The sequence below is a fragment of the Kogia breviceps genome, chromosome 16, assembly GCF_026419965.1.
Source record: "Kogia breviceps isolate mKogBre1 chromosome 16, mKogBre1 haplotype 1, whole genome shotgun sequence".
Lineage (NCBI taxonomy): Eukaryota > Metazoa > Chordata > Mammalia > Artiodactyla > Physeteridae > Kogia > Kogia breviceps.
This window is the reverse complement of record NC_081325.1, coordinates 17,541,225-17,652,859: the sequence shown is the minus strand read 5'-3', so window position 1 is coordinate 17,652,859 and position 111,635 is coordinate 17,541,225. Positions and strand designations below refer to the sequence as shown.

General features: G+C 39.5%; 1 protein-coding gene across 8 annotated transcripts; it reads left to right on the top strand.

The window, feature by feature from the left end:
* The first annotated feature begins 31,541 nt into the window (after window positions 1–31,541).
* RNASEH2B (ribonuclease H2 subunit B) lies at window positions 31,542–110,839 on the top strand. Of its 8 annotated transcripts, XM_067016814.1 has the most exons (14): window positions 31,972–32,128; window positions 45,349–45,396; window positions 56,714–56,785; window positions 59,051–59,158; window positions 61,636–61,712; window positions 65,433–65,547; window positions 76,069–76,133; window positions 77,759–77,864; window positions 80,253–80,334; window positions 81,679–81,721; window positions 100,915–100,995; window positions 104,594–104,717; window positions 110,484–110,550; window positions 110,679–110,839. In XM_067016814.1, exons 1-14 carry the CDS (start codon window positions 32,065–32,067, stop codon window positions 110,755–110,757), a joined length of 1,131 nt encoding a protein of 376 aa, XP_066872915.1. In that variant the 5' UTR covers window positions 31,972–32,064; the 3' UTR covers window positions 110,758–110,839. The 8 variants fall into 8 exon arrangements, with proteins under 8 accessions (XP_058897507.1, XP_066872917.1, XP_066872914.1 ...); XM_067016816.1 differs by lacking the exon at window positions 45,349–45,396 and having other exon boundaries at window positions 31,685–32,128; XM_067016815.1 differs by lacking the exons at window positions 45,349–45,396; window positions 110,484–110,550; window positions 110,679–110,839 and adding exons at window positions 35,079–35,207; window positions 108,203–108,634 and having other exon boundaries at window positions 31,771–32,128.
* Window positions 110,840–111,635: the final 796 nt, after the last annotated feature.

The window sequence follows — 111,635 nt, the reverse complement described above, 5'->3', positions numbered from 1 at the left end:
TTTTAGAAAAAAACATAAGTATTCTTAGACAAGACTCCAAAAACACTAACAAACAATAATAGGATAAATATTGACAGATTAGACTCCATCAAAATTAAATGTTCTGGTACTCAAGAGCCATTATTGAGAAAATGATTGCCAAGTCACAGACTGGAGAAAATATTTACAATAAACATCTGACAAAGGACTGTATCTTAATATATACAAAGTGATAATTGAAAAAATCCTGTTTTTAAAATGGGCACAAAATTTGAACAGACATTTCACAAAAGAAGATGTGACTAGCCAACAAACACAAGAAAAGTAACTGAACATCATTAGTTATCTGGAAAAAGCAAATTAAAACCACAATGTGCTGCAATTTCACATTCAGTACAATGGATTTTAAAAAAAAGATGACAACAACAAATGCAGATGTAGGAAGGACGTGGAGCAATTGAAACTCTCATACATCATTGGTGGGAGTGTAAAACATGGTACAAGCAACTTGGAGAACTATTTGGCATCTTCTCATAAAATTAAACATACATGTCCCCTATGACTCAGCAATTACATTTCTAGGTACTTAGCAAGAGACATTCAAACATACATTAACTAAAGGACTTGTAAAATAATATTTGTAAGATTTTTACTCACAATAGCCAAAAACTGGAAAAACACACATGTCAGTCAACGGGGAGACTAGATAAACAAACTATGTATATTCACAGAATGGAATATTGGCAAGAAAACAAAAGTTTAAAATGATTGATAATAGCAAAATATGCCTGAAACTTACAGATACTAATCTGATTTCAGCAAGTGAGCAAAAAAAAAAAAAAAATCATTACTGTAGGTGGCAAAATTTTGGCCCCGAAGTCATGTTAGACCTGTGAATATGTTACATGACATGGCAAAATGGACTTTGCAGATGTAATTAAGGTTACTTATCAGCTGACCTTAAAATAGGGAGATTGGGCTTCCCTGTTGGCACAGTGGTTGAGAGTCCGCCTGCCGATGCAGGGGACACGGGTTCGTGCCCCGGTCTGGGAAGAGCCCACATGCCGTGGAACGGCTGGGCCCGTGAGCCATGGCCGCTGAGCCTGTGCGTCCGGAGCCTGTGCTCCGCAACTGGAGAGGCCACAGCAGTGAGAGGCCCGCGTACCGCAAAAAGAAAAAAAAAAAAAAGATTATTCAGGATTATCCTGGGAGATCCAATTAATCATATGAATGCTTGAAAGCAGAGGCTGAAGTGGGAAGTGAGAGATATTTGAAGCTTGAGAAGAACTCAGACTAGCTTGAAGATGGAGGAGTCCATGTGGAAAGTGTGAGAAGAAAATGGATTCTGCCAACAACCAGTGCTTGGAAGATGATTGAGCTCCAGACAAGAACCTCCCCTCAGCCAACACCTTCATTTTGGCCTTGTGAGATCATGAGCAGAGAATTAAACCATGCTGTGCCAGATTTCTGATCTGTAGAAACTGTGAGATGATAAATGTTTGTTGTTTAAGCTGCTAAGTTTGTGGCCATTTTTTATGCAGAAACAGATAACTAACGTACCATATGATTCCATTTATTTTAATTACTAGAACAGCCAAAGCTAATCTATGATAATAGAAGTCAGAAAATAGTTGTCTGTGTAAAAGGAGAGAACTAATTGAAAGAGGCACAAGGGAAATTTCTAGGGTAATAGAAATATTTTATATGTTGTTTTACGTGGTGATTACATGATTTATAAAATCATCAAAATTCATTAAACTTTATATCTCCATCAAACACAAACAAACAAACACAGTGAGAGACCCTACATACCCACTAGAATGACAAAAATAAAAAAGAGCGACAGTAAGTGTTGGCTAGGATGTGAAGCAACTAGAACTCTCATGCATTTCTGGTGAGAGTATAAAATGGCATAACCAATTTGGAGAAGTGTTTGGAAACTTCTTATAAAGTTAAACAGACATTTTCCCCCATAACCCAGCAATTCCACTTGTAGGAGTTTAAGAAAAATGAAAACTATGTTTACGAAAAGACTTGTGCAATAATGTTCATAGCAGCCTTATTGAACATAATGGCCCCAAGTTGAAAAAATAACCTAATGACCATCAAGAAAAGAATGGAAAAACAAGTTGCAGTATATCCATACAATAAAACAGTGTATACTGAGTGATTAAAAGGAATGAATGATACTCAGAGCAACATGGATGAATCTTAAAAATACTATATTGAGCAAAATAATTCCTGTACAAAAGAATACATAGTGTTGATTCCATTTATATGAAGTTTGTGAACAATAAAAAATAACTATGGTGATAAAAACCAGGAATTGGTTGCCTCTGGGTTTGGGAGATGGGTAATTAATTGGAAAGGGCCAGGAGAAAACTCTCCAGGGTGCTGGAAGTATTCTATAATTTGTTTTGGGGGGTGATGACAGGAGTGAATAACTGTCAGAACTCATTCAACTGAATATTGGAGTCCTGCACATTATATTATATGTAGATTGTATCTCATTGAAAATGAAATCCTAAGAAAGTAGGAATAGTATTTATTTGTCAGCATTTACTCTCTTAATGCAGTTAATTGAGTGTCGACTACATGCCCAGCCCCAAGCTCAGCCCTCACGCTGGAAGACAGTTTTGTTCTGACGTTGTCTGTTGTCTTGACAGACGTGCTTCAAACCAGTCGTATTCCCTTCCTTAATGACAAATTTCATCATTTCAAACAGGTCTTTATTACATTAATAGTGCAAAGTTACCTGTAGTCCACAGATGCTCAGTGTAAGATGATGTGGTATTTGCATATAACCAACACATATCCTCTCATATACCTTAATATTACTTATTATACCTACTACCATGTAAATGCTGTATACATCGTTGTAAATACAATGTAAATGCTATGTAAATAGTTGCCAGAGTGTGGCAAATTCAAGTTTTGTTTTTTGAAACTTTCTGGAATTATTTTTCTGAATATGTTTAATCTGCGGCTGGTTGAATCTGTGGATGTAGAACCCATGGATAAGGAGGCTGACTGTATTATAATTACACTATTAGCCTAAAACATATGTATTTCCAGCAACTACAGTATGAAACACAATGTAGCTTATTTTCATAGCAAATGGAAAATTGTGTCTAAGGAATGATTTGATTTAGAATTCTGAGTCAACCTGAACCATATGAGTTTGAAAGCTAGCTTTGAGATTAAACTGAAGGAAGATATTGAGATTTACATTCCTTTTTCACTTACTTCTATTCTGGCAGCATTTTGTTTGCAATGGATTTTTTATTCACTGCTTTCATTCTTGCTGATACCATCCAAGATACGTTTTTAATATTATACTGTGGTGATTCTGAAGATTTGAAGTTTTTATAGAGAGTAGAGGGATTATTATAGAGATATAAAGTTTATTTTAAAATTTCATTTCACCTTTGCTGAGCATTTTGCTTCAAAATTTAAAGCAGTTCACAAAAGGAGAAATACAAATGATTAATAAACATATGACAGAAGTTAAGCCATTCTAATAACAGAAGAAAAATACATTACAAATTAGATACTATGCTTTTGCCTCTCAAATTATCAAAGATTTATAAAAGTGACATTATCCAGGTTTGGCTGGGACGTAATATAGGTTGCTGGTGGAAATGTAAACTGGTACAATTTTTGGAAAAGCAGTGTGGCTTTGTGCATCAGTACCCTTACAAATACAGAAGCCCTCTCTTTGCATGGTGCCATGTTTAACTTAAACTCAGTCATGTCAGAACTGTGCAAAGTGATCTGTATTGCTTTAGATACAATAATTCCACCTCGAGGAATCTATTTTGAGAAAATAAATAGGGATGCCTGAAAAGATTAACATATAAGTATATTTATGGGGCATTATTTATAATAAAAATGGGAAATAATCCACATATCCAACCATAAGGAGTTGGTAAAATAAATTATGGTGCTTCCATATAGTGGAACACTATGCTTCCATAAAAATCATGTTTTCAAACAATAGCTAAAGATGTTTGGAAGTGCTTATGATATAATACTCAATAAAAAAGCAGGATGTAAAAATTATATACAGAATGAGCTCAGTTTTATGTGACTGTGCAGCCGTGCTCCCAAGGATATACACACATGATTCTAGTTTAAATTGAATCAAAATGTTAAGAAGGCTCTTTCTGAGTGATAAGATTATGGATAATTTGTAATTTTCCCTAAAGTTTTCTATACTTCCCCAATCTCTGCTGTGAAGCTATACATTTAAATTTTATATTTTAATATTTATATTAAATATATTTTAAATATTTAAATATATTTTATAGTACATTTTTAAAATCTGGAATTGTATAGAGTAAAAAGGTAAAGTTCCCAGTCTATTTCCCTGTACAAAGGTCCAAACTGTTTTCTATGCACTCGCATAATGGTAAAGGTATATATGCATATTTAAAAATGACTTCATTGTAACTTGTTACTACATACAATAAGCTGCATCCATTTAGCGTATACAATTTAATGAATTTGACAGATGTACCTCCCTGTTAAACTGGCACCATAAACAGAACATAGGACATTCCCATTACCACCCAAAGTTTCTTCATGTCACTTTGCAGTTCAGCACTCCCTCCATTAATCAATTTTTTGTTACCTTATTCTAGAACTTTATATAAATGGAATTATACAGTATGTAGTCTTTTCTATTTAGCTTCTTTTTCTCATCATTGTGGTTTTGAGATTCATCCATGTGGTGTGTATATAAGGAGTTTCTTTTTTATTGCTGAGTAGTATTTAATTGTATAGATCTACTACATTCTGTTCATGTATTCACCTGCAAATATTTGGCTTATTTCTAGTTTCTTACTATTATAGATAAATATTTTTTAACATCTTTATTGGAGTATAATTGCTTTACAATGGTGTGTTAGTTTCTGCTGTATAGCAAAGTGAATCAGCTATATGTACACATATATCCCCATATCCCCTCCCTCTTGTGTCTTCCTCCCACCCTATTATCATTTGTGTATCGTATTTGTGTAGACATAATGTTTTCTTTTTTCTTGGGTAAACACTTGGGGGTGTGTGTTAGTCTGGGTTCTCCAGAGAAAAAGAACAAATAGGATATATATAATAAATATCTATATAGATACATTTGTAGATAGATAGATAGATAGATAGATGATTGATTGATAGAGAGAGAGAGAGAGAGAGAGACAGAAAGTATTTACTATAAGGAATTGTCTCACTTGATTATGGAGGCTGCAAAGTCCTAAAATCTGCAGTTGGCAAGCTGGCAACCCAAGAGAAATATTGGTACAGTTCCAGTGTGAGTCCAAAAGTCTGAGAACCTGGAGAGCCAATGGTGTAAGTTCCAGTCTGAGTCCAAGTCCCAGGGCAGGGGAAGACCGATGTTCTAGCTCAAAGATGATCAGGCAGAGAGAGTGAAATTCATCCTTCTTCAGCCATTTTGTTCTATTCAGGCCCTCAACAGATTGGGTGAGGCCCACACTCAGTGGGGAGGGCAATCTGCTTTACTCTAACTGATTCAAACATTCATCTCATCCAGAAACACCCTCACAGACACACACAGAATAATGGTTAACCAAATATCTGGGCACCCAGTGACCCAATCGAGTTGACACACAAAATTAACCATCGCAGAATGGAATGAATGAGTCATAGAGTAAATGTATGTTTACCTTTTTAAGAAACAGTTGAAAATTTTCCAATGTGATTGGACCATTTTACATTCCTACCAGTAATACATGAGCTGTTGCACTCACTCCACACCCTCCCAGCACTGGTACAATCAGTCTTTTTAATTTTAGCTATTCTAATAGGTGTTATCTCATTGTGGTTTCAATTTACATTTCCAGATGATGTAAAGCATCATTTCATGTGCTTGTTTGCCATATGTGTATGTTCCTTGATAAAGTGTTCAAATTTTTTGCCCAATTTTTAATTGGGTTGTTTCTTTCCTTATTACTAAGTTTTGAAAGTTCTTTATGTATTCTGGATACAAGTCCTTTATCAGATACATGCTTTAGAAATATTTTTTCCCAGTCTGTGGCTTCTTGTTTCATTCTCTTAACAGTGCCTTTCCAGGAGAAGTCTTTTATTTTGATATTGTGCACTTTATCATTTTTTTCTTTTGTGGATTATGCTTTTGGTGTTGCAGCTAAGATCTCTGTTAATGCAGGGTAACAAAGATTTTCTCCTATGTTTTTTCCAGAAGATTTATAATTTTACATTTTACATTTATGTATATGATTCATTTTGAGTTGATTTTTGTATATGATGTGAGATGTGAATCAAAGTTCTTTTTTTAAAATATGGATGCCCAATTGTTCCAGCACCACTGTTACAAAGACTATCCTTTCTCCATTGAATTGCCTTTACACCTCTGATAAATATCAGTTATTCATCTGTGTGAGAGTCTATTACTGGACTATCTAATCTGTGTCATTATCTTTTTGTCTATCTTTATGCCAAAACTCTATTGTCTTGATTAATGCAGCTTTTTTTTTGCAGTACGCAGGCCTCTCACTGCTGTGGCCTCTCCCGTTGCGGAGCACAGGCTCCGGACGCGCAGGCTCAGCGGCCATGGCTCACGGGCCCAGCCGCTCCGCGGCATCTGGGATCTTCCCGGACCGGGGCACGAACCCACGTCCCCTGCATCGGCAGGCGGACTCTCAACCACTGCGCCACCAGGAAAGCCCTAATGCAGCTTTAGACTCAGCTATGAAGTCAGGTAGTGTTAATCTTCCCACTTTGTTCTTATTTTTCAAATTTAATTTGGCTATTTTAGATTCCTTGCATTCTCATACAAACTTTAAAATTAACGTTTCATTTCCTACAAAAGATCCTTTTGAGATTTCAGCTGGGATTGTGATGAATCTATAGATCAATCTGGAGACAGCCAACATCTTAATATTGAATCTTTCACCTATGAACATGGCCTCAGTATCTATCTATCTATCTATCTACCTATCTCTATCTATCTATCTCTATCTATCTATCTATCTATCTATCTATGTAACTATCCATCTATCCTAAACATTGTTAAAACTATCAAACATAATTAATATGGATATCAGCAGTGTGTATACACACACACACACAATATTGTTAAAACTACTAAACACTCCTGAGATATATATCAAATTCTATGTTGATTTTTTTTCTTTTATTTCCTCACCATAAAGTTGTTGTTCTATTTTCTTCTGGCTTCCATTTTTACTAAGGAAAAGCAGTCATCATTCTTGTTGATGTTCTGAATGTAATGTGTGTTTTTTCTTGGGATGTTTTTAGGATTTTCTTTTTACCTTTGGTTTTCACCAGTTTGACTATAATGTACCTCAATATGTTTTTGTTGTTGTTTGTTTTAAGCCTGCTTGGTATTCACTGAGCTTATTAAGTTTGTGGCTTGGTGTTTTTCAACAATTTTGATAATTCTTGGCCATTAGTTTTTCAAATATTTTTTCTGCTCCATTTTCTCTCACCTTTCCTTCTGGGCCACTAATTACATGTATATTAGATGGTTTGGTATTGTCCCACAGGTGTTTCAGGTAAAAAAAGTTTTTTAAAGAACAGTATTAGATTACAGAACAGTTGCAAAGATAATATAGTTGCCACATGCCCCATAACTAGTTTCCTCTATTGTTAAAATTTGGGCCATTTGCGGATCTACTTTGAATGACATTTTCTCTTGACTATGAGTCACACTGTCCTACTCTTCTTAGTATCTCAAATTTGGTTGTTGTATACTGGCCATGAAGTTTAAAAGAACAGTAAAGATAGATGAAAATAATATTTACTCCTATCGAATAGCATGGCCCTTGCTCTGTTAGTCCTCTGCAGTTGGAGGCCTGGTCAATCTGATCTGTAGTTGGGCTGGTTCTGAGCTTTGTCGCAGGTATTTAGATTTAGTTCATGGCTGGTTTCATGAGTTTTAAGAGTGGAATCAGGACTTTTCTTTGTATATCTTGGAATCTTAGAGCTTGCAGGACTCTGGAAATTTCTCCCAGCTTCGCAGCCCAACCCCCAGCTTTCTACACTGTGGGCCACCTCTTTGTGCTTTATAACCCAGCCAGGAACTTTTTGGGTTTCTGTGGCATTGCTTTTGTTCCACAACTCTGCCTCCACATTATAGAAGCTTGAGATATCTCTTTCCACTCTGATGTCCTTCCTCTAACTTTCGGTAGGCAGCTACAGTGTACTCAGTAAAGGGCTGGTGTGCCTTGGGGTAGGGGGCTTTTCTCTCAGTTCTCCTTCTTTTCCCCGAGCTTCTGCATGCCTTGCACTAGATGAAAGCCCATGCTCTTAGGGGAGGACTCCTGTCAGCTATGCTGCCCTGTACACAAACTTTACTGCGTTGCTGCCTTACAGTCAATGAAATTCATAAACCTTGGAGATTCTCTCTCATCACTCCTGCCTTGCTTCCACTTTAGCAGTCCACTTTCTTCTACTTGGGGAAGACTTGATGTACCTCTGGAGGAAATTTCTCAGCTTTCCTGCTCTGGCACCAACTTTTAGTGTACTACTCCCATGCACTCCAGTGCAGGCTGAGTGGGTACAGACTAGCTTTATTACTGGGCACCTTGTGATTCCAGTCTACTTTGCCAGCCCAAATGCAATCATTGAAAATTTGTTTGAAGATAGGCCTGTTTCTCCCTTCCTTTTTATGATCCTTCCAACATGCCCCTAGGGATGAAAGCAGCTGTAGGACTCCTGTACTAGGAGTACAGGAGGGCTTGATTCTTTCTAAACTGTAGTTAATGTAGGTGTTTTTGTTTTTGTTTTTTGTCTCATGGGTTCTCTGATGGGTATAAAGCAAATAAACAGAAACAACAACAAATCAAACTATGAATCTGTAGTGTTTCTGGCCTGTTCTCCTTGTTAGGGTAAAAGAGACAGACACTTGTAACTTTCTTCATCTTATATGGAAATTAAGGTTTTTTCCCCTCATTAGGTGTTGTGCATTGTCCTCAGGGTATAGGTTGTTTATCTGTCAAAAAGTTACCTTGAATACATACACACACACACATACACACACATTCCTTTTAAATATGGCTAAACAATGCTGTAAAGCCTCAAAGTTCAACATTCATACTCAGTGTGAATGAGCTTAAACTTTCCTTGGTCTTCAAAACTGCCCTATAGGATCTCCCATATTTGCGATGGAATTTTCATAATAAATTTATTCAACAAACATTTATTTTGTACCTACTGTGTGCTAAGGACTATTTCCGGGCCTGGAGATACAGGATAAAAGTCCCATGGCGTTTAGATTCTAGTGAACTTAGGAACAATGGAAGGATCATGATTTAGATGTGAGCGCCCCCATGATATGCAAGTTCACATAGTCTAACATTTGAAACAGCTATTTCAGGAGCCAAATTATTGAGGATAATTTATTCCAGATCTCTGCTGGAATAAACAATGCTTCTGAGTTCTGTACAGATGTGCAGCCAGCAGCGAACTGCCTGACTACCTCAGTTTCTAGACATCTTTCAGCAAAGTCAGAGCTCCGCAAAGAAAGCTGAGTATTCGGGGCCTCTGTACATTTTCAGGCACACCCTGTGGCCTCAGTCTAATGAGAGGATTACACTCTTTTGTGTGTAATTTTTCACTGGTGGCAGATTTAATGTGGATAATAATGCTCACTTAATAAGCAATACAGTATAATTTAACAGAGGTTAGTAATTCAAGTTAAAGTGAATTTTCATCTACAATTTTAAGAGTGTCGTGTATGATAGAGAAGAACAGTGGATGAAGAGTGAACCTAAAAATAGTAACATCTTGAATTATGTGTTAGTGCATTCATTTCTTTCACTTAAACAGCTGAGATTATGAAAAGTGGAAAATGCATTTCATGGCAGAGACAATTGGGGTATAATATTAAGAGCTTAAACCAAAAGATTGTACCATTCACCTAACGTATTGTAAGACATGAAATCATGTTTCCTTATACAGTTTTAGCCTATCAACTAAACCAGCATTGGCAAATGTTTTCTGTAAAGGTCCAGACTGTGAATGATTTAGACGAAGCAAACTATACAATTTCTGTTACAACTACCCAACAACTCTGCCTTTGTAGCATGAAAGCAGCCACAGACAATAGGTAAAGAAATGAGCACGGCTGGGTTTTTATAAAACTTTATTTACAAAAACAGGCGGCAGGCTGAATTTGGCTTGTGTGCCAACTCCTGAACAAAAAGTTGGGAGCAATGGAGCTGAACTTAGACTCTCCACAAGAATTTACAGGTTATGCACGAAATGTGTTGATCTATGCCTGGCTGCAGGCTGTGTGTTATGCATTAATTATGACTATCGTGGAAATATTTCTAGACCTACATGATGGGATTTCTGAGTGGGTATCATATATCTGCCCATACATCATGACCCTCTTCTTCAGGGTGGTTAGGGAGATAGATTTCAATAGACTCTGATGTAGTAGCTTTCCACTGAGTGGGGAAGAATTAATTAGATTAAGATCTTAAGTTATAGGTGTTTTCAACACCATTCATTCATTCAACCAGCACTATGTTGTTCATATCATGCTAAGATCTGGGGATACAAAGATAAATAGAAAATAATATCTGTTCCCAAGGGTTCACAGTTTAGTGACAGGAAATGATATAAAAAATAATTAGAGACATTTAATAAATCCCATCGTAAAAGCAAGAACAAAGGACTCTGATATGGGAACAGGGAAGCTCTCAACTTTTCCTGAAGATATTAAGGAAGACTTTGTGAAAAAGATGTCATTTATTTGGTCTTTAAAGACTAAGTGTTTGCCTGGCAGACAAATCAGAGAGGGAATTCTAGGCAGACAGGCAATTTCATTTTACTTTCTTCACTCTTTTCTTAACCCTTGTCACTGGCTTCTGTCTCCACAACTTAAACTACTCTTGAAAGACATCATCCCATCACCTCTTTCTCAGGCTGCATTTTAATCCTTGACTCTTCTGCCTCATTTCACATTGTTAATCACTGTCTTCTCCTTGTCCATTATTTTTTCTTCTTCTTTTTTTAAAAACATATTCATGCTTTTGGAAGATCACTCAGCTTGAAGTATGGAAAATAGATGATATCAGAGAGACTGGTTACAATTTTATTGTGTTAATTAAAGTAAGAAATGATAGGGCCTAAGTCCTACAGAGAGGGGAAGAGATTCTAGAGTTGACTTCAGTGAGCAGGGACCAATTGGATATCGCATTGTGGGAGGTGGATAAGGTATGACCCCCGAGACTGGGCTTGGTGTCTTAGAACCTTGACAGAGCAATTGACTTCTCTCTCAGAAGTGCTTTTGCTCCGGGACACACTATAAAACAGAGCTAAAGATAATTTTACTCATTTCTTTAAATTATTTTTTAAATTGTCTTAAAATACACATAACATAAATTTTACCCTCTTCACCATTTTAAGATGTACATTTCAGTGGCATTAAGTATTGATACACTCACATTGTGGTGCAACCATGATTATTATCCATTTCCAGAACTATTTTCATCTTTTGTGAAACTGGAAGTCTGTAGTTATTTTTTAAAAAAACCCTCCCCATTCTCCTCCACCCGCACTGCTGGCAACCACCACTTACATTCTGTCTCTATGGATTTGATTACTCTAGGTACCTCATACAAGTAGAATTACACAGTGTTTGTCTTTTGATGACTGGCTTATTTTACTTGGCATAGTGTCCTCTAAGTTTATCCACATAACATATGTCAGAATTTCCTTTTTAAAGCTGAATAATATTCTATTATGTGTATATTACCACATTTTGTTTATCCATTCATCCACAGATGGATACTTGTGTTGCTCCCACCTTTTGGATATTTACTTACTTTCTAAAGCTTAAAATAACTTTTGTGAGATGCCTATACTATTTCAAACTAAAAAATATGCAAATTCTCAATATTTTTAAAAATGCATAAAGTTATTTTTCACTAATTAGCTTAATGGAAAAAAAAAAAAAAAAGAGAGAGAGAGAGAGAGAAAGCACAAAACTGATCTCAACCAGCACAGATTTCTCAAAATCTTCCACCTTCTATTTACTCTTTTTGTGATTTTCTCTGCCTTTCCCTTTCTTACCTTTTATGATATAGTTAAGAAGAAATTGGCTGTTAAATAACCCTTAGAATAACCAACATGTATAATGATTACTGTTTGGTAGTCAGAACTTGTTTTCTTTTATTTGCATCTTTGCAAAATAAAGCACAGATGCATTGCTTCTTACATCCCAATTCTGTCATTTGGTTTCAGCATTCTTCTTCCTGAAGAACATTCAGCAGCTCTAGATCTAGCTCAAAGATCTAGTCAATTTCTCAGGTTTTGTTGCTCTGAAAGACTATTTTACCTCACTCTTGAATGACAATAGTAGGACTATAGTTAGACACATCACAGTGAAACTTCAGAACACCAGGGACAAAGATGTCTACATACTTAAGAACTTAGACATAGACATTTGGCATATGACAGAAGCAGCATTACAATTAGTGGTCTTGGGGAAATTATCTATTTAGGTAGATGAAAAACCTAAATGTAAAATATGTAATATTGTAAATGTTTGGAAGAAAATAGAAAATAATATCTTTATGATATTGGAATAGAGAAGTAGTTACTATTACTATATAAAATTCATGAACATAAACCGTAAAAAAGATAATAAGCTTAAATATCTTAAATTTTAAGAAAATCCACACAATACGATATACAAAGTAAAAAAGCAAGGCACACACTAGGATATTTGCATAGCACACAGCAGACAATTACTACTGTGTAAAGAATTCCAACAAATTAATGAGAAACAGTGATAACCCAATAGAAAAATTGGGCAAAGAATGTGAATAGGCAATTTATAGAGGAATAAACTTGAATAACCAAAAAACATGTGAAAACATGATTAATCTCACCAGTACCCAGAGAAATTAAAAATAAAGAAACATAGAGATCGCCCTTTTTACTCATTGGTTATGGCAAAGAATATATTTGAATCTGACCACGCAGAATGTTGTTAAGGACGTGAGAGAAAAAGAACTTTTAAAAAATCAATGGTTAGAGAGTAAATTGCTACAATCACTTTGAAAAATTTAATATTGCTTAATAAATTTAAAAGCCAACAAAACCTACAACAAGGCAGTAACACATCTAGGTATAGATCCTAAAGAACCTCTCCAACATGTGCAAAACGACCAAAGACACAGGCATTCATTGCAACACTTTTGTAACTGCATCTAAGGACTAGCTCAACTCAACTTGTGAACAGAGTGGTTTACATAGAATAGAAAACCATGTAGCAGTTAGGATGAAGGCACTGGATACAAATCAACCTACATAAATCTCTAGAATATGATGTACGTCAAAGTCAGTTGTATTTCTTCTTTGATTTCTTCAGGGATCTCTTGGTTATTTAGAAGTGCACTGTTTAGGCTCCACGTATTTGTGTTTTTTACAGGTTTTTTTTTTTTGCCTATAATTGATTTCCAATCACATAACATTGTGGTCAGAAAAGATACTTGACCCAATTTCAATTTTCCTAAATTTTCCGCGGCTTGATATGTGACCCAAGATGTGATCTATCCTGGAGAATGTTCCCTGTGCACTTGAGAAGAAAGTGTATTCTGCCACTTTAAATAAAAAAATACATAGAAACAAATGACAATGAAAACATGATGACCCAAAACCTATGGGATGCAGCAAAAGCAGTTCTAAGAAGGAAGTTTATAGCAATTCAATCTCACCTCAAGAAACAAGAAAAATCTCAAATAAACAATCTAACCCTACACTTAAAACAACTAGAGAAAGAAGAACAAAGAAAACCCAAATTCAGTAGAAGGAAAGAAATCATAAAGATCAGAGCAGAAATAAATGAAGTAGAAACAAAGAAAACAATAGCAAAGATCAATAAAACTAAAAGCTTGTTCTTTGAGAAGATAAACTAAATTGATGAAAACTTACCCAGACTCATCAAGAAGAAAAGGGAGAGGACACAAATAAGTAAAATTAGAAATGAAAAAGGAGGAGTCACAACTGACACTGCAGAAATACAAAGGATTATAAGAGACTACTACAAACAACTATATACCAATAAAATGGACAACCATGAAGAAATGGACAAATTCTTGGAAAGGTACAATTTCCAAGACTGAACTAGAAAGAATTAGAAAATATAAACAGACCTATCACAAGTAATGAAATTGAAACCGTAATTGAAAATCTTCCAACAAACAATGGACTACCTGGAAGAAATGGACAAATTCGTAGAAAAGCACAACCTTCTGAGACTGAACCAGGAAGAAATAGAGAATATAAACAGATCAATCACAAACACTGAAATTGAAACTCTGATTAAAAATCTTCTAACAAACTAAAAACCCAGGACCAGATGGCTTCACGGGTGAATTCTATCAAACATTTAGAGAAGAGCTAACACCTATCCTTCTGAAACTCTTCCAAAATATAGCAGAGGGAGGAACACTCGCAAACTCATTCTACAAGGCCACCATCACCCTGATACCAAAACCAGACAAAGATGTCACAAAAAAAGAAAAGTACAGGCCAATATCACTGATGAACATAGATGCAAAAATCCTGAACAGGATACTAGCAAACAGAATCGAATCCAACAACACATTAAAAGGATCATACACCACGATCAAGTGGGGTTTATCCCAGGAATGCAAGGATTCTACAATATATGCAAATCAGTCAATGTGATACATGATATTAACAAACTGAAGGATAAAAACCATATGATAATCTCAATAGATGCAGAAAAAGCTTGTGACAAAATTCAACACCCGTTTATGTTAAAAACCTTCCAGAAAGTAGGCATAGAGGGAACCTACCTCAACATAATAAAGGTCACATATGACAAACCCACAGCCAACATCGTTCTCAATGGTGAAAAACTAACACCATTTCCTTTAATATCAGGAACAATGCAAGGTTTCCCATTCTCACCACTATTATTCAACATAGTTTTGCAAGTTTTAGCCATGGCAATCAGAGAAGAAAGAGAAATGAAAGGAATCCAATCGGAAAAGAAGAAGTAAAACTGTCACTGTTTGCAGATGACATGACACTATACATAGAGAATGCTAAAGATGCCACCAGAAAACTACTAGAGCTAATCGATGACTTTGGTAAAGTAGAAAGATACAAAATTAATGCACAGAAATCTCTTGCATTCCTATACACTACCAATGAAAAATCTGAAAGAGAAATTAAGGAAACACTCTCATTTACCATTGCAACAAAAAGAATAAAATAGCTAGGAATAAACCTATCTAATGAGACAAAAGACCTGTATGCAGAAAACTATGAGACACTGATGAAAGAAATTAAAGATGATACAAACAGATGGAGAGATATACCATGTTCTCAGATTGGAAGAATCAACATTGTGAAAATGACTATACTACCCAAAGCAATCTACAGATTCAATGCAATCCCTATCAAACTACCAATGGCATTTTTCACAGAATTAGAACAAAAAAATTCACAATTTGTATGGAAACACAAAAGACCCTGAATAACCAAAGCAATCTTGAGAAAGAAAAATGGAGCTGGAGGAATCAGGCTCCCAGACTTCAGACTATACTACAAAGCTACAGTAATCAAGACAATATGGTACTGGCACAAAAACAGAACTATAGCTCAATGGAACAAGATCGAAAGCCCAGAGATAAACCCACACACATATGGTCACCTTATCTTTGATAAAGGAGTCAAGAATATACAATGGAGAAAAGACAGTCTCTTCAATAAGTGGTGCTGGGAAAACTGGACAGCAACATGTAAAAGAATGAAATTAGAACACTCCCTAACACCATACACAAAAATAAACTCAAAATGGATTAAAGACCTAAATGTAACGCCAGACACTATAAAACTCTTAGTGGAAAACATAGGCAGGACACTCTATGACATAAATCACAGCAAGATCCTTTTTGACCCACCTCCTAGAGGAATGGGAATAAAGACAAAAATAAACAAGTGGGACCTAATGAAACTTAAAAGCTTTTGCACAGCAAAGGAAAACATAATCAAGACGAAAAGACAACTGTCAGAATGGGAGAAAATATTTGCAAATGAAGCAACTGACAAAGGATTAATCTCCAAAATTTACAAGCAGCTCATGCAGCTCAATATCAAAAAAACAAACAATGCAGTGCAAAAATGGGCAGAAGACCTAAATAGACATTTCTCCAAAGAAGACATACAGATTGCCAACAAACACATGGAAGGATGCTCAACATCACTAATCATTAGAGAAATGCAAATCAAAACTACAATGAGGTATCACCTCACACTGGTCAGAATGGCCATCATCCAAAAATCTTCAAACAGTAAATGCTGGGGAGGGTGTGGAGAAAAGGGAACCCTTTTGCACTGTTGGTGGGAATGTAAATTAATACAGCCACTATGGTGAGCAGTATGGAGGTTCCTTAAAAATCTAAACATAGAACTACCATATGACCCAGCAATCCCATTACTGGGCATATACCCTAAGAAAACCATAATTGAAAAAGAGACATGTACCACAATGTTCACTGCAGCACTATTTACAATAGCCAGGACATGGAAGCAGCCTAAATGTCCACATACAGATGAATGGTTAAAGAAGATATGGCACATATATAGAATATATGGAATATATTACTCAGCCATAAAAAGAAATGAAATTGAGTTATTTGTAGTGAGGTGGTTGGACCTAGAGTCTGTCATACTGGGTGAAGTAAGTCAGAAGAGAAAAACAAATATCATATGCTAACACATATATATGGAATCTAAAAAAAATATGGTTCTGATGAACATAGGGGCAGGACAGGAGTAAAGACACAGATGTATGGAATGAACTTGAGGACACAGGGCAGGGGAAGGGTAAGTTGGGACGAAGTGAGAGAGTAGCAGTGACATATATACACTACCAAATGTAAAATAGATAGCTAGTGGGAAACAGCTGCATAGCACAGGGAGATCAGCTCCGTGCTCTGTGACCACCTAGATGGGTGGAATAGGGAGGGTGGGAGGGAGACACAAGTGGGAAGGGGATATGGGGATGTATGTATACATATAGCTTATTTACTTTGTTATAGAGCAGAAACTAATACAACATTGTAAAGCAATTATACTCCAATAAAGATGTTTAAAAAAATAAAGTTATGTAAGTAGTTGTGGGGGGAATGTGATTGCATTTGTATTTGAGTGTCAGCATTCATGAGATTGAACATATTCTTAGCTTTACGATAAAAGACATTTCATTTTGAATGAGAAGGAAGTGAGAGTTGATATAATCTCATAGACGGTGCAAATGACAATCTAAGGAAGGAGACTCTGGTGAGCAGCCTGAGGTGATCAGGAAGAGAGTAGATGCCGCCGGGCTTGTGGGAGGGGTGGATGATCCACAACATTTTCTATTCATTTTTTAAATCCCTTTTCTTAATGTCAATTACCCATTTAATAAAACACTATAAAATAGAGATTCCTTTTCTAAAATAAGGCATGGGTTTAATCTAAATCTTATGTTCCACTTTATGAATAAATACACTTTAAAAAATCGTTTTAGCATAAGAATACTGGTAGGATGAACCTGCAGCCAAATGCCCATCAAGATAATGCTTTCCACATAAGTGCTTAATTGTTAGAGCAGAGGCAGATACACCTGACCGATTATAATGTATAAATTGCAATATCATAACCTATCATCATTAAGGTTAAATCAAGAATAAATAAAGATTAGCATTTTGGTACAACCCCTTCTCACTCAATGAGTGACCTGATTATTTTCAAAATATTTGCCGGCAGCTTCAGCATCTGTGCTGCCCTGTATAGCCCCGGTCCTCACCAACCACTGGAGAAGCAAGGAGTGTTCCTGGGCAGTGGAATGTGGCGCTGGGGATGCTCTCCCAGTCTCTTGCTCTTCCTGATGGTGAGCGGATGCTCAGCTGCCGTTCGCAGGACACTTACCATCCTCTCGAAGCGTCTCTCATTCTATAAAAGGAAAAAGAGTAAAGGAGGGAAAAGGAAATCAAAGAGATGCAAGAGGAAAGCAAGAACAGAAAGATGAATTAGAAGGGCTGTGGTTTTGAAACAGAAAGCCCGAATAACAGGAAATGGAAACAGAATAAAGGAATAAACAAATTAAAGCTGTGGAACAAAAGAATATGAGCAATGAAATCTGAAATCTGAAAAAAAAAAATGTTTGATGATAACAAATAACAGGAGAGAGCTCAAGAACATCCTGAAATTTCCTTGATTATACTACAGGAATAACTGGGCCAAAGTATCACTCACGGTCATTTTATGTCTGTAAGAATGTTAAGTGTAATATTTAATTGACGAAAAACAACCTCGTAGGGGAAATCAAAGTGCTAGTTTGGTTTAATATGGGCCTGAACAAGCTAAATACACCCACTTTCTTCCAGTGCTTTGCAACAGTCAGTGGACTTTGTGGGTTCTCTGAGACCATCTGGGATCCCAGCCGTACTTGGGATCCACTCACTTTATAGTATTGGTACAAAAGCCTTACAAACGCTGTCTGGGTAGAGAAATCAGTGATATTATAGAAAGCCAGCATTCATACAAAAAATTCCAAAGGGAGCAGTAACATAAAATGATGAAAATGCCAAAGATATGAAAAATAAAGACAATTGTTACAAGACACAATAGCTCTGAATGTTTGCTTTTATGTGACAGATGTTTTTAACCAACGCTCAAAGTTGGCAGTTTAAGTACACTTATGATTTTAATTTGTGTCCTATCCCCTTTTCATATTGATGTCTACTTACAACATCTGTGAAGTCTCTGTAACCTGAATTTGACAGGGGTAAGTGAACAGACTGCCTTTGGAGTGTTTCCATTAAGTCCACGTAATAGACTGTTAACAAAAATCTTAAATAGCTATTCTAATCATCAACAGCAATCTTACACAAATTAAATTAGACCCAAAGGGCCCGATTAACTTTAAAGTGCCTTACAGGCATGTAACATAAGTTTAACTCTTTTTTTCCTTTGGAATAGAATAGGAATGTTCAGTGTCAGTCTGAGGTACAGTTAAAAAAAAAAAAAGTTAGCATGCATGTTGGACTCATAAGGACTTGGAGACAGGGTTTCATTTTCTTTATCAGGAAACCACACTTCTGTGCATAGAAATTCAGTTACGCCACAGCCAGGCTCTCTGTTTACATGCAAAGTAGATGCTTTGAAAGAAGTAGGGAACACAGCTCCTCTCATAAGCTCAAGAAGGTCTTATTGGTAAAGAAAGGAGGCATATAACAATGGCACTAACATTAAAATGATGCCATCGGCAGAGGTAAAAGCTGAGCTAGAATTTCTGCAGTTCAAACACACCTATCAAGAAATAAGCTGGATTCATGATTCAAAGTATAATTATACCATGCATCAAGGAAAAACCATTGCTATAAATATCTTCCATTCTTTGCTTTAGCCAAATCCCCAGAGGCCTGTCCAAATGCATTTCTTGAATTTTCACTCATCCCAAATCCCAGCCATATCATTTGTACATTTTGGTATATAGTCTCCAATCCTCACATATAGTTGACAACTTCTTGTAGACAACTCCCTTCCAGCTACATAGAACATGTCGTTTCCACCCAAGTCAATAGCAGTGAATGAGAAACCCATTTCATATTAAAGAATATGAAATTACCAAAATTCCCAAAACTACATTGTGGACATTTGAGGAACAGATGGGCTTTCAAGTCTCAGAAAGCTGTCAGAGACACCCATACTTGTCCACACCCCAGTGTTCTGGTGCCCTAACGGTAAGTTTTTTCAACCACTAGGAGTTGTTCTCTGTTCCCCGCCTCCCCAGATACTGGATCAGAGTCACGGAAGATGTTCACTGCCTGCAGGATATTCATTAGTACCTTACAGAACCAAAATGCTTTCCAGAAGCTTATCCCTCTTCTACACATCTCAAGGGATTTGATGACCACCTAGATCTCCAAGGATAGAACCGGATTCATTTAAGTCAATGGCAGTCACCCAGCCACTGTCATTAGGCCAGGGACGGGCATGTAATCTGAGATGGTACAGGCAGGAAAAAAAGCAGGACTTTTATTTCATGCTTCAGTGTAAACCAGGAAGCATGTAGCTTCCATTGCCACGGGCAGCCAAGTTGTGAGCACGAAGAGAACCAGTCTCAGGATGAAACTAAGGCTGCTCTACCTTTGGAATCCGATTATGTAGTTAAATGTTCTTATGGTTCGTGCCAGCCTGAGTCAGGGATTTTAATTCCCTGCAGTTGAAAATACTCAACTGATTTAAAGCGGTCTTGTGAGTAATATGTACTTCATTGTCTCTGAATTTTTCCTAGAATTCAACCACCAGTTCATGGGGCCTGGGCCAAGTGGCTCTAAATAGTAGAGCATGTACTCCATACTGTCTCGATTCTCTAGTGCTAGAGACCTGGTTTTGAACCAAGCATGGGCTTAGCTCTCTAAGAATGGGTTCGTCTCCCAAGAGAATTCTATCCTCATGCAACTAGACTCTTCCTACCCACCTGCCAACTATGCTCAGTTATGCCCTAAAAATATGTCAGGCTAGGCTCAAACTAGAACCCCTGTTACATAAATAAATGTATTTTTATACATTTGAGCTAAAACCTACTTTTTTAGTTTATCCATCTTCACCCCCCTCAATTTTAGATGAAACCTGGACTGAGGAAGGGGCCGGACTCAGGAGAACAAGTGACGAGACCCTGAGCTGGGACTGAACGCATGTCCCTGCTCTCAGTTCAGGGCTCCGCCTGAGGCTCTGACACACTGTGCCTTCCAGTGTAACCCTAATGCCCTTTCCCAATGGCCCAGGAGCATTATACATGCATTACGTTGGGAATTTGGAATAAAATTGTTGAAATTCTATATTTAGGAAGTCTGAATTGTTCATATCTGCCAAATTCGATGTTAGTACAATTACTGCTATTTTCTGAGAAATAGTGCTTAGATGCAGTGAAAATCTAAAGAAGGACAAACCATTGGGAAAGGGTTCTAAACTCCAGGTTAAGGCTCAGAAGATATTGTCTGACTGATGATAAGGTCAGTCCAATTATACCTGGGCTTCTTTCCATAAGTGTGTTCTAAAGTAACTGAGTGGTCATTTAAAAACAACAACAAAAAAAATTTATATATTTTAACAGAAAGAAGAAGCAGAAAATGCATGTAGACTTTTATTGTATACCTAATCCATGTGAAATATTTAATTGTGAAAACTGCTGCCAAACAAATCTTGGAAACGTGGTTTTCAATACATCCTTGACCTACTCAAGAACACACACTGACTTCTTCCCCCACTCCCTCCTCAAGTCTAGAATTCTCTGGCTGATTTTCAGAGCATTCTGTGACCACACACCACTAATCAACTATTTCACTTCACCACCTCCCATGCTCTCCAAAACATCTGCACTATAGCCAGACCCTCCGTTTAACAACATTCTCTGATATTCAGGAATATTCCTCCCTCAGGCTTTAGCCCACATTTAGCAGACATCTGAAATGCCCCCAACCCTTCTCTGACTTTTCAAGTTCCATCCATCCCCCAAGACTCCTCATAAACCCCTCTTCATTACCAGTGAGCCCAGTCCACAATCTTTACTACTGAAGTGCTCGGCCCTGATTATCAATTGCTGTGTTATGTTTTTCTAATTATTTCACATGCATGGGCCTTTTCAAATTTGATTGTACACTTTTTAAGAATAAGCAATGATGTCCTTTCCCATATTCATTCTGCAGAGCACCTTGCACATTCCGTGTGGAATGTGAAAGATCCTCTACAAATGCTTGTTGATGATGGAGAGAAGTAGCCTGGAATACAGGTGGAGCAGTGCCTTACCCTGCTTCACTGGCCCCCCAGAGCCTTGGTCACCTCCATCCTGCTCCACTAGCTTCTCATGTTAGGAAAAGCTCTTATGAGGATGATGGCCAAGATTCCTTGTTCTCTTCCTCTTTGCCCTTTCTTCCTTGCTGTAGATTCTGAGTAGATCAGTTAAGATCTTCAGATCTATAGAGTTGGCAGACAGAATCTCAAATTTCAGAGGACATCTATGACATCGATAATCCCTTCTAGTTCCAAGTAGGCTAGGATCTAAGCTGTTTCAGCAAAGCTCTTGTTCTCAAAATCCCCAGGCAATCTTGAACATCTTGCAGAAATTTGAAGTTATTTCTAATGTCTAATCTAAATCTCGTTGGCTGCAGCTCAAGTCTGTTCCCTTTATCACAGCCCTAAGTAGATATAGGGACTAGGGCTTTCTTTGCTGAAAACCATGTCCACACCATATAACTGATTTTTAAAAATCTATTTACCAGCCTATCTTCTTTACAAATTAAGGACATGGTGTTGTGTTTTATATCTGGTCTCAGTTTTAAAGTAAATGGTTATCTGTAGTACTGACTATATAATAAGGCAAGTCCTTTAAATTTTCAAATATTGGGGAAGTACAGAGAAATTTTGTCACATTTGCTTTAAATATTTTAAATATTAAGATATTATGGGTATAGTTGATGCTGCCTTTGTACCATTGTCTCTTCTCTCTCTAGAAGGGTAAGGGCTATCTTGAAACAAACTGCATATTCTTCCTGCCCAGTTTAAAAATCATATATGTGTATATATCATGTACATACATCATATGCACATATCATACATATGTGTGTATATATAAGGATATATAGCAGTCATTTCCTCATTACTATCTTCCAATTTATCACTTCTCTATTGACTGTGTCCAGTACAGAATTTATTCTACTTAATACATTTATTTTAATGACTGTATTTTTCATTTTTAGGAATCTAAATGGATTTTTAAAAATATACCATTGTTCTTCCTTTATTTCTACCAATTTTAAAATTTTATAACATCTTGTCACTTTTTATGAGGGCATTCCTTTATCTCTTTGGGACTCTAAGACATTTATTTTAACACCAGTTCAGATTGCTGTTATTTTTGTATCATGTTGAGAGAATCCAGGTTCCTATTGTAGATTCTGTGGGCCGTGTTTTACTCAGTAATTATCCTTGTCCCCATGTGTTTTGGAATTCCAGCTTCCAGGTTCATCTTAAAAGGTAGGTTTTCTTTCTGTTTATCCCCCTCATCCTTACCTCCAGTTCCACTTCTGCCCCCTTATCTAGTAATCTTGTGATTTCCTCCACTCAGCTCCCAACTCAGAGAAAAGTCTTATATCTGTAGCTAAGGCCTCCTACCCTTGGTCATACTGGGAATACCCAAGGTCCAGTCACCTAGTCACAGATGGCTTTGCCAGGTCCTGGCTTCAAGGCTATGTCTACATCTTCCCTCATCTCATTATCCTGCCTTTCATCCATCCTTACCTCATTTCCTGGTGTGAAATAATGAGGCCACCCTGATCCCTGTCTCACATGGGGTACGTTTATTCCTGGTACCCACCGGAATGCAACTCCCAGCTGCCTATGCCTGCCTCTGAGCCCAGACTGTAGGCCTGCAGGGCCAGTTCCAACCTACTGTTCTGTATTACCCTCATTCCCATAGGGATGCTTGTCTGGCTTTACAACATGATCTATGCCTTTTCAGTTTTTACATCATGTCTATAAATGCTATCTGTTTGGACTAGTGTAGGTGGATACTTGAAGTATGAACTCACTGTGCAATGTGAGCTGATATGCTCCTCATTGTAACAGCCAAGAGAGAACCTGGGGCATGAATGGAAAGAATGGCCTCAGTGAGGCTTAATTTAGTAAATAATTTAATAACCAGTAGGAACTTGGACATGGAAGATGAGAATCAACGAGTAGTTGCTTCACTAAGACATTCTGAGAATTCATAGAATATCAACAAATTCTTGATTCTTGAGGAGATTATTTGTACTTTACAGGTTGTACTTAGAAGGTTTAAAACCTTTAGATAAAATTATCTTTATAAGCCAAAGTAAATCATAATTAATACTTACTAGTTATTTTTCCTTTCATAATTATTCTACAGCAATTGTTCAATTTTTAGACTTCAAAAAATTTACTTATTCATCCACTGACAAGAATTTACTGAGCATTGATTATGTGCCAGTTTCTGTGCTATGAGAAAATAAGACAAGATAGACAGGGTCCCTGCCCTCATGGACTTTATAGACATTAACTAAATATGTAATCACAGGGACAGGTTTAATTAGTGCTGTGATAAGTGCTCTCCAGTGCCCTTTTTCATCTTCTTCACATATGTGGCTCCTTCCTTCCTTCAGGGTCTCAATGAAAATGTCATATCCTCTGAGAATCCTCTCCCCACCTGCAATTATTCTCTGGTACCGCTCAGAGCCCTGATTTAAGATGCTATCACAATTTACTCTTATTTTGGTTATTTTAGACAGTCTGTCATCCTAACTAGACTAAAAACTCCACAAGGACAAAGAGCCTGTCTATTGTCCTACCATCTTTGCTGTCACTTGCCAGCCCTTAGCACAATGCCTTGCTCATAGATGGAACTGAACAAACATTTGCTGAATGGGTGAATGAATACGCGAGCCACGAAGAGAAGGAGACCTAAGAAATGAGTAGTCTTTGGCCAGGAAAGGAGGACGTGAGAGGACTTTTGGGTGGGAGTGGAAAGAACTTCCTGGCAGAGGGAAAACCTTGTGCCCAGTTGTTGAGGGTGGAAGGAGCGTGGCATGTTGCAGAGGCAGAAAGAAGACCTGAGAGGCCGGTGTCACAGTGACCTAGTGGTGGGCAGGGGTCAGCTCATCTTGGTGTTGAATGCCAAGTTGAGGATTTTAAATTTTATTTGTTGGAAATTGTTGGAATTTCCAACATGGAAATAAAGGGGTTTAAGCAAGGCAGTGACTTATTCAGGTTTTCACATCATCCACATTTCAAGTGCTTAAAAGCCACAAGTGGCTAGCAGCTACCTTAACAGAGAGCACAGATATAGAGCATTTCCATAATTGCAGAAAGATCCTTTGGATAATACTGTGGGAAAAATTGGACACTTGCTGTGTGTTAAGTGGGTTGGATTGGAAGGGATATTTCCAGTGTACAGTAAAACTTGAACCTATACAATGGCCAATCTAACTTTTTGCAGTGGCAAAAACATATATTTAAAAGTAAGTATAACCTAGTGGAAAACAAATTTTGCGTTTTGAAAGGACAATTTAATGGTTCAGAAAAGTACCAGTGCTTATATATATACTCATAAAACCAAGCTGTTCTCAAACATTTTGAGAAACTCTCAAAACATTTTGAGATCGAGTTCTAAAATTTGCACTGTTTTCTGAAACAAATATATCTAAAGATTGGTCTGGAGATAATGAACAGAAATCTATTAGCAAATTTACTAATTAGGGTCATGTCTACACTTTTACGGAAACATTAAACATTTGTTTATTTGAAGTAAAGTCTCTTTAGTCAACTACCATAAATATTGGCTGCCTGTCAGAAATGATGTATCCGAATTTCACATGTTTTACATTTCCTAACAGTGACTTAGCCCACACAATATTTTTATATGACGACAGCTGTCATGAAAGCAGAGTATCTTGTATATACATTGGCTTTTGATTAATGAGCTAATGGTGGTTCCCTGTTTAAAGTCATTAGGCTTTATGTGTGTTTAGCCAAAGCTCACTCAGAGTTGACAATGATGTTGATTATGTCATCCACATGTTAGGGTGTAGCCAAAATGATCATATTACTGATTAGCAGTGCTCTTTTAACTGTACATCACAACCCATTACTAGGTTGTGAAATCAACTTAGTCAGTGTTATCAGCATTGAATAAAGAAAAGAAATCTAATAGCCTAGAACTAGAGTACTTTGAACATAATGTAAGTATTGGTTTGTGAAACTTTTGTTTTATTTGTACGTGTGTCTTTTGTGTGATGGCTGGGTGATGCTGTAAAATATATTTCTTACTGTGGATTACAGTGGAAAGCTTTTGAGCAACACTGGGCTTCTTTCACGTTTTTAGTTGCAACTACTCTTGGTTGTTCTACCTTTTTCCCTTCTCTTATGCTTTATTACACTCTTTTAGCACTCCTTGGTCAGCCCTCTGGGGAATCCCATTTTACCCTCTCCCGTGGCATGTAAGGCTCTCACTTCTCCAAACTCATCTCCTGCCACCTCTTCCCCTTGCTCACGCCATTCAAGCCACACAGCCTCCTTTGCTGTCCTCGAATGTGCCATAAAAGCTGCAGTCTGGAGCCTTTGCACTGGCTGTTCCCTGTGCCTGAACACCCTTCCCTCAGATATATACATGCCTAACTCCCTTTCTTCCTTCAAGTCTTTGCTCAAATGTTACCCTCTTAATGAGGCCCACCCTGATTGCTTTATTTAAAATTGCAACCCTCCTAGTCCTCACAAGCCCACTTGTCCTGTTGTATTTCTTCCCTACACACTACTGGCCTCTTCTATTGCACTATAGAATGGGTTTATTATGTATATACCTTCTCTGTCTTCCTCTACTAGATGTAAACCCCAGGAGGGTAGGCATTTTTATATGTTTTATTTACTGATATAGCCCAAGCAACCAAAATAGTGTCTGGCACAGAGTAGGTGTCAGTAATATTGTAGAATTAATTTAGAGTGGCCCAAGTGGAGAGAGAGGGAAAGAATGAGAAGTACCAAGCACCAAATACAAAGTAACAACCAGGAGTTTGTTATTTCATTATTAGGTTATTTCCTGCCTTTTATCAAAAACTTCTAAAAATTGAAGTTTGTATGTACTTTTAAAGGACAATCATTTTATTAAGTTCTTAAAAATTAGGAATATTTAATAAACTAATGAAGGAAGACTGAGTTTTCAGGAATGTCACATGGTCACTGTAATTACAAAAGTCAACATGAAATTGACTATTATTCTGTAGAAGATGCAGCAGTTCCTCTTTAGTCAGTCATTACTTATTTTTGCTGTTGAACAAAACATGGGGTGGAATTCACCTTACCAGAAAGACTGTTAATCTTTTGCAACAGATCAGCCATATTTAGCAGTTGCAGTTCCTATTTTCAGCTAGTTCAACAGAATTAGTTAATAAAATATCTTATTACTACTTGAAGAGTATTTTACTTGTAGGCAGAGAACAGCAGCAATGTACTGTTTTGATGTTATAAATGAATGTGTATCTTTTAAGCCTCTTAATTATGAAATTATTAGTAAAAGCAATCAGGACTTACCAAAAAGAGAACCAGAATATTATTGTTTTAGCACATAGGAGGAAGCACAGAGTAAAAAACAAAAACAACCTAGAAATTAATAATATTGCTATTATCAAATTAAAAATATTAACTGATCAATTTTGGAAAATATATCAAAGTAGAAAGAAATGATTAAAGGACAACTATGGTTAGATGTTAGTCACCAATCTTTTATTTTTATTATTCTTCTTAGTCGTAATCATACTCTCTATACAAGTTTGTACCCTGCTTTTGAAAATTAATATTTAAATGAAAAAAAATTTTTAATTAAAAATTTAAAAACTATGATGGATTTTGTAAACAGGATAAAAAAGGAGTCAGTATGTTTTTAAAAAATAAATAAAATAAATGAAAAATAGCCAGCATTTTGGCATTTCTCCATTTATTAACTTGTTAGGTAACTCATAGCTTAAAAAACATGTCTCAAAAACTCTGCACTGCAGAAAATATTAAAAGCACATATAAAAGCAAAGTGAGAATAACTAGGACATCAAGTTATTGAAGTTTTCTGAAGTGTATGGTGACTGCTTAGGCCATCATGCAGCAAAATATGTAATTATCTGACTATCTGATTCACTTGACCATGGTGGCCTAGCCCTATACGTAGTTCAGTTGCAAAAGTACATTTTGGAGCTTGAATTGCCTGAATTTTCTTACTGCCTTAATTTTATGTGAATGTATATAAGGTTTATAACTGTACACACACACACACACACACACACACACACACATACACACAGGGAAATGAGTAAACACAGTGTCAACCCCAAGTTTAGCCCAAGACCACCAGGAACACCCCTGCAGTTGAACAGGAGAACAGAGGCCATGGGAAGTCAGGGGCCTCTTACTAGATGGAGGATATTGGGAGGAAGCTTTGGAGGGCTGGGCTCTGGTTGGGTGACTTGGGGAGGGTCTAAGGATGCAGGGATCCAGTCTAGTTTGGGTGCTGTTAGAAAGTGGTGTCCCAATAAATCTGCTCTACAGGGAGCAGGGAGCTGGGGTGAGGATGAAGCTGGCATTAGTAAAGGAGTAGCAGTCACTCGTTTCAGCTAACAGAGGAGGTGTTCGGGATTTTGTGGGTGGCAGAGTGACCTGTTTTTGTCTGTGCTTTGCCCAAATCATGAAGTGGCCTTGCTCTGTCCTCATTTTATTGTGGTCTCAGGACAGCCTTGTCTGAGGCGGGTGTTCTGGGAGATTTGTTTAAGATACTGGGAGAGTCACCATGATCCAGCTGGGAGCCATGGGCCAGCTTCTGAATGTGTGGGGCTGCTCTTCTTTCTTTCTCAATAGCTTCAGTCATTCTTTTTGTTCTATAACTGGCAGATCTCACAATTTTATATGTGGGTGTTTGCATATACAATATGCAACCTTTTGCAACAAGTAGGATCCTGTTCGGGGTTGGGTTGGATAAGAGAGTGAATATAAAGGAAATATTCTCCCCAGAAAGAATGGTTCAGTACTACTGCTTGGTCTCTTTTCTAAATAGTTGGCCCTCTTGAGAGCTGATGCCTTTCTCCTCCCCATATTATTCTCCAGTACCGCGTTGCCTTCCCTGTTGTCCCTAGGTGAGCATTTGGCAACGAGACAAAACACAAGGCAACAATTCTTTCTTAGGATGAAAGTGATGATAAACATGGATTTTCATTCTTATTTTGTTTTGAAAGAAGAATTCTCATAAGTGTTTAATAATCTATGAGAGAAAAAAAAATCACTACCCTTAGTTCAAGCTCTCTCTGTTCTGGTCACCACTAAGCACTGGTAGAGGTCTCTGGACTCTGAACTGTTTTTAAAAATTTTCCCCGGTTCCTTTTTTTTTCCACTAGAAAATGAACATTTCTTATTTCTGGCATTTAGAAGAGTTTCTATGTTTCTCTACTCAGAGGTATTAATGTTGCTGTTCCCTTCTTACTCCTTGAAGAACAACCTGCTTGTCTCTTTGCGTGTTAGTATAACTAGTATAAAAATTAATTTATGGAATATTTTATGATATACTAGATGTAATCACTGTTGTTGTTTATAAAACTTAGGAATGCCACAAGCCACACTGACTGTTACCATAACTGCCTATCTATCCACATACATGTTTATTCAAAAATATTTGTGGAGCATATGCTATGTACCCATACAGCTTTGTCCTAGGCATTGGGACACCAGGGAAGGAGGGAGGGAAGGTTAAGAGCCCAATTTCTGGGTTGGAATTCCTGCTCTGCCACTTGCTGGTTGTGTGTGTTGGGTAATTAGTTGATCTCTCTAAACTTTACATTCTTCCTCTGTAAAACGTGGGGGTCATACTGATACTTCCCGTTAAGACTGTTGGACTGAAAGAGTCAGAGTTACATGTTCAGCGCAGTACTTGTCACAGTTGGGATGCAGTGAAAGGCATCATTTTTTTTTTTGAGGATAAACTGGTGAATTATTAGATGCTGTCCTTCCTCAAGGAACTGACTGAAAATCAGGCTCACTCCTTAGTGAGGTAACTGAGAAGACTGAAGGCATCTCATTCATGGGGAGGATGTTTGGAGACAGGAAGAGGAGTGCAATGAGAAGGTTTTGTCTCAGTGAGCCTGATATACAATGAAAAGTTGTCTAGGCAAAGTGGAGAATGAGAGAAAAGGCAGAGGAGTGAGGCTAGTTGAGAGCAGTGTGGTTCCGACATTAGGAACACAGTGTCAAGTGCTGGATGTGACAAGAGGGCAGTTCCTCACAGCCAGACTGTGGTCAAGGTGGGGAGGGAGGGAGGCGGTAGAAACTGTGGCTGGAGGGGCAGGTGAGGACCAGATCTCACGGGCCGTGTGTTCCAAGCTTAGTGCCTTGGACTTTACCCTGAGGACAACAGGAATCTGGAGCCAGTCTCCAACATCACCACTGGTCCCCCTTCCAAGAAGGTACTTAAATAATTTTTTAAGTGGATAAATGAAATTGCTTAGAGATGTTTGTTGCAGCACATTAAAAAAAAAAAGTTTTCATCCTTGGACCTAAATGTCCGAGAGTGAATTATACTCTCATTCATAGGACATAGTGACAGTCATCCACGTGCACCCTGGCCCCTCTTTTGATTTTTCTTGGCTTCTCATTCCTTATCCATCCCCAATCCCATTCCCCTCCCTTTTAAAGACACCCATTTCTTCTGTGATACACGGCCTTAAATGTGCATATATCCTTCTAAAAGATATAATGTTGTTTTATGTGTGTTTTTAATTTACCTCCATGGTTTTCTGCCATAAATCTCTTCCTACTTCTTTTTTTCCCTCTTGATATGAAGGATCCATGCTGCTACGTGTACATCTAGTTCATTGTGTGTACCTCTAGTTCATTGCTTCAAACTGCTGCATAGTCCATATATAGTATACATTATAGCATTTTTTAGAATAACATTTTGAAATAATCTAAATATTGTACACTAAGAAGTGGTCAAGTAACCTTGGTACATCAGCAGTGTGAAATAGCATGTCTCCAATGACAGTTCTGGATGCCATGGGAAACATGTTCATGGCAATGTGAAGGTACAAAAGCAGACAAAATTGTCTTTGCATTGTGAAAACAACCACATAAAAACACATGTTCAAACAGCCAACGGCTGGAAAGGATCAGAAAACGATGAAAACAGCTCTAGAGCAATACCAATCTGCTGCCTTCCCCAGAGTTAGCATCTGGGTCCCCCTCCTCAACCAGAAAGGCTTCCTCTCTGCCAGGTGTGTCCTGCAGTCAACTTGAGCTGCATTTGTCTCCCCTCTTGGGAAACAGGACTGAAATAAAAAATCTTTTCAGAAGGCTGAGACAGATCTAGTGCTGCAGAATTTAACTCTCTTCAGGATTAAGCAAAAAACGTTAAGAGTTATGTATATTACTCTTCCATTTGTGCAAAAAAAAAAAAAAGACACATAAACTTGTTTTTGAATGGAAAAATTCTTAAAAACAGACAAGAAACTGTTAACAGTGATTGCCCCTGGGGAGGCGGATTGGGGATCTTGGGTAGCAGGGAGTCATACTATTCTTAAGTATGAGACAAATATTTATTGCCTTCTTTTCTAAAACCATGTACTATTTAAATTTTACTTTTAAAAGTTTAAATCTCGAAATTTCATGACTCTTAACTTTTTGAACATCGCTTTTAAAAGTCTTAATTTTTAACTCATTACAAATCAATGTCTTCCAAAACAACAAATGCACGTTTTGAGCCTCAAACTGTGCCCCTCTTTTTAGTAATGAGGACTAACCCCAATTTGAGGACCACTTTACATGCATTTCGTAATGAATCGCAAAGCACACCAGATTCTGACATTAATTACAACGCAGAATGCAAATGATATCAAGAAACGTTGACAAGGAATGGTGGCATTAGGATTCCGATATGACAGCTGTTGTCCTTAACGTGGATTTGCTCTAGGCTTTTCCTCCCGCTAGGTGCGCGCGAGTCCGCCAGCCCTCGGAGGTGGCAGGCGTCATCCCTCCGGGAGCCCCACTCCGCAGAGACCCGGCCTCGGCCCGCTCTCCGCAGGGTGGGAAGTCCCTGGGCGGAGGGCCGCTAGACGCACTGACCGGGCGCCCCGAGACCGAGGCCACGCCGCACGCCGCCGCCGCCAACCTGGGTCGCCGCCCCCGCGCTGCGTCACTGGGTGCCGCGGGTGAGCACCTACCATTGGCCGAGCCGCGGAGGGGAGAGGCCGCGACCCTTCCCCGCCGGCGGGCGACGTGCCAGTGAGCCGGCGGCCTGGGCCTGGCGCTCAATTTAGAAACAACCCTGGCCGCTAGAGAGCTCCGGAAACGAAACGAAATTCGCCCCGCGGGCCGCCCTCCGGGCCCGGCCGGTCCCTCCGCGCGCCGCGCTCCCCGGAATCGACCCTTCTCCCGCCATTTGCCACCGGGCTCTCGCCGAGCCCGCCCTCCCAGAACTCAGAGGCCTGCGGTCGCCGGGACCGAACGGGCGGCATGGCGGCAGGCATGGACTGCGGAGAAGGGGCTAGCGCCCGGCAGCACGTGTTCCTAGTCCCAGGTAAACACGCCCGCCCCGAGACGGCGGCGCGCCCGGTCACAGCCGGGCCTCCTGCCCCGGGCGGCCCGGCCCGAGAGCGCGCCAAGCGGCGGCTGGGGCGGCGCCCGGGCGGGTTCTCGGCGTCGGCGGGGCGCGCCCCCTGTGGCCCGCGGTTCCCGCGCGCGCACTCAGCGTGTGCCGGGGTCAGCGCAGAGCCGAGGCGCAGCCTGAACAGGCCCTGCGCGCCCCTCGGCCGCGCGGGCGGGACCCGAGTGTCTCGCGGAACACGTGGTTCCTCATTTTGGTTACGAGTGCCTGCAGCTCCGCTTTTCAAAACCTCAGCCTGAAGCGCAGAAACCGACCGAGCGGATTTTCCCCGTTCGGGTTCTTTGTGGATCCATCGGGTGGGCTGGAGGGAGCGGCCCAGGCCTGGGAGAGCAGTGCGTTTTCAGGGCCTCGAGGCCTGGAGGTGTCTGCTCTTGGGGTGTAATTAGGAATCCCCCACTCGACAGCTGACTTGGCGTTTGAGTCCTACTGGATCGGAACCTAGGCTCCAGTAGGTCCACATTGGCCAGGAGGCTGCTCTGTCTTAACAGGATCCCAGCCCTGGGACAGGCCTTGGTTTGGGAGGCAGGAGGGGAGCTGGATGGTGGCAGGGGTTAGGACAGGGGTGGTTCAAAGAGATTCAGGCAAGTAGCTAATGACAGGAATACTGGAGCCAGTATTTTCAGCCTCCCCAGGATGATGACCACATCCAGGGTCTGCTGGGGCTTGGGGTGATGGACATCAGTTGCCACCTATGATGACATGAAGTGGCAGAGTAAATGGAGTTTGAGATCAGGGAGTGCAAGCCAGAAAGGTTTGGCCTTTTCATAGGATGATACATTGATTTGACAGCATGACATTGGCTATAAGGAAAACCCATTGTTTTCTTTATGTGATTTTGAGATTTAGCTTAGCAAATACAGTATTTTTGCAGTAAATGATACTCTGATAACTATATAGTTGCCCAGTAATCTAGATTTTTATGGTGGATATTGAAAATAGTTACGTGACCATCTGTCAAGAATATTTTGTGTATGTTTAACTTTTTCTCCCTTTATAAAGAAGTATAACACACATAACGTGTACCAGTTTAAGTGTGCAACTCAATGAACTTTTCATGTGTATACACCCCTGTAACCATTCCCCAGGTCAAGACCTAGAACTTTTCCAGTGAGCCCCTCTTGCCTGTTGGTAGATAGCCTCAGTAACCTCTATGCTGACCTCTGTCACCAGAAATTTGTTCTGCCTGTTTGGATAAGTGTGTGTTACTCATTTACTCAGCTGAGCTCCACCCAGATTTTGTGTAGCAGTAGTCTGGTTTGTTGGTTGATTTGTGTTTTCTTTGCTGGGTATATTTTATTGTATGCATATTCATAATATTTATCTCCACTACTGTGGGTGGATATTTGGATTATTTCCCATTTGTAACTATTATGAGTTAACACTTTTTAGAACACTCTTTTATGAGGCTTTTGGTAGATGGAAGTGCTCATTTCTCTGCAGTGTAGACCCAGGAGTGGAATTACCAGTCCTGGATATTGTATGTTCAGCTTTGGTAGACTCTGCTCAACAGTTTTCCTAAGTGCTTGTACTGATACAAACTCCCAGCTGTGTGTGAGAGTTCCCGTTGCTCCACATCCTCACTAGAGATGTTTGTAGTTTGTATAGGAAAAGTTAAGGCAAAATTCAGGGTTTTCACAGAATCTAGTAAAGGGCTACCTGATACATGCTTTACAGTAGAAAAATTCTCTTCTCACTGTTGTCACATTAATTCAATGAGATTTTAATGGTGGGAACTCTAATCATTCAGAATCAAGTGCATTATTTTTATTCAGATACACACAATGGCTGAGAATAATTTGAATTTCTTATCTTGTTCTGTTTAATCAGTATTGAAATTTTCATTCTTAAAGTATGGTTGTATCCACTGTATTAAACACAAAAACCTTTAAGATCATTTAATATTGATCGCATCCCTGAAAACTAATGGTTTAATATGTCTACTGTCAGGCGGCGAGAAGAATTTCAGTCTAGTTCCTGTTCAAAGCTGAGTTATATTGTGACCTTCCAACTCATTGGAGGAGGCTGAGCCAGCTGTTAAGGAGCTGTTAAAAAAGAACAGTGTGGTCAGGCAAGCTGGTTCTGTAGGACTTAGAACGTGAGCTTCTAGTGCCTGTAATTCTTCTAGCTGGACTTTACTGCCATCTGCAGGCCCTGGGTGTAGAAACGCTGGTGGTCTGATAGTTAACTGCTGTGCAACTGCGCTTCTCCATCTTGAGGGTATCAGTCATCTGGGGAGCTGGGCCCCATCCCCAGAGTCTCTGATTCAGTAGGTCTGGGCGGGGAGGCTGAGAATGTGCATTTCTAACAAGTCCCCCCCGCCCAGTGATGCTGGTGCTGCTGGTCTGAGGACACGACTAGGAACCACTGAAGTAGGACCAGCCCTAGGGGGCTGGATTGGGAGATAGGAACAGCCAGCCTCAGATTTAGCTGTCTTTATGGCGGGTCAGAATTTCCATGGTCAGGGGGAGTGCATGTAAGTACAGGGTATGAGGCCCATCTTCACAGATGTATTTGTTTTTTTGGTTTTTTGGTTTTTTTGCGGTACGCAGGCCTCTCACTGCTGCGGCCTCTCCCGTTGCGGAGCACAGGCTCCGGACGCGCAGGCTCAGCGGCCGTGGCTCACGGGCCCAGCCGCCCCGCGGCATGTGGGATCTTCCCGGACCGGGGCACGAACCCGTGTCCCCTGCATCGGCAGGCGGACTCTCAACCACCGCGCCACCAGGGAAGCCCGTATTGTTGTTTTCTCCAGCATATGGGAAGTCATCCCCAGTAAGTTATGCATTGAAGAGATGGAGACTATCCCCTACCATAGGGCTGTATTATATAGTAACAGAGGTCTCTCTGCTCTGCCACTCGTTTTCAGTTTGTCTGGAAAAGTCGAATATCTCAGAAAAACAAAAGCTGAAACTTGGAAGGGATACTTGGAGGTGGTCGGACGTAGCCTTGATTTTCATAGGCCAGTGGAGATAGAACTGCCTTCCATTTCAGCAGGGTAAGCATTCCTTGCACTTTGGGATGGTCTCAAACGTTTCTCCCACACGCCCTGGAATACTAGCCTGTTTGCAGCTTTGGTTACTGTAAGAGACCGTGAACATCTCAACTTTTTGGAATAAGGTAGAAGTTTCCATCTCTCTTTGCTGCCCTAAAAGTAAATGTTTAAGTTATATTTTTAATATTTTTCTCTAGTCCAAGTTTTGTACGCTTGTCAGTCCTAATAAGTTGGAGTGGATGCCGACGTGAGAGGCCAGCGGGAACAGATTCACTAAACGTAGGAGAGAAGACTGTGTTATATGCCGCTGTGGCTGAACTCTGTTACTTAGCCATCTCCAAGGAAATGTTAAAGCATTGGAAAACCCTAATGTTACGTGAGGAAAAAGGGAAGGACAGAAATGATCTCAGGATCCACTTAGGCTGAAATCATCCCCTAGTCAGCCCCCTGATTAAAGGGCCTCCAGGTCAAACTGGAATTCAGATCACATCTTCAACTGTAGACAAGCTTTGCAATAAAGTTATTCCCCTTTATTTTATGAAAATACACATTTAAAAGTATTTTAGGAAGAGTATTTCTCTTTGTTATTTTTTTCCCCCAAGGTAGCATAAGCAATGCCAGGTTTTGGGGGGTAGAGGAAGGGGTACCCTCTGGGAGGTAATCCCAGGCCTGCCTGCCTACCTTAGACATTCCAAATACAGTAATGACCCTTTTATGTGAGGTGCCATGATAATCACACATAAAATGTCATATTTGTCTCTCCAAAAGGAACACAAAAATAGATTTGTATAACTGCAAGCTTAAGAACTATATTCTAATTAAAGGATTAAAAAAGAAATCAAATTTAAAAGGAAAAACTAATTTCCTATTTAATAATGGAGAAAATTTATGTTATTTCTGATTAGAGACTTGTAGCTTTTTAATAAGCCCACAAGAAACACCTTTTGTTTGAAAAGTAGAAGTTTAAAGTATGTGGCAAAGGAAGAATTACTATAGACCCAAATGACTTTTCAATGACCCTAAAAAAAATAAATCAAACTTTTTTCCTCTTTTACCTGGGGGCATGTGGTTAGTCTCAGAAGAAGAAACAAGTGTTTTGTTCTTTGTCAACACTGTTTGCTTGTATGTATGTTTGTGTTTAGAAATATACCTTGTGGGCTGAAAGCTTCCCTACTTTCAGAAGAGCTTTTTCACCAGGGAGGAACCTGCATTAACTTGGCCAGAGATAGGGAACCTGGAGGATTCAAGTGCTGACTTTAGACACCTTCTGAATCATTCAGCTCAGCTTCTTGGAAGATTTGTCATTTACTGAATAGTCTCCTGCAGGCTGTCAGCCGTTAGGGAGTCTCTGAGTTTTCCAGCACAGAGTGTATTTCACATTTTCCACACAAATCCTGAGTCTGGCTTTGTCTTTATGAAACGTTTTTGGAGGGAACCCGACTGACCTTTCTCAGATGGCCACTCACTGGATCTGCTCCCTTTGCTATCTGAGCACATTCTGAAGTGGATGGACTTAATCAGTTGCCAATTGGTATAACTGGGCTGTTTGCAGAGCCTGATCTTGTCATGCTAGTAATTGTTCCAAAAGGCCCCTGGACGTTTATAAGTCAGAACTCATGACTCCCACATATTTATCCTCCAGCGCAGAAAAAAATTCATAAAAGGAAAGTAAGAAATGTTCATGATTTTTTTTCCACTTCAGTTGAGGAATAGGGACTGCATGGGTTTCCCCCATATCCTCTGAGCTTTAACCATGATGTTAAGAAACAAACAAACAAACAACAATGTTCTTGAAAGCCTAGCTATAATAAAACATACCTAAAACTAGATTTATGCTATTTATGAGCTCTGTGTCCTTGGACAAATTGTATGCTCATTGTAAAGCCTCAATTTCCTCATCTCTGCAGTGGGGAGAACAGTACCGGTCTCACGGGGTTGTTGTCTGTTGGTTTGAATTACACATATGCTGTCTCTTGCACCCCAAGCTCTTAGCCCCCTGGCCTGGGACAGAGCAGGCATTCAGTAAACATTTGCTAAAAGAATAAATGGCTCACATTCTGTTTCTCCCTGCAGCCTTTGTCTTTGCTCACACTGTCCTTTTTCTTCCCTTTCCATTTCCATCAACTTTAGTTTCCACGAAGCTAAGCCATTTGTATGTATCATAAAGTGAATTCCAGTGTTCTTTTTTCTATTTCTGCCTTTATTTTACTATTTGCTCTTACTACGTATTTATTGGAACACCCACTAAAATACTTAGCGATATTGAGGTTGCACAACTTCTCTTTCTTTGAGTGTGCATGACTTTGTGTCTGCCTGGACCCCTACCTACGTTCTCTGCTTGGCAAATGCCTACTTATCTTTTAAACCCAGTGCAAGTGTCACCTCCTCCAGGAAGCCTTCCTTCTGGGCCTCTCCGCGTTAGTGTGCAAGTTAGTGGTACCTCTTTGACCACCTACACATTTCATCGTGGTTATTCAGTTCGTCATTTTTATATGAGTATGTATTGGATGCCCATTACATGCCAGTAGCTGGGGAGGATCCAGACACGTTCTCCCTGGGTGGCCCCCATTAGCTCCTCATTGGTGGGCTCGTTGGCCTTAAGCTTCAGAAGCCAACCTTGCCTGGTGCCTCTGAAAGCAAGCATGCCACCTAGGCCTTCCAGCCTTTTCGTTCAGAGGTCCTTCATATTTGTTTTTAAAATATCTTTGAAAGTGCCTTTCTGTTCTAGGTATGACTGTTGGCTAAAGTGGAGTGAGCTCGCTGGTGAAAGGGTCCGATCTGCTCTGAGCCTGTTTCCTTACATGCCTCTGGAACTGCTAGAATCCAGGCTGGCTGAGGGCTCCCCAGCCAGAGCTGATTTCCCTGCGAGGGCCTGAAGTCCTCGTAACATTTGGCAAGACCCTCTTCCATCATCAGTTGCTCTTTTAACTTCAGTTCTGACCATCTAACTCTTCACTTACACATTTTTCTCCCAGTATTTTTTTTTTCAGTAACTTTTTTTATTAGAGCGGTAGTACGTGCCCAGTGTAGAAATTTTAGTAATGCAGAAAAGTATACAGAAGAAAAGAATTTGTCCATCATCCTGCCACTGAAAAATAACAATTTTGGAAATATTTTTTCCAGGCTTTTTGTGTTGTATGTATCATAGAATGAATTCGTGTTCTTAAAGTTTTTCTCATTTTTCTATTTCTGCCTTTATTTCACTATTTACTCTTACTTCCTATTTGCGGGAACACTGACGAAAACACTCAGGGACACTGAGGTTACACAAGAGTACTATCTGGTTCTGTTTACTATAGTTCTACATAGAATTAGAAAAAGATGGTTAGACTGATTTAATGGGGAGCTAGGGGGCTGAAATTTTTTTCTTTTAATTTTGATAAAGACAGAAACTCAGACAGTGACGTGAATAAAGCTGACAAAGAATCTGTAGGTCATATTTTGAGCACTGAAGAGGCTTGTTACGAGTTTACTTAAACAAATATACCAAATAAGAAGTATTGCTTCACAGAGTAGGTAGTACATACTTAGAATGGATTATCTTTTTTTTTTAACATCTTTATTAGAGTATAATTGCTTTACAATGTTGTGTTGGTTTCTGCTGTATAACAAAGTGAATCAGCTATACATATACATATATCCCCATATCTCCTCCCTCTTGCGTCTCCCTCCCACCCTCCCTATCCCACCCCTCTAGGTGGTCACAGAGCACTGAACCGATCTCCTTGTGCTATGCGGCTGCTTCCCACTAGCCATCTGTTTTACATTTGGTAGTGTATATATGTCAGTGCTACTCTCTCACTTCGTCCCAGCTTACCCTTCCCCCACCCGTGTCCTCAAGTCCATTCCACACGTCTGCGTCTTTATTCCTGGCCTGCCCCTATGTTCATCAGAACCATATTCTTTTTAGATTCCATATATATGTGTTAGCATACGGTATTTGTTTTTCTCTTTCTGACTTACTTCACTCTGTATGACAGACTCTGGGTCCATCCACCTCACTACAAATTACTCAATTTCATTTCTTTTTATGGCTGAGTAATATTCCGTTGTATATATGTGCCACATCCTTAACTGTTCATCTGTCGATGGACACTTAGGTTGCTTCCTTGTCCTGGCTATTGTAAATAGTGCTGCAATGAACATTGTGGTACATGTCTCTTTTTCAATTATGGTTTTCTCAGGGTATATGCCCAGTAGTGGGATTGCTGGGTCATATGGTAGTTCTATTTTTAGCTTTCTAAGGAACCTCCATACTGTTCTTATTAGTGGCTGTACCAATTTACATTCCCATCAACAGTGCGAGAGCATTCCCTTTTCTCCACACCCTCTCCAGCATTTATTGTTTGTAGATTTTTTGATGATGGCCATTCTGACTGGTGTGAGGTGATACCTCATTGTAGTTTTGATTTGAATTTCTGTAATGATTAGTGATGTTGAGCATCCTTCCATGTGTTTGTTGGCAATCTGTATATCTTCTTTGGAGAAATGTCTATTTAGGTCTTCTGCCCATTTTTGCACTGCATTGTTTGTTTTTTTGATATTGAGCTGCATGAGCTGCTTGTAAATTTTGGAGATTAATCCTTTGTCAGTTGCTTCATTTGCAAATATTTTCTCCCATTCTGACGGTTGTCTTTTCGTCTTGATTATGTTTTCCTTTGCTGTGCAAAAGCTTTTAAGTTTCATTAGGTCCCACTTGTTTATTTTTGTCTTTATTCCCATTCCTCTAGGAGGTGGGTCAAAAAGGATCTTGCTGTGATTTATGTCATAGAGTGTCCTGCCTATGTTTTCCACTAAGAGTTTTATAGTGTCTGGCGTTACATTTAGGTCTTTAATCCATTTTGAGTTTATTTTTGTGTATGGTGTTAGGGAGTGTTCTAATTTCATTCTTTTACATGTTGCTGTCCAGTTTTCCCAGCACCACTTATTGAAGAGACTGTCTTTTCTCCATTGTATATTCTTGACTCCTTTATCAAAGATAAGGTGACCATATGTGTGTGGGTTTATCTCTGGGCTTTCTATTCTGTTCCACTGATCTATATTTCTATTTTTGTGCCAGTACCATACTGTCTTGATAACTGTAGCTTTGTAGTGTAGTCCGAAGTCAGGGAGCCTGATTCCTCCAGCTCCGTTTTTCTTTCTTAGGATTGTTTTGGCTATTTGGGGTCTTTTGTATTTCCATACAAATTGTGAAATTTTTTGTTCTAGTTCTGTGAAAAATGCCATTGGTAGTTTGATAGGGATTGCATTGAATCTGTAGATTGCTTTGGGTAGTATAGTCATTTTCTTCCAATCCAAGAACATGGTATCCATCTGTTTGTATCATATTTAATTTCTTTCATCAGTGTCTTATAGTGTTCTGCATACAGGTCTTTTGTCTCATTAGGTAGGTTTATTCCTAGGTATTTTATTCTTTTTGTTGCAATGGTAAATGGGAGTGTTTCCTTAATTTCTCTTTCAGGTTTTTCATTGTTAGTGTATAGGAATGCAAGAGACTTCTGTGCATTAATTTTGTATTCTGCTATGTTACCAAATTCATTGATTAGTTCTAGTAGTTTTCTGGTGGCATCTTTAGGATTCTCTATGTATAGTATCATGTCATCTGCAAACATTGACCGTTTTGCTTCTTTTCTGATTTGGATTCCTTTTATTTCTTTTTCTTCTCTGATTGTCTTGACGAAAACTTCCAAAACTATGTGGAATAATAGTGGTGAGAGTGGGCAACCTTGTCTTGTTCCTGATATTAGAGGAAATGGTTTCAGTTTTTCACCATTGAGAATGATGTTGGCTGCGGGCTTGTCATAGATGGGCTTTATTATGTTGAGGTAGGTTCCCTCTCTGCCCACTTTCTAGAGAGTTTTTATCATAAATGGGTCTTACATTTTGTTGAAAGCTTTTTCTGCATCTGTTGAGATTATCATATGGTTTTTGTCCTTCAGTTTCTTAATATGGTGTATCACATTGATCGATTTGTGTATATTGAAGAATCCTTGCATTCCTGGGGTAAAGCCCACTTAATCATAGTGTATGATCCTTTTAATGTACGGTTGGATATGTTTCCTAGTATTTTATTGAGGATTTTTGCATATGTTTATCAGTGATATTGACCTTGGATTATCTTGAAGAGTGGATAAAGACTGAAAATACAACCAGATGCAGGAAGGGTAAAGATAAATTCACAGAACCATAGTGAACATACAGCCTGGCTAGGATGTTTTGAAAGCCATTTGAGCTTGAATTTTTGAAGACAAGCATGGTTTTCTGGAAACAACCTTGGTGTGTTTGCCATAAATAGGATGCCAGTTTGAACGGACCATGAGTCTACCTTAGTATGGTAATTACTCTTTCTTTAGTGTGGGGCCAGTGCATCCTGATTGTGTATTAGAAAATGTGACTGATGCTTCTTCAGGACTTCCTTAGCAGGGCCACGTGTTCCTAAGAAGGGCTGGCTGTGTTGGGGGCAGGGTGGGGGGGTGGTGGAGAGCTCAGGGACCTCTGGAATAGGGCATTGCAGCACCAGGAGGTCCAGCATTTCTGCCTCTCTCAGTGTTAACTTCCTTGTCTCAAATCGGCTTCTTCCGATTCCTATAAAACAGCCTTCATACACCCTGCACCCAAGCCCCAACCAAGCCTCCTGGTGTCTGCTGGGAGAAGCTACCCCTCTTCTCTTAGTTCTTTGTTTACGGTTTTCAAGACAGGCTTCTGACTGGCCTCTGAGATCACTTGTAACCCTAGCCTCTATCCAGTATGAGCTGTAGCCAGGGAGGGGCGAGCTCCACTACCATTACAGGTGGGAGAGAGCGATGGCAGAGGGCGCTGAGGGTAGGGAGTGCTTTGTCCAGAGGAAGGAAAAGGTGAAGGATGGACAGCACAGGAGCCGACCACTGCCCTCCCTCTCCAGTGAGACCCGCTCCAGCCAGCAGCCTCAGCCGCATGTCACCCAGCCTGTCTCAGTCAAGCATTCTGAGTTTCCTGTTAATTGGTGGTCTTTGAATGGCATAGAGATATGGCAGAGGTTTATTGTATGGAGAATTGGGTTTGGCTATAATTTATACTCTCCTTCCTTTGCCAAGGTTTATATAATTTTTAGGAAACCTGTCTCCTAGGCCCGTATCTTCCATCTCTTATACCATTGTAATACACTCTGATGATATTGTGTGTTATTGTATTTGACCCTCACAGTGACCACGGGAAGTAGTCAACACAAGCTTTATTATCACCATTTTACAAGACTCGGAGAAGTCAAATAATCTGCCCAACACTCAACAGGAATTAAGTGGCAAAGACTGTCAGCTCTCGAGTCCTCCAGGGCCCCTGCTTTGTGCGCAAGGCCGCTCTGCTGGCTGACGATGGTCCTCGCCACTGTGGGAGAGGTGGGAGGACAGGAAGGCTGGGTGTCCTCTGTTGTCAGTTTGATGACCAGGAACCAGGCACACCTCCTCTCCATGAGCCAGTGCTGTTGTTATTGGACATCCCAGTCAGGTCTGTCCTTTCTATCTCACCAGAATTTTCCTGCTTCCCGGATATTTCAAGTCCTTGGCTCCATCTCTATATGTTGCTGTTCTTTGTGGCTTTGAGTTGGCTACAAACTTGAAGTTCTGCATCAGTTTCTTCTTCAGTGTACAAGCCATTCCTAGAAATGTGGCCATTGATAGGTCAGCCCTAAAAGAATGGAGATTTTATCTTCTATGGTCTTGGCAAAGGCCATTTTCTTCAAAACTTCAAAATGGAAAGATATTCTTAGAGGAACCCGGTACTTGGAAATTCTTTTTCTATTGCATGCCACTCTCTAGCTTTTCTTGGTTTGCCTCCTGTAGTGTTTGAGGAAGCTGAGAGCTTCAAAGCCAGGAAAATGACCCAGATCTCTTTGATGGCAGTACTAACATCTTGGGAAAGGAAGGCATATAGTTATTACTGAAATTAGCATTCCTGGAAGCGGCAAGTAACTTGGAAATTATGCTGATTTGTCTTGCATGCATCGCATTTGTGTCCTAGCAAAGCGTTTCCAAGGAGGTATCTCTGGCAATCAGGCAGAGGGGAACCAGTGGGTCTGAATATATTCTAATGGCTGAAGTCTAAAGAAAATGAACTGGGACCTGTTAGGGCATATTGCACAAGCATGAGAGTGATAATCTCTCTTTTTTTTTTTCTATTGGATCTTCATAAGAAACCTGAACAGCCTTGATATGGTATCTAAAAATAAAATGAGTGGTGCTTTGATGTCTGTTCTTTCTTCTCCGTGTAACAGGGGGTGTGTGTTTCTCAGAGCTTATCTGCTATGTGCCAAAAATCAGACAGGGTCATGAACAAATACCCATTGCTTCCAAGTCATAAGAACACTTGGCAAAAAGGTGGCTGTCTCTCTCTCCTGTCTCGTGTCTTTGAACTTTAAACGATATGAAGAAACTTGTCTTAACCAAGAGAGGGATAAGAACGAGCTGCCAAGTTTAAAAACTAGTTGATAAATAACTTCATATCAAGTGTACAACACCCCATACTGTATACTCTGCAGATGAAAAATAATGTTCCATTTTGGCTTGTACAATACTTCACAAGTAACTTTTCAAACATACTGAGTGTTTAAGTCTATGCGTTGATAATGTGCTGTGCACTCTAATTTTTAAGCATTAAGATGTCATAGATAATTGGGGGCAGAGGATATATGCAGCTGTGCATAGGGTATTGTAATCGCTAATAAGATCAGTTTCCTTTTTTTTCCATTGGTCAAACTTGACTTTATCTGTTTTTAATCCCCAGATGTTTCTTGTATCCCACAACAAATTTCTCTCATCCTTCTTTTATCTATTTTTTGATCCTTTCTTTTTCTCTTTCTCACTTTCCTTAGCCCCCCTCCTTCTCTTCCTTCTGCTACACCCCTGACAGTGGGGGTGCTGGCTGGACTGGAGTGGGGTGACTGATTAGAAAGAAGTCTCTGAGGAAGACAGCACAGGATGGGGACAGATGAGTTTGAGATGTGTGTGTCACAGGAGAACAGTTATACCAAGATAATTATTGTGCTTCACAGCCACAGTTTTGTTTCCTGAGTTAAGAAAGAAGGATGGGACTTCAGATTAAGAGATTCTCTAAAGTGTCATAGTTTAAAATGTTTGTTGCCTGATTTAAATCTTGGCTCTGTATATAGCTGAATAGCTCTGTGACCTTGGACAGGTTTCCTAACTTTAGGCAAATTTATCATCTACAAAACTGGGAGTTAAAATGGTACCTACCTCATAAAGATATTACAAGGATTATAGGAGGATTATATATACATATAATCTGATGAATATATATATATGTAGATTCCTCATATATATATATAATGTCTGATATACAGTAAATGCTGCATACATATTAGCTTTTTATTTGTTATTTTACATTCACTGGACACAGTTGTCTCTTTGTCATTGGTATATTTTCTTTAAAGTTCAAATGTCAGGAAAGTAGCAATCAGACTTTCCTTTTTGTTGAGGTATTTAGATCGGGATGGTAAACAGATGGAAGATTTGCTGCTAGAGTTCATGGTGACCAGTGGGACATAAAATTGGATCTTTATAGAGAAGGCAGAGACCATAAGAAAACTATGTGGAATTGGTTAGACATAAACTCAAGAGGCAGGGCTTGAGATAATTGGAAGTTTAAGATATTATTGAATCTGAAATGCCCATAGAGACTGAGTACCTGCTTCTGATTTGTCTGAATTTTTTCTTTTTTTGTAAAATACTCTTTTAGCCAGCATGGCTTATGTCATTTCTTATGTAAGAGAAAACAGTCAAAAAAAGAAAGTGTAAAGCTTACTCTTTAAAAAATAAAATGTGAAGTCTTATTTTATTCAGCATGGTTTTAAAAGAAGGTGTTTCACATGAGTAAATTTTCCATATAAATGAGGTTTGGCTCATTAAATATGAAAACTTACTTTTATCAATTCTTACTGAGAATTGATAATTGTTCTAAATTGATAATTGTTCTAAAAATCAAACAACACATTCATGTAACATTTATCGAGCATACTCCATGTGCCAGAAACTGCTGGATACTTTACTATATGTTATCTTAATTTTTGCACGTAAAATGCATTATGTTCTGGCTTCTTAAAAAGAATATACAAGCATAATTTTATTGCGCTTTGCTTTATTGCACTTCACAGATACTGCATGTTTTTACAAATTGACAGATTGTGGCAACTCTGCATTGGGTAAGTCTACTGGCGACATTTTTCCAACAGCATTTGTTCACTTCATGTCTCTGTGTCACATGTGGTAATTCTTAGAATATTTCAAACTTTTTCATTATGACTGTATTTGTTATGTTGATCAGTGATCTTTGATGTTGTTACTATTGCAAGATTACGACTCACTGAAAGATCAAATGATAGCATTTTTTAGCAAAATTTTTAAATTAAGATGTACTCTTTTTTAGGCATAATGCTATTATATACTTAACAGACTACAGTATAGTATAAACATAACTTTTATGTGCACTGGGAAACCAAAAAATTTTTGTGACTCGCTTTATTGTGATATTAGCTTTATTGTGATATTCATTTTATTGCAGTGGTCTAGAACTGAACCCACAATATCTCCGAGGTGTTCCCATACTGGTCCTAATTTAGTCTGCTCTTGGAAAGCTAATTGTTAGGCCCTTTGGTAGTTCTGTGCTTGGAATTCTTGACTTTTATATTTTGATCTTAATATTCCCAACACATTCTTAATGTTTCCACATAGTTAAAAGCAAGGACACTGGTTTTTAATTGAATGCTTATTGAATGTTATAGCCACTTTCACATTTATTTAAGCCTAACAAAAACCTGTAAAATAATTATTATGCCCGTTTTGTAAATGAAATAAGTGAGGCATGAGAAGTTGAATATCTTGCCCAAGGTCACACTACTGAGTAAGAAGAGGAGCTAGGAATGGATTATGGATCTGTCTGACTTCAGATCTTGTGTTCTTCCTATGCTGACATGATCAAAGAAATAGGTATCAGTTAAAAATAGGTTTATAGAAGAAAACCATTCTTTACAGTCCCAATCCTACTTTTCTGATTCTTTCCCATTATTCTAAAAGCATTTTTTTTTGCTTCCCTAATTAATTTAGCTATCCTTCAGCGGTGCTGATGATGCAGGTAAGAGTTAGAAAAACGATGGAGCTTCCAAGCTTGGTGGGTGAGGAGCTAGCCCATGGGATAACCCAGGATTTTCCAAATTTAAATGAAAAATTTTAAACTCTCTATCTTTGAGAGAACCTTTAGCTTATAGTCAAAAGTAATTTTGTGTGCTTAAGGGACACACACTCAAAATGATCAACTAAGGGATATATCAGAAGTATTATAACAATATGAGTTATTTTTTCATACTAAGTCTTCAAAATCTGGTGGCGGTAGATCCACTCCTCCATAAAAGCAGTGAAAACATTGGCAAAGATGTCCAAAATCAACTTTTTCAGAACTCTTGAAATTAGCCAAAGGCTTCCAACAATCTGAGGAGTGTTTATTCAAGAAAAACTGCTGAATCTCATTGAGCAAGGTTTGTGGCATTGCAACTTGAACTGCTCCCATCTCCCTTTGCTCAGGTCTACAGTAACCTTGAAAACTAGCAGGCTTGCAACCACTGGATGGGCAGGCCTTGTTTGGAGCTCCTCAAAAAAATGTCCCATTCCCAGAGCATTGTCCCTATTTGACCTGTCTTCCAGCTCCCTGGAAAAGCCCTGTTCACAGGACATTGTTGTCATTTGACCTGATTGGAGCTCAGAACTCACTCTGCAGGAAAACCCTATCCCCAGGACCTTTGTCAAAAACGGTCAGTGGCAATTGATACTCAGCTGCTGAGGGGGCAATACCAGTTGCGGAAATAAGAAGCTGGCCAAAAACTTAAAAGGAAGTTATGGGAATAAAATCTCCATAAAAGACTTTGAAAGGCTCTGACATATTCCTAGGGAATTAGAGCGCTGTGCACACATGCAAGACTGTGTGCATACCTAGGAAAGACCTGAGAAGTCCAATTTTCTCACCTCTGACTGACCTTGAGGCCCAAGGGAAGCAGTAAATAAAAGCTAAGGCAGAAGTTTAAATTGCCTGAGTGTTGAAGGCATGCCCCAACACACATGAAGATCCCCTCAGCAAATGTTGGGAGACTTTTTGGTTCAAAACTTTTAAGGATATCTCAGACCAGTCATTAGCTAACGCTAAGCTAACTGAGACCTCAGTGGTTGCACACTACAGGGAATAGAGACTACAGGATTTGTCCAGAAGAGTCACTAAACAAACAAATTGTAACAATTGCAACGATGACCAAAAGCAGCAACAACAGTAAGTCTTAGAGAGTTAGGAAAAGGGACTCAGATTTCCAGAATTGTCACATTTATTGTTATATTATCTAAAATTTCCAGTTTTCAATAAAAAGATGAGACACATGAAGATATAAAAAGGTATGCCTCATACACAGGGGGAAAAAAATAATCAATAGAAACTGCTCCTGAGGGGGCCAAGATGTTGGACTTATTCTACAAAGATTTTAATCAGCTATTATAAATATACTCAAAGAACTAAAGTAAACTATGTCTAAAGAATTAAAAGAAAGTATGACAATGAAATCTCACAAAATAGAGTATATCAATGAAGAGAGATAGAAATTACAAAAGAATATATAAATTCTGGAGTTGAAAAGTACAATGACTGAAAAGAAAATTTCATTAGCAGGCTCAACAGCAGATTTAAGCTAGAAAAGGAAAGAAGCAGCAAACTTGAAAATTGATCAATTGATATTATCCAGCCTGAGGAACAGAAAGAAAAAAGAATTGAGAAAACTGAACAGTCTCAGAGACCTGTAGTACACCATCAAGCATATCAGAATATTTATAATGGGTCCCAGAGGAGGAGAGAAAAAGAAAGGGGGAAAAAGAATATTTAAACAACTAATAGTGAAACATTTCTCAAATTTGATGACAAATAATATACAGATTTAAGAAGCTCAGTAAACTGCAAGGGGATAAACTAAAGGGGATCCACACCTACTCACATCATAGTCAAACCATCAAAAGACAGACACGAAGAGAGAATCTTGAAAGTATCAAGAGAAAAATGACTTATCAAATACAGGGAGCCTCAATAAGATTAACAGCTGACTTCTCAGTAGAAACCATAGAGGCCGGAAGTTAGTGGGATGACATATTCAAGATGCTAAAAGAAAAACTCAACCAAGGGTTCTCTGTCTGATAAAACTATCCTTCAAAACTGAGGGAGAAGCTAAAGCATTCCTAGATAAAGAAAAACTAAGACCTGAAAATCACAATGGGGTCCTTCAGATTAAAAGGAAAAGACACTGGATGGTAACTTGAATCTGCATGAAGACTATAGATCACCTGGTAGGGATAAAGACATAGATAAAAATATAAAAGACAGTGCAGATGTATTTTTGTTTGTAACTCTTTTCTCTCTCTGATATAAAATACAACCTCATGCGGCAATAATTATAAAACTGTTGATGGGCTTATATAAAGATGTAATTTGTATGATAATAGTATAAATGAGGGGGTTATACATGGCAGGGAAATTTCTTTATGATATTGAAATTTTCAAGTTAGCATTAATCTGAAGTACATTCTTGCAAGTTAAGATGCTGATTGTAATTCCCAGGACAACCACTAAGAAAATAACTCCCCTTAAAATATAGTGAAAGAAATGACAAGGGAATTAAAATTGTGTGCTAGAAAATATCTATTTAACAGGAAAGAAGTCAGTAATAGGGGAAAAGAGGAACAAAAACTTCATGACATATAGAAAACAGCGTTAAATGGCAGATGTAAATCTTACCTTATCAGTAATTACATGAAATGTAAATGTATTAAAAGCTGTTACTGGACAGAAAAGGGGATACATCATAATGATAATTAGGAAGCTATAATAATTATAAACATATGCACCTAATGACAGAGCCCCAAAATGTATGAACCAAATACTGGCTGAATTGAAGGGTAATGTGGAAAACTGAGCAATAATAGTGGGAGATTTCAATAACTCATTTCAATATGGATAAAACAACTAGGAGGAAGATCATTGAGGAAATAGAAGACTTGACCAACTCTGTAAACCATCAAGACCTAAGAGACATCTGTAGAGCATTGCACTCAACAACATTGTCCAGAACAGACCATATTCTAGACCATAAAACAAACCCCAATAAATTTAAAAGGACTGAAATCATACAACATATGCTCTCTAAAAATAGTGAAATGAAAATAAGCAATTATTAGAAGAAAATTTGGGGAATTCACAAACATGGAAATTTTAAGCAGCATACTCCTAAATAATCAATGGATCAAGGGAGAAATTACAAAGGAAACTAGAAAGTACTTTGAAAAGAAAAAAAATGAAACAGTAATGTAAGGAATGGAAGTAAAGCAGCATTCAGAATGAAATATATAGCTGTACATGCCTATATTAAAAAAGAAGAAAGATCTCAAATCAATAACCTTATCTTTCATCTTAAGAAACTAGAAAAAGAAGAACAAACTGAACCCAAAGCAAAGTAGGGGAAGAAATAAAGATTACAGAAAAACAACACAGAGAAAAATCAATGAAATCAAAGGAAGCCATTTTGAAAAGATCAACTAAATTGGCAAATCTTTAGCTAGACTGACCAAGAAAAGGAAAATTCAAATTACTAAAATCAGGAATGAGAGAGTACATCATTGCTGATCTTATAGAAATATTCAATAAAAAAGGAACATAAGGGAATACTATGAACAACTGTATGCCAACAAAGTAGATAATTTAGATGAAATGGACAAATCCCTAGAAAGGCATAAACTACAAAAACGGACTCAAGAAGAAATAGACAATCTGAACAGACCTATAGCAGGTAGAGAGATTAGATTAGTAAATTAAAACCATTCCATAGAAAAAAGCCCAGTCCCAGATAGCTTCACTGGCAAAATCTTCTAAATAATGAACAAATTAATACCAATTCTTTACAAGTTTCTCCCCAAAAATGGAAGAAGAGAGACTACCTCCCAACTCATTCTGTGAGGCCAGTGTTACCCTCATACCAAAACCAGACAAAGATGTCATAAGAAAAGAAAACTACAGAATATATCCATTATGAACATAGATGCAAAAATCCTCAAAAAGTAACAAACCAAATCCAGGAGTATGTAAAAAGGATTACACACCATGACCAAGTGGGATTTATCCTAGGAATACAAAGTTGGTTCAGCATACCAAAATCAATCAATGTAATATATTGTACTATTTCAATAAAATAAAGGCCCCAAGCCACATAATCATCTCAACAGCCAGAGAAAAAGCATTCGAGAAAATACTCTTTCATGATAACAACACTCAAAAAATTAGGAATAGGAAACTTTCTCAGTCTGTTAAAGGGCATCTATTAAAAACCCACAGCTAACATCATGCTAACATATTTCATAATTTTTAATGTATTGAAATAAAAATATTTTAGATATATACATTGGGTTAAATAAAATATATCATTGAAAATTTATTTTATGTATTTTTAATGTGGCTTCTAGAAAAGTTTTAATTACAAATGTGGCTCATATTTATGGGATGCATTTTATTTCTGTTTGACAATGCAGTTCTGGACACGGGGTCTCTAGGTTCTGGCAGATCTGAGTCTTACTCCCCGCCTTGTAGGATTGGATAGTCGAGGCGCTAGGGCAGAGGATTGAGGGACTGGGGTGGAGAAGAAGCAGACAGGGGAAGACGAAGGGGTGTATTAAATACAGTCTGTGAGCATAGGGGCTTTGTTTTATTCACAGCTATATCCTCAGTGCCTAGAATAGTAAAATTGGTAATAGAATCAGTTTCAATAAGTGGATAGTGTTTATTACTAAATGCTTACTTATTCACATCTGATATTTGCTGTAGGTACCTAGAATCTAGAAAATGAGCATGCAGTTTAGTGAGCACAGACGTGGCATTTGATAATCATCCAACCATGAGGTGAGTGTACAGATGCCTTGGAAGACTAAAGGGAACTAGACAGTGGTAGCTGCCGTTTAACAAAATGTTCGTTGTTGCCAGGTGTTTTGATAGTACAAGGCAAATCTTTGCCTAATGATTTTTTTTTCATATTTAGGGAAAATATATCTCATGTAAAATTACCTGATTTCCAAATACTGGCACCTAATTCAAATTTTTTAAAATGTGCATAGCAAACAAAACCCGCCTGTGCACTGGATTTGGCCCAGAAGCCAACTGAATATTTAGCTGGTAAAGTGAATGCATACTTCCTTTGACTCCTTAGGCATCAAAGCAAAGAACTCAACCAGTGCTACACACAGGAAGCCTTCCCAGACCTCCTTATCTGTGTTACATCCTCTTTCATAAGGTCTAATAGTCCATGTATTTCTTCTCAGCAGTTGTTACATTTGCAGTCTACATTTGTGTGATTATTTGATTCAAGATATGTCTCTTCCATGGGACATCTGAAAGCTCCCCATGGGTAGAGGCTGGGTCTGTTTTTACTAATCAGTAATTAACAAATGAATGAATAAATTGGGCAGGAGAGATGAATTTTGAAATGCATGCTGTGCTAAAGAGTATAGCATCTCACTTGGAATTCTGTGTTGAAAGGTTGAGTCCAACAGCTAGTTGTTTTGTAGGCTCTATATGAGAAAAGATGACTTTTTTCCCGTTACATAGACATTTCAGTGTTATCTACACTAATATATCTTAAAGCACATTCAGAGAACACTGGCATTTGCAGCAGAACACATTAATGTCAGTATTTATTTGTATTTAGTAATTCCAAAGTTCTTATAGTTTGACATTTTAGGCTGTAGCTAATCCTCTGGACTTACTGCTCTTCCTGGGAAAAATGGAAACACTGCTTCCCTTGAATAGTTATTAAAAATATCTTTTTTAGATTTTGGATATTTGTAAAGTTTGATTATTTTAAGCTCTGGAGGAATGGGAAAGCTGGAGGAGAACTGGCAAGGATCACTAGAACCAAAGTTTTCTATTAAAAAACAGAAAAACAGGGCTTCCCTGGTGGCGCAGTGGTTGAGAGTCCACCTGCCGATGCAGGGTTCACAGGTTCGTGCCCCGGTCTGGGAGGATCCCACGTGCCGTGAAGCGGCTGGGCCCGTGAGCCATGGCCGCTGAGCCTGCGCGTCCAGAGCCTGTGCTCCGCAACGGGAGAGGCCACAACAGTGAGAGGCCCACATACCCCCACCAAAAAAATCAATAATAATTTGCCAAGTTACAGTTGAAAGATTTACTGTCATACTGAAATAAAATAAAGGCTGTATTGCTGAAAAAGAGAGGTCACCTTTTCTATGCCTTGAGACACATAATGAAGAAATGTGATGCTGGGAAGTGAGAAACAGCAGGCAGGGAAAGGAGAGAAGACCACAACCTGTTTTAGCTTGTGAAAAGTTTTTAACAGTGCTAAACTTTATCCTTTACATTTTTATAAGTTGCAAAAAGGAAAGTCTTAAAAGATTTCTTAAAATTGAATCTGTATGGTTCCATTTATATGACATTTTCAAAATGACAGCATTTTAGAGATGGAGAACAGATTAGTGGTTGCCAGGGGGTTAGAGATGGGGCAGAAGTTTCTATCAGTTTTAGGATTATTTCCTCCTGACCCTTCTATCATTATGAAATGACCTTCTTCATCCCTGGCAATATCCTTTGTCTGTTATCAACAGAGCCATTGCATTTTTCTTTTAATTAGTGTTAGCATGATAAGCACACTCTATCTTCTTCCTTTTACTTTTAATCTACTTGTATCTTGATATATAAATTGTGTTTCTTATAGGAAGCATATAATTTTATCTTACTTGTTTATCTAGTCTAGACAATTTCTTTTAATTGGGATGTTCAGTCCATTTACATTGAATGTGATTATTGATATGTTTAGATTTGAGTCTGTCATTCTGCTATTTGTTTTCAATTATCTCATCTGTTCTTTGTACTTCTTTTACTCCCTTTCTGCCTTCTTTTGAATTGAGTGCTTTTTATGATTCTATTTCATCTCCTTTGTTGTCGTATTAGTAACAGCATTTTGTTTTGTTTTGTGATTTAACTGGCTGCTTTAGGGTTTACTGTACACATATTTAAATGATTACATCTACCTTCAAGTGATACAACACCACTCCACATATAGTATAAGAAACTCTCAATGGTATACTTTCATTTCTCCCTTCCTGGCCTTTATGCTATTATTGTCATATATTTTATTTAAGCATATGTTATAAACCCTGCACTAAATTGTTATTTTTGTTTAGTCAATGATCTTTAAAGAGATTTAAATAGTAAGAAAAATTCTTTACCCCTGCAGTCACCATTACCAGTATTCCTCATTCCTTTGTGTAGGTTCATATTTTCATGGGGTTCCATGTTCCTTCTAGCAAAAGAACTTCCCTTAACATTCCTTCTCATGTGGGTCCATTGGTGATTATTTCTTTCAGCCCTTGTATTTCTGAAAGAATCTATTGACCACCTTCACTTTTCAAGGGTATTTTCTCTGGGTTCATCATATTTTAAAGATGTTTCTCCATTGTCTTCTGGCTTGCATTGTTTCTAATAAGAAATTTGCTGTCATTTTTAGCTTTGTGCTTCAGTACATGATGTCATTTTTTTCTCTCTGCTTTTAAGATGTTTTCTTTATTACTGGTTTTGAACTATTGATTCTGATGCATAATTTTATTCCTGTTTCTTTGTGCTTTGGGTTTATTGAACTTCTTGGTTGTGTGGTTTTATAGTTTTCATCAAATTCAAAACTGTTCTGTCATACTTCAAATATTTCTTCTATTTCCCACCTGTTCTCTTTCAGGAGCTCCAATTACACATAAATTATTAGGATGCTTGAAGTTGTCCCACAGTTTGCTGATACTTTATTTTTAATACTTTTTTCTCTGTGTTTTCATTTTAGATAGTTTCTATTGCTATGTCTTCAAGTTCATTAATATTTTCTTCCACCATTAATCGCATCTGGTGTATTTTTTAATCTCAACTTGGGTCTTTTTAAAAAAATCTTCTGTGTCTCTACTTAACTTTCTGTACATGAGGAATACTGTGTTTAATCCTTTCGTCTCTTCATTTTAACATCTGTGTCTAACATCAGTACCCCCTCTCAATAATTGATTTCTTTATTTTTCTCATTATGGGTCATATTTTTTTGCTTCTTTGAATGCCTAGTAATATTTGATTAGACATTGTGAATTTTACCTTTTTGGCAGATGAATATTTTTGTATTCCTATAAATAATCTTGAGCTTCACTCTGGGACACAGTGGAGGTACTTGGAAACAGTTTGATTCTTTTAGGTCTTGCTTTTAAAATTAGTTTGGTGGGACTGGAGCAACATTTAGTCTAGTCTGTCCCCTACCACTGAGGCAAGACCCTTTGGAGTACTGTACCCAGTGTCCTCTGAATTATGAGGTTTTCCAGTCTGCCTGGGAATAGGCCCAGTGCAGGGCCCTGAGAGCATGTGGGGTACTGTTCCCTCTAATCTGTTCAGCTGGTTTTTCTCCTACCCTTAGGTAGTTTCATCACATGCATGCACTGATCAGTACTGTGTTGAATACTCTACTCAAGCAGTACTCTTTGCAGATCTCTGGGGTTTTCTCTCTTTGTAGCTCAGTTCCTGTATGCTGACCTGTGAACTCTGGCCATGGTGTCTTGAGAACTCTCCGCTCCATCTCTTCAACTCAGGGAGTCAGCTAGGCTTCACCTGGGTTCTCCCATTCTGCACTATGGCCTGGAAACTGTCTCAAGGCAGTAAGCTGGGGCAGTCACAGGGCTCGTCTCATTTGTTTCCCATCTCTCAGATAACTGTCCTGCATGGCTCAACCTCAGTGTACTGAAAATAGTTGTTTTACATATTTTGTCCTTTTTATTTTTGTTTTTTAGCTTTTAAATTGGGTTTCTATTATTCCATTTGATTGTAAGTGAAAATCCAAAAATTAGGGGTTTTTTTCTTTATATATTTAATGTCACTATTGAGGAAAAAAGTTGTACCTACACCATTTATGAGTAAGCCAGTTTCTAAACATGCTTGCTATATTTAAGTTTATGAAGATCTGAAGTGGGGTAAAGGGAGTGGGGCTGTAGAAAATAAAAGTGACTGTAAGGTCCCTTCCTTCCTCAAAGCTTTCTGATTTACTCTTTGGTAGATTGTTGCTCTGCTCCCTTATTAATCAGAGTCCCTTGGTTCCTTTTGGAGAGAGATTCTTTAAATGGGTTTAAATATACCACTCAAAATGTATGAAGATGTTAGAAATAAAATTGTCATGGTCTTTATGTTTTAATCTATATGATTTAAACGTTGACATTAAAATATCATGGAGAAAACATAATGAGAGGACTTAACTCACCAGATATTAAAATGTATTTTAAAGTTACAATAATTAATATATTGAAGTACTAATGCTAATATAGCCACAGATTCATGGGTCAAAATACAGTGTCCATAAACAGACTCATAAATGTGTTTGAAACACTTAGCATAGGTTATTCAGTTAGATGGCTTGGAGACAACTGAACAACTCATTGCAAAAAATTAAAGTTGGATATCTCCTCCCCATATCTTATACAGAGATGTATTCCAAATAGGTTAACTATAATCTAAAAGTACTAGAAGAAAGTATGGGCAATTCACATCATCTTGAGGGAGAGAAGGCCTTTGTAAGTATGACACAAAAGATAGAACCATGAAGGAAATTATTGATGAGATTACATAAAGATTTTGTATCTCCTAAGTGGTGAAATAATCATTAAAAACAGGGAGTTCCCTGATGGCCTAGTGGTTAGGATTCGGGGCTTTCACTGCCATGGCCTGGGTTCAATCCCTGGTCTGGGAGCTGAGATCCCACAAGCCACATGGTACACCCCCCCCAAAAAAAAAAAATATCATTAAAAGATTTGATATCCTTAGTGTATAAAGACTCCTAATACGGTAGTGAAAAAAAGATGAATGCCCGCTAGAAAACTGGGCAGAGGACATGAGTAGATAATCATAATGAGGGGCAAAAAACATGACTGTCCAGTACATATTGATTTTTTAAAGGTTCTGTTTAATAATAATAGTAACAATAAAAATAATAATAGTAATAAGAGCTATCACTTATTTATTATTATTTCTGTTTGTCTGAATATAAGAACTTTAAACAAATTAGCTAGTTTAATCCTTTGAAAGGCAAGTGTACGTATTATCATCATCATTTAACAAGTGTGACAGCTGAGACAGGACATGAGGAACCTTGCCTGAGGTGACAAAGCTATCAAGTAGTTGAGGCAAGGTTTAACCCAAGCCATCTGAGTCCCGCTCATCGCTTCTCAAAGAAGTAAATTAAAACTACCTTAAATTCCAGTGCACTTTACAGAGAAGTTGATAATTTGCATAAGATGACACAATTTATAAGCAATAGAAGAGAGCTAAAATTTTTAGGAAGAAAAAAATCGTAAAAACAGAAGAAAGAAAAAGTAAGTAAAGTGAGCAACAAAACAGATGTCTTTTAATTTTACAAACTCACCATGTCTTTTCAGAGTATTTAAAAGAGGCTTCAAAGAAGATGAAAAGTGGGCTTATGTTTGTAAAACTGGTTAACCCACGTTCAGGTAAGCGCTCCTCCCCTCCCCTCCCCTCTGATAATGGTCACTTGAACATTTTTAAAACGTTGTAGCTGAAAAGTGTGTATATTTATTTGTCTTTATGTTTGTTCTTCCTGAATAGCTTTTAAAGGTAGGATAGCATTACATGGTGACAAAAGCAAGCTAATGACATAACCAGTCTTTAAAGATAATTCACTTGACTTAAACGTTTTTCTATTTCTTCTTAATTTTAATCTATAGAACTGTATTCATCAGAAATGATGGCGAAACAAAAAAAATGTAGCGTGTTTCATTTCCCTGTGAAAACAGATTAATTTTCCTTGGCCTTTTTTTTTTTTTTTTTTTGCAGTATGCGGGCCTCTCACTGTTGTGGCCTCTCCCGTTGCGGAGCACAGGCTCCGGACGCGCAGGCTCAGTGGCCATGGCTCACGGGCCCAGCCGCTCCGCGGCATGTGGGATCTTCCGGGACTGGGGAACGAACCCGTGTCCCCTGCATCGGCAGGCGGACTCTCAACCACTGCGCCACCAAGGAAGCCCTTCCTTGGTTTTTTTAAGACAACTTTTCCTAAAGTAGTTATCCAATCTTAGCCTCCATTTATACTCATTTTATGTTATAAAGGAAAATAAATAACCAGAGGTTTTTTTTTTTTTTAAAAAAAGGAAGACTTTTACTGGACATGCCAAGATTTTGAATAGTTTCATTTTTAGCTGTACTTTCCTTATTTTGTTCAGACCAAAAAGTAGTATATGTATTTTTTCCTGTCAAGGGGTGATTTTTTTGCATAAAAGCATTGTATTTTGAGGAGATACATGTTTTATCAGGAATAATTTTATCCTTATATTCAGTATATTTTGCTTTGTCTTATAATTTTTTGTTGTCTTATAATTTTTTTGTTTTATATTTTTATATTAAAATACACTGTAAGTATATAGTAATATTGGTGATACTATTTATCTCTGTGTGAAATTTTTCTCCATTAGTTTATTTTATAAGGTTTACAAGGTTATTATTAATTTTATAAGGCTTTGAGTAGATACCTGACATTTAGCAAATTAGAGCATCCTCTTGGTGACTGTCATACTGAATAGTGAAAGCAAGAGAAATCCAGTGGGCAGTGCTGTGTTGTTATTGTTGTTGGAAAGACACATAAATAGAAACAAGAGAGGCAAAAATTCCGGCTTCCTCCAGTTTTCTTTTCCTCAAAATGAAATTGAATGTAATTGGTCAGTTATATTATTTGGAACTCCTAGGTATATGTAAGACTAAGATGAGGTGAGAAATGCTTTTTCAAGAGAAGTTTTAGTTAGCAGTAAAGCATTTAACAAAAGGAAGGTACAGGAAAAGTCAGGCTTCTTGTAAAATTCATTTCATCTAAATGTCCGTGGACAACGTTTTGCTATACTGACTACAGAGAAATAAAGGCTAACTTTTGCTGAGCCCTTACTAACGTGCTGTGTTAGGAGCTTTATGTGTTCGTATTCTATCTTTTCAATCCTTATTAAAAAAAATACTGAGGTAGGTTCAGTATTGTTCCCATTTTACAGATATGGAAAGAGAGGTACAGAAAGGATTATATAGCTTCCCCAAGGGCTCACGCCCAGCATGTAGTTGAGATAGACTCAAACTCAGGGCCCTGGATTTTGCTATGCTTAGAAAAAAAATTCGTGCATCGGGGGGATTCATTCAGATTCATGCAGATGCGCACAGCCCTCACCCCCTTCTAACTTCCTTTCTTTTTCTGGTCTTTTAAGAAAGGGAAGTTTTCATCCAATTGAGTGTGGCTTTCCTCACTGCTCATGGCGTAGAGCACGTTGCTGTTGTAGGGGCCTGGCCTTTCTCATGTGGAGCTCGCCTCAGGGGTGTGCAGGCCCTGTCTCCGGCCCTCTGTATGGGAGGCTGTACACCGCCCTGGAGACAGGGCCCACAGGCCAGCTCAGTTCATCTGGCTGAGCCATTAGGTTTGGGTAGTTTAAAAATGGGTTTTCCTTCCTGATCTAATGGAGGACTCAATGAGAGGCTCTGCAGCAGTTAAGATAAATGATTTGTACTTTTGTGTTTATTGGTCTAAGTTCAGTGAGGATTATACAGTTGGAAAATAAGCATCTGTATGTAATAGCTACAAGCTTTCCTTGGAGTCACTTTGTATAGACTATATCTATGTATGTTTATGTTCATATTAGGAACATTCCTCAGAACTATTAGATAGTCTTTTGATTTGTGTGTGTGTGTGTGTGAAAACTTACAAATAAAAAACAGATTTGTTTTAACAGGGGAAGGAACCAGTTACTTGTTCAATATGTGTCTACCGCAGCTGTTTGAAATAAAAGTTTTCAAGGAAAAAAACCATTCTTGGTTTATAAATGAATCAGTTCAATCAGGTAAGTGACTAGTGTATATTTACATTAACACATACCCTGACTTTGCCATCCTCCACATCTATCTGTGATAGATTGGAGTCTGGTCCATGGTTTTTTCTTTGCTGGCGTCAGAGCAGGGTTTAATCAAAGAGAAAGGAAAGATTTAAACAAGTTTAGATCAATAACTGTGTGTCTTAGGTGGTAGGAAATTTTTAACTAACAATTCTGATTTTTCTCCTAAAACACTGACACACCCTGAGTCAGATGACTTCTGTACTATGGAGGGCACATTGTGTTCACTGGAAACTCTTTGCTCTTCTCTTAGCCATTTTTGAGGATCTTCAAGTTTTTAACATCTTATTTCCTTGCAAATGGATGCCGATGTAGCTTCGAGAAGAGAAGAGAATGCTTTCTCATATGGATTACTATGGCCACCCCACCTGCCCCCAGTACACACACCCAACACACAATTTCTGTTTCTTTTAAGAGTGTCCCTTTGATTTGGGGCTCAGTGCTGACTGGGAAGGAAAAAGGGTACCACACGGAGCCCTGGCAGTTCTGGGTGAGAGTGGGAGGCTGCGCCATGGGGTAGCTCAGCTCCCTCTGTCTCCCATTGTTTGCAGAGAGCGCTTTCCATCGCTTTCTCAGCCCTCTGCTTTCGGGTGACCGTCTAAGTCACCCCTTAGTGCTCAGGTAGAAAGGCCACGTTGCCTTTCTTGTAAGGCATCCAGAAGAAGCGTTTATTGCTGGTGTTGAATTTCATATATCTGTGTGCATGAGAAGATTTGAAGTGGTTTTCAGTTGCCGAAATGCAATGGTTGACTGTGTATTTAGCCTGGTAGGTGCCAAGTATACATTCCTTTTTATTGTTCTCTTTTCTGATTTTTCATTTGGTAATATATGAGTGTTCCCAATTCTAATGTAATATACTATTTGCCTTTGAGTTTGGCTGGATAGACACAGTAATATCCAGATGAAACTGGAAAATATTCAGAGGCAGTGATTGATTAGCTCTCCTGGACTGTCTGACTTGGTACCTGCTTTTTTTTTTTTAATAGACCTTTTTTTTATATATATAGTTTTTGGTTCACAGCAAAGGTACCTGCTTTTTTCATCATTGTCTTCTTTTTAAATGTAACCTTAAAGAAAGAGCTGTTTTTAAGAATGGCTACCAGGATATTGTTTTCAGAACAAGAAACCTGTTTCTAATTTCTGAATATAATGGATGCCTCATATAAACTGAGCTTATAGAGCTTCTGATAGGTTGTTTTCATAAACTTCTCCTCTACTTTTTTTTTTTTTTTTTTGCGGTACACGGGCCTCTCACCGTTGCGACCTCTCCCGTTGCAGAGCACAGGCTCTGGACGCGCAGGCTCAGCGGCCATGGCTCACGGGCCCAGCCGCTCTGCGGCACGTGGGATCCTCCCAGACCGGGGCACGAACCCGCGTCCCCTGCATCGGCAGGCGGACTCTCAACCACTGCGCCACCAGGGAAGACCCTCTTCTACTTTAAAAAAAAAAATTAACTAATGTCATCATGTAAAATTACGTACTTAATTTTTTTTAACATACTATGAAATGGATTCATGTATATAATTTACGGTTAGAATTTCTTGGCTGTATAGGTAGGTTGCTCTGTTAGAGAATAAAAGTCAGTACATGTTTCCTGAAACCAAATTAATAAGTATGGAGATAAATGAATTGTTTATTGTTCTTTTTGATGAAATACCTCTTCTGGTTCACTTCCGTGGAAGAAGGACTCTGGGATGCTTGGAGGGGAGTGCGGTAGAGAAAAATGGGGGGCAGGCAGCCTAGCTGGTTTGATTTGCCTTTTTTCCTTTCAGCCTGGAGAGCATCACTCCTCTTACTGCAGAGATTCCAGTTTCTTATGTTCAGTCTTGTTAGACCCCTGCCCTCTTGCATTTTTCTTTGGGAGGACGGATGGGTTAGGTTCTGGAGTGGGTGACGACCTCTGAGCTTTGAGTCATTGACAGTTCAGAGCTGTGAGCCCAGAGCCCGTAGGGGAAGCCACGTACAGAGGGAATAAAATTGCTTTCCCCTGGCTTTGTCCTCAAAAGCACAGGAAATTACATTTTACGGCAGCTTTGTAGATAGACTTATACAGGTTTCCTAACGTTTGCCTGATTCACATTCTGCCTGTGTTCCCCCGAACCCTGCTGTGTTTTTGGCAGGGGGTGGGAGGCGGGAAGAGGAGGGCCTCTATTAAAACTGATTTCTAAAGAAGAGATGGAAAGTTAAAGATCAAGCTCAGTGTCTTGGCTGTCCTCTCACACCAGGGATTTGAAGCTGTTTGGAGCGAAATCTCGTGGACCATGTTCTGCCTTTTGAGAGAATCACATAATCTTGGGCCTGTGTAGGAGGAGCTTCTGAATTTGGAATTTCACATATATTTTTCAAGGAATGGTTCCCACGTTCGGATTAAGGTGAAATAACTAAGTTGACTTTCCATGTTGTTGAATTCTCTTTTTAATCCGTAGGAGGTCTTCTTCACTTTGCCACACCCATGGACCCTCTGTTTCTGCTTCTCCACTACCTTATAAAGGCTGATAGAGAGGTGAGTTTCCCAGTTCGGGATATTAACAGTGGGGAAACAGAATAGATTGTTTTTTTAACATGATCTCCTCTCTCTCCTTATAATGGTCCCAATGTAGACTCCCCACAGTTCAGATTTAACTTGGTTGATATAGAACACCTGTGTCACGTGTACTGGTACAGCTCAGAGCGCTGATCGGCAGACCTGAGACCCAGCATCGTGACCTTGGACTAGCTCACCAATGAGTCCTGAGAGCTGCCTAAGCCTTTGTGTTATCTGCCTTACTTGTCTGACAAAGCCTAACAATGAAATTCTCATTACGTACTCATTGGTTTTGAAATATAGTACAAATGTTAAGACCTCAGGCTTTAAGAGAGTAAAGAACATTTATCATCTTTCATTTTCTTCTTTGTGAGACACTGAAATAGGTACTCTGGGGGTGTGTCCAGCAAAAGCCCCTTAATGGGGAAGCTGTAGTTGAGGAACCCCAGATGGAGTAAAATTTACCTTTGTGATATAAGGACAGAGTTTATTAATAGTAATAGTTCCAGCCAGAGGTCCCAGGATACCTTTACAGTTGACAATTATTAAGGATCCCAAAGAACTTTTTGTTCCTGTGTGTTTTATCTATCAATATTACTACATTAGAAATTAAAACTGAAAAATTTAAAATAATTTTATTAATTTATTTTTAAAATAAAAATAATAAGCCCATTATATATTAACATATGACATGTTTCTAATGAAAAAAAACAGTAAAAGTCAGGAGTATGGTACTGTTTTACATTTTTGCAAATCTCTTTGATGTCTGGCTTGAGAGAAGACAACTGGATTTTCACATCTTGTTCTGCATTCAGTCTGTTTCCATACACTGTTTGAGTGGAAGTGTGTAAAGAATATGCAGCCTTTCACATATGACGTCAGAAAAGGAAGGAATTGTATATTAGCCTTTTAGATAGTTGTGGATGCTCAGCTTTGATACTACTCCCAAAACCAACAAGTGGTGGTTTCTTAAAAGTTAGTTGCAGTGTAGAATCTGAAACCCTGTCGATGAACTTTCCATGTTCTTGTTAAAAAACAAAATTCGAATGAGTAAATTTTAAAGATCTTATTGGCTTTCTTGAATGATTCACGAATTGGGCAGCATCTATTCTAGCAGACAGAAAGAAGCTTCAAGGAACTGTACAAAATGAAAAACTTTTACAGCCAGAAGGGAATAAGAACAAGAAAGTTAAACTAGACTACAGGGGGACTGGTTATGGCAAGGTCACGTTTCTTTAGGGCATGCCTGGCGTCTATCAGGCAAATGACCTAGCTAGTGCTGATTAGCAGATTACTGATTGACTGGTTTAAGATTCCACTTCTGGGTGAACTGAAACTAATTAAGTCTCTGGGCTTAGCACAAACGACTCCATTTTGGGCCTGCTGTCTGGTTTTTAACACTCTCTTACATTAAAATCTATTGGATCTTTCACGCATGTTACTTTGCAATATCATGCATTGGTCATTTGGAAAATACTGTCTCACTGAATTATGCAGGTCTTCCAAATGTCTACACAACTCATTACACACACACACACACACACACACACACACACACACACACACACACACCTTTGTTAATTTAATATTACCAGTGATCTGTTTAGAAAACTCTCAGTGTTGAGAAGCTTGTCATAGTGGCAGACAAATTCTCTACAATTCTAATTTTTGCTTTAAAGTTCAAATTTTGTCGTTGGCTACAAGTACTGTCAATCTTTCCCTTGAAGTGACAGGTTCACTTCATTTATGCTCTGTCAGTACTCAAGTCTGAATAACCATAGTTCATAGTGGTTCCTTCAGGTAAAAAAACTGAGAAAAAGGCAGCTAGTTCTGCTCGCAACTCAGACAGTCACACAGTGCTTTTCCTTGAGAGGATCGGTAGCCGAAGTACTTCAGCCACACTTGACTTTCATCACAAAGAGCATTTAACCTACTTGCACTCGAAGGTCAAGATTTAAATAAAAGAAATTGCTTTCGCTCCTTGATCAGGGAAATCCTTAAGTGCAGCTGGGATTTTTTTTTACCTGCTTGTCCATGGCAGTGAAGAATGCAGCGGCTGCTGGGCGGTTTGCTGGCACCACCCTGACTGGTGCTGAGGAGCCAGGGCTGCACTGAAATCATCAGTGCCCATGTTGACACAGTGAAAATGCAAATAGCATCGTAGCCTTAGCTTGAAAATAGTTTGGAGCTTGTGGACCCCCTGCAGGGGTACTGGATCTCCCAGGGATCCACCAACCACAGCTTGAAAACCTTCAAAATGACAACTTTAAGGAAGAGTGTCATTTAAACACTTAGTGGAATCTTATTTTTGCACTCTCATGTCTGCAAATAGTTTAAGTGCTTATGGGTTCTCACTGAGTACTTAGATCCATTTTCCAAAACTCATATTTTATATTTATATTGATTTAATTTGTGATAAATACTGAGAGTAATAAAACTGACTTAAAACTTTAAGTTGTGCTTTCTCCTCATGCACCTTGTCGTCTCTTATTCTCCTCCTCTCCTACATTCTTTGTTCTTTATTGTGGATTAGTGAAGTTTTATTCCTTAATGTAATCATGTTTCCCCTTATCTGGAAGCCACTGTGGTAGCCGCTATAATTAGGGCACGGCGAGCAGTGAGGCTGGTGAGCCGTGTATCTCTGAGGAGCAGAAATGGTCCTTCTAGTCCCTACCAGGAAGGCCCCAGAAGTATTCAGGGAAGAAGATGGAAACTTCAGGTGGCTCCCATTCCTGGTGTTTCTAGGATACATTAGCGGGGGGAAGCCACCAACCAGCCTTAGTATCAATACCTGTGTTGATGCACCTTTAAAGGCCCTCCCCCTGTTTGGGGGAACTGTTTGCCTATTTCCCATTAAGACCCCGACTCTGGTGAATTAGTCCTCACGCTGGCCCTCTGGGAGGCTCTGGCGGTGCTGTGGCTGGTTCCGGGAGGCTGAATGAAGCTCATGGTGGAGGTTGGCTTTCACTGTAAACCATCTCGCTCTCCTCAGATTCTTAAAGTGCCCCTTAAAATAGCCCGTGGGGCATTCAGATATTTCCTCCCCTACATTTTAGATGTGATCTTTTCCTATTTAATTAAAAAAATATCAGTATGTACTTTCGACATGTTGACCCATTCTTTGTTAAACATGATTTATTTTAACGTCAGTAAAAATAATTCTTCTGTCTAGCTCTCCCAACTGTTATTAACTTTATATTCAAACAAATTTCTTATTGCAAAACCTTTTTATGTATATATGGTAAAGAAAACAAGAATGAAACATTAGTGTATTATGAAATGATTATGTCAAGACTGTGTGGTTAGTCCATTACATATTAGTAAATTATTGTTTTAAAGTAGTTAAATATTTAACACATTGGGTAATCATGGAAGAATATAGATTAAGGTAGGAATCTAAAGACAGTAACTTGGGAAACCTGTGAATTATTCTTACTACCTGAAGGAGAAAGAGAACATTTAAATTAAAACATTTCTTGCCGCTTGGTGGAACCCAGGTGCCTTCAGGAGCTTCCTAAAGGGAGCTGAGAGTCAGTTCTGGAGCCTGTCCCGTTAAGGGAATCCTTAGGTGGAACAAGTGACTTTGAACTTAGTTTAAAGGTCCAGCTGTGAGGTTATATATCTTTGTCTCTTTTTTTTAATGTAGGAGTTTGTTGACTGGTGTACTTGCATCCTGACTGACTAAAGTCTTTTTTTCAGGGTAAGTTTCAGCCCCTGGATCAAGTTGTGATGGATGACATGTTTCCGAATTGCATCTTGTTGCTGAAACTTCCTGAACTTGAGAAGTTACTTCGACATGTGACAGAGGAGAAAGGTATGGCATACTGCCTTTGAAATGAGGCTTATGGCTGCCAGAAAAGCTGGGCATCTGTCTGAGAATGCAGTGGATTGAAGGCCTGTGGAGTGTGATGCTTATTCTGTGTGGGTCATAGGGGAAGCTGTCGTTCAGATTTGCTTCCACTTGTCAATATTCATCCTCTATTGCACTGGCTTGTTCAGTCTGTGAAATTTGAACCAGTGAAATATGGTGGCCTGTCTCCTGCAGGGCCAGGATTCACGAGGCTCAGGCTTTAGTCTCAGCTCTTCTTTCAACTAGGCTGTGACTTTAGGTAAGTGCCTCAACTGCTTTCTGCCTCGGGTTTCTCATTTGTAAAATTGAATAAAATCTATGCCTTTACTGATTCAAGAAACATTTATTGAGCACCTGCTAAGAAGCATATGTTGAGCGCTATAGCCAGGCTCTAGGGATAGTTATAAATAAAATATTATCCTTTGCCTCACTTCGCTTCTACTCTGATGGAGACAGATGACGAGCAGGGCAATGTCAGTAGGGAATAAGGGAAGTGAACTCTGGGTTTTGTGGGGATGCTCAGGACAGATTTATAACCTGGCCTGGGCAGGGTGGGAAGTGCGGGCAGGGGGGTATTGTGTTGCTTTCCTGTGGGAAATAACCTCTAAGTGGAGGCTAAGTCAGGGTAGCAGCGTGGATGTATGGAAAAGTTTGTCATGCTTAGCAAGATCCAAGAAGTTCAGTGATGCGTTTAGGTTAGTAAGGAAAGAACAGGGGAGAGTGCTGGGCAAGGGTTCAGGTGGTGAAGGGCCTTATATGTGTCTGGACTTGACCTAATGGTAGTGGAGCGTCAGCAAAGTTTTAAGTAGGGCAGTGCTATTGTGTGGAGAAGCTGAGGTCTGGTCCCCAGAGGCTGCTGCTGTGGTCCAGGTGGGAGGTGATGTTCACCTGAGCTTAGGAGGTGGAACCAGAAGGAAGTAGCAGCCTCGTGTGTTGACTGGCTGGTGGGCAAGAGAAGGAGGAATCAAGGATGTCTTCCGGGTTTGTGCCTTGACCCACAGGATGGGTAGAGATGGCCCCCTGGAGACAGGGGGCATGGGTGGGAGGAGCAGGCTGGGGTGCCAGAGAGATGAGTTGTAGGCATTCATTTGAATTTTGAGAGGAGGAAGTGAGGCAGTGTGTGAATGTGTTTTGACAGGTTTGGAATAGCGTTCAGACTTAGCATCAGTGTCTCCAAAAATCATCCAAGTAGCTTTAGAGTTAATACGGAAGCACAGTATGAGAACCGAAACAGCAGGCTGATAAGTTAACGGTTATTTGGGGTTCTAGATGGTTTGGCCAACTATGGTAGTTCTTCTAGGCCCAAGAAGGTGGTGACTCCAAGAAGTGTAAGCTTGCGGTGGAAAAAGGGAAAACCTCATTCATTGAATTTCACATTCGAAGGGTCTACTAAATTCACACTTGGCCAGACACAGAGCTCTGTTTTGAGCCTGAGGGGTATGTGGTGCCCAGGTTTTTATCAAAGCAGCCCTATTAATGACACTCCCTGGTGCTGATCTTGGCAGGAGACAGTAATCTTTTTGTGGGTAACAAATGAAGTAGCTCATAGCCGTTTCTGAAAGCTAAAGCAGTGAGGAATAATTAAAAGTCGTTTTCATTTTGCCAAGTTAATAGAAGCTGACAACACGATTAACTCATTATCTAAAAATCTTCCAATAGCTGTATAAGAACAGTTACCTGAAACCAAAACCCAGCAGCCCAAATTCAGAAATAGTATTAAGGCATTGTCAATTGTTAGTGTACAGCCTGTGTTCCAAAGCAGGAGCTTCCCTCACTTCCATTCCTTCCTCCTTGCTCACTGACCCCCTGACCATCTGTTGAATCATTATCGGAACCCCTGTCCTAATCTCTTTCACTTCTCAACATCGCCTAACTTTTGGAAGTTGTGCTGTAATAGAAAGCAAATGCCCTATACTTGTCTTGTTTGACCAGCTCTAAATAACCAATTGTAAACTTCAAGCTACTGTGTGTTTCTTTTTGGATCTTTGTGGAAAATGATGTCTGTCTTAGTATGCTGTCCTTGTATACAGAAATGACATGAAGAAAAATACTTCACATATTTGTGTTCTGCGTCAAGGGGTGAAGCAAGCGATGTGGAATTGCTTCTGTTTTGATGAAGAGGCCTTTTTGAAGCTTGAGGCATTAGAGATCTTATTATTTCTTGTTTTTAAAAAATTTGGGGGGAATTCCCTGCCGGTCGAGTGGTTAGGATTCCGTGCTTTCACTGCCGAGGGTGCAGGTTCAATCCCTGGTCAGGGAACTAAGATCCTGGAAGCTGTGCAGCACAGCCAGAAAAAAATTTTTTTTGTTTTGTTTTGTTTTTGAACCTTCCATTATTTTAAGATTCACAGAATGTAGTTCATTAGGGGAAGAATTAAATTATGAAGGAACTGCCAAGACTTCTAGAGAATTGCATACATCTTTTACCTGCGAAATTTAACCTAAATTACTTTGTTTTGCCTTACTGTCATTTAAAAAGAAAGAAAGAAAAAATTGAGGCCTAGGGTTTTTAGAAACCTGGCAGGTATAAAGGTTGATGATATAGCTTCTTTGAAAATGAAAGTACATGGGCAAGGGAAGCAGTTTTTTTAATCAAAAAATTTAAAGGTACAGAAAAATTCAGGAAAAAGCTACAAATATTTGTCTCCAACTGCAATAATCAACCAGTGTTAATGTTTTGTTATTTTTGCTCCATATCTCTTTCAGGGAAAGAATTTCTTTAGGAACAATCTGGTAATCTGTTCACAGGATTTGATAGCCTACAAGAAAAATTAAGAATGTATTTGCTACATGGTTTTGAGCAAATCATTCAAACTTTTCAGCATCCTTGATCTGTAAGATGAAGAGTTTAAAGGGTTAAGAGTATCCCTCATATTCTGCGTATCCCTGATATTCTGCCGTATGTTATAATTAGTACTCTGCAAAGTTGTTCTAAATCATAAAATAAAGTTTTCCTTCTCTTACCTTTAGAGTGTTGAGACCTCTAAATTACCAGCATATGAACATTATTTAAGAATTGCAGTTAATAGTATCTACTATATACCACAAAGAGATGCTTCAGGAATTAAATGAAATAATACAAGTAAATCAGTGCCCAGAGAGTGCTGGGTGTAGAGTAAGTGCTCAATAAATGTTTGTACCATTAAGGCTTGTGAACTAGAAATTTTAAATTCTTTGCTGATGTTTAAGTACTAGGTATACAGTAAGTGACCAATGCACATTTGTTTGATGGTCCATTAATTAATACAGAGTCAAGTGGTTTAAGTAGGAGAATGGGGATAATCAGATAATAATAAAAATGTCTACCATACATTAACAAATTATTATATATCATCTCTATGCTTGTTATTTTACGTATGCTATTGAATTCTTGCAGTAATTCCCTTTCATTGTTAGTAGAACCTGAATTTTTACAAATGAGGAAATTGAAGCTCAAAGAGTTTAAGCACATTGACTAACATCATAGAACTTGAAGTGGTAAAATCAAGATTTGAACCCATGTCAGTCTGATGGCAACTCTTTCTCTTCCTTCTTACAACTGTGTAACACTTCCAGGAGACTCTGTTAGAGTTTTTAGGTGTTGTCGCGTGTAAAAATAGAAACTTAATTTTTTGTTAGTCTTGTATATCCCATTAATAATTTCTCTTTGTGAGACAAAGAGAGAGACAGGAAAGGAGTCAGTGGGAACTTCTACAGCTTAAGGAAAAGACAATTCTCATCCTGGCAGTGAGCGTTCTGTTTTCCAGGCAACCTCTTTTAGCGATTGCCTTGGGTCCTGGCTGCTTGTTTGAATTTAGATTTTTGTCTATTTTTAAGTTAGTATTTGGTTCCATTCTCTGTATTTTACTGCTAGGGTTTTTAAATAAGAAACAAAGAAGACTGCTAAAGAGTGGTCAGGTACTACCCGTGACAGGGAGCAGAGATAAAGAGGAAAGTTGATGTTTTTTCAATTCCATCCTCCCCACAGGCACTGTGCAGAGAGAGTAAAAACCTGAAATGCTCTAATTCCCCAGCCAGCTATCTTGATATTGGACTCCAGATGCTGTCTCAAAAATCTGTGGCATTAAAGATCTCATTAAGCCTGCTAGGTTTGAGAACCTTTCCCTCTCCCTGCCGAGTAAACCCAGCCACAATTGTTTGCATCCTGAATGATGATGGCGGTGACCTTACTTAGTTAGCACTGCCTGCTTTATTAGTGAAGGAAACGATGTGTCTCAGTTTGCTAGCTCTGGGGCTCAGCATGCTTCTTGCCAAAAAAGCTCCCATTCAGTGGAGAGATGACAGGGGAAAGGACTAATAAAGGGTTATGAACTTCATCTTGAGTATAACACTCTGTTACATATTGCAGGCAAAAGCTGTGCTGCGCTGTCCATTGTGATTAACAGGAAGAGCCAGGAAAACTTACCTGATTAAAATACCCCAAGCACAGTTGCCAAGTTTCTATCCCCAGGAGGCAGGAAAAAAAAAAAAGAGACCATATGAGTTTCTCAGTTATGGAAAACATTCAGAAAGTAGATGTGAAAATATGCTCCAGGCAGTTTGTTCAACAATACATCAGGGAAATTCAAGTTTGTGAACTGATTACCCAATTGCTGAACATGTTATTTAATTGTGGACTCCTTTTTATTCAATCTTTATTTTGTAAACCCAATCTTTCCAGATGTTTGAGACCAGTTTTATAGGCAACGGACACATTAGGGAAAGAAACCTTTCCAGCATGTACACATGTCATCTAACTCACAAACTCACAAATATTAAATTTAGGACACAATAGAACACGTTATGGTATTTTTCATAATTGTGGGTAATCTGTGGCCTTCGTGAATATTTTAAACCACCTTGTTTATCAAAATGTGTAAATTTTAAAATTAAACAGTAGTTTATGCACTTCATCCTTATATAGTATTTTGGGATATTCAAGCTTGATACTTCTTAGTGACCATCTTGTCCAGGGGAATGTTTTAAATTTGTAATTTAAAAACTTCCTAGGAAAAAAACTCCAGGCCCAGCTGGCTTCACTGGTGAATTCTACCATACTTTAAGAAAAAAATAATACTCAAAGAAATAATGATACTTAGTCAAATTCTTTTAGAAATTAAATTAAGAAGGCATATTTCCCAACTAATTTTATGAAACTGGAATGGCCCCAATACCAAAATCAAAGTTATTACAAAAAGAAAACTAATCTAGTATCCCTTATGATCATAGATGGAAAAATCCTTTAAAAATATTTGCATATTAACTATGTAAAAAGGATAGTACATTATAACCAAGTGAGGTTTATCAGAATGCAGAGTTGGTTGAACATTAGAAAATCAATCAGTATGATTCAACATATTTATACATTACAAAAGAAAAACTATGATCATCTCAATAGATGTAGAAAAAAAATTTGACAAAATTCAGTCATAATGTAAATTCTCAGCAAATTAGAGACACGAAGGAGATTCCTCCTTCTGGTAAATGACATCCATGACAAACCTAAGCTAATATCATACTTCATTGTAAAAGACTGAACACACTTTTCCCCTAAGATTGGTACAAGATAAGGATGCCAACTCCTTATCCTGCTGGCGGAAATCCTAGCAGTTGCAATAAGATAAGAAAAAAATTGGGACTTCCCTGGCAGTCCAGTGGTTAAGACTCCATGCTTCCACTGCAGGGGCATGGGTTCAATCCCTAGTCAGGGAACTAAGATCCCACATGCCAATAAATAAATAAATAAAAGCTATGCAGATTAGAAAGTAAATAGTGAAACTATCTTTTTTTCATGAACAGTATGATCATGTATGTAAAAAGCTCAAAAGAATTTACCAAAAAAAAAAAAAATCACTAGAACTAATAAGTTCTCAGGATATAAGGTCAGTATAGAAAAATTAATTCTATTTCTGTATATTAGCAGTGAACAATTGGACAGTGTAATAAATGCACACCATTTATAATATAAAAAAATCATGAAGTTGTAAGGATAAATGAAACGTAAAATATGCAAGACCAGTACACTGAACATTACAAAACATTGCAGAGAAATTAAATAAGTAGAGAGATATAGCATGTTCATGAATTAGAAGACTTAATATTGTTAAGATGTCCATTCTCTCCAAAGTAATCTATAGTTAATGGAATGTCTATCAAGCTTTTTTTTTTTTGGTGGAAATTGAGAAGCTGATTCTAGAATTTGTATGACTGTGCAAAGGATCTACAGTAGCCAAAACAATTTTGAAAAAGAAGAACAAAGTTGGAGAACTTACACAACCTGATTTCAAGACTTACTGTAAAGCTACAATGATAAAGAAATTAGGGCATTGGTATAAGGTTAATTGATAGATAAATGGAACCAAATAGAAGAGAAGGGGACCCACATTTATGTAGCCACTCATTCTTTTTTCCAACGGTGTCAAAATAATTTAATGGGAGAAGGGATAATCTTTCAACAAATAACCTGGAAAAATTGGATATCCATATGAAAAACAATTAACTCTCACCTCAGAGTCATACAGAAAAATTAACTTGAAATGGATCAATAATTTAAATGCAAAAATGAAAACTATTGAATTTCTGGAAGAAGCCATAGAAGAAAACTTTTGTGACCTTGAGGATTGGCAAAGATTTCATAGGACACAAAAACTACTAACCATACAAAAAAATTATAAATTATATATCATTAAAATTAATATCTTCTGGTCTTTGAAAGATACTATTAAGAAAAAAAAGAAGACAAGCCACAGTTGGAATAAAATATTTATATGACATATCTGATAAAAGATATATATAAATGTATAAAGAACTCTTTTAACACAATAATAAGATATCCGGCCCTGTAGAAAAATCAGCAAAAGGTTTGAACAGACTTCACAAAAGAAGATTTATGAATAAGGCACGTGAAAAGATGTTCAATATCATTAGTCACCAGAAAAATGTAAATTAAAACCACAGGGAAATATCACTGATATCCACCAGAGTTGCTAAAATAAAACAGACAGACACTACCTGTAAGTTATGGAACAACGTGAACTCGCCTGGCTAGTGGAAGCATAAAATGGTCGAACCACTTGACAATTTCTTACGACTCAGTAATTCTACTCCTAGGTATTTGCCCAAGACTTATGAAGACATATGTCCATACAAAGATTTGTGCAAGAATGTTCAGAGCATCTTTTTCAAAATAGCCCAAAACTGGAAACAACCTAAATGCCCTTCAGTAGGTGAGTGGGTATACAAAACATGGGATATCCATACACAGGATACTATTCCATAATACAAAGGAAAGAGCTATTGCTAGCCGCAGCAAAATGCAAGAATCTCACAGAAATCATGTTGAGCAAAAGAAGAGGGTCACAAAACAGTACTTACTGTATGATTCCATTCCTATGATGTTCTAGAATAAAGCAAAAACAATTCTGTAATCAGCAGATCAGTGGTTACCTGAGGTCTGGATAGGGATAAGAGAATTGACTGTAAGCTCAGGGGAGCTTTTTGGGCTGGTGGTTACATGACTGTATGTAGACACTTGGCCATACTCCTCAAATTGTACACCGAAAATGGGTGTGTTAATCATATGAACATTATTCCTAAATACAGTTGTTTTTTTAAAAAAATCAAGTAGAACTGATCCAGCACAAGAAGCTAAGCCTCCTGATTTCAGACACAGTTTGTTTGGGGGTTTGTTTGTTTGTTTGTTTTGATTTTTCCTCCCTCGTTGTTCTCTACAAGATAATGTTGGCTCCTTCCTGTCTCCCACGGAATCCAGTGGGAAGCAAGACAGGAGTGACTCAAGCCTGGGCGACCAGGAAGGTGATTTGGGAGGCAGATGACACACAGAGCCTCAGCTCGGGGCTCGGGGCTTCCTGGATGGGTTTAGTCTTGCTAAAGCAGGATGAAGTCACGCCCAGAGAGAGATACAAGTTGGCGTCCAAGGAGGAGGCAGTGGAGCCAGAAAAGAGTCAGAGGAAAAGCCATTAGAGATGCAGTACGACCAAGAGAAAGGTTGTATAGGACCGTGGTGGAGAGTCTTTTCCCATAAGGAATAGGGTCGGAAGTACTGAGCGGGGTGAGGACTAATTGATCTCGGTAAAATGAACACCAGGTGCACGGCTTTGAAGTCAGGTTGGGAAGGAATCCAGTGCTCCTGTTTACCAGCTCAGTGACTTTGGACAATTTATTTAACTTCACTCAAACCTAATTTTTTAATATGGGGACAAATAGTAGTTTTTACCTGAGATTCATTCTGAGCATTCAATGAGAAACTGTGTATGAAGAACTTAGCACAGGCCTGACTATACATTAGATTCTGATGTTATTATCATTAACAAGTTATAATTTAATTTTTTCGTAACTAGTACTAAGTATTTGCTGTGTGCCAGATGTTGTGCCATCACCTCATTCAATAGGTGACTTCCTGAGGTGACATCGTGCGCTGGGGGTGTAGGAGCCCCAGCAGTACGGCTCATAGCCTGGTCTCCACTTCTTCTGAACCAGCATTTCCAGAGGGAAAGAAGGGGCCTGCAAGGGGCTCAAGAGAGTGAACGAGAGGGAGGAAAGCTATGGCAGATTGTAGAATGTCCTTTCAGGAAGTTTGGAGGTAGAGGCAAGAGACAGGTGAGTGTCAGTCAAAGTGGGATTTCTGGGAGAGACCTGACCACTGAGCCTCTATCGAGATTGTCTCAGGCGATGATCAGAACGTCTGAGACTCATTCAGCAGCGTACATGTACTAAGTGATTGCTGTATGCTCTTAGAATTCCCCCTATTTTTGTACAAAGAAATTTATATCACCTCCAGGGAGGCTGAGTCTAGCCTCATCTGCCTTGGTTCCGCAGCACGCTGTTGGCCAAGCAGTCCTGGCTCCAGGAGAGCAGGCGTTGCGCCTTGGAATTCTCAAACTTCTGGCAATGCCGTTTGCAATGGTGCCTCATTTTCATTACTCCAGTGACGCGTCCTGAGGAGATGGGTGCAAAGGTCCAGCACCCACTCCATCCACCTCCTATTGCCCACAGTGTGGACGACCACAGGCTGAAATGGGGAGGAAGTGTGCAAGAGCTCCGGCCAGCCCTTCCCCATACCAACCGTTCAGTGAAACTTCAAGCAGTTTAACAGATTGCGGAAAACCACCCCTGAACAAGCAGTTTCCGTTTCCCACCATGATCATGAGGCAAGAGAAAGCGTCATTCTATGTAATCCGAGCAGAGTCACGTGTGGCGAGTTTGCAGCTGGCTGTGGGAATTCCAGTTGTCACGAAGGTAACTCCTGCATGGAGGCTGGAGGCCGGAGTGGAAAAGCTGCGTCTTCTGACTGCACAGAAAGCAGGAAACCCTGTGAATGAAGTGTTACCGAGGAAATAACGGCTTAATATCATATACCATGTATGACATTAAGCCATTAGATTACATAAAGCTAGCTGGATTGTGAGGAGAGGAAGTATAATTTATATGAGATGAAACTTTTATCCCCATAAAGGGCCAGATTGAGCCTATCATAAATCTAAATTCCCCTGAAATAGCTATGGCTATATTGCTAATACATTAAAAGATAGATATATCTTTTCTTCTTTCTCCACTAATCCCACCAGAGCAGCACTAAATAGTTAACAAGATTCTTTTCCTGAATGTATGCAATGAACTTCATAGGCACCTGCATTTAGCTTCAATTTTCTTTCTTGGGATTTCCATTTTTATTTTAGAAAAGGAGTCTTTCGTTGAAAACATTGAGGTGAGCTTAAAATTATTCAGAAAAATTAAGATTTCTCGGTATGTTAATTTGCTGAGTTTTAAAAATTACCTTTTGAGACAATGACTAGATTTATTGTGGTGACCATTTCAGAATGTGTATAAATATCAAATCACTATACCTGAAACTTAATATGATATTGTATATCAGTTATACTTTAATTAAAAAATTACCTTTCCTCCAGATTTATTTGTAGAATTGTTTTCAGTTCTATTGAGAAATAATTGACGTATATCACTGTGTAGGTTGTTGTACAGAATGATGGTTTGATTTACATATATTTTGAAATGACTATCAGTAGATTTAGTTAACATCCACGATCTTGTATAGATACAATAAAAAGAACAGAAAAAAAATTTCTCCTTGTGATAAGAACAGTTTGTATAATTTGATAATTTTCTTAAATTCCCACTCATTTAATAGTTGGTTGAGATCTGAGGTATCCCAGTTCTGTTTAGGGATTTTTTTTTTTAATATCTCAAATATGCTCCCAGGGTTATAAATTGAGTTTTTCAAAAGTATAAAATATTAGGAAATATTTTATTTTTTTTGACCACGCCTCACGGCTTATGGGACCTCAGTTCACCAACTAGAGATTGAACCCAGGCCCTCGCAGTAAAAGCAGAGTCCTAACCACTGGACTAACAGGGAATTCCCTGAAATATTTTAAAACTGTGATCTTGTATATGATATAATCTTACGAGTTTATTTTTTGTTTAATCCACTGCACTGTCTTTTTTTTTTCTTTTAATTTAATCCAGAAATAGACAAGAAGAAATATTACAAGTACAGCAAAGAGAAGACATTAAAATGGCTGGAAAAAAAGGTACAGTACCTCTCCAATGCCTTGTGGCAGAAAGAGTTTGATGATCCTTTTTAAACATATTTAGAAAAGGTAGTAAGCCTGACCCCAAAGACCATCTTGAACATCCATCTACAAGAGAGAAGCTGTACAAAGACCTCCAAGTGGGAGAAGAATCTTTGGCTTTTCATTCTCCCTAATTCATGTATTTTTTTAGCTTGATGTGTTCCTTTGACCTGCATCCCCATTTCCCTGTGGTCCTCACCAGTGAATGAAGAAGTACTTGCTATTTGTTGGTGTAGACTTGAGTCTTTCAAGCCAGGTAATACCAGGGCTATGTGCACTTGATGCTCTCAGTCCTATAGGTGTCTCAGAGGTCGACGTTGCTCACACATGACCCACAGGGGACCAGGCAGATGGGGTTCAGGCTTAGTGTCTGGATGCTGAAGAGGGGTCATCTTCCAGGCAAACCCTGTATCTTAGTGATCCTAGGAATTAGACCTAATATGAGGTCTTGGGCAGTGTTTTTCAAATCACTTTATTGGATCACAATCAGTATTTCTCTTGGAATGGAATGGAATAGAATAGGATAGGATGTATTAAAAGATAGCACAGAGTATGGGCAAGTATTAAGTATGACTGTATGAAATGTATTTATATGTGTTTTGGGGTATTGGGTTGCTGTGTATTTCTTATTATGGGTATAGTAAAGAAAAAAACAAAAAAGCTGCTGGTCTGAGGATATTGCATACTTTCACCGTGATAAAGAATCTCGCGAGACCAGATCTATGGATGACAAAGTTTTTGTAAGTTCAGTGGATACCAGTTCTAGTACTGATTCCTAAGAGTCTCTTCTATCTTGTATGTGAAAAGCATGTTTGTAATATCATGTTACTGAGCACATAGGGAACTTGGGAACATGGAAATGAACCTTGCAGAATTAATTAGGTTCTTATATACAGAGTGGTGAAAAGATTTGAAAAGTACCCATGTTTCACTTTTCATTTGCTTTAATGGTAAGTAGTATTTGCATTAGTAGAATTCTGTGTAGGTGAAGAATGAGAAGTACTGAGCAGAAACTTGGCATTTTGTTTTTGCTCTTAGCAAATGATAATGACACGAAATAGCAAAGTGAGGTTTATGTTTATTGATTGTGCTTCCTTTCTTAAATTCCTAGGAAGTGAGAAATTTATATTATTTATTCTATTTAGAAAATCATTACATATAAGCATTGTGCCATGTTCTGTACTAAGAGCTTAACATACATTAACTCGTTTAATCCTCACGACAGTACTATGAGATAGGTACTATCTTTATCCCCCTCTCTTAGATAGAGGCACAGAGAGGTTAAGTAACTAGCCCATGGTCACAGAGCAAACCCGAGCAGCCTGCCTCCAGAGTCAGTGCTCTCATATGGTGTAGGCCTTAGGAAGTCCATGTACTGAACTCATCCGGTAGTGCTGTCACTACCCTTCACCTTTCTTCAAATGTGTAGCTATCTCTCATCTTGTGATACCTGGTGAAGGTATTTCTAGGTCCTCAACTACTTCTTCCTGGATCTTAACTGGATTGAAGACTGTCTGGAAAGTCATGGTGTTTCTAAACTTAGTTGAAAATACCCTGATATTCCCCTTTCGGTTATTTCATAGGTTAATCAGACTATGGCAGCGTTAAAAACCAATAATGTAAATGTCGGTGCCCGGGTACAGTCTACTGCATTTTTCTCTGGTGACCCGCTTTCCAGTGACAAGGAAGGTAAGTAAATCATTTCAGCAGAAATTATTTTTGTCTGGAGTAAGTTGCTGACCGGAGTAAATGCCAGTCTTATGATTTTAAAATCTTAATGTCTCAGAAGCTTCACATTCTTGCCGATGTGTTCTCATAGATCTTGTGGCAGGTGTGCATTTTATTTCAGAACCAAATAGTATTTCTGCCGTAGTTCACGTCTTTCATTAATTGATACTTAAATCATTCATTCAAGAAATATATATTTTGCGCTAATAGTAATAACAGCCCTAAAAACCCTGGCTATCATTTATTGAGGGTGTGTTGTGTGCCAAGCCTTTTACTAAGCTGCCAGTGTGCACACATTAGCCCATCTGACCCTCCATCTAAGTCTTATTTTACAGTGAGAGTCCTGAGGCTGTGTCAAAAGTCACACAGCTAGTAAATGGTAGAGCTGAGCTACTAATGGAGCTTGCCTGACTCTTAAGCCCACACTCATAACCTTTTTGTGGTACTGTTCGTGTGGCACAAGGATTTCCAATGAGCTGTATCTGTTTGCATCTTACTCTCAAGAAGCATAGGTCCTACTGTAGGTCTCAATATTTTGATTTTAGATGAAACTTTATTCAATTGGCAATTTTTTCTTTTAGGTTATTAAGGTAAATTTTTTGCTTTTTTACAGTATAGTGTCCTGTTATTTTTATATGTGTAGTTGAATAAAAACAGCTATCTAATACAATTAACTTTCTGAAATGGTAGGACGGACATTATTCTGACTTTAAGCTCCAATTCAGTGTTCCCCTGTTCTAGTATACAACTCCAAAACGTCAGTTTCATCATTAAAAAACAGAACTAGGAACAGTGGCCTGTTGGTAATTCAGACAATCTTTGACTCGCAGAAGTCAACCTTACAGTACATTGTACATATGGATAATAGCTGGCCCCTGCCATTCTGGGAGTGGTAGGCTTGCCCTTGACATCTGAGTTTACCAGCTATCAGTGTCTTTGATTGGCTTTAACAAAAGAAGAGAAGGGACTGAGTCAAATGGCCAGACAGATAGACAGATGCATGGATGGATGGATGGATGGATGGATAAAACCATAGATTTTTGTTACAGTAGGAGAAGGGGTGTTAGAGGTTATTTAGACAGGTCTTCTCATTTTAAAAATGAAAAACTGTGGTCTTAGAGAAGTAGATGACTTATTCAAGGTCACCCATCCTAGCTAGCAGGCCAGGTCTTCTGCTCTGAGGCCAGTGTTTGTACCAATCTCTAAATATGAGTCTGGGCTTGGCTATATGGTCATTTTGGTTCCCAGCCATAAAGTAAGCTTTATACTCTTCACATTCTTTCCTTTTTTAGATCTTTAGCTTGATATGCTACCAGAAGAAGCAAACAGATGATATACTGGCTTTCTTAAAATAACTTTCTTTGTCTATTCATGACTCATTAGAAAATTACTAACTCAGAACCATGAGCATATTTTAAGAAGGGTCCAGTGATAACTTTCAGTTCTGTGCTGGCCGTGAAAATCTCTTACTGAAGACTTTTTGAGATCAGGTGGACCAGGCAGCAGTCACTTTCTAAGTAATACTGAGGCAAATTGTTATCCTAACGTTGAAGGTAGAAGAGAAAGGAAAAAAAGAAGAAAATGAATATCCCAGCAACAAACTTGGGATATTGCTTTTGGTAGTTTATATCCCCTGGTGATTATCCCATCTGTTAAGTTTGATTATCCCCTAGGATTCTACAAAAAATACTGAATTAAGGAAGAGAGCTTTAAAACAGATTTTCTCTTATGTTCTGTATTTAATTGATACCAGAGTTTCATTTTAGTACTGAGAATCCATATGCTTTAGAAGTAATGATTATACTTTCTGCTGAGTTTTGTTTTTTCTATTTTTTAAGGCATTTTATTAGTTTGGGGGTAGATATAACATTCAGGACTCTTATAAAGCAAGTACTTAATAGAGACGTATCATGTATTATTCCTCTTAGATGAGCATATTCATTTACTGTTCAATATTTAGATTTATATTATATTGAAACAGACCTAGAAAAGATTAGTCTTTTAAAAAGACATGAATATTTCATATTGTTACATCTGATTTTTGAACTTTATTCGTATTCAAGGGCCTCAGCTAAGAAAGGAACCCTGAGTTTTTGCCTGTTATTTAGTGGGCATCTGCTGTATTGTGCTTGATTATCTCATCATATCTTTGATATCATCCTACATATCCATCCATCAGATTACCCCACTACTGTGACAGGTAGATACGAGCATCCCCGTTTCACAAAAAAGCTTAAGTGACTCTCTTAGGCCAGACAGTGGCAGAATTTGAACTCTGGTCAATTTGACTGTAAAACTACCATAATTATTACTAATTTTTTTTTTCATTCTCCATTCTCTTTCCTTCAGAGGATTATATTCGTTATGCGCATGGTCTGATATCTGATTACATCCCTAAAGAATTAAGTGATGACTTATCTAAATATTTAAAGTAAGTATGGTTCAGCTTTAGTCATAATTAAGCATAATTGTGCTTCTTGGTTTCCAAGAAATAGGGTTTCTTTATGGCTTATATCACTTTTTCTGATAAGAGGTTATTCTTGAGTTATGTCACAGATGGTATGATTTGGAGGTGATTTTTAATAGATAGTTTTTTGATTGGAACAAACTGATTTAATGGATACTAGTTGTAGGAAGCCCTGAGTGTTAGGATTGGAGTTATCGGGTTTTTTGATATTAGAGGGTAAACTGTGTTAAAATTTTAACCCCAGCCAGACTTAACTAATTTGGTTAGTGGGGAGGAAAGAGTAGACGGCAGAATAGAATATTTTTGAAAATTATATTTAAAGGTTTTGTTCCATTTTTATTATCATTAGATGTTCACTAAGTATTTTTATTATGGCCAACACTTGGAACTCAGTGAAGAGTGAAGCACAGTCTGTGTCTTTGAGGGGGAAGAAGGGTTTGAGAATGACTTGATTTGTGTTCCTTCCTTCATAATGATCTTTAATAAAATATAAAGACTTTATCTTAGGCTGAAAAAAATGTTTATTTTCTGTATTTTAGCAACTGCTGCTCAGATTTCATGTGTGTGATGATTTAATAGCCTTTCCTGATTCTTATAATAATTTTTTCCTCTGATACATGAATATAAGATGACTTTGTAATAGATACAGTTGCTGTTTTTAGCAAACTGCATTTTAGGTCCTACTTTAAAAAAACAATTAGTAGATACTGGTTTCTGTAGTGTAGTATGTTGAAAGCCTGCTTTGAATTGATAAACATATCCTTCTGTTTAATATTTTCCTGGATTTCTTTATACCTGCTTATCTTGTTAGAGACCTTATGTCTTTGTATTCCATTATTTTGTTTATATTCTTTACAGCTGAAATTTTTAAGTTTTGGTTAGACTTGAAGAGAAAGATATGTCAATTAAACTTTAATAGAAGAAAAGTAAAGTTTGTATGACTTTTTGTCAACAGTTAAAATAATTTTCACTTTTATATATATTCTAGATTCATCATTTATGATGAAAAAATATAGTACCAAAATGCAAATTTTTAGAGGCTAAAGAAAAGCAATTCCATTTCAGCAAATGACTTCTCATTTTGTTTTTTAGCTCAGACAATTCCAATACTTAGAATTAAGGAGGCAAATGAACATTTATTCACTTAGAGAAATTTCACTCTTTCAACCGAGGTGACTGAACATTAAGATATATGGAGGTGAAACTACTAGATGAAAGTAGGACTTACTAAGTCTGAAGTTGGCCCAGTCTTTCCGTTTGCTTGTCTATGAAAAACCATGACTCTGATTTTTATTTTTTACTCCTCAGGCTTCCAGAACCTCCAGCTTCAGTGCCAAACCCTCCATCAAAGGTAAGAAGCTGTGACTAAGCTATCTTTGGAGGACTTAGAAAAATATTATACTTTTGCCACATAAATTTAGTTTAGTATATTTTAAAACAGACTTCATTCACCTTATGCGGAATAAAGATTATACTGGGCTCTCCATCAGTATTTTTATTTCTGTGGCTTTTACGTGAATGATAAAGTGCTATGAAAATCAAAGAGTTGATTTTAGCTGGATACCTATGTCAAAATATTAAAGAGGTATAATTAAAATTAAGTCTTCTCGAGTGAGCTAGATCCTGTAATTAACTTTATTAATCACCAGGAATACTCTATAACTAAAAGTCATTTTGCCAAATATAATTGTCATGGGCACAAAGGCACATAGAGCATGATTTTTGCAACACAGAGAAGCTATCAGTGGAAAACCTTTCCCCTTCCAGCTGTTCTCAAACTGCCACCCACAGCTCCTCTGCACTGTGGGCTATGGCCTACGTTTGTCTCCCAGATACAGGGAGTAGAGAAGCCAGCTATAAACCACACCTGAGAACAAAGAGTAGCATCCCAGAGTCCAGGCGTGATCACAGACCAGTGAGCGCTGCTCAGACACAGGGAAGTAAACACATGCAACAGCTTGTCGGTGAGGTCATTCTCCTGCCAGATGAGTAATGAGTGCCTTGCAAATGTTAAACAACTTTCCTTTTTCCCTGCCTTCAAAATGACCAACATGCTCAGGATTTTTAATCATTTCTGTTTGAAGGTGGTCATGGCTCTAAACACATTCACTACTTTGACTTTTAGAAAAGGACATAAAATTTAAAGTGCATCAGTGTTGGTTGTGGGCCTTTTCCAGCAAATTGCCCGAGGAGGTTCATGTTTTCCTCTCTGGAAGAACAGTACTGGAGGAAGTCAGCTGGTGTCAGATGTAAAGTTATTCTGGGTCAGACCCACATTGCTTCCAGTCCAGTAGTGAACCTCTGACAACAGCACCAGAGGACATAGATATAGTTGTCTTGCTCTAACTAAGAGGACAGGTGTATTTGTTTCTTTCTTATTTCTCTCCCTCCACAAGCTAAGCATATTTCTTTCTCCCAAATATCTGTCTTCCTTAGTAACATAGAGATCATTCATAAATGGAACAAAACCTATACTTGAAGGTTTCAGCCTTTGATACTGTTGCTGGAGGGTAGGTTCTTGTTTTTTTGCAGAAAGAATTCAGAGCTGAGTCTGAGAGGCCAAGTAAGCAAAGGATTTATTGAGTGACAGAACACTCTCAGGAAGGGAGTGCAGGCAGGCTCAGGTGAGCAGCTGTGAGTTCCTTTCGGCAAGCTGGTTTATACACGGTGTGAAAATGACTGGGCGGAATATTCATCAAGAAGGGAGGGGTTTGGGGGGTAATTTCCTGGTTGTCATCCCAGGTCCACCTTCCCGAGAAGAGGGGGAGTTTCTGTCCTTATTTGGTTTTGCTCGGATCTGTCATGGTGCCGGTGCGTGATGGGTACTGCTCTGGTTGCAATGCTACTTCTACTGTCATGAGGGCATAATGAGCAAAAGGTTGCATACGACCGGGAGGTTCCTGCCTTTCTTTGTTTGCCTCTAGGACCGTTGTCTTCACAAGACATATGGTCTCGTGTCAGCCGGAGGTCCCCGCTTTTCTGTGTTTGCCTCTAGAACCCCTGTCACTGCAAGATGCATTATGGTCTCCTGTCACATGACCTGTGCCTCCCTCCTCTGCTCGTGTCTGGCTAACTGCCTGCTCTAACGTTTCCCCCCTCGAGGAGTCTGGACCCTTAAAATCTTTCAAGGGTCAAAGGGTCGGTGGTCCGTCTTCTGTAGCTGCTTCAAGCTGGGCAGGGGCATTGTCCCTACCAGTGGGGTCCAGATCACCTTGCTCTCTGTCAGAGATAGGAGGTCTCAGGGTCATTTACAGTGGCAGAGATAGAGAGTGGGGAGTAGGAGGAGGCTGCAGCCCTGCCCAGTGGATGTTGATGGTCCCCATCTTCGTGCAGGATGGGTTGAAATCCCTGGCATACCATCATCTGTAGGTGACACTGTTGTAACCTGAAGAAACAGACTTAACAAACAGGAGATTAAAAAGGCAGGGGCCCCAAATCAGCAAAAATATTATTGCAATCAGGGGTCCAAGCAGGGGTAGGAACCAGGTCGTGTTTGGTAATAGCCCTCTGACTGCAGTCCATGTGGAGCTGGCATTGGGGTTACCCTTTCCAAAAGTGTGTAGCGATTGGGCCTGTTCCTCTACCTTTTGGATACCTTCTTCCACCTGGCCAGTGGTGTTGCTGTAGGTGCAGCACGTTGTTTGGATTACTGCACGTACCCCTCCCCGTTCAGCGAGCAGATAGTCCAGGGCCAGTCTATTATCCATCACTACACTCGCTAGGAGATAAAGGGGGGATCCCCCACAGTCCTGGCCAGAGGAGACAGAGTGTCTGACAGGTTACAAAGCATGGCCTCAAGGTAGGCAAAGCCACCCATGGGGCACCAAACAACAGCTGCTCCAGTTTCTGCCAGGATGAGGCCCATCAGCCTCTTATTTCAGGAGTGGCGGATATTATGGGTGGTGACACCTAGGTTCATCTGATTACTTAGTTGGCCTAGCGTGCACTGTCCCGCAAGCAGGGCATTATCTATCCAAGGAAAGGCCACAGTCAATCCTGGGGAGGGGAAGGAGAGCTGGGGTTGTTCTGAGAAGGCAGCTGGTTTATGTTCAGGCCACAGAGGGACAGGCGTCTGGGGGAGTGCATGCCTGGCGCACTTCTGAGGAGCTGAGCCCTTCCTGTAAGTGGTTTGCCCAAGAGGGTGTACCCACACAGCTTGAGGAGAGAGGCCACCGTTCTGAGAGGGGTCGTGAGGTGTGGGGACTTTTCTGTAGGCCTTAGGAGGGCCATATTGTAAACGCCGGACAACTGGCGTTTTCCCTCCCTCTTCCACTGGTCACTGGGGGCAGGGGCAGCAAGACTGGCTAGTCTCACTGCACTTGAGAATGAGTACTTGGTATTGGTTAGAAATATTAATGTGAGGGGTGAGATCCAAGCATGGAAGCTGCTTTAGGGACGGGATATGAATTTCAAGAGGGCTAGGTTTAGCAGAACCGTTGAGCAGGGTGAGAGTGAGGTTCTTAGCATTCTTGGGCATAAAATGTACTCCCTTTAATCCATACATGTCACTCTGAGGGTGGGGATGACAGACCCAGCACCGGGATAGATTTTCTCCATGGGCTGCAATTCTTGAGAGATTTACTATTGCATTAAATTCTCATTTCCCTAGTGTGGACACCCAAAAGAGGGAGAGCAAGGTTAGGGTGAATAATGACTTCATGATGGCGGAGGGGAGCCAAAAGTGAACAATCCTTTCGAACCCAGCATGGACTGAACAGAGCCCCCTCGGGTATAGGTGCTGAACCACGGCGGCACTCACAAAGGATAATGAGAGTAAGAAGGAAAGAGAGGAGGGTAATAAGCATCCATATCCACCCGAGCATATTGGTTCATTTGTGGGTGGACTGGGGTAACAGGAGGCAAAAGGAGAACAGTGACTATGGGTTCTCAGCCTTGAATTTGTGAAATTTCTTTGTCCTTCTTCAATAACAATTTCAGGTCTTGAAGAGGTTCACTCAACCGTTGGACTCTTCTGGCCACCCAAGATCCTCTGTGTCTTCTGAAGACTCGGGGAGGGGGAGGTTTGATTCTAGAAATGTGCACCCAACTAGTGATTCCCCATACTTTCACTACAGTAGGAGTGCTGGGAAGGACCTGATAAGGCCCCTTCCACTTGGGTAGTAATTGTTCAAAGGGGGACCCTTCTCTCCATGTTTTTAGGAGGCAAAATCTCCTGGCTGAACCTGAATGGGGTCAGGTTCTTGTCTGGGGCTGGTAAAATCTGATTTCCAGATTCTGAAATTGCCCTTTGGACTTGTCCCAGATTAATCAGTTACTTAGTGAGCTCATTGGTGTCAGTGTCCACCAAAATATCTGAAGGTAAAAAGGGCCTACTATCAGTCATTTCAAAGGGGACTGAGCCTTAGCCCCGTTTTAGGTGCCACCCTGATTCTCAGGAGGGCTATGGGTAAAAGTTTTGTCCAACGTCCTGATGTCTCTTGACAAAGTTTAGCCAGGGTTCTTTTTAAAGTGTGGTTTGCCCTTTACACTTTCTCCGATGACTGAGGCCTCCAGGCAGCATGGAGGTGGTAGCAGATGCCTAGGGCACTAGAGCTTTGTTGGGTAACCCTAGCCATAAAAGAGGGACTGTTATAACTTTGTAAAAACCATGCAAGTCTGAACCAAGGAATTATTTCCTTTAATAATGCCTTTAGTACTTCCTGAGCTGTCTTGGTCCTTCCTTGTTGGAAAGGCTTCCACCCATCTAGTATAAGTGTCAATAAAGACCAGAAGGTTTTTATACCCCTCGGAGGATGGCATCTGGGTAAAGACTGTTTGCCAGTCCTACCTGGATAGATTCCTCTTCTTTGGATGGGCTGGAGAAGTGGAGGCCTTAGTTTCCCCCCGGCTTACTATGGTGTCATATATTACAGGCCCTATGACCTCTAGGATAGTCTAGAAAGGCCCATTCCAGAGAAGACTTTCTCTACCAGGTTCATCAAAGCATCCCTTCCCAAATGAGAGGAGTCATGGAGTGATTTTAAAAATTTCCACTGTAATGCTGTGGGCAGTAGTATTGTTTTTCCTTAATCCACCGGCTGTCAGGGCCTTTTTGATATCCCCTAGTTCTAGCCCACTGTATTTCCTTGATCGTGTACTGAGGTGACGAAAGCGGGTTGCAGGTTGGTACCTGGGGGAGCAATGCAGCCCAAGTGAAAGGGGTTTTACAAGAACTACACTCTTTGCCAGGCTGTTTCCTTTTACTACGTCTGAGTTTCCTTTCTGATGTCCCTGGCAGTGAATAACTGCCACCCCCTTAGAGTCTTGTATTGCCTCTGCGAGTTCTGAGAGCTCCCGGCAGTGCTGGACGGGGGAAGCCCATGCAGTTCGGGGTCCTCTGTGCTTCCAAATGGCAGCACATGCATGTAACACCAAAAAATACATACTTAGAATCACTATAGATATTGATCCTCTTGTCTCTTCCTAGCCTGAGAGCTTGAGCCAGAACTGTAAGCTCGGCTTTTTGTGCTGAGATTTGAGGTGGCAGGACACCAGCTTCTGTGATCTTACGTAGACCTACTATGGCATACCCTGGCTTCTGGACGCTGTCTTATATATAGCTGCTTCCATCAGTAAACCAGACAGCTTCAGGGTCATCGAGAGGCTGGTCCCTAAGGTCAGCTCTACACCGGTTCAATGGTCTCAGTGCAAGAATGAGGTCATTCCTCTGGGCTTTCTCTTGGTATGAGGGTGGCTGGATTTAGGGTCTGACATACCTTAAAGGTCACTTCAGGAGAGTTAAGAAGGAGGGCATCATATTTTGTGACAGGACCTCCAGTCAGCCATTGGTGTCCCTTCATTTCTGGTATTCTCTGTATCGAGTGTGGCGTCAATACCTCTAGGGGGTTGACCCATGGTGAGTTTTGTGGCCTCTTCAGTTAGCAGGGCGGTGGCCACTACAGCTTTCAGACACGTCCCAAGGCCACTGGGTCCAATTGCTTGTAGAGAGATGCCACCGACCGTGGGCTTGGTCCCACCTTTTGGGTGAGAATCCCCAGGGCTCTTCCCTGTTTTTCTGAGGTAAACAGAGTAAAGGGCTTCTTTAGATCTGGGATCCCTAGGGCTGGGGTGCTAGTCACGACGGTCTCCATCTGATCAAATGCTCCTTGTGAGTTGCCCATCCAGTCTACAAGTTCTGTGTCTAGTCCCTTCAAGGCCTCACGTAATGGCTTTGCCATGAGACCAAACCCAGGGATCCTTCAAAATCCAGCCGTCCCTAAGAAGGTTCTGAGCTGTCTCTTTGTGTGTGGTGGCTGTCAGTGGAGGACTGCCTCCTCACGCCGGTCGTAAGGGGACGCTGTCCCAGGCTTAGAACACAACACGTCCGGCGTAGGTGACTCTGTGAGAGGAGATTTGGCCTCGGGGTACCTTTTACCCTGAGCCCAGGAAACCGAGGGCCTGTACAGTGTTTTGGCCTGAGGCTTCCTCCGAGGGGCTGAAAATAAGGAGGTCATTTACATAGTGTAATAATGCCCGCATCTCCAATGTAAGTTCCTTATGTTCCTTTGCTAGGGCGTTGCCAAACAGGTGTGGTCTGTCCCAGAATCCCTCGGGAAGGACAGTCCAGGTATATTGTTGGGTCATATTGGTGTCTGGATCAGTCCATTCAAAGGTAAAAAGGTATTGGGAATCAGAGTGAACAGGTATACAGAAGAAGGCATCTTTAAGATCAAGGACTATAAACCATGCTGTGTCCTCTGGGGTCTGAGTAAGGATTGTGTATGGATTGGGAACAGTCAGATGGAGAGGAATCACAGCTTCATTTATGATTTGAAGATCTTGGACCACTCTATAGTCCCCATTTGATTTGGGGATAGGTAGGATTGGAGCATTACAAGGAGACGGGCATGATACCAAAGGCCCACATTTGATGAATTTTGAGATCTGGGGTTTGAGGCTCCTTGTCGAGCCTCTGGTTTTATAGGGTACCGACACCTGGAAGGGAAGATATTAGCCTCCTTTAAAGGGTGATTTTTAAGGAGTGGCAAATTTTGCCCGTCCTGGGATTCCCTGATTTCCAGACCTGTGGATCTGTAAGTTTTTCAATTTCTGGGGAAATATTATGGGCTGGACTGTCCATGTCTTGTATAATGCATAGTCCAGCCAAAAATAGGCCTTGGGTTTGGTTTTCAGGGAGAGTAAAAGTTGCCCCCAAGGCTGAAAGAAAGTCTCTTCCCAATAATGGGCTAGGGCATTCAAGCATGACAAGAAACTTGTAAGTTATAAGGGTCTTTCCCCAGGTGCAAAGTAGAGGGGTAGTGAAAAGTTTCAGCTTTGACCTACCTTCTACCCCAATGATACAGCAAGTTTCAGGGGCAAGAGGCCCAGCGTGAGAAGTCAGGACAGAGTAAGTGGCTTCTTTGTCCACTGGAAACTGGACAAGCTTACCTGCCATGTCAGTGGTCACCCATGGTTCCTCCCTTGTGATGATGACTGTCTTCTCAGGAGCCTTGGGAGGTCCCAGGTCTCATCAATCAACCACTGACATGACTGGCAAGGGGGAACTTCCCTGCTCCCTTCGGAGCTGAGGGCCCTTCCCTGCTCCAGTGACCCATCTTCTTACAGAGTGGGCATGGCGTCTTGGGTAGAGGCTGGGACCTATTTCCTGGGCATTCCTTGCTCCAGTCTTTGGGGCTCCCACAGCTAAAACAGGCTCCTTTACCTGGTGGAGCCTTCTGGAAGTACCTTTGGGGTGACCAGGAGGTGGGTTAGGTCCTGCCATAATGGCTGCCAGAATGTTGGCTTGCTGATGGGCCCTTCTCCAGTCATGCTGTTTCTTCCTTTCTTCCTCAGCCTGGTCTCTATTGTGTTTTTTTTTTAATTTTAAAATTTTATTTAATTTATTTTTTTATACAGCAGGTTCTTATTAGTCATCAATTTTATACACATCAGTGTATACATGTCAATCCCAATCACCCAATTCAGCACACCACCATCCCCCCACCCCCCACCCCCGTGGTTTTCCCCGCTTGGTGTCCATACGTTTGTTCTCTACATCTGTGTCTTAACTTCTGCCCTGCAAACCGGTTCATCTGTACCATTTTTCTAGGTTCCACCTATATGTGTTAATGTACGATATTTGTTTTTCTCTTTCTGACTTACTTCACTCTGTATGACAGTCTATAGATCCATCCATCCACGTCTCAACAAATGACTCAATTTCGTTCCTTTTTATGGCTGAGTAATATTCCATTGAATATATATACCACAACTTCTTTATCCATTCATCTGTCGATGGGCATTTAGGTTGCTTCCATGACCTGGCTGTTGTAAATAGTGCTGCAATGAACTTTGGGGTGCATGTGTCTTTTTGAATTATGGTTTTCTCTGGGTATATGCCCAATAGTGGGATTGCTGGATCATACGGTAATTCTATTTTTAGTTTTTTAAGGAACCTCCATACTGTTCTCCATAGTGGCTGTATCAGTTTACATTCCCACCAACAGTGCAAGAGGGTTCCTTTTTCTCCACACCCTCTCCAGCATTTGTTGTTTGTAGATTTTCTGATGATGCCCATTCTAACTGGTGTGAGGTGATACCTCATTGTACTTTTGATTTGCATTGCTATAATAATTAGTTATGTTGAGCAGCTTTTCATGTGCTTCTTGGCCATCTGTATGTCTTCTTTGGAGAAATGTCTATTTAGGTCTTCTGCCCATTTTTGGATTGGGTTTGTTATTTAATATTGAGCTGCGGGCTTCCCTGGTGGCGCAGTGGTTGAGAGTCCGCCTGCCGATGCAGGGGACGCGGGTTCGTGCCGCGGTCCGGGAGGATCCCACGTGCCGCGGAGCGGCTGGGCCTGTGAGCCATGGCCGCTGAGCCTGCTCGTCCAGAGCCTGGGCTCCGCAACGCGAGAGGCCACAAGAGTGAGAGGCCCGCGTACCACAAAAAAAAAAAAAAAAAAAAAATATTGAGCTGCATGAGCTGTTTATATATTTTGGAGATTAATACTTTGTCCATTGATTTGTTTGCAAATACTTTCTCCTATTCTGAGGTTTGTCTTTTCGTCTTCTTTATGGTTTCCTTTGCTGTGCAAAAGCTTTGAAGTTGCATTAGGTCCCATTTGTTTATTTTTGTTTTTATTTCCATTACTCTAGGAGGTGGATCAAAAAAGATCTTCCTGTGATTTATGTCAGAGTGTTCTTCCTGTGTTTTCCTCTAAGAGTTTTATAGTGTCCGGTATTACATTTAGGTCTCAAATCCATTTTGAGTTTATTTTTGTGTATGGTGTTAAGGGAGTGTTCTAATTTCATTCTTTTACATGTAGCTGTCCAGTTTTCCCAGCACCACTTATTGAAGAGACTGTCTTTTCTCCATTGTATATCCTGCCCTCCTTTGTCATAGATTAGTTGACCATAGGTGCATGGGTTTATCTCTGGGCTTTCTATCTTGTTCCATTGATATATGTTTCTGTTTTTGTGCCAGTACCATATTGTCTTGATTACCATAGCTTTGTAGTATAGTCTGAAGTTAGGGAGTCTGAATTCCTCCAGCTCCGTTTTTTTCCCTCAAGACTGCTTTGGCTATTCAGGGTCTTTTGTGTCTCCATACAAATTTTAAGATTTTTTGTTCTACTTCCATAAAAAATGCCACTGGTAATTTGATAGGGATTGCATTGAATCTGTAGATTGCTTTGGGTAGTATAGTCATTTGCACAACGTTGATTCTTCCAATCCAAGAACATGGTATATCTCTCCATCTGTTGGTATCATCTTTAATTTCTTTCATCAGTGTCTTATAGTTTTCTGCATATAGGTCTTTTGTCTCCCTAGGTAGGTTTATTCCTAGGTATTTTATTCTCTCTGTTGCAATGGTAAATGGGAGTGTTTCCTTAATTTCTCTTTCAGATTTTTCATCATTAGTGTATAGGAATGCAAGAGATTTCTGTGCAGTAATTTTGTATCCTGCAACTTTACCAACTTCATCGATTAGCTCTAGTAGTTTTCTGGTGGCATTTTTAGGATTCTCTGTGTATAGCATCATATTATCTGCACACAATGACAGTTTTACTTCTTCTTTTCCAATTTGGATTCCTTTTATTTCTTTTGCTTCTCTGATTGTCATGGCTAGGACTTCCAAAACTATGCTGAATAATAGTGGTGAGAGTGGACATCCTTGTCTTGTTCCTGATCTTAGAGGAAATGCTTTCGGTTTTTCACCATTGAGAATGATGTTTGCTCTGGGTTTGTCGTATATGGCCTTTATTATGTTGAGGTAGGTTCCCTCTATACCCACTTTCTGGAGAGATTTTTATCATAAAAGGGTGTTGAATTTTGTCAAAAGCTTTTTTTGCATCTATTGAGATGATCATATGGTTTTTATTCTTCAGTTTGTTAATATGGTGTATCACATTGATTGATTTGCGTATATTGAAGAATCCTTGCATCCGTGGGATAAATCCCACTTGATCATGGTGTATGATCCTTTTAATGTGTTATTGGATTCTGTTTGCTAGTAATTTGTTGAGGATTTCTGCATCTATATTTATCAGTGATATTGGTCTGCAATTTTCTTTTTTTGTAGTATCTTTGTCTGGTTTTGGTATCAGGGTGATGGTGGCCTCCTAGAATGAGTTTGAGGGTGTTCCTTCCTCTGCAAGTTTTTGGAAGAGTTTGAGAAAGATCGGTGTTAGCTCTTCTCTAAATGTTTGATAGAATTCACCTATGAAGCCATCTGGTCCTGGACTTTTGTTTGTTGGAAGATTTTTAATCACAGTTTCAATTTCATTACTTGTGATTGCTCTGTTCATATTTTCTATTTCTTCCTGGTTCAGGCTTGGAAGGTTATACCTTTCTAAGAATTTGTCCATTTCTTCCAGGTGGTCCATTTTATTGGCATAGAGTTGCTTGTAGTAGTCTCTTAGGATGCTTTGTATTTCTGCGGTGTCTGTTGTAACGTCTCCTTTTTCATTTCTAATTTTATTGATTTGAGTCCTCTCCCTCTTTTTCTTGATGAGTCTGGCTAATGGTTTATCAAGTTTGTTTATTTTCTCAAAGAACCAGCTTTTACTGTTATTGATGTTTGCTATTGTTTTCTTTGTTTCTATTTCATTTATTTCTGCTCTGATCTTTATGATTTCTTTCCTTCTGCTAAATTTGGGTTTTGTTTGTTCTTCTTTCTCTAGTTTCTTTAGGTGTAAGGTTAGATTCATTGTTTCTTTGAGATTTTTCTTGTTTCTTGAGGTAGGCTTGTATAGCTATAAACTTCCCTCTTAGAACTGCTTTTGCTGCATCCCATAGGTTTTGGATCATCGTGTTTTCATTGTCATTTGTCTCTAGGTATTTTTTTATCTCCTCCTTGATTTCTTCAGTGATCTCTTGGTTATTTAGTAATGTATTATTTAGCCTCCATGTGTTTTTGTTTTTTATGGTTTTTTTCCCTGTAATTCATTTCTAATCTCATAGCCTTGTGGTCAGAAAGATGCTTGATATGATTTCAATTTTCTTAAATTTACTGAGGCTTGATTTGTGACCCAAGATGTGATTCATCCTGGAGAATGTTCCATGTGCATTTGAGAAGAAAGTGTAATCTGCTGTTTTGGGATGGAATGTTCCTTAAATATCAATTAAATCTATCTGACCTATTATGTCATTTAAAGCTTGTGTTTCCTTATTTATTTTCTGTCTGGATAATCTGTCCATTGGTGTAAATGAGGTGTTAAAGTCCCGCACTATTATTGTGTAACTGTCGATTTCCTCTTTCATAGCTGTTAGCTGTTGCCTTATGTATTAAGGTGCTCCTATGTTGGGTGCATATATATTTGTAATTGTTATATCTTCTTCTTGGATTGATCCCTTGTAGTGTTCTTCCTTGTCTCTTGTAACATTCTTTATTTTAAAGTCTATTTAATTGATATGAGTATAGCTACTCCAGCTTTCTTTTGATTTCCATTTGCATGGAATATCTTTTTCCATCCCCTCACTTTCAGTCTGTATGTGTCCGTAGGTCTGAAGTGGGTCTCTTGTAGACAGCATATATATGGGTCTTGTTTTTGTATCCATTCAGCAAGCCTGTGTCTTCTGGTTGGAGGATTTAATCCATATACGTTTAAGGTAATTATCAATATGTATGTTCCTATGACAGTTTTCTTAATTGTTTTGAGTTTGTTTTTGTAGGTGCTTTTCTTCTCTTGTGTTTCCCACTTAGAGAAGTTCCTTTAGCATTTGTTGTAGAGCTGGTTTGGTGGTGCTGAATTCTCTTAGCTTTTGCTTGTCTGTAAAGCTTTTGATTTCTCCTTCAAATCTGGATGAGATCCTTGCCGGGTAGAGTAATCTTGGTTGTAGGTTCTTCCCTTTCATCACTTTAAGTATATCATGCCACTCCCTTCTGGCTTGTAGAGTTTCTGCTGAGAAGTCAGCTGTTAACCTTATGGGAGTTCCCTTGTATGTTAGTTGTCATTTTTCCCTGCTGCTTTCAATAAATTTTCTTCGTCTTTAATTTTTGCCAATTTGATTACTACGTGTCTCGGCATGTTTCTCCTTGGGTTTATCTTGTATGGGACCTGCTGTGCTTCCTGGACTTGGGTAGCTATTTCCTTTCCCATGTTAGCAAAGTTTTCGACTGTAATCTCTTCAAATATTTTCTCTGGTCCTTTCTCTCTCTCTTCTTCTGGGATCCCTATAATGCGAATGTTGTTGCATTTAATGTTGTCCCAGAGGTCTCTTAGGCTGCCTTCATTTCTTTTCATTCTTTTTTCTTTATTCTGTTCATCAGCAGTGAATTCCACCATTCTGTCTTCCAGGTCACTTATCCGTTCTTCTGCCTCAGTTATTCAGCTATTGATACCTTCTAGTGTAGTTTTCATTTCAGTTATTGTATTATTCATCTCTGTTTGTTTGTTCTTTAATTCTTCTAGGTCTTTGTTAAACATTTCTTGCATCTTCTCGATCTTTGCCTCCATTCTTTTTCCAAGGTCCTGGATCATCTTCACTATCATTATTCCGAATTCTTTTTCTGGAAGGTTGCCTATCTCCACTTCATTTAGTTGTTTTTCTGGGGTTTTATCTTGTTCCTTCATCTGGTACATAGCCCTCTGCCTTTTCATCTTGTCTGTCTTTCTGTGAATGTGGTTTTTGTTCCACAGGCTGCAGGACTGTTGTTCTTCTTGCTTCTGCTCTCTGCCCTCTGGTGGATGAGGCTATCTCTGGTCTGTATTGTTAAAGACACTGAAAGCCGTATCCATGAGAAGGTTGAGAGGGGTTTGGGGACCCAAGGCAATCTTTTGCAGCTTCCTATGGATGTCGGGGGCCAAATGGTAAATGAAGTAAGTTGCAAGCACAGTGCGTCCCTCGAAAGCATCTGGGTCCACATTTGTATACTTTCTGAGGGAATCTACCAACCAGGCCCAAAATAGGGCTGGATTTTTGTCCTGACCTTGGGCGATCTCTTTAACCTCATCAGAGTTGACAGGTTTGATTATGCACGTCTCATCCCTTCAGTGAGGCAAAGGATCATGTGGTCTCTTCTAGGGATACTAGGTTGGCCTGGTTCATAGTCCCAATTGGGATCAATCAGTGGCACTGCTGTCATGCCCACAGGGTAATAATTGGGTCGGACGATGTATAATTCATCAGCATATGCTTGAGCATGCACCCGAATATGGGTCTTTTCCTCACGGGTGCAGCACTGGGAAATGGCAACATTCAGGTCCTTCCAAGTAAGGTCGTAGGAAAGCATTAGTCCCTGGAATTCTTCAGTGAACTGGCTAGGATCCTCTGAGAATCAGCCTAAGTGAGTGCATCACTGGTTGAGGTCAGACAAAGAAAGGGGGTGCAGACTCTGGTCATTCCCTGAGGTCTGCCTATTACTTCTTAGAGGGGGCAAAGGAGCTCTGGCTGCCTTTCTGGTATAGAAGGATAAAGAGGCTTATATGGTGCTGGAGGGGCTGAAGATGGCGAAAGAGGACTTAGGTCTTCTGTCCGAGCCTACCAGAAGGGGTTTTTGAATAGTCTGAACAGGTCCCAACCGGCAAGGTTCCCTAACACAGGACTTGCATAGCTCTGGGTTCTCTCTTAGGGCCATAAAGCCCTGAATATAAGGAATTTCTGTCCGCTTTCCATGCCTTTCACAAAAAACTTCTAACTGTAGGATGGTATTATAGTTGAGGCTTCCATTTTCTGGCCAGATCTCATCATCCTCAAGTTTGTACTGGGGCCAGGCTGTATTACAGAAGAAGATGAGGTTTTCCTGTTTAAAAAAATCTAGAGAAAACTTGTCCCAGTGACTTAGAATGCACCCTGAGGGGTGAATCCCTGGGAATGGAGGAGATGCTTTCCATCGTTCCTTCAGGGAGAGAGGGCTTCTGTAAAAGAGAGGAGCACTACAATTAGGATGTCCCTTTAGGGGTTCCTTCTGTCAGGACTGGCTACAGGCATCCCTGTTCACCTAGTCCTGTCAACTTTGGCCGATGTCAGGGTAGTGGCCCTGCCACATGGCAACTCTGCCAGCCCCAGAGTCCTGGGGCCTGTGTCCTATCCTGACATCTCTGGTACCCAGGATGAATGACCTTCCTGAAGGTTTCTCTATAGATTCTCTGACCATTGAGTAATCCATGTGTTCCAGGGTGTATTCCCCTGGAACAGACGTCTTCACAGTTCCAGGAGCTATTTAGGTCCCAGTCCCCTTTCTCTAAAAGGGTGGTCAGGATCTGAAAACAGGCACTGGCCACTAAGGGAGGTGGTATGTAGGACTGTGTACAAGCCTCCTTTCTATTATCTAGGAAAGTCTTAATTTCCTTTCATTTACAGTCCAAGTAAGGCTGCATTTTATATTTCCACAAAGTTGACTCTGATCACAGTTAATCAAATGGTCCGTGTCCCTGGCTGCCTGTGAAAATGGCTAGAAACTTTTCTTGACATGCCCTATGCGTATGCAATAGTGAAATGTGCAAGACCTAGCAGCTAGGTTGGAAAACGCCTGACAAATTTCTTCCCCCCATTTCCAAGGAAGTAAGACACGAAAGTAAGAGCAAGATAGAGATACAGAGACAAAGATAGTCAGACATAAGTAGACCTAAAATAATCCTGTGGGGACAGCCACAGGAAAGGGAGGGTATTATGTTTTAAGCTTGTGTGCCTAAAAACGTTGCATGGAAGTTGTTTTAAGGTAGGTGGACAGACCTATCTTCTCTCTAGACCCTTCCATGACCGACATATCCTTACACGGCAGGAGTCTTGTGGTAGCAAGCACCCTGGTGTCTTATATATGCTTGACCCATGCCCACGTATGTTGCAATAAACAGCTCCGAAAGGTGACAGGCAAAGGGAGCAAAAGGGAGAGTAATGACAAGAAGTCAAGCACAAGTGAGATGAGAGGCGAAGACTTGCCAGGGAAAGGAGGAGGGATATTTGACCTCCAAATAATTCTCCTGGCTGGCTTACCACAGATGTTGCCAGAGGCTAGGTTCTTGTTTCCTCACAGAAAGAATTCAGAGATGAGTCACAAGAGGCCAAGTAAGCAAAGCGAGGATTTATTGAGAGATAGTAAACTCACAGGAGGGAAAACGGGCAGGCTCAGGCAAGCTAAGGCTCAGCCCCTTTGAAATGACTAATGGTAGGCCCTTTTTATCCTCAGATATTTTGGTGGACACCGAAACCAGTGAGGTCACTAAGTACCTGATTAATGAGGATAAGTCCTAAAGGTGATTTCAGAGTCTGGAAATCAGGTTTTGCTGGGCCTAGCCAAGAAACTCACCCCATCTCTCTTGAAGTTCATATCCCATCCCTAATGCAGCTTCCATGCTTGGATCTCACCCCTCACATTAATATTTCTAACCAATACCAAGTACTCATTCTCAAGTGCAATGAGACTAGCCAGTCTTGCTGCCCCTGCCCCCAGTGACCAGTGGAAGAGGGAGGGAAAACGCCAGTTGTCCGGCGTTTACAATATGGCCCTCCTAAGGCCTACAGAAAAGTCCCCACACCTCACGACCCCTCTCAGAACGGTGGCCTCTCTCCTCAAGCTGTGTGGGTACACCCTCTTGGGCGAACCACTTACAGGAAGGGCTCAGCTCCTCAGAAGTGCGCCAGGCATGCACTCCCCCAGACGCCTGTCCCTCTGTGGCCTGAACATAAACCAGCTGCCTTCTCAGAACAACCCCAGCTCTCCTTCCCCTCCCCAGGATTGACTGTGGCCTTTCCTTGGATAGATAATGCCCTGCTTGCGGGACAGTGCACGCTAGGCCAACTAAGTAATCAGATGAACCTAGGTGTTACCGTCCATAATATCCGCCACTCCTGAAATAAGAGGCTGATGGGCCTCATCCTGGCAGAAACTGGAGCAGCTGTTGTTTGGTGGCCCCATGGGTGGCTTTGCCTACCTTGAGGCCATGCTTTGTAACCTGTCAGACACTCTGTCTCCTCTGGCCAGGACTGTGGGGGATCCCCCCTTTATCTCCTAGCGAGTGTAGTGATGGATAATAGACTGGCCCTGGACTATCTGCTCGCTGAACGGGGAGGGGTACATGCAGTAATCCAAACAACGTGCTGCACCTACAGCAACACCACTGGCCAGGTGGAAGAAGGTATCCAAAAGGTAGAGGAACAGGCCCAATCGCTACACACTTTTGGAAAGGGTAACCCCAATGCCAGCTCCACATGGACTGCAGTCAGAGGGCTATTACCAAACACGACCTGGTTCCTACCCCTGCTTGGACCCCTGATTGCAATAATATTTTTGCCGATTTGGGGCCCCTGCCTTTTTAATCTCCTGTTTGTTAAGTCTGTTTCTTCAGGTTACAACAGTGTCACCTACAGATGATGGTATGCCAGGGATTTCAACCCATCCTGCACGAAGATGGGGACCATCAACATCCACTGGGCAGGGCTGCAGCCTCCTCCTACTCCCCACTCTCTATCTCTGCCACTGTAAATGACCCTGAGACCTCCTATCTCTGACAGAGAGCAAGGTGATCTGGACCCCACTGGTAGGGACAATGCCCCTGCCCAGCTTGAAGCAGCTACAGAAGACGGACCACCGACCCTTTGACCCTTGAAAGATTTTAAGGGTCCAGACTCCTCGAGGGGGGAAACGTTAGAGCAGGCAGTTAGCCAGACACGAGCAGAGGAGGGAGGCACAGGTCATGTGACAGGAGACCATAATGCATCTTGCAGTGACAGGGGTTCTAGAGGCAAACACAGAAAAGCGGGGACCTCCGGCTGACACGAGACCATATGTCTTGTGAAGACAACGGTCCTAGAGGCAAACAAAGAAAGGCAGGAACCTCCCGGTCGGATGCAACCTTTTGCTCATTATGCCCTCATGACAGTAGAAGTAGCATTGCAACCAGAGCAGTACCCATCATGCACCGGCACCATGACAGATCCGAGCAAAACCAAATAAGGACAGAAACTCCCCCTCTTCTCGGGAAGGTGGACCTGGGATGACAACCAGGAAATTACCCCCCAAACCCCTCCCTTCTTGATGAATATTCCGCCCAGTCATTTTCACACCGTGTATAAACCAGCTTGCCGAAAGGAACTCACGGCTGCTCACCTGAGCCTGCCTGCACTCTCTTCCTGAGAGTGTTCTGTCACTCAATAAATCCTTTGCTTACTTGGCCTCTCAGTCTCAGCTCTGAATTCTTTCTGCAAAAAAACAAGAACCTACCCTCTGGCCGCACAAAGACAGCCACAGACAATTCATAAGCCAATCAGTATGGCTGTATTCCAGTAAAACTTCATTTATAAAAACAGACAGCCAGCTGGACTTGGCCCCTGAGCGGTACTTGGCTAAGCCCAGATTTAGATCTTGGCATCTCATTTCTCCTACATCTCAACTTCACCTCCTAGATTATTTTAGTTGCTTTCTGAGGTTTCCTGCTCTATTGTGTCTTCCTAGGGCTCCAGTGTGTACATTGCAAACTGCACTGGATGATGTACCATAGTTTAAACAAGTGTAGGATAATGTCTGCTGCTAGGTTTCCCATCTGTGTCTAGGATTTGATTGATTTTTTACAGAAATATAGTTGATTGTTTGCAGGAAATAACGTTCCCGTGACTGTTAGGTATCTTTGCATCTGTGTTGTAATCCGTAGCATGGAGCCTCTCATCCTTAATATGTTTTGCATTATTTTATTACTATTATGTTTGACTGTGTTGAGGCCCGGCTTCCAATTCTCACCCCCTTCCATCTTTTGAATTTATCACTGTCAGCTAGCAGAGCTGAATGCAATCAGTGGATTTGGAGATGTTCCTAAGTGCCTTCTTTGCAAATCATTTTTAAGAATAAGACCAATCTTAGCATTAGTTCCTCTGTACTTTTCTGCCTGCCTCTTTTTCCAGAACTGTACTCATTTAGTCAGACCCTTTGTTACTGTCTTTCTGAGCCACTTTTCTATTTCTTCTGAAACATTCCCCCAAATCTGTAGTGATTCAGTCTTTTAAATAACAGAAATTTAAGTAGATGTTAAAGTCAATGGGTTTTTCCCTACGTATTCAACAGCGTGCTGGTGAAGAATTTCAAGACGTGTCATTTTACTCACTTGTTTGGTACATGGGCTGTGGCATCGTTTAGTACCGACTCTGCAGTTGTTTGTGTAGTGAAAGCTGGGTGTGAAGGGTGAAGCTGGGAACAGATCTGCGTTTCCTAGGGGTGGGTCCATGTCGGGTCTTGTCAACCCAGCGTCTCCACAGAGAGCTTGACAATCTGTAAAAGTCCAAGTTGTGATCCCTGTGCAGTCAGTTCTCCATGTTAAACATCAAGACTTGCCTGCCCTGCTATGTGCCTTTTACATAATAAATGTGTCATGATTCGTACTGTAATATGAACATATGGCCAACAGTCTAGCTCTTGACAAGATTCTCACATTCATTGATTGATGCAAAATGCTCATGTGAAAGGTGAAATCATGAAGTAAAGGTTGACTTCATTGCATTGGGTCCAATGGAAAGAGCACTTGTACCATAGCTGAGATCTCACCTCAAGTCCTCTGCTAGGTGACCTTAAGCTGTTCACTTAACCTCTGTGCTTCCTTCTGCCGGCTGCTTGCTTTGCAAGGTGGTTCTTCTGTGGATAAAATGAGGTAATTGAATTGAAAGGAGGTAAGAACATAAAGCTATACAAAGATGGCGATAGTCAGAATGCTGTTCCTGTGTTCCTAGATGGACATGACACCAGCCCTGCAGGTGAACGAAGTCGGGGTTCTGGCTGGACCCCTGGCCATCTTAAAGGAAATTCTCTTCTTTTCCTTCTGTGCCTGCATTCACCCCCCTTAGACTGTCCTGGAAGTCAGCAGTCACCTCAATGCCCCCTGTCCCTGGTACATACATTATGTGATCATACTGCTAGACAGCCTAAGGGCTGGGTCATGGGCTTGCCTGCTCACGTCTCCCCATCACCAAGGCTGCTTCTCAGAAGGGACGTCTGGCTTAGTTCCTAGATAACCGGCAAAAAGTGAAGGGGCTTGTACAAAGTAAGCCCTCCGCAGGGTCTGCTGCTCCATTTGGCCTCACTCTTGGTCCAAATTGCACATGTTGGGTTTTTTTTTTAATGGACTGATGTAAGTGTCAAGGTGACGTTTGACACTTCACTGCTCTAACATTGCAGAAAGTAAAGTTATCAGATGAGCCCGTAGAAGCAAAAGAAGATTACACTAAGTTTAACACTAAAGATTTGAAGACTGTAAAGGTATGTGTCTGGGTGCAGCAGCATATACTCTTGAATTCTGTGGCTGATGCTGCATGGGGACTTCGAGGAACGACTGCATGCTTGATTGTGATTTTATCATGTTAACCATGAAGAGTTAGTAACTTGCATTTCTGTGACTTAAGAATTAATTCAAAATTGTGAATGATAATGAAAGTGTCAAGCAAAGAAGACTTTTTACAGATAAAGAAAGGCAGTATACTTATTAGCAAGAGTGTGTCTAAACTTTGCAATATATTCAGAGTGATAGGATGGGGCAGAGGAAGGGGCTCCAAAGGTAATTTCTTGTCGACTCTACTGCCCAGTAGCTTCCCAGAAATTATGATAATGACAACAGTTATTAACAACTCCATAATTCAGCAACCACCACAGCACATATTTTCATAACACTTCTTACTGATTTATCCTATACATCATCATAATTATTATACATACATAGCTTTTAAATTTGGCATATATATATATACATATATATATAGTTCAGGGTTCTGCCTTTTTCATTTAGCTCTATATTGTGAAAATGTTCATGTCATTAAGCTTTCTTTGAAAAATTATTAGTGGTTTCGTGATATTCAGTCATGTGTTATTTTATTTCACCACAGGGAATATAGTCTATTTAATCATTCTCCTATTTTTGGACACATAGGTTACTTCTGCTTTTTTGTTTTTGTTTTAATGAAGTGATAAACATTCTTATTTATAGTCTGCATCTCTGATATTTCATTAGACACAATTTAAAACGAAGAGTAAAGGCTTAGAAAACATGCACTCTTTCCGTGATTACTGGTCTACATATATGTAGCTAAAATGCTTTCCAAAAATGTAGCAGAAATTTGTACTCCCAGCCATGACTGCTGACAAGTGTTCATCTCACATTCTTGACAACATTAAGTATTATTTTTATTCTTGAAAAATTTGCCTAAGTAGGCTACTTTAGGTAGAAAGGTTGTTTTTCCAGATGCTTATTGCCTGTCTGCATTTTTGCAAATTGTCAGTTCATGTTTCTTGCCTGTTTTTATATTGGGATAGTCATGTTTTTCTTGTTGATTTGTAAGAGCTCATTCTAAATTCAGGCTATTAACACTTTTCATGACATATAGGGTACAGATAATTTTCCAATTTGTTTAGGATTTTCATTTGACTTTTGAACCATTTTAAGTTTATCTGAGGATTAAATATGGAAGTTTTTATGATTTTCTCATTATTTTTATGCTTAGACCTTGCCTGCCCCAGGATAGGTTAACTTCCACCTAGATTTTAAGAACACTTACTCTCCTTAGATTTAATGTTTTCTAAAAATTGTATTCTTTAATCTACATGTAATTTATCAAGGCATGGGCTATCAGGGGATAATCCAACTTGAGATTTGGCTAAAATAGCTGGTTATCTCATTGCTTTCTGTAAGCAGAGACATTTTCGAGCTTCTCTGTGAGGAGTATTTCTGCCCCACCCTTCTAAGTGCTGCTTCCCATCATATCCACTTGGGCACGGCACCAGTGAGATAAGAGGTTGGACCAGGATGTCAGTTAATTGCAGGGGATGGAGGATAACTTGTCTCAGAGACTGTCACTTTTCCCCATCCAGCCAAAATATAAGCCTACTAAATTATAAGTGACAGAATGTAAAAAGCAAATTTTTAGGGATCATATATTGACTGTGCCCTTAAAAGATACCTTGGCAATGGCTCTGTCTCACAGTTCCCAGGGAGACAGATGATTTTTTCTTTGCTGATTCCCATCATTTATGCTTTTGCTGAACACTGAAGTAAAATCAGCTGCTATTTCCCTTCTGCCAGTGCTTGTTATAGGACATGGCAAAACAAAACAAAACAAAAACAGTGACCAGGAAGAGATAGAATTTTAAAAGGCAGAGTTATTTGGAGTCAGCTTTTTAGAAAGTATTTTTTTGTTGGAGGAAAAATGGGACAGCTATCCTGCTGGTCCTGGATGCTTTGCAATACAGGTTATCTTTTGAATATAATAGCTTTGTCCTTGGTTTCCCATAGAGCCTATGAATAAAATCAGATGGTAGATTGTTGTGAATTATTCATCATTTGGTAATACAAGGCTGTAATTCCTCCCTCTGACAATTGCTGCCTGTGTCAGTTCCATTGTTTGTGTTATTTCACTTAATACACCCTCCAGAATTACTTCCCCTAAAGTAAACCGTTGGTTGTAACATTCCACTCCTTAGAAGGCGGCAGTTTTGTCTCCTGCCTCTTTTAACATATTTTGTCTCTTAGATCTGAATTCTGAATAGAAATCAGAACTTTTAAAAAGAATCACTCCCTTATGAAGCATGTCAGCAGCAAATGCTTACCTCCCTTAACGAACCTTGAGACATGCATGGTCTTGTTTGATTTGCATGTATGATTTATAAATGTTACATTCGTAACAATTTTTCTCTCTTATTTTCACTAACAGAAAAATAGCAAAATGACTGCAGCTCAGAAGGCTTTGGCTAAAGTTGACAAGAGTGGAATGAAAAGTATTGATTCCTTTTTTGGTGCAAAACATGTTAAAAAAATTGGAAAGATTTGAAACTTTGAAAATTAAATCAAGCAAAAATATTTGCCTTCTACATGTCCCATTTTCATCCTTCCTCCATTCCACTGTACTTCCTAACACTTAATTACCACCTTTTGAAAACAAGTAGGAAGGGGGCAATTTTCAGATTCACTTGAACATTTCTTTGTGATTGATTTTTGTGTCTCCTGAACAAAATATGGGAAAGTAATTGTGTAACTTCATGGCTTGTGGCCTTTGGAGTTTTGTTTGACATCATGAAAAGTAATCAAGTGAATAGAATTAACCTCTAGCATCACAATTTCCTCAATAAACTGATGTGTGACAATATTTGAGTGTATGCCTGTTATTTTATGCAACTTTGCACATGGTAGCTATAGCAATATGGTTTTCAGTATACTGAGAGAAATATAACACAACTATCAGATAAACTACTACTTTTTAAAAGCCTTTAGTTTTTGGTAAATCTTTTGTTTAATATATTTTCTGTTTTATGAATACATGTTCTTTGCAGAAAATAGAGAAAAGTATAAAACAAAAATTATAATCCCCCTATTTTTCATTACCTGGAGATAATATGGTGCATTTTCTTCTATAATAATTGTTAAAGGAATTATAATAGTAATTTTATAACCTTTTTTCTTGACATCATTTTATGAGCATTTTCCCAGACTACTATTCTTCATAAATATACTTTTTTAATGACAGTAATTTTTAATTATTTGAATATTTGATTATTTAATGATCATAGTCCTATTTTGGACATTTGTATTATTTTTAAACATTTGCTATTGGAAGAATCAGAGTCTATGTAAATATTTGTCCATATCTTTGTTTTCTTAGAATGGATTTTTAGATGTGGGCTTACTGATTCATAACTAAGTTTTTCAAATATATACTTTGGGGAATATATTTCACAGAAAGGTTATAATATCTTGCACTCTAACAAATGATGGTATGAGTCCTTATCTTATTAGCTTTTAATAGTATCTTTGCAAATAAGTGGAAAAAAGGCATGTTAATGTGGTTTTAATTCATATTTTCCTGATTAATAGTGTCGACTGAAAAAAACCCCACACAACCTGAAAGTTGAGAGTTATGTTTTATTCGGGGAACTTACAGAGGACTATAGCCTGGGAGACAGCCTCTCAGATAGCTCTGAGGAACTGTTCCAAAGAGGTAAGAGAGAAGCCAGGACATGTAGGAATTTTTGTTGGAAAAAAAAACATGCAAACATCAAAAGATTACTGCTAATCATACACACACACACACAAAAAAAAACCCAGACATCTCAAGTTAATGAGTTTAGTGCTTTTCTGGGTATGGGAAGTTGCAAGAGTCTGGGCTTATTGAAATTACTCCTTTGATATGCATCTGAACTGTCTAGGGCCAGTATTCTGTTTTTCTCCATGCTGAATTCCCCTCAGGGCGCACCGAGGTGGGGGGTGGGTGAGGGGAAGCTCTGCAGAGGCTGGTGGCTTGATGGTGGGCAACATTTGTTGTTTTCTGAAATGGCAGGCAACACTTTTTTGTCCACAGTAATAATATTGTTCATTTTTTCACATTTACCTATCATTTGCCATCTTATAGAGAATTATCTGTTTATGCCCTTTGTTAAATTATTGGAGTATCAGTATTTTTCTTATTAATTCTAAAAAGTATTTTATAACTTAAAGACATTCATTTTTGTCCACTGTGTTCATTGTAGTTTTTTTCCCTTGGTTTGTAATTATTTTCTCACCTATTTATTTTTTCCATTAGATTTGTAGGATCATTTTTACAGGTTCTAAGAGTAAATTCTAATGGGTTTTACTGAGATTTTGTTAGACCCATAAATTATTTTGAGGAAAAACACATCTTTACAAAAGTCAGTGTCCTTATTCAGGAATATGGTATTTGTCTATATTTACTAAAATCCTAATCATACCTTTCGCCAACATTTGGTTCTTCATCTTCATGAAGGTTCTAGATACTTCTTTTTAGGAGTATCTCTAGGTATTCTTGTTGTTATTAATGAAATCTTTTTTTTTTTTTTAGTTATATCTCTTAACTGGCTATTTTGTGGTAAAGTTTTACATTTTTATGTATTTATCCTTTAAATAACTAATTTATGAAACTATTAATCTAAATTTTATTTATATTGGGTTTTCAATGCATAATAAGGTACATAATCTTACTTCAAACAATTTGTGTGCAATTCTTTCTGATAGTTATAATTCTTTTATATCTTTTATATCATATTACATGGATAAGACTATCTAGAACAGTATTGAAGAATAATATGTAATAGTAGTTATCTTTGCCTAATTTGTGATTTTATTAATGTGCGTTGCCATCAGTTCTGACACTAGCTATTGTTAATATGATAAAGAATATCTATCTTTGGTATTTCCTTTTATACTTAGTTTCCTTAAAGTTTTAGTTAGTAATTGGTATTGGTTGTTATCAAATATATTTTTGGCATCTCTTGTGCTGGTTGTAGAGTTTTTATCACAATTAAACTGTGCTTGAGTTCCTACACTAAACTCTACCTGGCAGTAGATAAAGGATAGCATCGTGGATGCTCCCTATCTGGTTTAACCATTGTCAAATCTAGTTCTCAATTAGGTTTTCTGGGCTTTTATTTAGAATTTTTGCATCTATATTTGAAAGTAATATTGCTGTTAGGTCTTAGTGTTAGAATTCAGCTGGCTTTCAATCTTTCCCAATATTCTGGAAGGAATAATTTTGCATAAGAACATTCTATTTCTGGAAAATTTTAAAGAACATCCATGGTAAAACTGTCTAGCACTGAGCCTTCTTTTGTTGTCTTCTTTAATCTGGAAAAATTTCTCACCTATTCCTTGTCTTGCTTGACCTTGACATTTTTGAAGAGCACAGGCTGGTTATTTAGTCGAATGTTCCTCACTTTGAGTTTGCCTAGTGTATCCTCTTGATTAGATCCAAGTTTTACCTTTTGGGCACCCACAGAAGTAATTTTGTGTCTTTCTTAGTGTACCATGTCAAGAGTCACATGACCCAATACTAGGGGTGTTAACTTTGATTGCTTGATCTTCTGCAAGAAGGTATTCCAGGCTCTTCATGTATTTTCCCTGTCCAAGCCCTGGAATCAGCCTTTTTCCCAAGGAGCCACGGTTCCTTTTAGAGGAGAATGGTATTTAGAAACCAAGATCCAGGCAAGAGGTATGCTTGCTGCTACTATCGATCCATGTGTGTGGTTTTTGTAGATTTCCTTTATCAGACTGAGGAAGTTCTCTTCTTTTCAGTGAGAGTTTTAATCATGAATGGATACTGACTTTTGTCAAATAATTTTTCTTCATCTATTGAGAAGATCATGCAGTTTTCCTTTAGTAAAGGAATATATTTTAATATGTGAAGTATAATGATCGATTTTTGAATGTTGAACTTTACATTCCTGGGATAAACTCACTTGGTCTTTTCATATATAGTATTGTGTTTTATTTCCTAATATTTTATTAACGATTTTTTAAATCTCTGTTCATGAGGGATATTGGTCTGTAGTTTTCCTTATTTGTAATGATTTTGTCTAGTTTTGGTATCAGAGTAAAGCTGGCTTTATTAAATGAGTTGGGAAATAGTCTCCCATCACCCATTTTCTGAAAGCGTTTTTGTGAGATTAGTATTGTTTTTCCTTTTTATGTTGGACAGAATTCACTAGTGAAGCCATTTGGGCCTGGAATTTTTTTTTTTTCTGGGAAATTTTTTAGTTACTAGTTCAATTTCTATAATAGATGTAGAGCTATTCTAATTTCCTTCTTTTTCTTGTGCCAGTTTTAGTAATTTATATCTTTAAAGAAATGTATCTATTTCATCTAGTTGTCAAATTTATTGGTATAACTTCTTATATTTTTATTATCCTTTTCATGTCTGTGAATCTATAGTGATATTCCTTCTTTCATACCTGATTTGGTTATTTGTGTCTATTCTTTGTTTTCTTGATTATTTTCATCAAATTTGGAAAATTTCTGGCCAGTATTTCTATAAATTTTCTGTTCTTCACCCACCCACCCCCTTTTCTCTTCACCCTCTTGGCTTCTGGGACTCCAGTTACATGTATGCTAGACTACTTGATGTCCCACAGGTTCTTTAATTTCTGTTCTTCTTCATTTTCAGTTTTACTTTGTCTTGTAGTGTTTCATTTTCTATAACCTCAGTTAGTGAATTTTTATTTCATATATTGGAATTTTCAGCTCTGGATGTTCCATTTGGCTTTTTTATATCTTCGCATTTCTCTCCTCATTGTGTTCTCCTTCAAATAGTTCATTACAGTTAACAATAGCTACTTAAATGTTCTTGTCTGCTAATTCCAACATCTCTGACATTTCTGTGCCAATTTCTTTCTTTTCTTTTGTCTTTACTTGTTTATTTTGAAATAACTTTAGATTTATAGAAAAGTTGCAAAAACAGTAGAGAGTATACATATACCCTTCACTCAGCTTCCTCTAACCTTAACACCTTATATAACCAGTACAATTATCAAAACCAGGGACTTTACAATAATACAGTATTATTAACTAATCTACCCCCTTGTTTGAGTTTCACCTATTTTTACACTAATGTTGTTTTTCTATTCCAGGGTCTAGTCCATCCTTCCACATTGCATTTAGTTAAGCATATCTCCTCTTTTTTTTTTTTTTTTTCAGTATGCAGGCCTCTCACTGTTGTGGCCTCTCCCATTGCGGAGCACAGGCTCCAGACACGCAGGCTCAGTGGCCATGGCTCATGGGCCCAGCCTCTCCGCGGCACCTGGGATCTTCCCAGACCGGGGCACGAACCTGCGTCCCCTGCATCGGCAGGCAGACCCCCAACCACTGCACCACCAGGGAAGCCCCTTCAGAAGTCTGTTTTAATTGTGAATTTTATCCTAAGAAAGGAAAAATCAGATTTATTCTGTTTCATCTTCTTGCTCTATTTGTAATGAATTCTGCAGGTCAATTTATCCTCAGCAGTGCTGAGCCAGAATTAAAGAAAAGCTTCTATTTAGCTATTGCATTTGCATGCCAAGTCTTTAATTCAGCTGTCAGCTTTTTAGCAATTACTGTACTTTTGTTAATAAATGTTATTTTGATGGTCTCACACTAATCAAGCCTATTTGAGACAGGGCTGGTGGAGGGAAACACTGAATGTGATTTACAGAAGAATCAGAGCTTCCTCGTGGATGTTAAGAGAATTGTTACCTTACACATGTGCTTTAATCAGAATGTGTAAAATTAAAGTTAGTCAAGTTATAAGTTCTTTTTTTTTTTTTTTTTTTTTTTTTTTTTTTTTTTTTGCGGTACGTAGGCCTCTCACTGCTGTGGCCTCTCCCGTTGCGGAGCGCAGGCTCCGGACACGCAGGCTGAGCGGCCATGGCTCACGGGCTCAGCCGCTCCGCAGCATGTGGGATCTTCCCGGACCAGGGCACGAACCCGTGTCCCCTGCATCGGCAGGTAGATTCTCAACCACTGCACCACCAGGGAAGCCCAAGTTATAAGTTCTTTAAAAAGAAAAAGGAAGCCAAGGAATAAGCTTAGATTCATTTATTCTTTTAAGAGCATATACTGAGCACCCGCTTTATGCCAAATGTTCTAGGCACTAGGAATGCAGCTGTCCACGTGGCAAACAAAAATACCTGCTTTCAAGAAGTTTCTGCTCTAGGGGGGCGGCTAGATGGGGTGTCAGATGTTGCCAGGGGCTGTGGAAGAAGCTGAGCAGGGAAGTGGACAGACTTCTGGTGAGGAGGGTGGTCAGGGAAGGTCTAACCTCTGTCACATCTTATCCACTTATGGCATAGAAGTCTGATTTCCATCAACTTTTTTTTTTTGATAACTTATAGGTCCAAAGTAAATTGTTTGACTTTGTGCTCAGTAAGAAACCAGCTTTCAATGATTACACTTGTTCCATGGCATTTTTCAGGAGGATATTAAGGACTACTACTTCCACCAGCAAGTCTATATTTATTTTTTATACATTGGATCTGCCATAGCAAAAGAGAAGAAAACACGGTTTAAGAATTATTCATCTTAGGGCTTCCCTGGTGGCGCAGTGGTTGAGAATCTGCCTGCCGATGCAGGGGACGCGGGTTCGTGCCCCGGTCCGGGAAGATCCCACATGCCGCGGAGCGACTGGGCCCGTGAGCCATGGCCACTGGGCCTGCGCGTCTGAAGCCTGTGCCCCGCAACGGGAGAGGCCACAACAGTGAGAGGCCCGCGTACCACAAAAAAAAAAAAAAGAATTATTCATCTTAGACCTTTTTTTATCTGTTTCTTGTATTATCATTTTTTTCCTAAAATGAGGGTATCTATTCCCTGAGTTTGGGCAACCTTAACATTATTTTGTATTTCACTCCCTTTGAACACTGGAAGGAAAATGTGCATCTCACCCACCTCCAGGAGCCTAACATTAGCCCTAGAATGAGGTCGCCCCAACGGAAACTGCTTCCTTTGCCTGAGGGCTTCTCTTTTTTATTTATTTTATTTATTTATTTTTGCCTGCATTGGGTCTTCGTTGCTACGCACGGGCTTTCTGTAGTTGCGGCGAGCGGGGGCCACTCTTCGATGTGGCGTGCTGGCTTCTCACTGCAGTGGCTTCTCTTGTTGTGGCCAGGCTTCAGTAGTTGTGGCATGTGGGCTCAGTAGTTGTGGCTTGTGGGCTCTAGAGCACAGGCTCAGTAGTTGTGGTGCATTAGTTGCTCAACAGCACGTGGGATCTTCCCGGACCAGGGCTCCAACCCTTGTCCCTTGCATTGGCAGGTGGATTCTTAACCACTGTGCCACCAGGGAAGTCCCAAAGGCTTCTCTTTGAAGCACAAATGCACAGCTGCTGATCTCAGGACTAACCCAACCAGCCTTGCTTTTCTGCTCTGGAAGGTGCAGATGGTCCTTGGGATTGCAGGTGACTGCCTCTCCTCACCAGGATACAACATGTATTCTCCTTCCTCCCTAGGTGGCAGCACGAAGACAGAAAAGGGACAAGTGACAACAAATGCACGCAAGACTTGGCTGCTTCTCAGGTGATTTAAGACACTCCCAAAGGGCTAAAACTTTTTCTTCTGCACTTCCTAGAAAATCACCGAATGCCAAAAGATGTATTTTGAAGGACTAACCAGGAATGTTTTATTTCTGTGATCCATACCGCTAGTCCCTTCAGGCAGCAGCAACTCCCTCTGGAGGCGACTGGCATGGAACTAGAAAGCACCCCTAGTGTGATTCTGCCCTGAGGAATTCAAGCCATATCACCCCTCTGCCCCAGCCTACCCACCATAAAGGTATGGGTTTTTAACAGTCTAGTGCTTCAGATTTCAAAACATTGGGAGGAGAAGGCTCGTTGTGAAAATCGGGTCATGTCTTAAGCTGGACCCTGTTGGCCTGCTGTTTTCCTGGGGTTAGGACAGCACTTTTAGGTTTGCACGTGGTGACTATAAGTAATAGATTCCACACCAGAAGCTTTGACAGACCGAGTTTCTACCCTTATTAAAAAAAAAAGAAAAACGGGGAGTTCCCGGGAGGTCCAGGGGGAGGACTCAGCACGTTCACTGCCATGGCAGGGGTTCAATCCCTGGTCAGGGAAACAGGATCCGCAAGCTGTGTGGTGCACCCCGCCCCCAAAAAAGAAAAAAGAAAGCCTGACCTTTCTTTACTCCTTATCAGTTTGGCAGCTTCTAGTTCATAACAATACCCGAACATGTGCATTTTATGGTCTGCCGGAGTTGTAAACATTGCTTCATTTTTAAAAGATTTGTCCAATGTGTGCATTATTATAATTATTTAGAGTGAGGGCATAAGATATGGGGGAAAGTTAGAAGTAGATGCCCAAAAGTAATTTAGTGGGGAATTCTGATGCATAGTGAAGACGTTTAGGGGGCGGTGGGGGGTTTCGTGCAGACAAGTCCAGGAGTTGGGGCTGACTCATCAGCTCGACCCGCAAGAGGATTCAGGTGGAAGCCGCTCGGGTGATCTTCGTGCCTCTCACAGGACCCCAAACCTTCTCTTTGGGAAATAATTTTGCTTCTGAGTCTCTAACTCCATCAGGTAAGTAGGTTCTGGAAAGTACTCTGTAATTTTTTACACATCTCCTTTCACACAGGGAAATTTTCGT

Excerpts from the sequence above, each read along its gene's own strand:
- RNASEH2B (XM_067016819.1), top strand. The coding sequence starts at position 32,065 with ATGGCGGCAGGCATGGACTGCGGAGAAGGGGCTAGCGCCCGGCAGCAC. Across the intron at positions 32,129-45,348 it reads GCACGTGTTCCTAGTCCCAG|ATACTGCATGTTTTTACAAA; the intron begins GTAAACACGCCC and ends TGCACTTCACAG. Across the intron at positions 100,996-104,593 it reads AAGATTTGAAGACTGTAAAG|TGTCGACTGAAAAAAACCCC; the intron begins GTATGTGTCTGG and ends CCTGATTAATAG.